General features: G+C 44.5%; 4 protein-coding genes across 10 annotated transcripts in view; 1 reads left to right on the forward strand and 3 right to left on the reverse strand.

Moving 5' to 3' along the window:
• Positions 1–4787: 4787 nt before the first annotated feature.
• LOC134049485 (rho GTPase-activating protein 7-like) lies at positions 4788–22546 on the forward strand. Its single transcript, XM_062501969.1, has 11 exons — positions 4788–5087; positions 9715–9877; positions 11379–11460; positions 12830–12893; positions 14082–15433; positions 15793–15963; positions 16673–16832; positions 18175–18373; positions 20094–20313; positions 22020–22134; positions 22529–22546. Exons 1-11 carry the CDS (start codon positions 4788–4790, stop codon positions 22544–22546), a joined length of 2844 nt encoding a protein of 947 aa, XP_062357953.1.
• A 2228-nt stretch (positions 22547–24774) lies between these two features.
• Positions 24775–41540, reverse strand: RARS1 (arginyl-tRNA synthetase 1). 3 transcript variants are annotated; one of them, XM_062502092.1, is made up of 15 exons: positions 41490–41540; positions 36183–36317; positions 35490–35678; positions 32162–32273; positions 31020–31120; positions 30486–30607; positions 30046–30166; positions 29609–29738; positions 29175–29279; positions 28134–28312; positions 27692–27801; positions 26994–27099; positions 26100–26272; positions 25273–25520; positions 24775–24926 (listed from the first exon to the last, which is right to left on the reverse strand). In XM_062502092.1, the coding sequence occupies exons 1-15, from the start codon at positions 41535–41537 to the stop codon at positions 24817–24819; spliced, it is 1989 nt and encodes a 662-aa protein (XP_062358076.1). In that variant the 5' UTR covers positions 41538–41540; the 3' UTR covers positions 24775–24816. The 3 variants fall into 3 exon arrangements, with proteins under 3 accessions (XP_062358076.1, XP_062358078.1, XP_062358077.1); XM_062502094.1 differs by lacking the exon at positions 41490–41540 and adding an exon at positions 38431–38450; XM_062502093.1 differs by lacking the exons at positions 31020–31120; positions 32162–32273.
• Positions 41541–42888: 1348 nt separating this feature from the next.
• On the reverse strand, positions 42889–108589 carry WWC1 (WW and C2 domain containing 1). The gene is made up of 23 exons (XM_062502069.1): positions 108471–108589; positions 78259–78368; positions 73306–73509; positions 71536–71612; positions 70558–70637; positions 69534–69663; positions 69039–69188; positions 67926–67999; positions 62501–62743; positions 60944–61033; positions 58134–58672; positions 53904–54012; positions 52122–52202; positions 51199–51285; positions 50280–50472; positions 49354–49506; positions 48726–48826; positions 47806–47956; positions 46981–47145; positions 45390–45482; positions 44302–44532; positions 43435–43556; positions 42889–42955 (listed from the first exon to the last, which is right to left on the reverse strand). The coding sequence occupies exons 1-23, from the start codon at positions 108587–108589 to the stop codon at positions 42889–42891; spliced, it is 3369 nt and encodes a 1122-aa protein (XP_062358053.1).
• A 13536-nt stretch (positions 108590–122125) lies between these two features.
• The window catches only part of TENM2 (teneurin transmembrane protein 2), a 480855-nt gene continuing 458801 nt past the window's right edge, over positions 122126–144179 (reverse strand). For all 5 annotated transcript variants that reach the window (XM_062502010.1, XM_062502009.1, XM_062502008.1 and 2 more), the window contains 7 exons: positions 142862–143736; positions 136502–136677; positions 134676–134911; positions 129469–129765; positions 126955–128569; positions 124171–124301; positions 122126–122887 (listed from right to left, as the gene is read on the reverse strand). In XM_062502010.1, coding sequence (XP_062357994.1) covers positions 122126–122887; positions 124171–124301; positions 126955–128569; positions 129469–129765; positions 134676–134911; positions 136502–136677; positions 142862–143736 — 4092 coding nt within the window. The remainder of the gene's footprint in view (positions 122888–124170; positions 124302–126954; positions 128570–129468; positions 129766–134675; positions 134912–136501; positions 136678–142861; positions 143737–144179) is intronic.

Genomic DNA, 144179 nt, shown 5'->3' on the forward strand with positions numbered 1-144179 from the left:
TTAAATCCTTTTCTAGTGAGCTTACCAGTTTTTTCTTTTCTAACTGGCGGTTATTCCCACCGCTTTTAACATCCCCCTCTCTTAACTGTCTCCATGTATTGTCTGTATTTTGTTCTTCATTTTTCCTCCCAATTGGTGTATCTTTTTTATTAATCAGTTGGCTTCTCTCCAAACAACTTGTTTGCATAGAAATATCTTCCTTGATGCCTCCTAGTATAGTCACAGCTGAAGTTAGGTTCCTTGATCTCCTGTGTTAACTCAAGATCATCAGAGAAGCAAACAGAAAACAACTCCTTTGGGATCTTACCAAGAGAAAGTTAGAAATGGAATGTCACTCAGCTTTGATTCATGAAAAGTATTGAGGGAAGTGGTAAAATGGAGGGAGGAGAAGAAAGAAGTGAGGTGATCTCTTGTAAATGTATAGGAAATATTCCAGTGACACAAATTAAAATATGCAAGGAGCTTGGCTGTAATGCCGAGCTCCATTGCTTGACTGTCAGAAACAACTTCAGTGACTTGGGGGTTCTGCGGAGCTTTGGTTAAGCATGAGTGAGGGATTTAGCAGCAGCAGGCTCATTTCTAAAAACAATTAACTTTGGCCGTGCAGAACTTTGTGAAGTTGTTTAAAATGACCCACTCTTGGATTGTTTCCACCACATTTGAGTGAGGTGGAGTGTGATTGGTTTGGAGCTGCTGTGGGCAGAATCCCTGCATGTGCTGACTAGAGTCAGGGGTTTGGCCAAAGCTTGGAAGGAAGCCCTTCAGAAATGTTCTGGAGACCCTTCAGTGAGGTAAGTGGTTCCAGAAAATACAAAATCAAGCAATAAAGTCCCATTTTCCAGGCATCAGTCACAAACAGTGGCATAAGCTTTGGGGCTCTAGTGGTCCTTGGCGAGCTGCAGAGCTGGGAACTGAAAAGCCCAGGAGGAAATGTTTTCTTGTCATCTTTCCCTGTGGCTTGGGAATCTCCACCAGCAGCCCCACAAGTCATCAGCCAGGCAGCTGAATGTGGAGGGTTTGACATGCTGTGAAAATATCCAAATGCCCCTTCTGAAGCTGAGACATCCTTATTCCAGACACCCTTTACTCCAGCATGTAGCTTCCTGTTTATGGGCTGGACCTCCTCTAGTGAGAGGAAGATGCCAAGATTCCTTGGGTTTGTTTGTCCTATAGGATATGTAAAATGATCAAAGTGGAGGAATGTGATTCCTTCCTAGAAAGCCTTCAAAAATTCTTCACTGAACACTGTGTTCTACTGAAGGAGTTCACCCCTAAGATTTTATGTGGATCTTTTCATGACTGGTAACCCACAAAACACTAGCGAGCTTGATGGGAGTTTGTTGTTAAGAGAAAGAAAATGAGCATTTTAGGGTTATGCACTGTCATCTCATAGGAAATGCCCAAAGGAAAATAGGTGGGAAGGAGAAAAGGCATGCTCTGGTTGGAGCGTTTCTATGGGATAGGAGCAGCCTACTGATGTTATCCCCAGATTTGAATGACACATTCTGTCTCCCTAATCCAAGCACAAAACTGCAGATTTAATCAGAGCAGGGTGTGTACTTTTTATATGGCTTTGGGTGGGTCTGGCAAAAAGCATTTTCTTAGGTAATCGTAGCTAGTACCATATATCACACTACCCTAATTTCTTTTGTATCATGTCACCCAGTGCCAATATCAAACATCTTTTTGATTGTTGTGCCATACAGATTGTCCTTTTAGGAAGCAATTGCACAAAAATAAATCATAGGTCTGTGCAAATTTTGCATTTGGTTGTTATACAGAAAATTAGTGATAATGAAACACACCCATAAATTAAACTTCATTAGGGTATAGTGTTCCTAAATGAGATTGGGAAAAAGAAGATTTCTTAATCTATAAAAATTTTCAATTTAATTAGAAAGGTTTTGCTTATCCACTTCATTCAAGTTCTTATTTTGCCTGCTGTGTTTTAGGGCCCAAACTCTAAGGGCCTAAACACTGCTAGAAGTTCTACACAAATTTAGAGCCTGGTCTGGCTTCTTGGAGTGGTTCACAGAGTCTAAATTATCTTTCAACCTCTGTAACTTAACACAGCATCCCACCCTTCCATCTGCCCTATTGAACTGTAATGCCTGACAGTCCAGCAGATACAAATTATTAGGGATTTAAAGTTAATATCTAGAGAAATTGTTTTAAGCTTTTGATATGTTCTTCTGAGACCAGCCTACATGCCACTCTGTACCTGCTAATGATTGTTCTGGCTCCAAAGACTGATCATGTTTTTTGGTTTTTTTTTAAATTAGATTTTGTACCACATCGCTAAAAGCAGAAAGTCAAATCATAGCAGCAATGAACTACAACAAACAAAAAGAAGTCACGTCTGTTGCAGAGGTTGAAAAACATGCTAATATGATTTTAGCACCCAGATTCATTGCTCAACTGTATGTGAGATTTTCAGACCACAAACCCTTCTTAGTCTAGACTAAGTCCATATAAGCAAAAAAAAAAAAAAAAAAAAAAAAGCTCAGGTTCTGTCTGATTTATGAAAACCACTGTGACGAGGACATCACTGCAAAACAACACTGGAAAACATCGTGAGGCTGGGTCACACTCGGTAGCGGGGATGAGAGGTCAGTTTTAGGGATGAATCCCAGCTCTGCTCTGTTCCTCCTCTGCTGCTCTGCTGCTGAGCACAGCATCTCCTTTGCAGGATGCAGCGTCGGTCCATTTTTCTTGTGCAGGGTAGAGGTAGCACAGTTCTGTGCATATTAGAAAAAAAACAAACAACCAAAAAAAAAAAAAAAAACCAAAAAAACAAGAAAGCAAAAAAGCTTATTTTGTAAAACTTTTGAGGAACCAGAGGGTGTCGATTTGCCTTCATCTGAATGAGTGTGGGGCACTGGGGGATAGCGGCTCTGAACAGGCGGGACAGGCTGAGACACCGGGCAGAGACACCGGGCAGTGACACCGGGCAGAGACACCGGGCAGAGACACCGGGCAGGGACACCGGGCAGGGACACCGGGCAGAGACACCGGGCAGGGACACCGGGCAGAGACACCGGGCAGGGACACCGGGCAGGGACGGGCAGTGACACCGGACAGTGACACCGGGCAGAGACACCGGGCAGGGACACCGGGCAGGGACACCGGGCAGTGACACCGGTCAGAGACACCGGGCAGTGACATCGGGTAGGGACACCGGGCAGAGACAGACACCGGGCAGAGACACCGGGCAGGGACACCGGGCAGTGACACCGGTCAGAGACACCGGGCAGTGACATCGGGTAGGGACACCGGGCAGAGACAGACACCGGGCAGAGACACCGGGCAGGGACACCGGGCAGTGACACCGGTCAGAGACAGACACCGGGCAGAGACAGACACCGGGCAGTGACACTGGGCAGTGACACCGGGCAGGGACACCGGTCAGAGACAGACACCGGGCAGTGACACCGGGCAGGGACACCGGGCAGAGACAGACACCGGGCAGAGACAGACACCGGGCAGTGACACCGGGCAGGGACAGGCTGAGACACCGGGCAGAGACACCGGGCAGTAACACCGGGCAGGGACACCGGGCAGGTATCCGGGGTGAGGTACCTCGGCCACCCCTCCTGCGGGCACAGGGAGCGGGGCCGGGCGGGGCTGTCCCGGGCCGGGCGGGGCGGGCACAGGCTGGGCTGGGGCAGCGGGGCTGGGCCCGGCCGGGAAGGGCGGTCCCACCGCAGGCGAGCCGAGCCGAGCCGAGCCGAGCCGAGCCGAGCCGAGCCGAGCCGAGCCGAGCCGAGCCGAGCCGCTGCAGCGGGGAGCGGTGTTGTGGCGGATGACATCCCCAGGTGAGGATTCAGGTGGGTGCTGTGGCAGATGACATCCTCAGGTGAGGATTCAGGTGGGTGTTGTGGCAGATGACATCCTCAGGTGAGGATCCAGTGGGTGCTGTGGCAGATGACATGCTCAGGTGAGGATCCAGTGGGTGCTGCTGTTTCCTACCACTGCTTTGTTAGTGTGACAATAGTTGTCTGGCTGTCAACACTTTGCATTATGCTTTTCCAGTAGCTGCTGTTTTTGCTAACTTGTTGGATGCACTTGGAAAGTTTCAGGAAACTGTCTGACACTGTTGCATACCTTCGAATATCAACAAGCTTCATCAGGGTAGAGTGACCCAGTAAAAGATTGTCCACTTCCCTAGGCTCTGCAGGCTCTGCACAGCACAGCATTAGCAGGGCAAATAATCCAACTTGCTTTCAGATATAACCACTTACTGGGCAGTCTCTGTGGGGTTAAATAGTTCCTTAGACATAGGCTGAATCTGTATCACATGCTGTGGTGTTTATTTGCATTATGTATATTTAAAGAAAACCTAGTGCTACACAATGAAAGAGCACAGACAGTTCACTTGTTATGGGATTTGTTACTTCTGTGCTATAGGTTTATTGATACTGGCTCTAGTAGCAGCAAGCAGAACCCTCCCTGCTAGAATTCCTCCCAGGAATTTGCATCAAGTATTTCTCAATCATGTACAAGGGTCCTGTGAAAAAACATCCATAAGGAGGTTCTGCGTCAGAGAAATGTGGGATCTGTTCCCGCTTCACATCCAGCACGGCTGAGGCACAGTGAAGCAACATAGTTGGGGTTAGATTGCAGGGAGATAAATCCCCTCTCTCACCCCACTTACCTGGATAAGGACTTTCCAGTGCGGATTGGAAATTAGAGATTTACACTCTCATTTCTCCCAAAGTTGATGTGATTTAGGTACTACTTTCCTTGAGCCCTTTGAAATTCCCATAGAGCAAACACTACCTTCTGTAATGTACTTAGAAGCAATAAAAGATCAGCCAGCACTGACAAGCCAGTTAATGTTGTCTGCAAAGAAAATGCCTTTCTACTTGTCTGGGTCCCAGAAACCAACAGGGGAGGCAAATGACAAGGACCCGAGTAAAGACCTTACTATCAGCTTGGGAGTCCTGGTAATCAGCTCGGGAGCTGATGCCAAGGAGCTGGATAAAGATGCAATTAATGTTGCCACAAAGTTCTGGGATACATTGCCGTTCCCAGCTGTGATAACTGAAGAGTTGGCTGCAGTTCCAAAACACCAGCATGATAGTAAAGTAGGAATGAAAGGACAAATATCTTGGCCTTTTCATTTTCCAGACATTTATGTTAACTATCTGCATGGAGCTTAAATTATCCTGGCTGAATTCCAAGCTATAATCTCTTCCCCCCCCCCTCCCCCCCCCCCACCTTGAATGGGTTAGTAAAATACAATTAAGCTTTGATATTTTGCATTGCACAAGGGAAAACAGAATAAACATTTCCACTTCTTTATGATCCATCTTAGCTCTTGGAGAGTTTGACAGTTTTACAAGTCCCTGACTGCTTATCTTGGTCAGTGCAAACACCCTACTTTGGAAGCATCACGTTTGAGCCTTCAGCATGGAGCAGACATCATGTTCCAACTCTCTTTTTAAGTAAAAGAATATAATGTAAATAAAAACAGTTATTAAAAATCATGTCACAGGTAAAATGTGGTGTTGAACTCCATCAGAAATCAGAGCATAGAAAATTCTAGCATAGCAAATGCATTTTTCACAGGGTGTATGTAAAATGAAATGTCTCATTAGCATCTGTAAGTCACAGGGAAGTTACATCAATTCTTATAGCCCTAGGAAAGTGCACAAACCAGAAAGATATGCTGGGGAACTCATAATTTGATGTTCAAATGGAATCTGAAAACCCCTTGTCACTTCCACCACTGCCAGCACAACAAGGAACGACAGGATCTAAGTCAGAGCGTAGAGGACCTGCCAGTTCACAGCCCAGGGCTCGTGAGCTGTAGGAAAAATGTGTGGCAGAGTTTGACATGTGGCTGCCAAGCATTCATGGGGCTTGTTGGCTCCAGCTCTGGAGAGGCTGGGGGGATGGCAGCCTGGGATTGTCAGTGATGAGAGGAGGCAGCAGCATTCCCCTGTGAGGCACATCAGGCAGGTTGTGAGGTGGGGACCCTGGGCACCTGCTTGTCTGTGGCTGTTGAGGAGGGTTACAGCCATTTAGAGAAAACAAAAGTCTTCCTGTATAATGACAGAGGTTGGGAAAGAGCAAAATCTTTGGAATTTTTTTCTGTGTTGTTACAGAGTGGTGCAATGTGCGGTCAAAGTGTAGAGTCAATCCTGTCCTCTGTTCTGTTCTCCTGTCTGCTGGCATGTTAGGAAATCCTTTCTTTGCCACAAGCACCACACTCACATCCTACAGAAAAGGGGAGAAGGAGGGTCCTGCAGTAACTAAAGCAGGAGTTCTGCAAGCAGCAAGAAAGCCTCTCCAGCTGTTCTTCTTCCTGCCATGGTTTTGGAAGGCGTTCAGACTTAAATCCCTTTAATTAATGAAGTCCTGATCACCATGTGATTCCTACCTGTTGAAACTGGATAACTATTTTGCATGGAGATAGAAGTAATGCATCCACCATTGAAAATTTTTAAAAATCATTTAAAAAACCATTTTAAAAATCTGATTTTTTTTTTTTTTAAATAGACCTACAATGAGACAACTCTGTCAAAAGCAATACATTTAGGTAAAGGTTTTACAGTTGGCTGAGTCCCTTGGCCTGGGCAGGCACCTGCACATTCCCATACCCCTCCCTGCATGGACCCACCACTACCCTTGTCCTGCCACTGGAACCTGTCAGAACAGGTGGTAGCCAATTCAGAAAGCTAAAACTTGATAGATCTCATCTTGCCAAACAAAAGTGACTCATTTCCTGCCACCCCAGGCTCGGGGTGGCATCAGCTCAGGGTGTTGGTGAAGGGGGTAGGAACTCGCAGCTGGGGAATGGAAGAGGTCTCCTGAAAGTCACACTGCATCCTGGCTGCAAGCTTCACTGTGCTGGTGCTTTCAAATAGAAATTGATATTCTCCCATTTCATTTAGAGTATTTTAAAATTTAAGGTATAGTTTGACGTTCTTTAGTGATCACCTCATAGTGAGGCTGACTTGCCTGTTTGATATACAGCTGTTGATGGTTTTGGTTGCTGCCTCTGCCTCGTTTTTAGGAAAGTGCTGCTTCTTGTGAGGAGAACATCTCAGACACAAGGCCCAAATCTCAGTACAGATATATTTTCTTTATTGCAAACAATGTGGTTAACACTGCTGTTCATTATGATAGGGATTTAATTCACGCTGTAGTATCTGGTTTCCAAGTACCTGAGGAGTGTGGGTCCTGCAGTCTGCAGACAGGACAGTGCTCAGATGGGGACACACAGTTCTTCAGCCCAGGTGGCTGCAGGAGAGGTGAGCAGCTGATGGAGGTACTGGGGCTCCAGGGAGAAGGGAGCAGTGGGGAAGGGGCAGCAGCCATAGAGGGCAGGTGTGCTGGGCTGCTCGCACAGGCAGGCTGGGGCACAGCCAGGACTCTGAATGCTCTTTGCAGGGGGACTGGGCTGAGTCTTCAGCACAAAACATACCTGTGGGACACAGTAGAGCCAAAGGGTACAGGCACTGGTTGTGCACTCTGTGTTGTTTCTCAAAAACATCTGGTAGTAACCTACCACCCGTAGCCCATGGGGAAATAGTTGGTTTGGCATGGAAAAGTTGCTGGCAGCCTCTAAACCAGGAATATTAAGCTTTGCAGATTTTTTTTTTCCATGTGCTTAATTATGAAATCAGGAGAGGGAGGTGACACATTTAGGTTGCCCTGCTATTTCAGTTGTACAGATAGCACCCAAAAGATGTTAAAAGGTTGTCATCCTCTTGTCTAGACCGGTCTTGCTCCTGTCCAGCCTGGCCTTGAACATTTCCAGTGATGGGGCAGCCACAGCTTCTCTGGGCAGCCTGTCCCAGGGCCTCCCCACCCTCACTGGGAAGAATTTCTAATCCAAACATGCCCTGTGATTGTGCAAGGGTATGTTAAAAAGGCCTGAAGATTTACATCAGCAAAGAAAATTGCCCCAGCTCCTCTGTCCATGTTCTATGGAAGAGGCCACCTGTAAGTGTGGCAATGACATTATATTTTCAGTCATATTCATTGAAAATACCCTCACCAGGTACAAAATACTTTTCTGTCTTATTTTTCTATTCTTTTTTACATTGCTTTTCATGGCTTGGTTTGGTCTAAAAATGGATTTGTGCTTTTAATGTGTTGGGAACTGGGGAAGCCTCAATCCCTACAGAGTCCTGTCTGAGCTCAGGACTGCTGTGCACAGGCTCTGGCTGAGTAGGCTGAGGTCTAGAAGGAGGGCAGCTACAGTTTCTCCACAGCTGAGATGGCTGAGTGAATCTACTGGGTTTTACTAAATGAAAATCACTTTGTCCTTGTGAAGACTTTTGGTGTTAGACTGGGCATCCTCTTGGCTGTTTTCTACAAATAGCTTGTCATTTCATTTTTTGTGCTGTGAATACAATGCTTGTCTTTAATTGTCTCCAGTAAATGCTGTGTTGTGGTAAAGATTATGATAAATTATGGCACTAAGTATAGCAATAAATATAGGCATAGTGTATATAGGCTGTTGTAGAAGAAATTAGTTTCTGTTCTGCAGTGTGAAAAAAGGAAGAGATTCATGCATCTGTTTTGTGTAAAAATATCCTGGTCTTCCTGTGATATCACTTTATTCTCAGATGAAAAAGCCATACAGTTTTGTGCAGGAAAGCCTCTGTTAGAATGGCATTGTCCAACTGATTAAGTGATAATGGAAACTATTTTAAGTTTTAAAGTAGAAAAATAAAATCATCGAAGTTGTGTAATATTTTTGGTTAGTGTCTAATTGCACTGATGACTTGCAATTGAGAAGTCTGAGCAAAACAAGCAGTGATTTTGAACAGTTATGTATGTGAGTTGCCTTGGAATCCTAATCTGTGAGTGTATGTGTAAAGAAAATAGTTTTAAGGAACAGCTCTGTTCCTCTGGCCTATCATGCTACACTTTAAGGTGTTTTAAAAAGCATTTCTCTCTACTGAGCATGCTGGATTTCAAGGTAGCTCAAAAAATGTTCCTTTCAAAGAAGTCTTTGCTTTTAGGCTGATGTCTGGTGTAACACAAGCAGGGGTACACGCAGACCTACAGAAAATGTATTTGAGAATCCTCTCCTTTTCCACAGACCCAGACATCTCCAGTGTTGGCAGAGATTGGAACCTGAGGGCAGATACTCACGCTGACCTGCTTATGTTTTTGAGGAGTCTGGTGTGTGATTCTGTGAGGTTGTATTCTGCTGTGCCTCTTTGGGAATGTTACAGTTCTGGCCACAGGCCTTTAGCAGTTGTCACAAAGTGAGCAGTTAGTTCTTGACAGCAGCAGTGGCTGCCAAGTTGCGTAGGTAGTTGGCAAGGAAATAAATATTGATAGACCCTAGCAACAGGTACTCCTGAGAACTCTTGTTCTGGGAATGCTTAGGCTGTGTCCAGTGTTATTAAAGTAGTGAGTGCATTTTAAGTTTATTTATAGTATTTGTTTGTGTCTTATCACCATCTCTCAGCACTGGAATGCATGAGCGGGCTTTGCCATGTGAGGGCACAGATGTGTGTCCCACACCCTGCTCTGGTGACTCATTTGGACTTGCAGCAGATGCTCCATTGCCCCCATCTCAGGGACAGCTGATTTACCCCCATGTGTGATATCCCAAATATGTGTTCAAATCTGTTCTCTCCTGTGTTAGCTTATCTCCCCTGTAGCAGAGCTATGTGCATGTAAGTGCATTGTATACAATGATTTATTCCTCTTTAGCAATATCCTAAAGAAAAAAAAAATTAACAGACAACATTCTCAGAGAGTGTGCCAGGTGAAATTATCTTATCACTGACTCTGGTGAGCCCTGTCCATGAACAAATGTGTGTTCTCATTGCAGAAATTGAAGCCAGAGAAGCCTGCGACTGGCTGAGAGCTGCTGGATTTCCCCAGTATGCTCAGCTGTTTGAAGGTATGATCATAAAGACTTGCCAAGCAGCTGACATTGAATTCGAGTGAAATTGTTCACATAAATAATATATTTCAGAACCTGACACTTTGATGGGAGCATTTCCAAATTCTGTTATATCTTCATGCAAACCTGTACAAAAGTAGGGACCTGGTGTGTTATCTTGCAGAAGGGACATCTCAGCAGGGACTCAGTAGAATTCTATAAAGGAACAAATCTTCCCTGGTTTTCTTTTCCTATTGTTAGACTGCAACTCAGTCAAATTTCTGCTTTTGTTATTTTTAGTTGCTTACAATTTTTTAAACCTTTTTTTCTTGAAGTACCAGAAGTGATGTTTCCAACCACTGATTGCAACCAAAACTCCTCTGAGGCTCTCCAGCCTGTGGTTTGAGTGAGATTGGTTTATTGGTATTTTGAAAAAGAATGCTGGAAAAAATAATCTTGCAATCATAAGTGTTCAGAAGAAATACTCAGCACCAGCCAGCCAGTCGAAAATGCAATTTCAGCATGTTTTTATGTTTTGTAGAATGATAAAGAGTGCTTATTTCTTGGGAGGAGCTATGGATTTGTTGAGAACTTGTATAATTTTTGAGGCCCCACTTGTGCATATACCTTAAAACTGTTCTTCTTTAAAATAGGTTTTTTTGTTGCAAACATTGAAAGTAACAAAAGCGAATCTATTTTTAAGAAATATTTTATCAAAGAACTGCAGTTAAAAGAATATTAACTGCTGTCATTCCCACCTCCCCCAGTCCCTGCAAAATTGAAAATTTTAAGTCAAGCCTGTAGAGCTGGTTTGAAAGCTGGAAATGCTTCTTGTCTGCCTACAGCAGATTTTATTCTATAAGCTGTTTATTGGAAATGTGCATTGCCATGCTTCTGGAAAATGAATCCTCTGCATTACCTTGCTGCTTATGCAGTGTCCTGACCTGGCTAGGAAAATTAAGCTTATAAAATAAGCTAAGAAAATACATATAGACCTCTGTGGTTCCCTCACGTGCAAGGCTAAATCACAGGAGCTGAACCACTGAACTCTTCTGCTTCCAGCCCAGTGTGGTGTATCAGGCTCCCTAGAGCCCAGAGAGTGTATCTCATGTGCTGCATTGCACTTCACCATGGCAAAGGTGATGTAAAATAATAAAATATTGTTTTAAAATAATAAATAAATAAAAAAAATAAAATAAAATAGTAAAATAATCCCAACTTTGGTCTGTAGAAGGTGCAGAGAACCAAAACAAATTTAAAGGTTATTTTGCTTTTCTTGTCTATGGCACTTGGTGACTGCAAGCTCCTGTCCATCTGTAATAACACCAGCAAGCAGATCCCTGCATTTATTCTCCCACTTGCCCTAAGGAACTGATCCTCACTTGCTGAAAGGATGTTTGCATAAATGTACAGCTATAGAAATAGAAGTAGTTTAATTTCATCTGTGATAAATAAGTTGCAAAATTGAAAGTCTTTGCAATTACAGCTCAGATTTCAGATTCAACTTCTTTGTTCACAGATATGCAGTTTCCCATTGATGTGAAAACTGTGAGGAGAGATCATGAATTTTTAGATGGAGATGCGATTGAGTCACTGTTCAGGTAAATATTAATCATGAATCATCTTTGATATCTCCGGGCCCCACAGTTATTTCTTATTCATCTTTTCATGCCTCTGTTTTTGTCAGAGACTAACAAAGTCACCAAACCTGTGACTGAAGCAAATCACTTAAGCGAATAGTTTAGTGCCACTGAAGTTGGTTGTTTTAGGAATTCAAAGGTAAAGTAAGCACATGGCTGCACTTCCTCTTCAGCCAAGTTCTCAGGGAAGTTACACTGAGCATTAATTTTTTTTTTTTTTTTGTAATGTCAAGTGTCTGCAAGTTGATTAAAAATAACCAGTTCCCTGCAAGCATGACAGGCTGTTCTCTAGGATCACATGTAATGGAGTACAGCAATTTCCTCCAACTTCTGTTTCAGCAGATAGACAGAAAAACGTTATCTGCATGAGATAAATTCTGTTTTTCTGAATGTTTTTTGGGTGAGAAGCAAAGGTATTGGTTTGAAGTTACTGCTTTGCCACAGCTGTTCAGAGCACACAAGTGAACCTGCACTGTCAGTGCCAAGTCAGACCCATAGCCCTGTGAAATCTCCCCATGGAAGAGTGCCAGGACAGTGTGAGGCTTCTGCTTCAATTGGTGCTGCAGTTACTGAAGCTATCCCATTATGAGATTGTTTAGCAGAGTTTCTTTAGCAGAAATGATGATTTCTAACACTTAGGGCACTGGAAAGTTCCTCTCCTGGCGAAGTGTTCTGGTCCTTCTCTGTCCTGTCAGGTCACCTGAATTCCAGCTCTGCCTGTACCAGAGCACCAAGAGGAGTTGTTCACACACACATCTTGAAAGCACAGCAGATATTAGAGAACTTGGAGTATATTTTGTTTCTTGGTATCACTTCTGTCCTGAGTGCTCCTTGGAGACTTTTAGTGTGCCTCCTGTTGATGCCACCTATTGTTTGACAACTAAGTGATTGACTAGTTTGGGACCTTATTGATTCCACAAGCTTTAATTAAAATGATAGATAATGCAGTCCTTCCAGGGATTCAGGTTAATGTCTTGGTTTTTAATTTTTTTTTCAAGAAGCCCACACAGAGTTTCATTTTCCTTCAAAATCTTAAATCAATAAGAAGTTTTTCACAATTGTTAAAGCTAATAATATGATTTTTTAAAATTAAGTGATTGATTATGGTTGTCTTCTCTAGTTTAAAGATGGCAAAACTGGAAGTGTGAACATCATGGTGGTGTTATTGGTGCTGGTGTTGGAGACCGATGTATGGGAGCCTCTAACAGAATGTCAGTCTTTGACAGTAGTGAAGATTTCATGGTAGATCACAACTAGTTTGGTGCATGTTTGTTTTCAAGCAATAAAATAGTTGAAATTTAAAACTCCTGTGTTTTTTCTCAAACCCTAGAAGGTTGAACACATTGAACAAGTATGCATCAATGAAAGTGGAAATAAGCCGTGATAGGAAACGGGTATGTCTGTAACATACAGTTCCTGTTCTAATTAAAGATGTGTTTAGCTATTGTATCAAACACCTGGGTTTAAAAGTATACAAAGGATAAGAAATTTCTGAACTTTCCTTTCTATTCTATTCCATCCTGCAAAGCTCTGCTATTTGCATTTTATGTTGAGAAAACATAGGGGTTGTGATTGCAACTACATAACGTTTGAAACTTTGCAAGGTAGGTTAGGAGTGGCTTTTGAAACGCTTGATTTGACACTTTACTGTCCAACATTTGCCCCAAAGCCCCAACTGAACATAGCTATCATTGCTTTCCTAAGTAGTTTTCCACCTTATTTAAGTGCTGAAAGTTCATTCCTGTTGACTAACCAAAGATGCTAGAAGGGCAATCCAAATGTTCAGCCAGTACAAGCTGGGTAGGTTTTAGTTGTGCTGCCTTTGTGCTCTGCTGCTGCAGCTAAATCAAGAGCTTGGCTGGGAAGCACGAGGTCTGTGAAGCCTCTGAGCCACTGTGGATTAACTGCAGGACTAGCAAGAAAATAATACCATTTTCTGGAAAAAGGTCTGGGTTTTGAAGAGTTCTGTTCTGTGGTTAGGGTAGAATAGGGCAAGAGAGCCCACAGAGAATAGACATCTCACTAGTGTTTCACTGTCCCAGTGTTCCCTCAGAATGGGGACAATCCAGCACAGGAGGAACCTGGTGCAGCTGGCAAGGGGGGTTGAGGGCTCCAAAAATGTGCTACACATACTGATGCTGCTGCAGTCCCACAGCTAAACACTTCTTTACCTGAAAATGGATGAGTTTTGGTCACAGAAGTGTGAGTGTTTGATTTGTTTGACTTTAGGAAAGGCAGTAAACCCAATACAATTATCTTTCAAAACCCTTGTATTTGTCACAAAGCAGGACTTCTCACCCTTATATCAAATGTCACCTTTTCCTGTGGTAAACTTCCCAGATTTATCAGCATGCTTGGGCATCATTTATCAGCATGCTTGGGCATCATTTATCAGCACTTTTTCAACTAAACTAGGGCTGATTTTCAGTGACTGAATGGTCATTTTTCCCTATGTTGGTCTTGGGGATTTTGGAGGTTGGTAGAAAATTTAAGTGTCCTTTGTATATTAAATTGTTTTCTGTAATTTAAAATTTGCCAAACTTTGCCCTTGAACCGGTTTTGTTTTTTTTTCTCCTTCTAAGAGTGATGACTCTGAAGATGATGAACCTTGTGCAATAAGTGACAGATGGGCTTATGAGAGGTGCAGTCAGCGATGGTCTCGCGTTGAGAGCCTGGCAGGTTTTCCAGCAGAGGAAGGTGCTGGTGCCTCCACCCCAGGCAGTCCAATATTGAAGATCATCAGCAACCAGGACAGTGTCTTTCTGGATCATGGTGAGAAGCACGATGTGTCCTCAATTCACAGCACCAGCAGTGCTGACAGTGACATTGCTAACTCCCAAAAACCTTTTGAAGATGTGGAAACCAGCACGAGTTCCTCAAGATGTTCCTCAGTTAAGGTACCTTCACTGGACTCTGCTTTTAGTTGTTCTCCTCCCCCCAGTGAATTTTTAAATATCACCAGTGAGGAGAAGCTTTTGGATAAGTCACCATCTAAAAAGAGGAAGAGCCTTCTAAAGAAAATGGAGAAGCTGCACTTAAGGAGCTGCAATTTAAGGAGTGGTCAGACAAAGGCCAAACCCATAATAAGTGAACCTGTTCTTCTGGAAGGACTTAATGAAGAAAAGATGAAGATGCTGAACTGTGTAAATATTTCTGACCTCTCTGGCATCCAAACAAAGAACAATTCTTCCTTTTCTCCCCGGAGCTGCAATAGCAGCAATCATTCTGTAAATAGCAGCACAGGGAGCACTCCAAGTCCTGCTACAAAAACAGGCAGCCCCTGTGAAGGAAGGGGGACATATGCAGAGCACATGGACTCCAGCAAGCTGTTGCTAGGGAATGATCTATCCCAGCAAAATCTAAAAAATGACATGACATTACGAAAGAACCAGATGTTTCAAATACCACAAGGTCATAAACCTGGCACTTTCCCCACAGTACTTACAGATAGCTCCCTGTCTCCAGCAGACAGCTCTTCTGTCAACTGGAGAACTGGGAGTTTCCATGGGTGCAGGAGGAGCCGGAGCAGAAGCGGTTCCAAGGATCCCAAAGCCCCCAGGAGTCCCCTGTCGGGCAGAGATAACAGGCTGAGTGTGTATGACAACATGCCCAACACTGACCTGGAGAGTCTGGAGGCAGCACAAGTCAGTGACGACGATGTTTTTTCTGAACTGAACAGTGTCATAGCAGATGTCAATGGTCTCAAAAAGTTGGTTGATCAGTGGACAGAGAAGTTCTCCGATGATGGGGATTCTGGCTTTGCTGCTGACTTGACCTCTTTGTATCCACCCTCCCCTAAAGAAAGCTCTCTTGAAACAGAGGACTCAGAAGATAAAACATCAGGGGAGGCTGAGGGAGAGAGCAGCTGTGACCTGGGCAAGGAGATTGGTTCTGCAGACCTGACATACATCACAGACTCTAAAAAGACCAACAGGTCAGCCATCCTTGGGTTTGCCTTTGGTTCTGTTCACTCAAAATATAATTGATTTGGCAGAACAAAGTATTCTAAAGTCTGTCCTAGGTAGCAGGGTGTGCACTGCTGGTGGCAGGTACCGCTCCGCAGGTACCAATATCTGACCTCTGCTGAAGGTGGGACACTCAAAATCTGCATGAGCATTCAGGCACTGGAATCAGGGAAACAGTTTGTATTGCCAGTATTGCTGCTGGATTGGAAGTACCTTGTTTAAGTGCAAGTAACTGCAGGTCATTTAGAGTCCTGGGGGCTTCACAGATGCCGGTAGAAAACAGGGATGGTGGAAACAGTCCTAAGCTTAAACAATATTTATTCCATAGGCATGGGAAGCAACAGTGGTCTGTGGAAGAGAGTGTCAACCTGGAAAGCCTTTCCCTCCAGACTGATGGCCAGTCAGCTGCCCAGCAGGCCCGCACACAAAAGCTGGCATTGTTGAGACTCACAGCTTTAATGGACAGATATTCCCCTTCCAGTAAGCAGGGCTGGAACTGGTAAGTTGTCTGATGTTGAAGCAACCTGAGCTGGAAAGAGAGGAGTTGATGTAAGCATGTGAATTTCCTTTATGCCTACATTACACATGTTCAAGATGAAGAATTTCATCCTATTAAATTGCCTGCAGCTTCATGGTTATTTCCATGACTCCAGGATTTCCTCTGCTGTGGGCTGTACTTTGGCCCCTCGCTGCTGGTTTTGCTGTTACTGATTTTAAGGCACATCATAGTTTCTCTTTAAATTTGTCCAGTTGCAGGGCTTTGTCAGAGGACCATCCCAGGGACTGTGGGACCTGATGTGAGAATTGGCTGGACTGAGAATCCAGGCCTTCAGCACTGTGTCTGTTTGAACTAAACAAAACTAAAATTCAGACACTTCAGAGGACTTACATACATCAGTCAGCATTTTGTGGTAGGGAGTTGGTACTTGAACATAGAAAGAATGAAAAAATCCTGCAGTGCCATAAAGGGATGGAATGTATTTCTCATGGGGATGCTTTATTAAAGTTAATTTCAGCAATGAAGTGAGGAAGTCATCCCTGTAATTGCCTTTGCTGATTTTCTCTCCCTTCTGATGCTGTATGTACAGGTATGTGGCAGAATTTGGGATTGTGACAAGTTACAGCTCAACCCTTTCTAATGAGTGTAAAGCAGCAGGTGGAATGTGCTGGACACCTAGTAATCTGCATCTACTGGTTTTCATTTCCAGGACCATACCAAAGTTCATTAAAAAACCAAAAGCCTCAGACTACAAGGACAAAAATGTGTTTGGGGTTCCTTTACTTCTGAATGTGCAGCGAACAAGCCACCCCCTGCCCAATGGCATCCTGCAAGCCCTGGACTATCTGAGAAGCCACTTTCTTGACCAGGTATGAACTGGAGGAAGCCCAGAGGAGCTCTGGGCCATGAACAGGTCTGCTCCAGGGAACCAGATTCTCTTTCATACTTTCATGAAGGACTTCTCTTGCCCCCTAAGGCTCTCAATAGGCAGAAAGGTGTAGATCTGAGCAGGTGGCCTGTGAGGAAATACCATTGTTGATTCCCTCTGGGAATACCTTTAGCCCTCTACTGTGTTTTTTGTGCCTTTCCTCACTGAAACCCTCTGCAGTCAGGTCTCTTGGTGCAGGCAGTCAGGCTGTCTTTGCCTGGGGAAGTGTCACATCTCTGCTCCCCAAGGAGGGAGATCTGCCAGACAATGTAATGTTATTGTTCCTTCTGTTCTGTGGCTGCTGGTAGTGCCAGAGCTAATGTGAAAATTAATCTTGTTTCAGCTGAAATGCACCACTAAGCAGAGAGAAAACATCACAGCAGTGCCTATAACAACATTTTCTAGAGCTCAGCTCTGTATTTATCCCCTAAGTGGAGATGGCAGAAGAAGTGTATGCTGTATATGGTATTTCCATAGCATAGCTGCAGAAATGAAGAGCTTTTGACATGAGGCGTATTAGTTAAAGAGAGGACTTTTCTTTCAGTGCCTTGCCATTAGGTGTGTAATATCACATGAAAGTGCACAAGTGTGTGAGTTCTGTGAAGTGATAATGCAAGTGTTTTTCATTTTGAGGTTATGGTATCCATTCAGTTCATATAAATAAACCAGAGTGTAAATACTGTCTCAGTGGCACAGAGTAAAACTGTCACTAGAAGCTTTGGTGGGGTCAAGCTCATGGGAAACTCCTAAATCTTGCTCAGTTGACAATCATATTAAAAAGAAAATGAAAATTTCCCTCAAAATGGCATCTTCCCTTTGCCAACCTGTGGAAAGACTAGATGTATTGGATGTATCAGGTGTTATAAGGAGCCTTGTGGATCTCACAGCCAGTTTGTGTGAGACAGCACTCGATGAATGTGTTTGGTGGACATACGCTGGTGAATTTGAAGCTTAGAGTTGCCATGTGTAAACACAGCCTTCTCAAGAAAACACACGCATGTCAATGGTAGTGATTTTAAAAGGTAAAATGAGTACTTTTGTATTAAATAAAAGCCAAGTGAATGTGGAAATTGGTATGTCATGGCCGATTCTGGGGCCATCAGCTGTGATTTGCCTCAGAGAAGTGTCCATGCAGCTTCTAATGATACAAAAGTATTTTGATGTTCAATTCCACTGCCATAGGCTATTTGCTAATACAAGGAAGGTGAAAGATCACTTGTTTGTCAAAATTTTGATTCCAAATGACTCCTCTCTTTGTTTCTAATAATTTCTTTTACCCACAGGTTGGCCTGTTCCGAAAATCCGGTGTTAAATCCAGGATTCTGTCTTTAAGAGAAATGAATGAAACCAACCCAAACAATGTCTGTTATGAAGGACAGTCAGCATTTGATGTGGCAGATATGGTGAAGCAGTATTTCCGAGACCTTCCTGAGCCTATATTTACCAGCAGGCTCTGTGAATCCTTCCTCCACATCTACCAATGTAGGTACCAAAAGCTATCATTTTCCAGTGCCTTAGATATCTTAATACTCAGCTCTACAAGGTAGTGGCCAGACTAGGACTAGTGCCAAGTCCCCCTGTAGTCAGTCAGGACATTTCTGACAAGATGAGTTCATTGTGGCTCTGGACTTCAGAGCTTCACATGTGTATCTTAAGAACCAGCTAGCTCTCTTCCCTGAAGGACGAGTGTAATGAAATGCAGCAGCAGCCATCTTAAGCTGTGCTTTTAAACTGTCATTTCCTTATGCAAAATCAAGAAATAACCTGGCCCCCTTGTTCATGGGATGACATAGCTCCCTGAGTGAGAAGACCTGATATACTGATGACATTTCTTTATTGAGGTGCCCAAGAACAGCTGCTGTGAAACAGCTGGGAAATGCCAGCAGCTTTATGCCTGTTACTGTCCTTGAGACTCAACCCAAAAACCAAGGAAACGCAAAGCTGAAATACTGCATTTAATACAGTTTAAACAGGCTCTGTTTCTAGTCTGTTATCTATTTACTTTGCACTCAAGGAATTCACGTTCAAAAAGCAAGTGGATTGGGGAAGGAACTTGAAGTAGGGCTAATAATGTTGTTAGTACAGACACGTTTCTTCTGCGTTTGAGAAAATGTTTTGAAGGACAAGGTGTGAGTTTCCTGAGAGGACTGGTTTTGCAGACTAATTCATGTGGCTTTTATAGATCTAAGTCAATGAGCAGCTGCTGTCCTGTGCAGTGTAGGTTCATGAAAGGTCTGTTGGGTTTTATTTCATCACCTGTCAGGGTTTTAAAATCTTGTCTGAAAATGATTTATTTGTTTGAAGTAAGTTTTCTTCTTGTATTCACAAATCCTCCTTTGTAAGGAGGTCTACAATTCCCACGTCCAAAGGATGTATAACTGTTTCCCTCCAGTAATTGTAATCTGGCCACTAAGAGTCTAACCTCCTGTAAATCTACCTCCTGTCTCTTGTTTTGGGAGAGAACAGCAAATGCCCAAATTCTGTTCACCTCACTCACCCATCTTCTGCCAGATGTGACTGGAGCAAGTGTACAGGAGCAAGTGTACAGATTAAATTACTCTTTTGGAGATAAGAATTGTGCTGCTTTCACCAAGCAGTGTGTTTTGTGTGTTCTATATATGTGCTTCTACCTGAAGGGAAGAAGTGATCTTCTACCCTCTGCAGTGGTGTTAATTGGAGAAATGCTTGTGCTGAGGATGCATGGCAGGATGAACCAGTCCCACCCTCCTGCCAAAGCTGTTTGGGCAGACAGTTGTAGTGGGGGTTGGTGTGAATTAAAATCTGTTGGCAAAGCACTGGTCTCTGAATTGAGTTATCTGAGAGCATCTGTTCTCTTCATGCTTGAAGCTGAAAGGAAGAGACATTTGAGCAGCAACATGCAGCAGCTACCTGCTCCAAAGTATCACTGCAAAGTAATATTTTATGGGGAGACAAGCCCTTATTTGGATTGTAACTCAGTTCAGGATATGTTCATTAGTGTGTTCAAGACAAATTGCAAGTCAGGCAACAGCGTCCCTGGGTGGGAACATGCACTTGACAGGCAGTAGGAGAAATAGTTCGTGTTTGATGGGATAATGGCCTTTCCTTGTCTGCTGTGAGCTTGGGACAAGGAAATGGATGAACCTACAAGCTCAGTGCCTTGCTGATGGATGCTCCTTCTGTAAGTTATGTGTGATTTTTGTCATGGTTTTCATGTTTTCAGATGTGCCAAAGGACCAGCAGTTTCAGGCTGTCCAGGCTGCTATTCTCCTTCTCCCAAAGGAAAACCGAGAAGCTTTGAAAATCCTCCTGTTCTTCTTGCGAGATGTGGTGGCTTTTGTTGAGGAAAACCAGATGACCCCAACCAACATCGCTGTCTGTCTTGCGCCTTCTTTGTTTCACCTCAACACCCTGAGGCGGGACAGTTCCTCCTCCTCTACCAGGTATTGGCACCTTGATGCTGGCACTGCTGCTGTCCACAGTGTTCTTGCTGGAGCAATGCTTTCTGTAGCTGGCCTAGGCTCAGTGTCTGATTTTGAGGGGGAAATAGACCGTGTGTGCCTTGGGGTTTGCCTTAAATCTGGTTGCTCAGGTGCAGCAGGAGTTGCCTGCAGTGCGTGGAGCGATGCAGCCACTCACTGCCCATTGCAGAGGGCTGTGCTATGGTCTCATTGCTGTGCTCCTGACCAGTCTGTATGTGTCCCTCACCACTACTGCACTCCCCTGGTTGCCCAGGAGCCCAGCATGTGGCCCACTGCTAGCATTAAAGTGCTGCTGGCCATTGGACATATGCTCCTGCACAGGCAACCTGAGCTCAGGTGTAGCCTTAAGGCCCTGAAGATACCTGGCAGATTGAGGCAGCTACTGGTTCTGCTGGGTGATAAGGGGGATCATTCCTACCAAATCAAGCCATAGGGATTCTGTAAATTTATCTTAATAAGTAAAAGTATCTGGGTTGCATAACATCCCCTGTTTGTACGTGCAGGGAGGAAGGTGCCCTTGGGCTTAAGTAGACAAATAATCTCTGAGAGCATTCATACCTTATCTGGCCTCCTGAGGCAGGGCTGTTTGCTCTGCTCATGCTCCTGGGATGTGGACAGACAGATCAGGGCAGGAGAGCAGAACTGGCTGTGCAGGAAGCATCGTGTTTCTGACAGTGTAGCGAGCTGAACACCTCAGTTGGGGATCTGCAGAGGAGGTCTAGTCCCAAAGCAGAGGCTGTCAGATGTGCTGTTGGCATCTTTCAGGCTCTGGATAGCACAGGGGAAGGGAAAGAAAATGCTGAGGATTTTCTTTTGAATGTCACAAAACATCAGAAAATGCCTCGGGCATCCCTGTGCTGAGCTGGCACATGGCAGGGTAGCCACGGGGCCACTGTGAGGGCACCTGGGGATGCGATCTGGTGGCAGCAGCAGGCCCTGCTGGATTGCTGTGCTGTTTGAGCTCCTAGGAGCTACACTCTGGGAGCTGTTCCTCTTTGTTTTACATCAACACTGCTCTGAAATGTTAGGACCAAAGATAGCAATGGAGTTTTCTCTTTGTTGTCAGTGTTTAGAAGCCAGGATGCTTTGAAGCTTCAGCTCTGCTGTAACTGTGCATTAATGCCTTGGTGCAGGGTTCCCACTTCAAAGGGTTCAAGCTGACAGGTCTGACTCTGAGGAGCAGCACTGAGGACTATTATCTTCCACCCAATTTTCAAGCCATTTGGCAGGAGTGCATATAGATAAAAGTTTCAGAAGCCAGGACTAATGATGTAATGCCACTAGCATGAATTAAAAGAGGGGACTGGTATTGAAATGTGTTGGGAGTGGTTTAGGCCAAAGGATTTAAAAAGTTCTACATGGGCTTTGCAGGTATCAAAGGAGCTTGATATTCAAGATTATATGCAAATAAGCTTGGGGTCATTGTTATTCTTGGCCAAGTGTGTGATGTGTTTGGGGAATAAATTCCTTGACTTGCCTTTCTTGGGTTTCCATTACTACTGGTCAGTAGTGCCCTGGACACGTTTGGGGTGTGCTGGGAAGGATTGACCTTCAGTGGTGACATTGCATAAGCCCTACATGGCACATGCAGGTCCTTCAGTGCACTGTGTTTTGTGTCTGGTTCCCAGCACTTTACTCATCCTTCCTTTCACTTTCCCCTCTCCTAGATCCAGTCAGAGGAAGTGCAGCTTGGGGAAGCCAGACCAGAGGGAGCTGAATGAGAACTTGGCAGCAACACAGGGCTTGGCCCACATGATAATGGAGTGCAACAGGCTCTTCCAGGTACCTCACTCATTGTCACCAAGCAAAAGCTCTGGGCATCCTGGGGGGAGGGCAGCTTGGAGCAGCAGCTGGGCAACGTCCCTGCCAACCCAGCTGCTGCTCTGTGCCTGTGACAGATGCGACTCCTGCTGCTGCCACCAAAGACAAAATGAGTGTCATTGTAAGCACTCCTCCATTCTCCCTCCATCCCCAACTTGTTGGGGCTTGACTCCATCGGCTTGGGGACGTCTTAGGGTGCACCTGTGGGGCTGTGGCTGCCATATGCCCAGGGGAGGGAGGCCGTGGCCATTCCTGCTGGAGAGTGGGTTGAAGTTTTGCTGCTGGGGCCTGGCCAGACCCATGCCTGTGCCTGGCCACTGACCCCAGTAATCTGAAGCTGCACCTTGGCCCACAGACCGACTTCCCAGCTTGACCATGGCCTTTGCCCGTCATTATGGACTTGCCTAGTGATCCTTAGACTGTGGCTAACCGTGGTTGCTGTCCCTGGACGTGATCCTGACCTCTCTTGCTGACTCACCTTCCTGGCTCTACCTCAGACCTCCTCGCCATGGATGTGTCTGATGATCTTTACTCTTGGCTGACCCTGGCTGCTACCTCTGGCCCAGCTCCAGCAGCGTGGGACAGGGCAGCTGACCTGCCAGCCCTGTTGTCCCACTTGACACCTGGCCCCTTTCCCTCAAGGGTGCTGTCCACACTCCAACAGTCAGCTCAGACCTTCTCATGCACTGCTCTAGTTCCTCATCTGGGGAGGGTACACTGCCCCATGGCTCCCCTGCACTGACACACGGCCCTGCCCCAGGGCTCCCCCAGCATTGATTCTACAACCAGTGCCTGGGTTCTTAGTGACACTCCACCCCAGGACAGCTGGGGTTCCCAGGGGTCTGATCCCTGCATGGCATCAATCTTCAGCCCAAACAGAGCTCCTAAGTGCACCCTCCACCCCCAACCCAAACATGAGTTCCTGTTTTCCCATCAGTGGCCTGAGCCCCTCTGCCCCGCTCTGAGGCCCCTTGGGGTGCCCTGACACCACTGCCTGCCCTGCACCCTCTGCTCAGTCCTGGCAGCAAGGAGCTGGCCTGGTTCCTGGCCGCCCCATGGAATAGCCCCATGGAATAAACTCTGAGCTACCCTTGCACACATGGACATTCCACATTCCCTGCTATGGCCATTGCCGACTCCAGCCCTGAGCTGTGGGGCTGCTCCACACCTTGGGATGCTGGAGTCCTGCTGGTGTGACCCCCACCCTGCCAGGGTCAGCATTTAGACTCAGGGATTGCCTGGAGAGGGCTATCCCCCTTCTGCTGAAGGCCACAGCTCAGTGTAGCAGCCTCTGCTATGCCCGTGCCTGGAGGAACACCTGCTGCTCTGGACCCAGACCTGGACTGGTCACTGTGGCCACCACTGGACTGTGGCTGACACTGCTTCTGGCACTGAGCCTGAGCACGCGTGGTCCCCGTGAGCAGGACACGGCCCCATGAACAGGACTCGGCCCCCGTGAGCAGGACTCGGCCCCCGTGAGCAGGACTCGGCCCCCGTGAGCAGGACTCGCTCGTCACCACTGGCACCCCCAGCCTGCCGTCGTGGCCCAGGTAGGGTGGGATGGGGCCCTGCTGGAGAGGCACTGCCCAGCCCTGCCCCGGCTCTGCCTCAGCCCCGGGAGCAGGGAGACCATGGCCATGGCATGGGGTGGGTGCAGGTGGGGGACAGGGAGCACAGTGCACGGCCTGGGCAGCTGGTGATGTGACATGGCTGTCACACTGCTATCTCTGTGGCACCAGCGCCAGGCCTGGTGCTTTGTGAGCAGTGCTTAGCCACTGGGAGAGTGCCTTTGCACAGGTCTGCCCTTGGTGGTGTCAGCTGGTGCCCACCACATGACAGCTGTGCCCTCCCCAGCTGTCTCGACATGGAAGAACCTCATACAGATCTCTTATATCTATATATACTAAATATATATATATGTATGTGTGTGTGTGTGTGTGTATACACATATATACGTACATATACTCGCATATGTCAGTGAGCACCGCATCAGTGCAACAGCTTCACTCCAGTGGTAGCACAGCTGCATTTCTGGAAGTTTTTTTAGGACACTCGCAGCAGAGCCTCCAACAAACCCCACGGGAAAGGCAGGAGCTGTGGCTCCTTGTAGTTGCCCAAGATTGACATGCACTGCACAAAGAGGTTTGCAACTCCATAGGGATTCAAAACATTGCTGCTGAGGGGAAAGGCATTTCCCTTGTGTTTTCTTGAGGGAATGTAGTTTAACTGATCTGCCCCTCCCCTGGGCTTCCTGCTCCTCCAGGTAAAACTGCTGCCTTCCTCCCCACACCATCACAGATGACATGAGAGGCTGGTGAAGCTGCTCATACCTGGCACCTAAGGTAAAGTGGGTGGAGGGAATATGGATCAGAATATCATTGGCTCTGGGAGTGAGGGTGGCTGGAGGGTTTCCTGGAGGTACTCTTGGGTGTTCTGAGTTCATGAGCTTTGGCTCCTGCACCGAGAATTGCTCTGAACTACGTTCACAGCCATTTGTCCGTCTCTGTATCTGCAGCTCCTGAAGGCACACTCCTTTTCTCTCCTTCTTCTTCCCCCTCTATTTTTTCCCTTATCACAACCCCACTTCAACAGACAGAGAACTCCAGTTGTTTAGTCTCTTTATTGTCATTCCACAGGGAACTGCTACATCCTCTGCACAGGCTTTATTCCCAGGATGTCGAATCCTTTCGCCATGACGATGGCAGTGGCTTCGCACAGCAGCAGCCTCCACATGTTCACCTTCACGATCTGGCCTGGAAAACAAACAGAGGAGCTGGAGTAGCTGCTCAGAACAGTACCTTCCCTGGGGAAAGCCCTCTGCCCAAAACCAGGCCCTGGACTGGCACATGGAACCCTTCCTGCTCTCCCCAAGCCAGGCAGACTGACCACCTCTCCTGTTTCCACATGCCTGGCTGCTCCCAACTCTACTTAACCTTACTGCTCAGTGACAACACAGGCTCTGCCAGTGTCTGTCAATCCTCCCACATGGACACAGTAGTGCAACAACACCCTTTCCATCACTGGGTAACACCCTGGAGATGGATGTAACACCACAGGATGTGACACAGGCCTATGCAACACCCTATGGCAAACACTCACCAGTCTGCCTGTCCTTCTCAACACAGTAGCAGCTGTCATAGAACTCGGTGAAGGTGGTGGCCAGCTCATACAGGTAGTCACAGAGTGTGTGCAGTAACAAGTCCTCCAGGATCTTCTGCAGGATCTCAGGAAACCTCAGGATGCACTTGCCCAGTTTCCACTCCTTCTCATGGTCGAGGACAAGCACCTCCTCCCCAGCTGCCTTCCGCAGCATCTGCTCATCGATATTGGCCAGGCGTGCAATTGCCCTGGAATGGTCCAAAACAGAGTCTGTTTGGGAAGGTCCCACTGCCCAGACTGCCCAGGGCCAGCCTGGTCACCTGTCTGGACTGGCCTCCCTTGTGCAGACCTGGCTGACCAGCCCAAAGAGGATGGTTAGCCCACGGGGAGATCCAGGAGGGCACTGCAGAGGAACAGGGACGGATAGGCTTTAGGCACCTGCATCAGCAAGGACAGCTGATACTGCCATGCAAGCCAGGTCTCAGGGTGCCAGAAAAATGGAAGTGATAATACCTGAGGTGAGCTGCTGGTGGTACACAAATGCATCCTTTTCCAACCACCTAAATCCTCTGCTTACCAGGAACTCCCACAGCTCCCTCCCTTGGGCTGTGTATCACACAGAGGAGCCGTTTCAGGTGGCACTGGATACATCATGTGCAATAGTAAATAAAATCTTGTCTGTGGTGCATACCAGTGTAGCTGGCTTCTCTTACCAAACACCCCCAACAGCACTGATGTGACTGTCACCCCTTTGCTCACATGCCCCTTTGTCATACAGATCAGAGAGCACCAACACCAATTCCTGCAGCTCCCTGCACCCCGCGCACCTGATCCGTGTGAAGGCATAGAGCAGATAGGCAGCTGTGTTCCCTCGGTCATCCAGCATCTTGTCAAAGGAGAACACGTAATCATTGAGTCTGTTGTGGGACAGATCTGCATATTTAATGCATCCAAAAGCCACTGATGTCTGGGCAGCTTTCAGCTCTTCTGGTGTCAGGACCTGGTGCAATTTCAAAGCAGGCAACAGTCAAGAGGAAGAATGATGTACAATTCACATCCCTGGCCTCTCAGCAGGGCTCAGGAGGAAAGACCAGGCTGCTGTGGAGATTTACCCACCTGGTGCTCAGTTCATACATAACTCTCTCAGGGCACCAGACAACCCCACACCCACCCTTCACTTCTCCTGCAATCCACTGGCACCACAGCCCTGCTCAGGTTAGGGCTGACTTCCTGACAGCCCACAGGACCTCTGTGCCCCCCAACATGCCAGGTGTCATGTCCTCTGTTCCTGCTTCTTAAAACTACATGTACATGGAACAAATGTTGGTCCTCCTACCCTTATGGAGCATTTTGGTCAATCCAAACACTTGCAAACCCCTGTCTGCTGGAACAGCTGCAGCATGGCAAAGCACTTTGTGCCTGACTCTTATGAGCTCTTTTAGGGATTTTCAAGGTGTTTTTTTTCCTTGCTTCCTCATGTTCCTGTTTAAAAAGGGACTTTTCACTTTCACCCTGCACTACATTTCCCAGTTCCACTGTCTCACACCATGCCTGGACAGATTTTGGTCCTTCTGTTACATTCCATGTCCCACACTGTCCAGTTCTCTGCAGGCCATCAAGAAGCAATACAGATAGAAATCTCATTCAACAATGCAGAGACCATAACTCTGTGAACATGTCTGGGAAGTTCTCAGGAAAGACAAGCATTTTGTCACAACTACCTTGTCCCGTTCCTTGTCTTTCAGCTTGTCCATGGCTCGTTTCAACCCTTCCTCCAGCAGGTCTATGAGACGTACTGTGTCCCCTGAACGAGTTTTGAACTTCTTCCTGAAAACACACAGCCAAAATGATCACTTGCATAAGAAGCAAAACACTTCCACCCTCTGCCTAGTCCCCAGCAAGCTTAGGAAAAAATCACATGGCAAGTCCTTTTGCATTGAAGAAACTGCCATCACATGGACAGCTCCAAAACTGAGAGTGCACCCACAGCATGGTCAGCAGGAATGGCCAGGAAGGATTCAACAGTCAGAACTGTCCAGTTCCAGACATTAAACAGCACACAATACCACACAATAGACTTTTCCCAACTTCTGTTTCATCTAGCACGTAGGTAGAAAGTAATGAAAATTGTGGCCTTCACCACTGCCATCTCCCAGGACCACATTAGCTTCCACCAGCCAATCCAAGTGCCCCTCCCCAAATGCCAGGCAGCAGCAGCCAGGCTTCAGAGGGAATGTGACCACAGCAGCAGTGACTGTGTGGATCAAGGACAATGACAAAGTTACAGGTTTGTTTTCTTTTGGGGTTTTTTTGGTGTGTCACATACATACTTGTCGATGAATGAGAGCAAGTCTCCTACATTGACTCAAACTTTCTCTCCAAGGCACAGATAGAGGAAAAAGTACACTCAGCCACTTACTTGTCTTCTCCCAGCACCACTCCAAAGGCAGCATGGGCCACTCTGGTGACTTTGGGATCATACCAGCCAATCATCTGTCCAGCTGCAAACACTGTTTGGAAATGCACAGACTACAAGGAAATAAACACCAACAACTGGTTCTCAATCCACTGCTCCAGGTGCAGTTTCTTCACAGCGTCATCCTATTCACGATGCTCTCACAATTAAAGTGTTTCTAGCTTCACAGACAAATTCTGCTTTGAAAAGTTCAACCTTTCCAAGAGTTTTCCAGCTTTACAAAAGCAGCAACTGGAAAATTCCCATCACTGCTCAGATAAGGAGTAAATACACCAATCACACTAAAGACCCTGTGGTGTTCTACCTGTGTTACTGTTGCATCCATCATTTCACATAGTTTGTACCGACCAGCAACAGCAGTTACAGCAGAGGGTGCTGAACTCACCTGGCCACTATCAACAACGTAGATAAGGATGTCACCCTTCTCTTCACACAGCCTGTGCTTCAGAGCAGCCAAGTCTGACGTGTCATACGTGTACCCTCCGTCCGATTTCACGATTGTCAGTGGGACAGGGAAGCCCGGCACGAACACCACCTTCCGGCCATCATCAACCTGGACAAACCCTGCACAGGCAAGGAAAGACATTCTGTGGCAAATTACAACAGGGAAGTTCTGGTCAAGCAGAAACACTTCCCTTCTATGCTGCTACCAGGAAGAAAAGGCCACACACTCACATAATCAAAAATATGAAAAGATCTACAGGAGAACTCCCTTGTCAATACAAGTCCCATTCTGTACAGCATTTCCAGAACTATGCACAAGGAAGCAGATCTGCACAAACGTGGCCTTACCAGGAAAGCCCTAACTCAAGAACTCCCATCACTTGCATCTAGATCTGCCTGTACAGCCACAAACCCATCACAAAATACAGCATGAAAGGCAACAGAAACTCTACAGAAGTATGATGCAGACTCTGCACAGTCTTTCTGAGGTGAGCAAGTCAGAACACTTCAGATGGTGAGTCTGAAGAACTGCAAAATTCAGACAAGAACACATAAAACCAGAGACTTTTTATGCTGTGTTTGGCTTCTTGCCAGTTTCAAAGTCAACATGGTCCAAAAATCCCACTGTCTTCACAGAGATTTCTCAAAGTTCCCACACAGTCACAACACTATGACTGGGAAGTCTGTCATATATTGCTCCTTGACTGTTTACTCAGAATACAATAAATTCCACCAGTACTCTGTGCTACTGCCTACAAATATCACAGACAACTGCTTTTGATGTCAGCAAGAAAGATCCAGGCTTTCTGGAATGAGGAAAAGCCAAAAAATACCCTCTTAGGAAACATGGCTGAGAAAAAAAACAAAGGTGGGGAAGATGTAACTTGAAGAGCATCAGCCCCAAGCCCTGCTGAATAGGATTGAGGTTACCATGCTCATCCTCACAGCTGCAGAACTTCTGACCCTAGACTAAAAGCCTCACCTTTATCTTCAAATTCTTTTACAATGTCTTTCATCATCTCATGGTAGAAGGATTCCCCTCTCTCTATGATTGTGATGTCCAAACAGTTGTAGATTTTCTGGAATTCTTGAGGGAAAGAGAACAAAATACTTAAATTAAAGGCACACAGTGGGAACCAGTGGCATGTTTGCCAGTGGGTACAGCAAGGCCCCAAAAGCATTATCCATCTCTTGGTCAAGCCATCAGAATAGGACTCGGGAGACAAAAGATTTAGATTAAAGTCTCCACTTAAGACAGCCCAGTACTTTGGTTGTACTGACTTTTTGCTTTCAGCTTCTCTTAGCAGTTTGACAGTGATTTTCAAGAGAAAACAGAAGGGTGTGCTCAGACATAGAGTGAGGAAAGGCACACTGTTCTACGGCTGAGACACACGATTCCTGATGTGCCGAAGTCACCTCTGCGTGACACGTCACAGATGAGATTCCAGGCTTTAATGAAGTCAGGGTTTTTGCTCTGCAGTAGCACCACACATTGGTAAGCTCGCTTCTTAAATTCCTCCTCTGTGTCAAACCTCTGCTTGGATTCCTGCAGGGAAACACGTGGAAAAGCACTGCTTTCTCCCCTGAAACAAACCACCACTCCTAACAGGTTCTCCAAGTATGCTTATCTCAAGAAAGAAAGGCTGTGTGCTAACGAAGGCCTTTGATCATGCCCCATACAGACAGTTAAATACCAAATACCACAATTCATCACCCTGTGGCTGGTTATTGCAATAATCTACTAACAGTGACTTGATTCTTTCATTTCTCCAAAACTATGCTGCAATTTGTAATGCTTCTCAATCTGCTTTTCAGATGCTGACATAAGCATCGCATTTATCTACTACACATACCTTGTAAAAAGCTTGGAGATCCCCAATGGGAGGAGAAACAGTTAAGTAATCTGGAAATTTGTCCTGGAGGTGAGCAATGAGCATTCCAAACTGGGTGCCCCAATCTCCTAAATGGTTCAGCCTTGGAGCAGTTGAAGAGGACAATAACAATAATCTCTTAAACATATGCTTTAAGATACACACATTTTAAAAATACATGTTCTAGAAGAAACACACATAATACCAGAAACCCAGCCCAGGCAAGCTCCCCAATTTCACTGCACTGAAGCTGCTGCCCACCTTGATTTCTAACCCTGCCACACTTGTTCAGCTTGGTATCTACTACCCATAAGGGGTTATTTGCTAGGTGCTTATAAACTAAGACCAATACAGAGCAGAACAGGGACAGGGACTGCACAAACAGCCCAGCAGGTCCACCACACCCAGGCACTGAGTCTCACCTCAGAACATCATAACCTGCGAACTCGAAGAGCCGGCACATGCTCTCCCCGATGATGGTAGAGCGCAGGTGGCCAACGTGCATCTCCTTTGCAATGTTGGGGGAGGAAAAATCCACCACCACCTTGGGCACAGAACCAAAGAACACATGAATAAAAGGCCAATACCACACTGCCTGTGTTTGATCTGGGCTCTGTTAGGGGGAGCAGGGGGAATGAGAATCACCTCTGCTGACTCTCAGCAGGGAACATCAGAGCGAGCTTTGCTGCAGCCCAGCTGAGGGTCAGGGATCACTCCCAGACCTGGGCACAACCCCCACCCCTAGGGAGCCCTGTCCTCAGGCACCAGAGACCACAGCAACTAGAGGTGACCTACCCCATGGTCCCTGGTTCCAATGCTACATCCCACATACTCTGCTCTAACAACCTGCTGACATGGACATCTGCTCAGCACATCCCTTTTTGGGGAACTACAAAGCTACCTGCAGTCCAGAACGTTTCCCCTGTACCAAGAGGGCTGCGTGCCTACTGCTGTACCTTTTTCCTTTTGCCAATAGCTGGTGGTTGAACTCCATTGATCAATAAACTGCTCAGCTGCTTCGACACAAAATCCTTTCTCAAGTGGACATTGATAAAACCTTGGCAGGAAAAAACCAGCAATGAGTGCTGGGGCTACGAAAGTGCCTCAAACCAATTTTTGTTTCCTTCCCCCCAGATTTCTGTTTTCATGCATTAAACAAAAGAGCACATTAAGTCAGCTTGACAAAACATTTTTCAGTCACAAGACAACAAAGCTGTTACTTGAAGACAATTTCTGTTTCTGGATTACAAGAGTCTGTTCACACCACTATAGCATTTACTGCAGGAGTCAGATACTGCAAGCTACACCTGACATAACTCCTTTTTGTACATTGTCACTTAACGATGAATTTATCAAAACAATTTTTTTAATGAGAAAATATATAATTTTGTTTCCAGAATGCAAAGCCAAATCCTGCTTTATTTTTTTTAATTAATATCCTAAACCACATAGTTTAATCTGGGATAATTTATGCTCATGATATGACACTGTCTTATTTCTCTTGCTTTACAGAGCCAATGAACAAGCCCTAGAAGGGCTGTGCCATGGGATTTTTTTGTTTATGCTGAAGCCCTAAGGAATGAGCCCTTGTGTTTTCCCTGGGTCACGAACAAACACAGGTCACAGGGACGAAACAAATGCACCAATAAATTCTATGCTACTCCAGACTCAATTCTGAGAGGACAAAGTCTCCTCACCATGAAAGCAATAGTGAGAAGGGCTGTCAATTTTTGCTGTAATTTCATGACTGTGGCTTGATTCCCATCACCAATACTGAAAGAGGAAAAGCTGGTCCCTTAAGGATCAGTGGAAAAATTGCTAATTGAAGGGCTCATGATCATACCTGCTGATTCTAAAACAGAAGTAGATTTTTCTGCTGCTGCAGAAAACAGGCTACAGAAAATCTGTACTAAAAATCTGTACAGAAAATCTGTAGTCTGAGTGCTACAAAGCTCACCAAGACAGAAGAAGTTAATTCCACGTGAAACTGCAGTTTTAAACCACAAAATAGTAGAACTCAACTCAGCTTCCCTCTCACTATAAAACTGCCATTTTTTGCTTTAAGATATGCAAAGTGTGTAAAATGAAACTATCTTACCAGGACCAGCAATTTCGACCTTCTCAATGCATTCATTGGCAGGAATATTTTTTGCTATTTTCTCTGCAATTTCTCGTGGGATAACCTTCTGTTCCCTGGTTTTGAGCAGTATCTGGAACACAACAAATAAAACTCAATCCTCCAAAACATTCTAGAGAGCAAAACAGAGAGCACAGATACTGAGGCACTGAAACATCCTCATGGTCCTTCAGCTTCGTAATACAGAGACACAGACAAAGAGAAACATCTCTAGCAAATTTCACAGATCAGATCAGTTCTCCATAGCATAAGTCTGACTGAACCCAGCACATTCACCTCCTTCTGCTCAGAGCAGTCCCTATGTCAGAAGAAAATTTCCCAGGCTATTTTTTAAAACCTGAGAAGTGGTTTGGCAAATTTGTATTTTTCTAAGCTAGCAAAAGGGACAAACCCTTTAAAAATTAACACAGCTGGCACAGTCCTTCAGTGCTTCACAATCCTGTTGATCAGTCTCATGGGTGTCCTCAGCTCTGCCAGCATTCACATTTGAAGTTTTGAACTGTGCCTCCAGCAGATGCTGAGTGTGGTTTCAGAGCAGGTCTGTTTATTTATGATTAAACACAACCAAAGCAAACTGCCTTCAGTCCTGTCTTAGTCTTGAGCTTAATAAATAAATAAGTGAACAGATTAATAAATGAATATATCCAAAACCTCAAGCAAAGATAATCCCAGCACTACCCAATTTTCTTCAAAGAGCATCAGAAAAACTGCTATTAAATAGCTCTCTCTCCTTTTCCCTGGAGACACAAGCAGCCCACTGTGAGGAACTCAAAAAACAGGACACAGGTTTACATATATCAGAGTAGTTTCAGTTGGAACAGACCTTTGAAGAGTCTAACCTAGTCCAACTACACAACTTCCCTGTCCATTCCCAAAGCATCTTCTCACATAGCTTTTTGTAAACCTTACTAAAACACCCTTTAGGAGGATTCTGTAAACTAGCCTAACCCATCCCTTGCAAAACACTACATTCGCACTTGTATAAAATTACCACAGGTATTTGTTTCTCAGCACATGATTTTCTGGTATTACCGTGATTTGTTTGAAAATAATGTCACTGAGGCCGCAAAGATGATGTACTTCTTTGTCAACTCAGAATTTACACTCGCTGCTTATATTTGCTAAGTTACAGTCTGCTCTAAAATGTATTTCTACTAAAGTTTAAGTTTTCTGTTTAACCTGTCATACACAGGAGCCTTACAAGATGGTAAAGGCTTAAAAAGGACATGAAAAGCAAACCTCAGTCGCTTTAGTATTACTCAAAGTGTAATAAACTACAGCAAAAAAAAAAAAAAAAAACAAAACAAAAAGCAAACCCAGATTATGGGAATGTTACCACATTACAGGCACGTTATCCGAACCATTCCAGAAATGGTTACCACACTCCTGTTACTCTGAGGAGCAAGTGGAGCTCCAGGCAGAAACTGCAAGCATTAATATGCTAATGAGCTCCCAGGAAAACAATAGGCATTTGTGAGGGTCCTTTCCACATCATCGGGCCACAGCGAAAGGCAAGGCTGCCGCCGGGCACGTACCAGTGCTGCCCCAGTCAGGGCACTTCCCGCTCCACTGGCAGTCCCAGTGACCCTGACCCCTGTTCAAGCTCTGCCCAGGGGACACCCTGGGAAGACCTGCACCACAGCCAAGCCCCTAAAACAGGCTGACAGAAAGTCCCAACCTGCTGCTCTCATCCCCTGGCTCTGCTGTGCTGACAGAGTGCCTGCGTGAGCAAAGCCAAGCTCCAGCCCAGTGCCTGCCCAGGGAACTAACTCCACAGCCAAGCCCAGCACTGGGAACCCTTATTCAGCACCACAGCTGACAACCTGGAACTCGAAATCCCGGCTGGAAGGGGACTGCTCAGACACCGAGTTATGTGAACCACGTGGGCACTGGGAAGCCTGCACTGCTCCAGAATCCCAACTGCGACTTAATTGGGGTAATGCAGCGGTCAGAGAAGCAGCAGCGCCCTGAATCCCGTGTCAGTGCAGTCACCCAGGGCAGCAGCACAGCCACAATATGCTAACGAGACCGAGGGGACACACGGGATCGCCGAGGGCTGTGCCCAGAGCCTGCTGGCTGGCACGTATGTACCAGTGCTGCCCCAGTCAGCTCATTGTACTGGGACAACATGGGACAGCAGAGCTCCGTGAGTGCCAGTGCAAGTTCAGTGTCAAAACTGCCAGTCTAAAGGGTTAATAACAGTGAATTGAAAACAGGACATGTAAAAAAGGGACATGTTTCTGTTAATTGTCAAATAAAAGATCTGTAATTACAAAGTGTCTACTTAGTCACCTAAAGGCATCAATGCACTGAAAGTTTGGGTGCTTCAGCACCTAAGCTAGAACACAGTACCTTCTTTCTCCCACATCACCTGGATTTACTTCAGCACAGTCCCAGCCCACTGAGCAGGCCGAGCAACTGCTGAAGTGTCTCAGATCCTGTTTGGGTCCTCTTTGGTCAAAATCTCTGAACCCAGGAATTAACAAGAGATGTAAAACAAAGGTCTGAGCCAGAGAACCATGAAGGGGAGTGCCAGAGCAAAAATCCACACCTGGCTGGGCTCTGAGAAGGTACTTCCTGAGCATACCCAGGCCTGACAATGCCCAGTTTCTTCTGGCTGGAGCTCAGGGAGGGCAGTTTGGGATGCAAGACACAGGGATCCAAACTCGACAGAACACACAGGGCAGCACCTGGGCCCCTTTGCTCTGCTGTGTGTGTTTGTGAGCAGGAGGAAACCACCGCACCCATGGCAATGGGACGTGTGAGCCAAGAGGGGAAGCTGGAGATGCCCCTTTGTCACCTGCCGTGTGAGAAGGGGGTATGTGCACACAAACGTGTGGGGATAGTGCCAGCATTACTCTGGCACTAGAGAAGAGCAGTTAGGCAGGCATGCTTCTCAACATTTTGCAGTTCTCTAGAATCATGATTTATTGTTTTGCTGTTTTCAGTTCCAAACATACAACTCACTAATTGGCAGTTAATTGCACATCATTAGTAAATCGATGCAGCACTTAAATACTGATTTGATTTAGGTCCCACCAACCGAGCAGTTTTTCTGTGTCACACATGTTAGCTTTCTCACACCAGGCATCTGAACAGAGGTTTAAAGGCCAGCTCTGTAAAGGCCAATGCTTCACTTAAAATGCCATTAAATACTCACTCAATTCTTAGCAAAAGGCACCTGCGGCAAGCCCAGAACAAGTCCTGTATTGCAATGCTGTGCTGTCTATCCCTTAGCTTCAAACATCCCCATTTTCACCTCTTTGTTGAGATTGTTTACATCATTTACCTGTGATATGCCCATGGCACTGTTACACTGGTAGTCCCCAAATTTGGGCTGCTGACTTGGTGTCACCACCAGAGGAGGGTTTTCTAAGTCTGGGTAGGCAGCCTGAATGGCAGCTCCAAAGATCTCCTGGAGACAGCTGTTGATATTAATCATGCTTTTCGTTGATTTACTTCTTTCCTCTTGAAGGCTCTGAAAAAGAAAACCACCAAAATCCAGAAGGCTAAATTCACAACATCTGAGGAGCTGTTACATCCCACTTTTCTCCTTGGCTGCCTGGCAAAGCACAGCTGACAGATTTGGCTGACACCTCCAGGCACAGGAGCAACATATACAACATAAAAATCACATGGTTCTCCTGCTGAATCTCCCAGCACAAACCTTCCCCTGACTGCAGGGCTGCATTATTTCTCATACTTCTGCTGGTGAGCCTGGGACAGACCTCAGCTGGGCTACCTGGTCAAAGACTGTCCAAGATATGACCATGTAGGCTTATTAACCTACTGACATTTTCCATAAAACAGGTTTCTGTTTAAGGAACCAAGAAATATCTGATGTCCCACCTATTAAGGTGTCAGAATGCAGAGCAAGCATGCTGTCACACACTAGAGCTGTAACAAACTCATAGCATGTATTTAACTTGTCCTAATGAGAACAAAAACCACATGGTACAGCAGTAATTTTTTATTCCCTTACCTTCTTAAGGAAGTTTAACCGGTACTTGAGTTTTGCGTTTTCGTCTCGCAACCCTTCCAAACTCGGGGAGACTCCCAAGCACCCAAAGTTCTTCAGACGCTCAATTTCTGCAGTTAGCAACTTGATCTCGTTTTCCTGAAAAGCAAATTGAGTTGTCACACAGTAATTCCTGGAGAGGGGACAGGAGGGGAGAGGAGCTGCAAGATCTCAGGCATAGTGCTAGTTTGCCTTGTAAAGGTAACAGCAATGGTATGTGAGCTGAATAATTTCAAACAATATTTGAAGACTGTTTCTACTCGTGTGAAAAACAAGGATTCTGAAACGCTCTTCAAAAAAGGCAGTGACAAAATAGTCTCACTAATATCATGACAGAAGTACCAGAGAGACAACAGGACATGCTAATGAGATATTCTCCAAATAAGCACTAAGCACTTTCTCCAGCTATTTTAAACAAAGATGTAAAATGACTTGACTCAAAATGCCCTAAAGCCTCCTTCAGCCTCTTTCACCATCTCACAGGCCACAGTTTCAGAAGAGGAAACGACAATTCACTCACACAACCCCAGCAAGCTCAAACCCCAGCTAGAGACAGGAATGCCAGAAGTAGTGTGCTGATCCACAGGGGCATTTCTGCAGGGTGCACTCACTTCCACCTGGCCACACAATCTTTCCTGCCGTGTCCAGGAAGGAAATGTATGTCTTCTCCCTTGAAACTGATACAGGCATTTAGGAGCACTTGGGAATTTCAGGAGGGCTTCTGTGTTCCAAACAAATTTCCCCATGTCCCACCACACTTCACAGCCCTGACTCAGACAAATCTGTCGGCAGCAAAATGGTTCAAAGCTGCTGCAAGGAGCAGGCATCTTCCTCACCCCACACCCTCAAGAAACTAAACAGCTGAAGTTTCATCTCTGTTGTCCATCTCCTGTCCTCCCCCATAAAAGGCTTGGTGTCCTGAGACACAAAGCTGGCTCTGACAGAGAATCCTGGAGGCTACTGAAGGTTTGAGGGACTTGGTGCTGCTATGGAGGGAGGCAGGGAGCACTGCCCACCCCGGCTTGCCACCCCCTTGGCTCCCTCATCCAGGCTCTCCTCTGCCAGCACTTCCACAGCAGGATGCAGCTCAGGCTATTATTGTAGGCTACCAAACCTTATCAAAAAGGGCTCGTTTACTTCATTGTTCTTGAAACAATCAGACTATTTAATTAGGAAAAAAATGGGCCATCGAATCTCTTGGTCTTATACGTCCACCTGAACAACAGCTCCCAGGAATGCTGCTGTAACTAACTGCACACGCTCAAAAAACTAGGCTTAGGCAAAATAATCTTAAAATTGGCCTATTTGTGGGCCAAGCTGAAAATCAGTACTTCTGAGATCATTATTCAGTTGTGCTTCAGTTTATGGAACACTTCTGTTTCAGCCTCAAGGTCTCCTCTGCTACAGAAAACACAGTGCTGTTTCCTGCAGTTTGGATGTGAAGAAACTGGACTTTGAGTAAAGAACTCAAATCCTGTATCACATCCTCTGGTTTGGCATTTACACAATTAAAATAATTCAATAACACAGCTGTACCTTATAAGCAACTCACTTCAAATAGTCCCATTTCAGCTTTCCTTTTCAAAACCCAAGGCAGGTCTCCCAGATATAATTTTTTCTCTCATTTAGATACATACGTACACAAACCTTCCCTCATATAAGCAACACCACATAGATTTGTTTATTTTCAACTTTTCTCCCCAGCCTGGTCTGGTATCATTTCCCATAATTTATAGACTCATTTGTAAAATTGTCTGTACTTTGAGTTAAAAAATAGCACAAGAGATTTAACTATGTTTTTACAGCTGTGTCACTGTAAGTTTCAGTGAACATTATTGCTACAAACATCAGAGCAGTGACATACATAACTCATCCCAAGCCTCGAATATGCTTTAAAGATAAGTGCAAAGGTATTTTCTACCCCTAATATCACATAATCTGTAAATTCTGTGTCCACTGATAATATTATCTTCCCTGTAGTGAAGCCTCCAAGACCCCAAGGAGAGCTCTGCATTGAAGACAAACATTCTCCAGAAACAGAAAATCATGTTCTGCTTTTGAAATTTAAATCCCTGCATGTCCAAGACAACAAGCAGCTCACAAGTATTCTTCCTGCATTAAAAGATTCCCCCAAAGTTATAACCACTGGGATATTTCAGTACCACCGACAAGCTTTACAGAAGAGGAATCAGAGTTGGATTTTCCTACTTACGTATCACAGAAATACCTCTGGGCACCCAAGGGAAGACTCACAGGTGAGATGACCAGTAACCTACTGGAGCTTCTTTCCATACTGTTATCCAACAAGTGAAGACAAGAAAAGAGGTTTATCCATGTGCATGGTCAGAAGCCAGAACCACAGTGCCCAGGAATCACCGACCCCTGTGCAGACATCTGGTCCAAAGAGTTCTTTTACGTCGTGACCATTAGCACTGTGATCACTTGAATTTAGAAATGAGATAAAAACTCTAAAATACTATCACAGTTCAGCAAGTCTCATCCATTTTTTTCCTATGACTGCATCAAACCAGCAAAGTCACAGCACTGGCACCTGCAGGCATTTGGGATGACCCCATTTCAGATGCGACCAAGCCCAATGTGTCAACCCATACTGTTATATTTGTCTCTCCTGTTTAGTGCTCCTCTTCTCCAGAAAGTTACAGCAGCAATCCTTATGTTGTTACCTGAGTGTGAACTGAGAGCAAAAGGTCTCACCATGGTACCCCAGTGCTGCTGCTGCCATTTCAGTCTCCCTTTTACTGTGTTCATCAACATCTTATACAGATTATTAAATGTTTTCATTCAAAATAACACAGCAGAAAAGCCCAAACTCAGCAATGCTTATACCGGATTCCAGAATTGATGGGACTGAGCTGCCAACAGCTGGGCTGGGACAGTCACACAGCTGAGCACAGCTTTCATCTCCAAACTGGCAATGGAGGCACCCCTGTTCAGGGAGCACCACTCACCACTGTCCTCTCTCTGGTGACCACTGACAGGAGACAGGGAAATGAAATGAAGCTGTGCTAGGGGAAGTTCAGACTGGTTCAGAAAGGTTCTTCACTGGGAGGGTGCTGGTGCACTGAAACAGGCTCTCCTGGGAAGTGGTTGTGACACCAAACCTGTTGGGGTTCAAGGAGCATCTGGAATATGGTCTTAAAAATATGGCTGAGTTTCAGGTAGTCCTGTGAGGAGTGGGGAGGTGGACTTGATGATCCATGGGTCCCTTCCAACATGAGGTACGCTATGATTCTGTGACCCTCACACCCATAACCACGTTGCTGAGCTTGCCTGGAAAAAAGGTCTTCAGATGTTTACATCAGAGATGCTTCTTATCACAGCAGCCTGAGATAAAGTAAATTCTCTAGCAAAGACCTGTGAATGCTAGCTGTTACTGAAAGGATATTATGAACACTACATTCTTTCTCAAAAACAAACTACAAAACTACAGATAAGCTCTGTGACTCCTCTCTCATGGTACCATCCAAGTGAGGAAGGGAGACAAAGCTAATACACCTCTGACCTAAAAGACGTGTGACTGAGAAAAGAAAGGAAGAAGCTGCTGTTCAGGCCAGGAAATGTCACCTCCTGGTTTATTCCACCTGCACTGTCTAGCACAACTTGTCAGTAAAGGGTCACACCTGATGACTTCATGAGAAGCTGTGGGACTTACATGAGGCCATGCTAACATCTCCAAGGGCTCTTTGCTCAATTGAATACTAGAAATCATCCCCTCAGCTGTGAATACAAAAAAACCCAACAAAACAACTACAGCTTTTTCAACAGGACCAAAATAATTCTTACATCTTCCCTTAGCACATAAGACTGTCTTCCAAAAACGCCGCTGAATTAACATGAAACTTGCACAGGCTTCTGTCTCTGGGCTTTAATATGACAGAGCTTTTCTCCATCACATTTAAAAAAAAATCATAAAGGAGAGAAAATGGCCTGAGAGAGCATGGTAAAGGGAGCAGAACACCTCTCTTCTTTCCCCTCCTTGCCTGCTGCTCAGTTTTATCTCTACTCCTACTCTGCTAAGCCCTGCTGAGCACACACTGCTTGCTCTTTGTTGGGTTATGTTCCTGCAGGCTGGCTCCACACAGGTTCCAGGGCATACTGCAGCTGGAAACAGGGAGCATGTGGCTGGGAGTGACAGGCAGAGTGAGGGTCAGTAATTCTGCATGGCCTCCTGCAGCCTCCTGGAATTAGAGCTCAACATTGTCCCTCCTGCTCTGCTTCCAGTGCCTGGAATCTGCTTATGGACCAAAGACCAAACAGCAGTGACAGCAAAGGGAGAGCCACCTTGCCAGAATATCTGGGATGTCCTTTCTCTCCTAGCAGCAACAAAGGAGAAAGGGAAAATAAAAGGCAAGAAGGAGTTGCAGAGACTCAACCACCAGATTTATTATCTTAGTGCCTGTCATATATTTAAATATGAGCATAAAACACACTCAAAAGTTGCTCAAGAGTGCACAAGTATGGAAGGCAAAATCCAAAAGCCAAAGTCCCGAACCTCTCAGCTGGGCGCTCCTGAGGCAACGGGCAAGGGTATGAGAAGTGAACTTGGAGGGGTCAAAGCTTTCCTGAAGCTGCCTCTGAACTCTACTGGCAACACTGGTCATTGACTAGGACAGACCTGGCAATTTTATTTTTTATTATTATTGTCACTGAAAAGGCAAAGGGTTGTCACTATGTTTTCCCAAACCTAAGCACCTTATAGCAGCAATAAAGCTGTTCAAGGAGGCCAGGGTGCCAGCAGCATCCCTCCCTGGCAGCCCAGAGCTCCCGGGCTGCCTGGACCCGGCGCTGCTGCCGCCCCTGGCCTCGCCGGATGATCCCTGCCGAGCCAGAGCACGCCATAGCACCGGGAACGGGGCGGCGACACCAGGCCGTGTGGGGCCGGCTCCCGCCGACTCTTCTGAGAAGCTTTTTGGGAACGCTCACGATCTCGCCCTCACGCCCAGGGTGTGAGACGAGGCAGTGCCGCAGCCCTGCCCCCGGTCCCCGGAGAGACGGCAGCAGCCCAGGAAGCGCTTCAGCCCTGCCCGCTCTCCGCCTTCCCTTCCCAGACAGACCTTCCGCTGCCGCGGGGCCCAGCGACACGCCCGGGGCTCCGGGCACTGCGCGGGCTTCGGTACCGGGAGCGCTCCCGGGGCTCGCCCTCCACCTGCGCCCCGCGGAGCCCCGGAGCTGTCCCGGTCGGAGCTGTCCCGGTCCGTGCGGTGCCGTACCCTGCCGTGGCCCGCCGTCCCGCCCCGCCCGGCCCCGCACCTGCCGCGCCAGCCTCGCCGCGGACTGCGCCACGCGCGCCTCCATCATCGGGCGGCCGGAACCGGGACTGGCCCCGCGGCAACCGGAAAGCGGCCGGAGCGGCGCGGCCGCAGCGCCCCCAGGCGGCGGGGAGGACCCAGGCGGGGCATTGAACGCTGCCCTGGGAACGGGGCTGGCGGCCGTGGAGACCTGCAGCGTGAGGGGAAAAGGGACGGGAACCCCCATACCCTCCCAAACTCCCGCATTCCGTGTCACCACCCAGCGCTTTGAAACGTGTCCCATCCCCAGCAGGGAGGTACACAATGGGCACAGGGAATGTTCAGGCAGGGAGGAAAACCAGCAAGTGCCAGGAGCCGAGGGAACGGCTGGAGCTGGGCCAGGGGAGGTTTAGGCTGGCTCTCAGGGAAAGGTTCTTCCCCAGAGGGTGCTGGGCACTGCCCAGGCTCCCCTGGGAATGGACACGGCTTCAGCAGCGCCTGGACACCACTCCAGGGAGGGCCAGGGTGGGGTTATTGGGGTGTCTGTGCAGGGACAGCGACTGCACTGGATGATCCTTCTGTGTCCCTTCCAGCTCAGGGCATTCCGTGATTATATGAAATGTGTCAATTACAGCATCTCATGTGAAAAGCTCTATGTGTCCAGCTGGTGACACAAAAAACGAACCCCAGTTTAGGTGTCAGGGGATGAGACGATTCACTCAAGACAAAAAGCAGGAAGGCAGGTTTGTCCAGAAAGGTCACTTTATTGGAAAAACCTAATGTGGACTTTAAGCCTGCAGCCCTCCTCCCACAGCAGTGGTTTCAATGGGCTCCCCACGTTACCTTAACAGACCCATTACAGACATGAGCTGCAGTTCAAATGTTAAAAGTGCAAGTATTCTGAACTTCACACCTACTTTTATGACCCGCAGGAAACACAAATGCTTCACAGCTCACAGAGAATTCGTTCACAGCACTTGGGAGTCCCAGCTGGCTCCCAGCATTCCCCACAGGGTACAAAATACATCACTCAGAGAAGAGTCCAATACAGAACATCATAGAAGGTAGGGGTGAGGTTCCTTCAAATTTATTTTATTGCAGTAAAACCTCTAAAAGGTAGAGCTGTACAAAAAGTCTAAACAGTATTATTTAAGAATAACAGCACCTTACGCTGCATTTGTTCTTATTTAAAATTCTATTTCCCAAAAATACATTCCTAAATATACAAACTATACAATCTTGTCACTTTAATGCTGGTTTCTGTGATAATATAACTTTAACCTAAAAATCTTCAAAACATCCACATACTGACAAAAGCTCTAATATACAAATGCCTTGGTACCGTCATAATACCACATAAATAACTTCAAAACCCAATCTGCATTTGTAGAATTGTTCAGAAAGCAAATACTTTATGGTGATCACACATCATCCGCAGAGAGCGTTGGGATGTTTATCCTTGGCCGTGTGAAAAACGCCATTTTCTCTCTGAAAAAAGATCATCAGTCTTTAATGCAACAGAAATCCTGCCAGAAATGTCTATTATCCACATGAGAATTTATCCCACCAGTCCTCCCCATAAGGAACAGATGTACATCCTCTCACAACCCACACCTTTTATTTACTTATCAAACATGAGTTAAACCCACAACACTGACCTTACCAAAGGCTCAGGGCTTTTTCCTTTCTGAGTCTGTTACTTAGGGAAGCAAAGGGCTGCTTCTGTGTTGAAGAATTTGTTGCCAGGGGAATGACTTGGAGAATGCTGGTTGCTTTGATCATGTGCACTGCTGCAACTAATTTCCCTGAGTCAGACCTTATACTTTGATATGAAAATACAGAAGTTCTGATCTAAGCAGAACAGTTAACTAACTACTTCTGCAGAGATCAGTCCTCATCAGCATCTCAGTCATCCACAGAAAAATCATGGTAGTAGTCAATTTTTCCTCCCCTTTACCTATAATTACCTGAATGACTGCACTTCCAGAGGCTCCTTTCGACTCTGCCCTCGCAGCCTGTGGACATCCTTGGCAGCAGCTCTCATCATTTTATCGGCCTTGAGCTCACACTTGTGTTCTGGATTTTGCACCTAAATGAATAATGGAGAAGTTTTTTGTGTTTCCAGGAGGAATTCTGTTATTCTAACTGATCTCTATATACAGCAGTATTTCAGCTGCAGGTCTGAGGGGTTTGGAAACTGTTGACTCTGGAAGTCACAAGCCACAGAACTAAACTGAAGCTTGTCAACTAACCATTCTAAGGGAGAGAGATTTTTGTATTCTAAGGGAGAGAGCTTTTTGTAATATGTCCTTCCAGCCTGTGGTAAGAATAATGGCTTCTGTCAGTACTCTCTTTGTATCTTCTTGATAGATCTTTTAAGGAGGAAGATCAGCACACAGAAGAACACAGCACCCAAAGAACACCTCAAAGCAACTCCTTCCCACACCTGGTGCCAGCATAGCTTGGTCTCTGCCTGGTGCCAGCAGAGGTGGTAAGAAATCCCAGAAGCTGAGAAGCAGCCCTGTGTATGGGGGAGGGTGTGATGTAGAGTAAGGTAAGTGCCAACCACCACACACCACACTTTCTGCAGACTGGGGGGACACTCCTGGCAGAACAGATGGCATTTGTGACTTCTTGTATTCACACTTCTGCTAGGGCAGCAAATCTCTGTGCTGGTGAATGCAAGGGCTCAGGCCTAACAGCTTGATAGAGCCATATGTGGCAGACAGGAGTGACTAACAGTGCTCAGGCTTCATTTACTGACTGTCCAAAGTCCCCCGTTTCCAAAATTTCTCCATCAAGTGAAATGAAACCCCAAGGCAGGTATGACTCACTCGTTTCTCCACAAGCCTCAGCAGCAGTCGAAACCTCTCATCATCCTTCACCCACTGTGGCAACTCTTTTTCACCCTGACTTTGAGCTTGTTCCAGCTGTTCCTTCAGTTCCTTCAGCACTGAGATCTCCTGAACCAGCTGGTCATGCCAGGTTTTTGAAGCCTGCAGGTCCAGCTCCAGGTCCAGTGAGGTGCGGATGAGGCGCTCTGTACCAAAGGACTTCATTGAAGGCTGGAAGAGAAGGAGTGTGTGAACACACTGAGGAGAACTGTCCCAACCACTCCACACAGAAAGTGCCAAACACATGATGAGACCCATCTCTGTAGTTCACACTAGCTTCCGTTCACACAAACCATCTCTATTGATCCTGCTTTCCAGTCTGTCTTGAGACAGATACCACAAACTCAAGGAAGTCTTATAGATAAGTGTTTTGATTTCTGTGCTTCTGCTCAAGTTCTTCCTTGGCAGCTTCTCCAAATTGAACAAGTCTTGCTTGCACACCTTCCTCCTAAGTTTAATGTCTCTTCTTCAGATGAATCCACAGTGCTGCAGAAAAACTTGTGATTGCTTTTTCCAGTAACATACTGCCTTCTGCTAGTTTCAAACACAAGCTGTCCCAAGAAAACCATCTCCTTAGGAGTTCAGTGTCAGTATCGTGGGGGAATTTTAGTGATTGCCATCACAATGGGTACAGGGGTTTATTCTGTGCCAAGGCATCGCTATAACAGGGTCACCTGAGCACTTGAGACATCATTCTTATCTTCTTTTCCAGCCCCTCAAATTTATTATAAATACTTGAGACTCTCACAACAATAAACACAGCAAAACTGTTTGTGCTGCTTCTCTGACAAGATGGAAAATACCAGGAACCATTTTTCTAAATTAATTGTTTAAATGAGTTCCAACTTAGTTTCTGTCATAATCTGATATTTCAAAGAACGCTTGAGAGACTTCTCACACACAAAGAAAAGGTTGTGAATGAAAGCGTGTGGCAACTGATTTATGTTTGCAAATTTTTCCTTTAAAACAAGTTTTCTGGTTTTTGCATGTGTCTGTGTTAGAGGAAAAAAAGCTGGTGATGTTCTTACCCGTTTCACTCTGACACTTCGTCTCTCCATTGCATTCCGAACGAAGGGAGGCTTTTTGGATAGTGTGGAACTGTCACTATCACTGCGATTCAGCTGAAAAGGAAGGTGAAAACCACCAACTTTTCATGAAAGAAATACAAGCAGTGCATACATTATCAGCAAGACCAGAGGTTGTTGTAAGCAGAGCTGTGAAGATTTGTGAAAGGCAGACAGCTGTCACCCCAGCCTGAGTACACAACATGCACTGGCACAGCCAGATCCTGCCACAAGCCTTGAACTCTGTCCCTTTCTGGGAATAGGCTATGAGCAAAGAGAGACACTAAGTTAGGTTATACTATGGGACTCTGCACCACTGCTCTTCTCCTGTGCAAGTAACTGGGCTGTGCAAAGCAGCCCAGAAAAATAAACTGTAAGTAGCAATAACAACAATAACAACAGTAATAATAATAATAATAATAATAATAATAATAATAATAATAATAGTAATACTCTTTCCTAGCATATGCAAAACATGGGACTATTTTATTAGAGATTTCTGTTTTCTCTAATCTGTATTTTTCTATAACCTACATTTTAAGCTAGTGGTGGAAGAGGCAAGTTTACCTGAAAGCTGTCCCCCCTGGGTTTATCAGCAGAAGAGTTGCCATGTTACACACAGCCTGCCTTGTTTTGTGGTTGTCTGTAGACAGCCTTACAAAGAGCTTACAAAGCTTACAAAGACAACCCTTACAAAGAGCTCAGCTAAAGCAGGGTTTAATTTTAATTCTCTTCTCATGTCCCTTCTCAAATCTGGGAAAGGAGGGGAACAGGCACTGGGATCTGTGTGTACTGGGACACAGAACCCGTACCACTCAAGCACAGACACTGCTGCAGAATGAGTAATGTTTGTTCCTCTCAAAGCACCTGCTTCTGAACCAGAGAGAACCTACACAGCAAATCTACATCAGCTGTATTAAGAGCTTGCCCACTTGGGACAGGTCATGTGTGGTAAAAGACAGTGCTTGCTTGTTTGCCAATTCTACGTAGAAGATGAGATATTTATAGTTTATTCTGACCTTCAATTCAGGAAATAATTGTGAACAAACATTTCAAAGCAGGGGAAATGACATCTGACCCAATACATGGCCTGTTCAGTTACCTTCACACAAAGCACACCACTGGTGACTTTCAGATTTCCACAGGTTTTTTTTTCTTTTTGCTGATATTATCAGGTACTTACCTTTTCATTTCTACCAAGGTTTTATGTTCACCTCATCTGAAGTCAGGTGTACGATCTAACTGAGCACAGAACACTTCAAGCAGCAGGAAACTGTTTAATATGCAGCTTATTCATCACTGTCTTACAGCTGCCCTTCCAGGTCAGTTTGGGCATCTCAACAAGCTGCATGTGCCACAAATATATGTGCACATATATATCTGATAAATTTGTGCTTAATGGTGTTAGTTCCAAGGCAAGATACTGTCCAGGAGGTGAGGACAGAGCAACTTCTGAAGTCAGAGGAGGAGACAAGAAAGCACTGTTGGGTTTCAGTGAACAATTCAGACTGAGTGAAAACAAGCACTTAGAAGCTGAGGGTTTCATTTTCCTTACCCGACACACATACTGACTCTGTGGTCCTGGGGAAAATGTTTTTGAGCGGATGATGGTGCTACCCCTGACAAACTGAGATTGGGGTGGATTTGCTGCTCTTTTGTCTTTTGGACGAACTACAGTCGAGGACTGTACAAGGCTCTCTGTGTTGGTCTCTTTATCCACCTGAAAGACACACGGTGCAGTGTAAATGCCAGCTTTCCATGTGCCCAGGACACACCCCCAGGGCTGTGTGACAGCCACCTGTGCCAAGCCTGTGCCTGCTGCACTCAAACCCAGACATTCTTTAGCCCTTCTCATGCAGTGTGTCCTGACATTTCTGGAGCTCTGCTGCATTGACTCCCTAAGGGTTCTGCATCCACTGACTGCTGTACAACACAATTGATTCCAATGGGCTTTGCCTGTGGATCCACACATCACTGTGATCTGGCAATCCCACAGACAGCAGCTATGATTTTAAAGACCATTATATTACTTGTGCATGTGCAGCAAAGATCCAAAGCAATGTACAGAGACAGCTGCGTACAGCACACCCCTGTTTGACTACAGCTACATTCGGAATTAAACAAGGTCAAAACCACTGTCGCATTAACAAAAACAGTTTTCACGAGCAGCAAAAAGAAGGCATGAAATGGTGCTGTACTAACTGTGGGACAAAATGGTCACAGAGAATCATTTACAAAGATTTCAGGTAGATAAACATTTAATCATCAATGGTGAACTTTCAAATAACTGCTGTAGCCTTGCTCAGCTCAGCAACAACCCAGTCAGCTGAGTAATGGGAAGCTTAAATCATCCTTCTTTTCTAAAGGCCACTGACTGTACCTTCACTGCTATATCCGTGTGCAGCTGGGAATTCAGACTTTCTTCTGTTTCCCACAGCGATTTTCCAGCACAGAATTCTTCCTCCTCCTCCTCTGCTTCATTTTCACTGATCTCATCCTGTTCTTCCAGGTCAGGAACCTCTTCATCTTGCCTGGAAGAAACAGCTTTGTTATCCACTGTGTTGTGGATAATATTCTGGTGCTGGAGCAGGAGGTACCTCTTGTAAGGTGCTGGACAGAAACATGTCCCCAAGGCAACCAAGTGTACCTGACAGGCCCTGCAGCCACTGAGATTACACAAGCGCAGGCTTAGAAAGGAGAGAAGCTGCACCAGAAGTTGCACATGACAGCCAAAAACTTCATCCTGATCTGGCTTCAAAAGAAAAAAAATGAGGGCTCAGCCATGTGGTCTGAGTTTAAGGCAAATGCATCTTGATGTGAGCTCTCAGGATGCCATTCATCTTAGTTAAAAAGTGTTACTGGACACAATTGAAGCATTGTTTTAACACCCTTTTCAGCTCTCTTGAATTCATTGCAGGCTTCTCCATCAATCCCATTGCTCAGGCTTACTTTCCATTCCAAATGTTAGACTTCTTTAATGAAATCTGAATCTGAACCATATAAAGAACAGCCACATTAAAATCAAGCAAAGCCTTGTACCACAGAGTGGAGTTCTCAGGGCATCCATAGAAGACTGTACAAATAACAAAATTAGCATAGCGCTACTAACAATTTTCAGCTACTAACATTTATCAGCTTTGTTCTCATTTTCAAAGCACAACCTCCAGAACAGAAGAAACGGGATTTTTCACCAAGACTGAGAATGAAGAAGTCTCCCACAGCTCAGTATCATCTGCTTTTTCCTGGGCACCCAAATACTCTGATCACTCCACAAGAAGAAGAGGGTGGGATGCCACCTACCAGCTCTCTCCACTAGTTAAAGTGCTTCTGCTTTCCTCCAGTTTCTTCTCCACAGCTTCCAGTTCAACAGCTGTTTGCTCTAAGAGTGCCGAGACAGAGTCCTGAGGAGAGAAAGAGGTTTCTTGTGAAGAAATAACTCTCAGAGACTGCAGAGTGCCCAGCCTCTGTGGTGAGAACAGTCCCAGAGCAGCCCCCAGCCCCACTGCACACACAGAGCTCAGTGCAGCCCTGTGAGCAGAGCTGGCCCAGCTCCCCCAGCATGTGCAGGTGGGGAGCTCCAGGCTGAGCATCTTCTGTGCCCTGCATGTGCAAACTCTATCTTGACTTGCCCAGCAAGTTCACAGCAGCACTGTGAACTGCCTGGTGGCAGGAAGACTGGAGCTCACACATCACACCATGCCATGTACCACATCCCTCAGCTTCCTGAGCAGCAGATTTCACTAAGTGTTTAGCCCAGGACAAGGGCATATCTGGAATCAACAAGTTAATTATTTTTCTGTACTTAACGACATGTTCAAGCTGTAAATATAAACACAGCAGCCTTCACTTCTCTATAGTAACAGCCACACAAACCCTCTTGCTAGTCCTGTTTAGAAGAGATTTGTCCAATTTAAGCAGTTGTTCTTACTGTTTTTTCAGTGCAGGGTACTTCAGAGTGGCTGTTTCCTTGTTTACTTTTCCTGTTTTGCTTCTGCTGATATTTATAACTAAGGAGATTATACCAACGGGTTGATTTCTCTCCAGATCTGCATATTTCAGCAAGGCTAATTTGTGCTCCACCCTATTGAGAGAAAAAAACCCACAGTTTTAGTGCAATACTAAAAAGAACAACTACCACACCAGTCAGAAGAAATCAGAGTGAAAATCCAGGACTATTTGATTTTGGCAAATTCAACAAAACGAAAAATTGTCTGTTTATCCCATTTCAACACCACTAGTAATGCTTCATGTTAAATTATTTTTAGCGTTGTCAAGGGCTTCCAACCCAAGTAGAAAGTGTTTCACTACAGCTCCACTGTACAAGAATCCAGAAGTACAAACAGTGCTACTGCAACAAGGAGAAATTACAGCCGGAGCTTCAAAGAGGAAGAGGATGACTCCCTCGCAAGAAATTTGCAAGGCTGACAAAAATCACTGCCCAAACCCAGATATTTTAGCTTTGTATATCCCATTTCTCTTCATCTGCCTTGTAATTTTTTAATACATTACATTTAGTACACAACTTGATGTATCCAAAACCAAAGTAATTGGTTCTCAATTGCAATACCAAAAATGTTTCCAAAAGGATGAAAACTAGTTAGAGTTTGATATCAAATCATGAAGGAGAAATATCTAGTCGTCTGATAAGGTAGTTCTGTAATAAAGCATTTATCTCATAATTGTTTTTCCTGATGAAAATTGTCATTGCGAGGAACGCTCTGGGGAAGAGACCACATAGCTAAAGATTATCAGGAAGGCTTTCACAGAAATTGCTATACCTCAGGAGTGTAACATCGTGTCTAATTAAAAAGAGGAAACAAACACAAAGTTATTAAAACAGATCTGGATACTCACCAAACATTCTTCAAGGTGAGACTTATCTACAGTGCAAACATCGACTCTTAAAGTCTTCTGGCGTAAAGCTGGGTAGGAGATGGAAACCCAAAATACTTCATTGTACACGAGATTGTCTGAAGCTTCCACTGGCCTGGTACGGAACAAGCAGCTCGTGCTCTCCGAGCAGGGCAGGACAGCCACACGGATGTTCCTGTGGGAACACCACTGCACTCAGCACTGCCCTGCAGGTGTGCAGCTCCCCCCACAAATCCTTCAATGAAAGTCATCCTAAGTACTGTGGACACTGCTGTCCTTTCTTATTCTTTGGAGCTGCGGTCAACTGAGAAAAAAGGAACATCTCGTCACAGCAGAGATGTGAAGTGGCACGAGTTGCCACAGACTTCATCCTTCTAAACCTTGTAATCAGACCTCATGGGAACCCGTTTTACATGGTTGTTTACACCTGTACAACCTGTCACCCTGCACACACCCTTATGCAGGTAAGAACAGCAAAAATGAATCCAATTTTTGTCAGCTTACTCAGCACACAGCTGAATTTAAAAACTTCGTGCTTGGAATGAGTCTAGCAGTAGCTGCACATTTTCCCACCCCTGTGCAGGTGTCCAAGGAGTTCTGCAGCAGGACAAACTCCCCCTCTTCACTCGATGCAGGTGCTCAAGGCACTGCTACAATTAAGAGCCTCAACAGCCAGTGCTAATTTCAGGCAAATCCTTCCCTACCAAATACAGATCTTTGAGGAAGAAACTGCACCTTATTCCAGTTCACAGGTTTATTAGTTCGTGTCACCACATGAAGTATAGAAACATTTCAGGAAGGGTAAATTTTTAAGAGTGTGAAAAATCATAAGCCAGTATCACTTTCATTCTCATTGGGATACATAACAAATATATCAAGTGTGTTTATTTCACCCACTTACACTTTTTGATCTTGTTGTAACAGCAGTGCTGGAACATTACTCAGCTGGATGACCAATATTGCAAATTGTTTATTTTTGTCATCGTATCTGAATCAGAAAGACACAGAGAAGCATTATTATTAGAGAAGCCTGCCTTGGGCTCTGTGGCTGAGTATTTCACATAAACTACAAAAATTTACGAACAAGACAACACTATAATGGGACCATGGCTTGCCCACAGTTTAAAACAAAACCAGTTTCCTATTACATCATGTTTTCCTACCAGAACATCCAGAACTTAAGAATTGAGATACAATGAGATTTGACCTAACACACACTGCTTTTCCTGGGGTCTAGTGAAATTGCTGCATTGTAGCTACAATTTTTTGAGAGGCCTTAATGGCTGCAATATAGAAAAGTTACAAGTAAAAATACTGGAAGTGCAACAGTGAGGATGTAATGAGTGACCTCTTGATTTGGATGGCCATGACAATCGAGTTTTGTACTAATTCCTTTTCTCAAATTCCATGTAACTTCCAAAAAGTCATTTAAGGACATCTTACCCACTACTGTGGGATCCACATGAGGTTAGGGATTGTGACTGCCACTTATTCTCAGCAGTTTTCTCTACCCAAGCTGCACCTTTAAGGATTCTGCAATCTAGCCAAAGGCTTTCTCCAACCCAGCACAGCCAGTGCTCCTATTGCTGGCTTGCATCCTCATACCACAGTATCACCAGTTGATTTCCACTGACATGAAAGAGGGCAACTGGGCCAAGAACCTCCTGGAGTCAAGTATAATTTTTAATTACACTAAAAAAGGGCATTAGTTAGTTAATACTGATAGGACAGGAGAAGAAAACAGCACAGAAAGCACTATATTTTAAATCCCATTGTTCATTATTTCCACTGGAAGACAAATCCAGTAAAATATATTTCACATACCTCATAGCAATCTGCACTTTGGCTGTTCCAACTGCTTCTGTATCGTCACTGTCAAACACCATCACTTCTGACACACATGGTCTGAAAGGAATCAACGACAATTAAGGATTTGATTTGCCTCTTATTGAAGTGTTTGCATTTAGGTGATACAAGATCTTTTCCCTTCCATTCAGGTTTAATATATAGATTTTGTAAAATTAGCTGCTAAAAGAAAGACCATTTAAGAAGTAAGTGCAATCAGTCTTAGATATATGTATTACAGTGCTTATCAGCAGAAAGTCATATGTCTTCCCCTCTTCAGTACCAAAAGAAAAAAAAAAGCCACACAAAAGACTGCAAAAATAAGGCAGTGGGGGATTTTTAAAGGGTTCCCTTGACTGTTTTTCCCTTGACTGCCCAGCAAGAGAAATATGACTTAACAACTGCAATCCTGTCCTGCATCATGACAGCAAAAATTCTCAACTTTTATTAGATTTAAGTAGTTCCTTTGTTTCTTTAAGAAATCAAACTTTCTTAAGCCCATTAAAAGTGACAGAGTACACTGATTGGCCTTGCTGGAAACAGCTATTCTGCATCATTTCCCTCCCAATGTATTCCTCCTTCCAAGTTTTATGCACTGAAAGTCCCCAAAACTACATTCATTGTCTAATTGACTCAAGAGGCTATGCTGTAGCACATGAAAACAGGATTAGCATTCTCCTCTTCTAAGTGTTTTCTGTATTACTGCTTAGGACTCCTTTGCATTTCATTACATTTCAGCCGCAGAGGGTGGCTCACACCACCCTCACCACTTGGACAGGCACCAAAATGACACTTGTAGGTACCACAGGGGTTTGCAAGCTGATAACACCACTACATCAGACACCTTCCGTGACTGTCCCACTGCCCTCTCCACAAAGCTCCCTACCCCACTGAAGGAACACAGGGCCCCTGGGACACCCAACTGTCTGACTGCTTGAGCCCAGGAACTCTAATTTACAGAAGCATTGCACTCCCTTGTCAAAGTGAATTGTGCTGTAAACATAAAAATTACTAATTTATTTAGAGAATTAATGAAGATTACTAATGAGTGGGGGGAATCTGAGATGAGTGATATTTTACCTCTACAGCTGTGTTTTTACAACTAACAACCTGTAATTCACCTCAGTTGTAATAAAAACAGTAGAAAAACAGATTAGATGCAGCCAAACCAGGTACCAATAAGATCAGTACCTTCCAGTGAACTTTTCAGCAAAGCCCCCACAGACAATCCAGAACGCCAGCAAGAGCAGTGACTCCCAGTTTTGCCCTTAGTGGGAGAAGTCTTGCAGGCATCACATCCTGCTCTTGCTCCAAGCACTTGGGAACTGCATCCCTGCACGTGCACATCCATCAGGCAGTTCAAGGTGCCTCTGCTCTCTTCCTTAAACATCCTAAAATCCCCAGATGCTGACTGAGGTCTGTCACTGACTGAGAGGAGGGGAGCTTTCCACCTGCCAGATGGCTTCACTTCTCCCCACCAAGGCAGCAGCCACAGCTCACCAGCACCTCCACAAACAGGCCAACTGTTCAAACAGCTCTCTGTGAGCTTCCTTTCCTTTCAGCTGCTTCTATTATGGGAAGTATAGGTCATTTTGATAATCAAATTCAACCTGCCCACAGTTTGTTCAGAAGTATTAAGAAACCTGATATTGAGAACTTTAGCCATTGAATTACAAAAACAGGTCATAACCATCACTATTGCAGCTGACTTATGCAAAGCTGAGTCATTGGCTCCATGCTGGACAGAGATGTGATGTCTACCTTTGGACAGATGCCTCGTACACCCCGCTATCTCCAGCTACGGATTCATCGGACACTGCAGCCGACACACCCGCCACCTTCAGCGCCGTCCCTCCAGCTGTGTTTATACCTATCACAAAAGCACAGAGGAAAACCAAAAGCAGGTGTTAATGAAAACAAACTGTCTGGATAAACAGCAGCTTTTCTTCTTATCCTCCCCTTGAAGTGTATTTTTTTCCCCAGCCAGGTATTGTTAAGCAACAGCACATTTCTGAAGACAAAGGGGACACAGGGCAGGCTGAGCTCAAAGGTGGCCTTGAAGTGAGGGAATGTGCCAAACTGTCCCAGAGAACAAAATGTCCCAGGAAAACGGGAGGAATAGACTGTGTGGTAGAGTTGAGAGAGGGTTTCACTGCACAGTGAGTGCCCATTTATTCCCTGGGCCCTGCAGCAGTGTGAGGGCTGACGTTACACATGGGTTGGGCCCAGTGTGTTACAGCTGCCTGCCCTGGCAGCTCCCTGGGCACGGGTCCTTGCAGGAGAGCCTTCCAAAGTTCTGGAAAGGCAGGGAGGTACCCATGACATAAGCAGCATTCAGAAGCAGCAGGATTTCTAAATTCTAGTGAATTTATAAATATGAACCAATAAACCAGTTCCGACTGCAAGGCACCCTTAGGCAGGCAGCAATCATTCTGCTCCCAGCTACCCAGAGAGCAGTGGCTAGGCAAGCACTGCTGACCAGGCTCTGGCCACGTATGGGTCATGTGGAGCTGCATATCCCACCTAGAGAGCTTATACCAAGTTTAGCTTCAAGAGGGGAACAACAAAAAAACCACCACCTAAATCCAAACATGGACTCTATATCAATGTTAGCTTTTGAGCTGCTTAATTCTTAGTTGTTGGTCCAGAAAGACCAGGTTAACTAGCTGAAAATGGAGAGACAGAGTTACAGGATTTAAAAGAGCAGTCATATGCAGAAATACAGGGAAAAGGAGATAGGGAAGAGAAACCAAAGAAGGTGAAGCAAGTTTTGCACAGCGGTGTTATCTCACATACATTTCTTGTGCTTCAAAACAGAGAAAGATTCTCCCTGGAAACCTGCAAATTCTGCATCCTCCCACTTGAACATTTCTGTGAAGAGGAGCTGCAGACAGAAGACTGGGGAACTCCATCTGCCAATGTGGCTAATGAGTGCTGGGCTGTACCCAGCTCGTGGCTCTTGTCCTCAGGGATGTGGCAGACCTGCTCCAAGAGTGAGGAGGTGACATGTGTCACCCTGGGAACAGCTGGAACCCCACAGCAGCAGAGCAGTACACTCCTCCTCAACAGGCTTTTGTTCTTCAGAAGAGGTCCTTCTTTCCCACAGACTTAGAAAAGCACATGCCCTCAAAACAATATATGGTTTCCAATGCATATTTTCTTTATTACAAAGCAAGTTTGGGTTTTGGTTGGTTTTCTGGGGTTTGTATTTTTCAGATGCTTTTGGATTTGTTTTCTTCACAGTCTCACAAAGCCACTTAAAGAAATAAATCCAGCTTTGAATAAACTGGTGGAAAAGTATGCAAGGGTTATGGAATACCATAAGGACTTGTAAGGACATAAGGATTTCTAAACCAACAGTAGAGGGTGCTATAGGTAACCCAAATTCTTTGAAACACCTGTGCCATTTCGGGCCCATTTATCCACGGATTTTTTGACACTACCACCAAACGGCATTTCTCATCTTGGTACTCCCATGGAGCCACTGGACAGAAATATAACGTCCAGACCTTTTCCCCATAGGCAAACCCACATGAACAGAAGTTAGCAGCTGTAACACAATGTATGAATCATTAACTGAAAACAAATGGATCCATTTAACACTGGCATTTCCAGTTTAATCCATCCTCCCTCCTGCCATGTGCCAGGGCCAGGCCCCTGCAGTACTGTGGATCACAGGCTGTGCTAGAGGTATGTGGGCAGGGTCAACATTTCTTTCCTCAATGCTCCTTCATACCTCCTAGTCCATGGTTTTAATAGGAAAGTAACTTCTTCCCCATTGGCTGGCTTCCTAAATCTGCTTTGAGTTTTACACACCAAATGCTCCTCTGGGAATCCCTTTACATGGGACTGGCACACTGGGAAAGGCACTGCAGGTTGGCCTCCACACACCAAACCTCTCTTTCTCCCTCAGCTCCCAATGCCATGGAGTCATTCCAACCCAGAAAACCTCATTCTTGACCACCTCCCCTCAGCACCTCAGGGCCAAGGGGGATGAATACAGAAAGTGCACAACAGTGAAGTGAGTTCTGTACAGCAGGGTGCTACAGTGTAAAGCTGAATAAAGATGAATGGCTCCCTGACAACAATTCCAGCCACCCCTTTCCTTACTGGTTTTGCAGAAGACTTGGAAAGCTCAGCCCATTCATGCAGCTAATTAACACAAAGCTTGGACTTTCAGTTTTTAGCCTTAAGTCTCTGAAGATATATCACACTAATAGGAAAGTTTATGGAAGAGTTCAGAACTGACTCAACTCTCCTCCATTTTTCCAAGCAGGTGGGTAACACCATCTGTGTTGTTTCACCTTTTTTTCTCACTCACATCAAGAAACTGAAGTCTGCTCTTCTCTTCCTGCCATTTGCCTTTCCATGGGCTTTGAAGAGCCGTATCATGCACTGTTTTCACTAACAAACCATTTAATCAGAGAATGCTGGACTCTGCCAGATTCCAGGTTTTGCTATTAGTTTCCCCCTAAAATGCTCAGGTGTTCTTCAGGTGAGAAAGGCAACCTTATTTCAGTTTCAAAGCTAGAGGAGGTTTTGCTCTACCAGAAGGCAGCAACAAGATAGACTCAGATATACAGTTCAGCTCTGCTCCCAGGACACGTGAGCGTGCTTTGCCCAGGACTGACCACCCCAGAGCCAGCCCCTTCATTTCGGGTGTTGCACTGAACCCTCCACCCCCAAAATGCCTGAGGAGTAGAATCTCATCTCGTTATTGCCCTGAAATAAACTACTTATGGTGATTATTTTGTCTGCTGACTGGCTAACAGCAGTAATCACTTAATCTGCTTAACACCTGAGCTTTCACTTTAACAGCCTTGGCAAATCTTGAAGAGCTAAAAAGGTTAAAACTTATTAGCGCCCAATTCTAATACGAATAATTAGTGTTTCCTACTAAAATGCACAATACTTCTTGCTTGTAGGAAAATGGTAGCTCAGAGGGGAAGATTTGCACTTGTTTTTTTATTGTGTTTTAAATAATGTCAGCCTTCTTAATGCAGAAGGTGGTGATAGCATGGTACTTGTTCCCTTTATTCACACAGGCTGTTCAATAATCCCACAAAAAACAGATACCAACTGTAGGACTGGTTCATAGGACTACAGTTTGCAAGTTTATATTGCCTTTAAAGCTCTTCCTCACTGCAGCTACAAATCCAGTCCTTTCACTCGTTGGATTTAACCCAACTACAGTCACAAGGGCTTCAGACAGGCCCTAGCACTGTGGTCTGGCTGTGCCAACTGCTTTCCACCCACTTCAGCCCATCCATTCCAAAAAAGGATGAACCCTTCCCACCCACCAACAAGCCATATGCATATATGAGAATATCCACTATCTCTACAGGTCTTATTTTATCATGCTTACAATCTAACATAATCTAAACATGTTTTTGTTGCTAAGAGACCAAAACAGCAGAATTCGAGCACAGCCTTGACATGTCTGCTCAGCTGAAATTAATAAATTCATTGCCACTGATTTACTAGGAACCAGAGCACACTGGGATCTTATGCATACTGAGGTGGTGGGGAAGGATTATTATTATTACTATAATTTGTTAACTATTAAGCTAAATGGCTTTTCCAGCCCTCCTCAAAAGCTTGGTTGAAAACTTTGCATCAATATGGCACTCTGTGTCTCCCAGACCCAAAACAATAGATGACCTTCTGGATCGTTTAGAGCCAAATCAAACCAGGAGTCCCAACACAACCATTTACATTTGCACATGAAATCACTGATTTGTGTACACACACATCTGTGTACAATAAAAACACACCTAAATCAGTCTCCTGCAAGACTCATTAGATCAGTATTTTTGTGTACAAATTAAAATACCAACCCTCCTTCCCAAATGAGACAAAACACAGAGTTGAAAACATTTTTCAACATAAAGATAACAAAATGACAGCTTCTGAAACACTTGCTTCTCAATGCTTTATGAACTACATTAAATATAAATGCATGCAGTGCATGCAAATCCTTTCTTTCCATACCTTGACCTAGATGTTTATCTCCTGCTCGAGGCTCTTCCAGTCTACAGTTGCCACTCCCAGTGTTTAGGGTGAGTTCTGACAGATTTCCACTTATCTCTGCATCATCAAAATCCATATGGCTTGAAAAGGCATCACCAGTTAGGAGTGGGTCTATCACCAGTGGAGAGCAGGGTGGGGATGGAGAAGAGAGAGATGACCTTGGGGACAGTGATGTCATGGATTTGGGGGTACCAGACAAGGATCTCAGAGCCTGCATGCGACTCGTGGTATCTGTTTTTTGAGTTTTTGCTACTTCATTCTCATGAATAGTGGTGATACAGCCTGATGGCCTAAACCCAGTGGCTCCTTCTAAGAGCAAGTCAAGCTTGTTTTGATATTCCGAGTCCAACTGCTCCAACTGCTCCAGGTGCTCGTAGTAGAGATCAGTGAAACTGGCTGAGGTGGATGAATCCTGGCTGGAGGTGGCAAGAGATCCTCTGCTAGATGCAAGAGAACCAGGGCTGCTGCTCGAGGAGAGGGAAAGCATGCTGGTGGAGAGACTGAAGGAAACAAGTCAGAAAACCATGACACTGTTTTCTCATGAAAACACTGCAATGTCACCACATCTCTAAGCCCACAGGGTGTTGCTTTGTTAGCTCAGGCCACACGCATTAGTCCCCAGAGCAATCCAGAACCACAGTCTGCACAGCAGAAACAGTGGGTCACCACTCAGTAAAGAAGTATCAGTCATACACATTTTTCTACTCACCATATCAGACTCCTAAGAGCCCTTGTTTAGCCAAAACAACTCTAATGAACAGTTTCAAACCAATTAAAATTAGTGCCATCCCCCCCCGCCCCGCATCTCTCTGGAAAGTATCTATGTGTCCTGTTAATCTTCAAAGCAGACTGCAAAAACCAGCAAGGCTCATGCAAGACGATGAAGTTACTGCAATGAACTGTCTGACCATATGGAAATTTTCTTCCATTTGCCTCCATCTTGGACCTGCAGCCAAAAGGCAATATCACAGCTGCCTGGAACTGGCCCTCAGAGATTGCAGCAGCCAGCAGTTCCCAGAAAGCTGGCAGGATTTATCCATGTGAAAGACTGCTACATGGAATCCAGGGCCAAGAGAGCAAGGGGAAAAATTGGAGCTGGGCTGTGAAATCAATTCACATGCCTTATTTATCCCTTGAGTTCTAGGTTCAGAACATAACTGACAACAAAATTAATTTTAAGCAGGTGCTGAATAGAAGTCTGTTCAGATGAGAAAGTCCAGACACCACAGCACAGTTTTCTGCTCAAGAGACCCAACAAGTATCCCAGTAGTGACTACAAAATGTACCATCTTCAGAAATTCCATTTAAACCAACACTCCTGCTCTGCATACTGAAGACCTTGGTCATTACTGACTCTCATTTCAGACAGGGATTAGCTATTGAAAAACTGAATATGTATAAGAGGCTTAAGTTGCCCCACTGAAAAACAATGAGATATTAATAAGTCTAATAATCCCTTATTTATTATTTATAGGGTAAAAGCTGGAAGCTACATTTGTATAATTATATCCATGACCTTATCAGAAAAAGGCAAGTATGCTGTATTTAGTATAATTTTAGCAGAAAATGTCTTCTGACACGTGTGCTGCCTCACATTTGTTCAAAAAAGCTTCTGATAGATGTTTTTGCATATTGGCAGTATATAAACATCTGTTGAAGCCTAATGAATTTTCAGCTTTTCAGTGTATACTATGAAAAGGGAGGGATTTAAAATTAATCTTTTCTCTGTCAAAAAACTGGGCTCAACTTCCCTTTGTACATGCCTTTGAATGCCAGACATTCTATAATACAGGGTTAATAACAAACACTTATTCTTATGAAGCAGCATGCCAAGAACACTGGGCACACAGTTAGGAAGAAATTAGTTTCACATGCTTCTTGATCACCTCAAAAGATCCCTAATTAGCTAGGTGAAATATAAATATAATGCATTTCCACTGCATAAAAGCCTCACAGATAGCTATTCTCCATGCTGGCTTATTTACATGTCAGTCTTGCACTATGATTTCTTTCCAGTCTTTTCGGTGTCATCTTCACAAAATGAAACAGAATCCAAGTGGAGCAGAAGCTACAAACAGAGTAAATTCAGTACACACTGGTAGGAATAAACCTCAACCAAACAAAAACCCCGCCAAACTTTCTTGCTATCAGAATGGTAAAAATATAGTTTTAGCAAAATGATTTGGCCTTAGTGCCTGCAGCCATGCATTAGTCTGGAAATAGCAATTCTGTGTTCTTCCAAAGCTACAGCCTGAGCTAGAAGACATTCTTTACACCATATGAACCACAGCAGATTCAGGGATATCTTTATATACTGTCCACATTGCAAACAACAGCACACTTGCAATTAGAGAAATATGATCATTCATACATTAACGTGTAGCTGCATTAGTAACATTCACTCCACTTTCTGTCTGTTAAGTTGTCTTTAACATACTTTATTAATGTAATACTTCAGTGATTCAAACTTCAGTGAGTAAATCTCAGCTATCCCTAGTCCCCTATATATTACTGCAATAGAAAGGACTGTGCAAACTCCTGTTGTGAGACAGAGGCACCACCAGGAGGTTGTTAAGCCCATTGAAAAGCACCCATCTAAGTGGACCTATGATCCCAAAGCTTCTTCTTCCAATAACTACACAGGCCCTTACGTCACCACTGGGACTGAAAGGCCTTTTAGCCCTCAGCTGGGAGCTGGAACTGTTAGCAGAGAAAGGCAGTGGCACAATGTGCAGCAAAAGCAACCACAGCTTCTGGAAAGGGTCACCTACCTCTTCAGCTGGGTGTGCAACATGGCAACCAACCGTGTGGTTTCTTCCAGCTCTCGGACAAGCTGGTTTCTTTTGCTGTTCAACTTCAATCTAAGAGAATATCGAAGAAAGAGATGAGCTAAAGCAGCATTTGCTATTTTAAATAAGGAGTAAAGGAAAAAAATCTACTTTTTTGCCGTGAAATTCTACAAAAGTTGATAGGAATACATAGGACAGAATTTGGTCAAGATGTGTAGGTGTTTACCAACTTTAGAAACTTTTAAAATGCAGAACTCAGTCCTGAGAACATTTACATTATGAGAAAATAATTACAGTTGGTACCACAGAAGTTATTGTTTCTAGGATCAGGCCTCAAAAGAGCTGGGCAGATTTTACTCACTATGCACTATTGCACTATTGCATTCCTATTAGCAGTTACTGTGCTAATAAAAGTACTAATGTCATACTGCCTTCCACTAAAGTCTATAGATGATTAAGAGTTACTTGATTTAGTTATTAACCACCTCATTACAGATTTACATTACTTGCTTTAGCAGCATCTCAGCTTTATTTTCCACCTGAATTGATTTGAGACAAACCCATGTGCATGTGGGTTTGTTTCACACCCTAACTGAACAGGCCTCTGGACACAAAATCCTTCCCCATACATGTGTTATGTCTTTGGAATCTAGAATGTGACCATATTCCCAAAAACCCCAAACGAAGGTGTTTACCTTAAGGCAACACCAGAATCATATGTCAAACCACAGATATTTCAGGCAGGTAAAAGTCTCACAGCCAAGACATTTATATTTTTCCAGCGTGACAAAACCACAAAAAGCCTGTGTAGAAAATTTGCATCATCTGGACACTGACCAGGGAGAAGAAATGAAAATATGGAGCCAAAGAGAGAGTGAATGCAGCATGCCTATTGCACATATGTCCAAGAGACTGCAGCTACCAGAAACACTGCTGAGCCACCCTCATTAATAAATCCAGACTGTAAAACACCTGTAGGCAATGCCTAATGCAGTATTCATCCTCACTGTACATTCCCATGAGATCTCCCCCTGCAACACAGGTAAAATTAGGGAAGAAGGTTGGCATTTTTTTCAGCTAGTTTAGATTCACAGGATATTCCCTGCAAGCCCCACAGCCCTGTCAAATACCAGATCCTACAGGAATCACATACAAGGATGCTCAGAACAAACAGCAAATTAAAGAAATTTAAAATTCCATCTGCTGACATTTACCAAGGCCCAGACTGCACAGCAAGTGTAGAAGCTGCTGTGAGATGCTGGCTGCATACAGAATGTTACACTGCACTAACACTACACAGGGCTATTTTGAGCATTCTTTACATTCCCATAAAAGATACACTGCAGGAACAGCAACCTTTCCCCAGTAGCACAGTAAGACTTGCAGATGGGTTGTCTGGGAGGTGAGTTCAGAAGCTTTCTGAGTAGAATGTCTTGGGAATGTGAAGGCACTGCTGTGGGCAGTCAGCCAGGGGATGCTGGTGCTTGCTCCCAGTCACCTCTTGTCCAAAAAGGCACTACCCTGTACCCACGGACCTACCTCTCAGTGAGAGCTTTGCTCTGAGTGTCTCTAGCAGCCTGAAGGTCTTCCTCCAGGCGCCTCCTCTCTGTCTCCAGTCTCTCCACCTCTCCTCGAGTCCATTTTCTGGGGCTAATAAATCGCATTTCTTTTAAGAGCTCCTCCTTCTCATTAATCAGTATCAGACGATCCCGCTCAGAGTCCAGCACGCCAGGCCAGGCCTCGCTGTCAAGCTTAGCCAGTTGGATTTTCAGGTTTGCTATTCTGCAGGGGGGAAAAAAAATGCAGTCATTCCCTGAGGAGTGCCTGATCTGCTCCAGACATGCAGAGGTGCACCATGACCAACCACATCTTCCAGAGCCCTGAGGAAGGCTCCCAGCTCCAGCACAATCACCCTCATGTCCACCTTACCAGAACAGTGCCAGGTGACAGCACTGCTGGGATGTGGGCATGCAGAATGGGATTTTAACTCAGGTTTGTTCACAATGGAAAATGAAGTTTATAGCTAATATGCAGTGTCCCCCAGTCAGGGAATAATACAACAAAAATTCAGGATGTCAGAAATATATACTGATATACTGTAGGTGTTTTATATGCATTACAGTTGTGACCTCAGAGTAGCTTGTACGGAGGGTATGATGTGATAATTACCTATTTTTAAATCCCTTTTATGGAAATAACTGTGTACTCCCCATATACAATTCAGATAAACATCAGTGGTCAGTCAAAAGCTTAGAAACACTTTTTTTGTCTTTACAATGAGGAAGTTAATCATATCTCCCTGCTGCTACTGCAAGAATCCACCTGTTGATCCAACAGTAAGCATTCTGGACACATTAAGGAGCTATGCTACTTCTGGTGCAACCTGCGCTTGAGGATGTGAGGAGTTGGAGAGGCATTGTGATACTACTAAAATCCAGAGCTCCTTACTTGCAGCAGAATCAAAGCCTATTTTCATTAGAGGTGTCTTTCCAGATTTCAGCTGAAAGCCTGTATCACCAGTCCTTCAGCACCACACCACATCAGCTCAGGGAGGAAGAGAATGACTAGATACAACAGCAATACAGATGTAGAATTTAGCAAGAGCTTTGACTGACAGAGGAGGAGAGCATAGCTTGTGGCAGGTAAGAAGGCTGCTCACTCCAAATATCTGCCTGTTCCCAATTTCTCAAATATCTGACCTGTTCAGTTAGGTCCACAAATGGTCAGCCTTGCAATGGAAAGTACAGAGAGAAGCAGAAAACCAGCAGCAGGCCAGGATACAGAACCAAGGGCAGTAATGTCAGTCTTCCCAAAGGAAGCTACCTCCTTTGCACTCACTAACCTACAAGTCTTCAAGACCCAACAGGCTGATTATGGTAGTTTGATGAGAAACTATAGTGCAGATAAATCTGAATTAGAATTACTAAGGACCTGTGTTTCTGAACTCACACAATCCAAAAATCAAGTGGGAAGCAGGGGATGGGAAGGACAGAATGGACTGGGATGAAAAAAAATTGAAAAACTTAGAAGGCAAACAAGTAGAAAAAGTATTTTGCAAGACATTTGCAAAACAAAAAATTCACCTGACTGTACATCAGAGAGGCAAGGCATATGCACCCCTTCATGTGATGAACTCAGGTTAATCTCTCACTTAGGTTTAGCAAATACATAAGAAAAGGAAGTGACGTGCAAAATTAATGTCCAATATGCTTCTTTGAAAAGGGGTTTGTGATTTGGTGACAGACTTACTGGACTTAAATCATTGCAGGTTGATGATTATTAAACAGTTGCAGGTACTGATCTGGATTCATCTCTCTAGAATTTGGTTTATGCTGCAGAAGTACAGAGGATGGGGTGTGCTTCCTCCAGCAAACCAGCACACACGCAGGCACAGAGGAAATTCAGTGCCAACCAGCAAAATCAAAGTTTGTGGAGTAAGCAATAAAGTGCAGATTTGGGCAGCAGCAGCTACAAGGCTCCTGAATAACCTTGAAGAATAAAGCTTTGTCTTCCAGGCTCCAGAGGCCAAGAGGAGCTCGAGCCCAAGAGAGTCTGTGAAGGATTAGGCTCACAAAGACTGACCTGCCTCCACCATCACAGGAGACAGACATGAGATCACCTTTCTGAGAGAAGCATTGCTTCCTGTAAACCCATTTCCCACAGCAGGTTGGTTTATTATTCTAATAAAGTTCCATACTTGATAGATATTCAAGTCAACTATTTTTAGGTCATCATAAGAGCTGTTTTGTTTTTGAGTGCCTGATAAAGTGCAATACTATGCACCAAGGAAGAATTAGGTGGCATTAATTAATAATCCAAGAATTCCTCTGTGCATTTTGAAGGGATATGAGTCTGAGAGGATTGGCTGGCATAAATCTGATCACTTTTGGTACACATTTGCATGGATATGGCTTTTCCACTGGAATTTGTTCTCCATGCATTTCCAAGTCTAAAAGCTTTGTTAAACTAACCTCCAGTTTTACCTTTGCTACACGATCGTTATTTTCCCCCTTTTCAGTTAAAAGGAGGTTTATTATTCTATTTTTCCATTAAAACAGCACCATCACAAAAGAAACACATTGCAGAAGGTCTGCACTTGGCTGAACACTCCAGCCCTTCAGCATTCACTGCCTCAGTCTGAAGTGCATCAGTGCTGAGCCAGGCTGGGCTTGCAACACTGGCCTCAGGTCACACCACCTTTCTGAATGGCCACCACACTGAACAAATACACAACTGGAAGCTCAAGTTTTCTTTAATTGTTCTATTTCTACCTAGAAAAGGCAGCTGGATGATTTATTCATGGTCATAACAAGGCTCTTTTTTTGTTAATTAGGGAAAGTTAGGACTTTCTATTATTATGCAATACAGGTATACCATGTAAAATTTTTAGTATCTCTGGAGATTGTCCAGAGCACATACATCTCCACAAGAGCATACACTAAGATGTGTAACTACAACCAGTAATAAACAGTCCTGATAAGCTCTTCTTGAGAAAAAAAACTTACAAATTAAGTGGGAGGTGTGGTTTAAAAACTGACCAGTCAAATACCCACCACCGTTTTAATCTTGCTTAATGTGACATTAAAATATTTAATTTTAGGAGATTAAAAAACTGTATTTCTAAAATCCCTGTGTTACCACCAGTCATACAGAACCCAAGCTGAAAGTCTAACGGCTGAAGAAATTAGAACAGTGCAGGAAGCAAGTGCTACACAACTGAGTTACTGCTACATGTCTGGAATTGTACAACATAATTTATTGCATCTCTGATTATATTTATGCTGCAGCAGCTATCTCCTTGCTGAGTTGTAGCAATGACAACCTTTTTGACATTATATCCATTATCACTTTTGAATAAAATTTAGCCAAAGGTTTGTCACTGTAGCTGCCTTGTGCCTTTTTTTTTGGGTTTTATATATATCTGCTCTCGGGGTCTGTTGTCTGCCTGAGCTGTGACAGGAAAGGATGTAGTGATGGGGAAGGGAGTTCTGGCAGTTCTGGTGTGGTGAAATTCAGTCAGATACTCACCCACATCTGAGCCTTCAGTCTGGTCCACAGCAATGGTGCAAACAGTGTCTGCCAGAGCCTGCTTTCTAAAGCACCAGCCCCTTGCAGACCTAGTAGTTCTAAACTAATTAATATGGGACCATCTTGATTTCAAACCTTAAGTTTTACCTTTCTAGATACTGCAGAGCTACTAAAACACATGTATTTCCATCACTTGGCTCCCTCACAGTTTGTGCGTGGGCAAAGTACTTAATATTCTATTGTGTTTTTTGGAACATTTTAATGCTGCTGTGGGGACAGGAAGCACTTCTAACATCACAAGGAAGAATTTTCACAAGAACAGAAGGTTCCTTGTGAGTCACTATATCCATAGTATTGTTCCAGCTTTAAACCAGTCGAGGTATTTGCTTCTGCAGCTCCTACTAAATACTGTGCCAAAACACAGTACTTTGATAGCTGGAGATCTTTTCATTTTAGCATCAATTATTCATGTCCATTTAGATCCATCTTTCCTCATGATTATGTTTTTTAAACTTTGAGAAAAAAACCTATAGATAACCCAAGACAAGCATGGGGTATGAGCAGCAAGTATTCTTTAACTGCAAGGTGTGTTGTATGCCCCTCAGCATCACTTCAAATGAACTACTATACTGTCTTTATAAACAATCTTATACTGTTTTTATAAAGCTCTCTCTCTTTATAAAGAGCATATTAAAAGAGCAGGCTTGCCACTATTCACTTGCCCCTCCTTGGAAAAGATACAGGATAAAGGAAGACTATTCCTCTTCAATCTGAGTATGTAAAGTCAATGTGAATTAAACTGATGCTTTCAGCAAAGCTTAAAAGGCAATTTTAACACTGCCAAATTAACCACTGCATCTGAAGGAATGGCATTTTTAATGTTGCTTTTAGAAGTCACCGAATGATTTGAATGTCAAGGTAGTTTGGCAAATCTTGGACTGGCAAAACAATCAGTTCTGATAAAATTGCTTCACCTAAGAAAAGAAGTACAAATTTGTGTCAAAAGCAGTTGAGCACACAGTTTTTGACAACTGCCATAAACACAAATCAAATTTTATGCCACAGAGAAACACGACCTACTGTCCATGCCAATACACCAAAATCAGAGCATTATGAGTAACCTCAGCCTTAAGGCTCCTATTTCTAACCAGAGGCTGAAGGAAAAGATTTCTCTTTACATATATCCCAAGCTCAGATTGTACCACGCATCTGAATTTTGTTATTGTGGAGTTGCAAAGTCCCTCCAGAGCAGTTAAAAATGAAGAAAGTCACCCCCAGCAATGGTTACATCACTGAACAAAGACTAGGCCAGCCAAAGTCTAAGTAATAATTCTTGGTGGTTTTTCATTTAACTATGCAGTTTTGTTAGCTATTATCTATTAAAAAGTAAATCCTGGAAAGCTTTTGTTTAAATTGGCCTGTTAAGTAGATAATTTTTTTTTTTAACCTATTCTTCATTCATCTGAGATCAGAGGGCAAAGGTGAAAACTTACATTCTTACAGATAAGCTCTGGAATTGAAGCCATTGACCAAATTTTTATGTAAGGTGCTAACACAATATACATTTCTCCTTATCACACTTAGGCATGCAAGCATTCATTCATTTCGAATAAGGTAAGGAGATGCCTTGCAGTACAGTCTCCTTATTAGGAATGGGGAAGCACTGGCAACAGGTAGCAGAACCACTTATGTCCCCATAGGTGTGGCCAGACTGAATTCTTTATGTATTAGTCACGCCTTACTAATTTCTAGGATGGTTATTTATTTCTTGAAAGATAACACTGGCCCAAAAAGCCTGTTGTCTCACTGGCTCAAAAATTACCACATTTACTTAGCAGCAATGCTGGGTTTCAGTCTGGTGGCACCTCATCTAGTAAAACATATCCTCAGAATGAGCTGTGTGACAACCAAAAAGGGCAGTGGGCCAAAGAATTACCTTCTCTTTGCCTCTTCATACTGCAGCCGTAATCGCACCTTCTCGGCCAGCTGGTTACTGCTGCTGGCAACGAACTGAGACAAAAACATAAATCAGCAACTTAGGAACCACTCCTCTTTTGGTATTTCCTCGACACTGTTACAAGTGACACTTGACCTTGTCAGTCCTTTTCTGGTTAAACCAATCACAGAACAGGAACATGCTGCATTTAAATACATTTTTCATTATTTCTTCAAATACTTAAACCCCAACAAGATTCAAAGGCCCTTTATGACCTAAAAAGAAGAGAAAATCCACCACATTTGTCTTGGGCTTCTATTTCTATGAACAGAAAAATACCTTTACAATCCTTCTTCTTAAATGCTCTTTGCATCCTCAAGTGCTGAACTGCATTTTGGTTTGGATGACATCTTGCTTTGGGTCTTAAAGTCTTAAAGACAATGGACATCCCATCATGACCCGATCTGCAGATCTTTACTAACATGTGTGGCCCTGACTGAAATTGGTTGCAAACCTTTAGGTAAAGGTTCACAGGAGAGGCTCTGTGCTGTCCTGTGAGAAATAAGATGTATCCCCAGCACTGACAGAGTTCTTACCAAGGCTGGGACCAGCCTGACACTTCTGATCTCCTTGCACATTTGGGACTGAAGGTTTATGAGCACTACAACCTTGGTGGCATCAAAATATCTGCACATAAGCTATTGTTCTCACTTGTAATCCAGTGAAAGCCAAACACTCTTAGGGGAAGAGTCCTCATTGGAGCTTAGCCCACATGGACCTGCTGAATGTTTCTTGTTTTGTAACTTACCATTGCTACAAAGAGCTAAGGGAGCATTTGTATCACAAGAAGCTACACCTACAGGCAAAATCAAACTTCCTTCCCTTTTATTCCTCCCTGGGTTGTTCTGATAGAGACAGCATGGGGATACATCAGTTTGCCCTTGGAGATACATTAACACTGCACACAAAAACAAAGTCACACTGCAGTTTAAACCAGGAGAAGTTATGATTTCACAGAAACTTGTCCATGCTTGGAAACTCATGGTGAGGTAGCTCTACACACAACTCAGAGGAACATCTCCATGTGCACAAGACTTCTCACTCATTACTCACATTTCCTGAAACATCTGTCTGGGAGCTGCCATCCAGGTACTGCCGGGGTAGCAGAGGGCTGGAGCTTTCCACAGACATGCTGCTGCCGGCCCACAGGTCTGACTGGGATCCTCTATCACTCACAAAGCTGTCTTTTAACCTGGCTAAGCTCTAAAATCACAAAAAAAATCATGAGGTGAGCTCACTTCTACCCAAAGTACCTCAGCAGCTACATGACTTTAGCCTAACCCCATGATTTAGATCTGACCATGTTTGCTGTGCCCATTCAGACTCTGCAAACTCGAGGTCAGCCATGGCTGGACTGTATTTTATACTTCTCATTTCCAGCATCTAAAAACTGCAGAGGCTGCAGCCCAACCACAGCACAAAACTAGCTTATGTTAATAAAAATTTCAATTACATATCTGAAATACAAAACACTTAAACTACTACTCAGAAATTCAATCTTCTAGCAATGGTGACACAAAATACTATAAAGTCATCTTGTTTCAATACCTGAATGAGGTCTTGTTTTTCCTTCTCCCCCGATGTGATGGCCTTCTTGAGAGCTTTCATTTCACTTAAAATGGCTTGTGCCTCATCAAGTTTGTAGCCACCTTGAGTATCAGACATTTTCATGTCAATTCTGTATAGGAATTTTAAAACACAGTAAGCTAACACTTAATAACATCCAGTTAATTGAATCATCCTAGATGCATGCATCTTGACATGGATTTTTAACAAAAACACACTCTTAAGTATAACAAGGGCAACAGAAGGAACAAAGGACCCCACTTCCCACTGCCTAAGTTACTCCACTCACCAGTACATTAAGCTTCAGAATTCTGATTTCAGCAATATGATAATCTCTTTGACTCCTTAGGGAGGACAAAGACACACACAACCCCCCCCCCCCCCAATAGTGTGTTACAGCAGACTGCTATTAGCTGCCTTGTTTCTAACCTAGAGAAGATCAGCATAGCCATCTGTGAGAATTACCTTATTTTCATGATATCAAAAATCAGGCACAGACTTATTTCTTGCACAACCTAATTACAACCACCTCATCTTTCCCCTTCCTCAAAGAATTCTACCAGGGTTGACCCTTATAATAAATATTCATCTAAAAGATGACAAGATGTTTAGACACACAAAGGCAGGTACCTGAAACTTTTCCTCCCCTTCCATTCCACCTCCAGTTTTTCCTCAGTGCCCTAAATCAATGGCTTTTATATTTAAGACAATGGGCTGTAGTGCCATCCATATTGAACAATACTGAGTAAAACAGAGTATCAGTTAACTGAGGAGATTCTGCTTCAAAACCTTTTTGCCGTGAAGCCACTTCTAATGTGGTCAATCCTACACAGGCACTGATTTGAGAGAACTCCCCCATGGCTGTGTACTGCTTTCAGCCTAAAGATATAATCAGCAGCATATTTCAGCTTATGTTATTTAGGCAGCTATTTATAAATGTAGTGGGGGAGGCATGGCAAGCCAAAGATATTCTAAAAAAAAAAAAAGATCTTGAGAACACACTTACTTCTTCAGTGTTTGAAATCCATGCTCTTTGTACTGGAGCTCTTGCTTCATGTGAGCTACTTCTCTCTTGAGTTTATTGACCTGTAGAAAGGTGTCACATTTTTAGAATATTTCAAATGAGTATTTAGGTACAGTGCTACCCATTCAATTCAAAACTTGTTCAGCATAGACAATACTCTAAACAAAGTTTCCAGGCAATCAGCTCATCTCAAGAGCAGCAAACAGCCCTGACTGCCTCCTCATCAGGACTTTATCATTGGCTAGAGCTTTATCTAGTAGCTGCTATTACACCTCTTAACGAGGGGCTCAAGTGAAATTCCAGCCATGTAAGTGGAAACGTTGAGAAAAATTCAGAAAACACAGCAGTGAAACACATGTCAACTTTGCTCAGAAATGTTTAAAATCTTCCCAGTCATTAGAAAAACTGCTAAGCATCAGGACAGGAGTTATCCTGCAGCAACCGAATCCACCCTCCAAGCTCCCCAGAGAAAAGGCCCTACTGCACGAGTAACACAGCAGGATGATAATCCATACTGTAAATCCACTGACCTTACAGCTTGCTGTTTTATATTCCTCCACAGAGGCCACACTGACCTACTTTACTTCAGTCCTTTCTTCCTCCCAAACGGAGCTCTGCATGAGAACACACCCTCCCCTGCTGACAGCCTGCACAAAACAGCTGCCAGTCTCTGGGAAGGACCTGCAGCTCTCCAGCACTGGAAGAGCCAGCATGCACATCCCACAGCCATCCTGCACTGACAGCTGCCAAGCCAGGCTAAAGTCTGAGGGGGTAAAAAAAAAAAAAACAGCCTGTTTCAAATTCCTAAGACTGCAACATCAGAAAATTCTGATAATGACCTCCTAAATGGCAACATTAGCTCTTCCAACTGCTTTGGCATCTCCTTTCAGTATTTGCCATGAGGTCTGGAAATACGTGAACATTACTGGTGGCAAGCAAAGGTCCATTTGTACTACTCACCCTGGATTTTGTAGTAGCAATCTCTGCTTTGAGGATCTCGGGGTCATACTTGGAACTTGACGAGGAGCCAGAAAGCACTGGAACAAACACAGCAGCCAGTTTAGAGCTCTGCCTTGCTCTGCCTTCCTCCCTACACTTTGACCAGCCCCACCACAGATAAAGATCTCCCATCACTCCTGCACACCCAGACCTCCACACATGGCTGGTGTAGGTCTGTTACCCAATTCCAACATCTCACTGCTCAAAGAGAGCAAAAGGCAATAGTGCAGTCAAGTACTCCACAAAAAGTATAGACTGAAGGGGCCAAAGCATGTCCTGCATCTCCAAAGTCTGGATTTGTACCAGTTTAACACACTTAACTCAAAACTCCCAAACACATTCACTCCATTCAGTAGCGTGGCTTCCTGCATTTCCAAAGGCATTTAACACAACTGAAGGGAGAGGCATTGCATGAAGGTTTACTTAATTATTTTTTTCAGACTCTCTCATTGAGCAAAGAAGCCACTGAATGTTTAGAAACAAAGAAAAGCAAAGAATGAGAAGAAACTGAAAAATGTGATGCAAGCCTTTTCACAGCCTTGAGGACATGACCAACCATACAATGTGTCACACCAGATTAAATCAATGTCTCACTAAGAGCAGAACTCTCTTCTCAGCAGCAGTTAAACCCTTCTGCCTCAGAAGGCACAGAAGCTCCCCAACGTGCAATGTTATTAGAGGTAGCTGTAGGCAAGGGAGATATTTTGATCCTTGCAGCCATCCGTTTATGCCCCATAAAACATGGGAAAGCATTTCTAGTTACTTCTGTTTGGTTATATTTTTCAAGACAGATCCCATGCTCATGTAACTCATGTTCTCAGTGTACTGCTCTGGAACACCAGTACTTGGGTAGAGCACTCCTAAGAAAAGAGCAAACCCGGTTCTTGAGAGATGAGGGACAGCATCCTTGTCAAACAAGAATCCTTCAGTTGACAGCAAACTCCTTAAAAATTTTCAACACCAAGCACAGGATTAGCCAGTGGAATTCTCCACCATCACACATAACTCGCAAGAATGAAACAGGGGGAGGTCCTTGGCTGGCAAGAACACAGAAATTCTGTAATACTGAGGATTATAACAAAAATTCTGGAATATGTGCAGGAAATAAATCCTGTTCTGGACATTTTCCAGCTCCTAACTAGTACCAGCAAGGAAGAAATACAGCATTCTATAAACATTCCTACACCAAATCTTGAAGTGACATTGGTATTGACATGTGTGTGACACAGAATATGGAGCGCAAACTGCTGTTCTTCACACACAGAAAGGCAATCCACCAGTGGTGACTTGGAACACACCATAAAACACAGACCCTCAGCTCCACTAGACCATCACTCAACTACCTGGGATATAAAACTACAAAAGAGCCTGGAAATACTATCCATTATGGACCTTCTAGCCCTGTTTCTGCACTTTAAACAGGGGAATCAAGGAAAATACCACGTAAGTTAACTTTTTCACACTGAGCCAACCACCACGTATTTTAGCATTTCTTGAAGCCCATGCACGTTGACTCTGTGACTGAGCCACACACAGGAGTGTTCCACAACAATCAGCCTGTACCAAACAGGTGCTGAGCAGACAGCATTTCTGATACAAACTGATCCAACATGAAGAGTGACATGGCATAACATCCCAGTGCTCTGTCCAAGGACCAGCTTCATGCCTTTTACTGTCCTACGGGGTCCACAGCTGAGGAAGTCCCTGGTTAAGAGCTCACTAGCTACTCACAGCTGGTCTGAGAGCCAAGTTTGTGCTCCCACACATCGTGCAGCTGCCGATACTCTTGCTGGGCCAGCTCAAGCCTCTGCTGTTTCACTTGATAGATCTCCTTCTGGGCAGCAATGGCCTCCTGGGCCAGGACAAGGTAATCCTTCAGCATGTGCTCCTGCTCCCGCCGCCATTGCACCCGAGGGTCTTCTATCTGAGTAGTTTCTTGGGGAGAAAACAAGAAGGCAAGATCAATAGAATGCAGGTTTGCTCTGCTGCTTGGAAAAGCTCCACTGTTTATGACATTTTAAAATAGTCTCTTGCCCCATCCCTGTAATAAAAAAGTTGAATAAAGACATTTTCCTTTTTTCTAAGGAAGTGACTACTGATCTGCAATGAATTCCAATGAGTTCTGCCATGCTGGATAGAATAATTCACAACAAAACTCTCATATAACTCTCCAACTCCTCTGCTACTGAAGCCACCCTGGTTCTGGCTCTTAAAAACATCCACCCAAGAATATGCATACACAGCTCTAAGATACTGACATTGACTGTTAGACTTACCTTTATTGCAACTTCTTTATAACATTAATGATAAAATACCTCTACTATTTCACCAATAAGAAAACTTTCAGAAAATATCATTGCCACATGACTGCATTATACTGCACCTGACAATATGAAAGCAATTACAACTCTGCCCATCCTCTTTGGCTGCCAAGTGGCTTTTATTGCAGAGGGGAAAGAAAACATGCTCCCTCAGATTCCAGAGGTAAGTAAAAATAAAGTGTGATTAAACTACAGATTTATTAAAGCATCTTAAATGTCATTATATGAACAGAATCTCAAGAGAGGAGTAAACATTTCCTTTAGGGAAAGCAGGCACAGCAGTAAATGGCTGAAGGATATGGAGGTGGAGTTTAGGGTAACACAGGGAATGCAGCAGTTACAGCACTTCCATCCTCATTATCCCAACACAACCAATACATTGCTTTCCAGGTTTCTAATCATGAAAATGGTGTAAGGTCACAGATATGCAGCTAGTCCTAATACTAATGAGGTAAATTTATTGTCAGTGCTGTTTTGTGAAGAAGTGCCCAAAACATTTTTCATTTCTATTTCAAGGCTATTACATGTTCTTGTTTGGAGCAGGTTCCAATATTTAGTTGACCAAGTGCCCTGAACTGTCTAAACTAACATGCTTGAATAAGGATGCCTAGTTACCACATAATGAATAATTAATAGAAAGGACTTGCTTGAAACTATCAGTGGGACTCTAATCTGCATATCTTAAGAGCCTCTTTAAATATTTAGTAAAAGCTGCCAGAGTGGAAGGTATGAGCAGCTCTTAAGTGAGTCAGGCATAAGACTAACACTGCAGTACACAGGATGTGGGGAAGAGAAGTTAGACAATATTCTTAGCAGCAGAACTAGAAATAAAGGGGTTTACCCAAGGGATGGACACTTAATCCTTTTCACAAGCTGTCCATGATCATGCTGAGGAGAAAATTAATTGGCTACTCCAGCAGTAAGTTGTTTTTAATGGTATCTCAAGACCCAAAAGAACACATGGCACTTCAAATTACATGGCAAAACTTGGAAAAGCCACAAAATGCAATCAAAAAACCCCAGTATAGTTTGTAGCATTTCAACAGAGTCCTTTACAGGTCTTGCAAGCAGAAGCAATATTTCAGCTGATACAGTATTAAAGCTATGCCTGGACCTGAAAATCTCCCCCAAAATAATATGAAGGAAAAGCAGCTGCTTGTGCCAACTGTAGGTGCTGGTGCCCTCATAGATAGCACTGTGGTCTTAGAGAGAGCAAAAGAAAGATCAGGGGGACACAGAAACTGAAATGCTTCTGCCTTGATTCTTGCCCCCAGATGCCATTTTCCAGATAACCATTACCCACACCTAGATAAATCAACTGCCTTTACTCCACAGTTGAACCAGAAGAGGAAAGTCTGCTATCACCCAGGGAGCTGCCCCCACATTCCCTGACATGCAGCTTCCTTGGCACAACTGCACAGTCACAAGGAACTGTGACTTAGGGCTCTCTGATTTCCAGCATTAAAAGCATGTTGGCAAAGTACCCGTGGCTCTTGAAGTCTGACACAGGACACTGGATCGGAGGCGTACCTCAACATAAGTTTTCAAGCCTGGTTATTTCCAGTTTTTCCTTAGACTAGCAGCCCATTCTTCCTGTAATCCCAAGAAGGGTGGTGGAAGCTGCTGCAGGAAAATTCCTCAATTATAAGCAATGAGGAGGAAGACTGCAAAAGCCTCCAATTCTGGACACCTTTGTGAGGTGGTGAAGCAATGCCAGCACTCCAAGCCCATACACAATCTGACCCAGGAATGCACAGCAGACAGCTCACAGAGAGGATGGACGACACACTGAGGTATTGAAATGCTTTGTGTCCAGATTTATTCTAAATAGTCACCTCAACCTTTTCAGTAATCAAAGCATTAACTGTAACCCCTTGATTGCAGCTTTGAGCTTTGGTTTTTCAAACATGTAAAAGCAATCAATGAAAATATTGGCCAAGGGCTCTCACTGAGCCCCAGCTACCGAGAAATGCAAAATACATTCAGAAGTGAGATAAAAGAACTATAGAAATGCAGACTATTGCATCACTTGTTGTCTTGTGAATTCCTAATTTAATGTTGAGCTTGTCATACATAAATCTGCTTGCTTCATGTTGGAGGAATGTAGGCTTACAATGTTTGCATCAGCATCATTTCTTTGTGCAAATCACATTCCAAAGTTCTCCCAGAGAGACACACTCAAGGCTGTGCATTAATACTGTATTAGGAATATTCTAGGTACTCAATTCAATTTCATTGTATTTATTTTCCCTCAGAGGTGGTTACAATTGTTCTCCATCTCACTTCTTTTAATGGCTCCTGGCTTTAGATAGAAGTCTATCCCTGGGCTCGTTTCTGATAATTAGTCTCAAGTACTTGTGCAGTATGAGCAAGACCCAACATGGCTCCATTCCCTTCCCACCCTCAGCAGTTCCTTCCTGTCAGGGAATCTGCCGGAGACCTTGGAGAGGAAGAAGGTTTTGGACACTCTCCAGAACATATTTCAAAACAAACCACAAAGATGAGCTGCTTGATTACCTTAAGGTAAATTGATGTGTCCTACTCTGTGGTGATCTGGATTAGAGCTGGCATAAGAAATATGTCATGAGCTTGTTCCTCTTCTTTTTAACTTTTTAGTTGAAAGTCTCATTTAAATATTGTGGCCTCTGGCATCCCATAGAAGTGGAAATTTTTAAAAGGCACTGTAATTAGGCAGGTGTCAGCACAGTTGGAAGACTTCTCTGCATGCCCCCAAATCCTGCAGTGCCTGTGAGTAGCACAGACCAGAGGTAAGTGCCCCAGACCTGCAATCAGACCTTTGCATGTTCACCCTGCACCAACCCAAATGTATAAATGAAACCATGTTTGGTTTGTCCCACCTGCATTCACCCATATAGGTTGGAAAAGGCTTTTAGGATCACTGAGTCCCACCACAAACTTAACAATGCTGGAGTTTCTGCTAACTGAAACCAGGGGTCCAAAGAGGCTTCCATGTCTCACTTCAGGTCAAGGCTATTTTCCTACTCCTAGACTGTGAAATGGACACCAGACCTGTTCTTAGAGACTTGTGGGAGATCCAAATTTGTGTCTTGCGACTTAGCATCTTCTAAAGCAAAGTTTGTCCACTCCTCTCCCCTGCAAATCTGCTTTGTGTGATCCTGTAGACTTGCCTACCCTTTTCAACTTCCAAATAAAAAGAAAAATCAACATCCCCTAGCTCACAAAAAACATACTTAGGATGAAGCCATTTAAAAATGTCATCCTGAAATCAAAGGACTTACATGAGTTCTAAATAAAAATATTTGTGTCACGTTTGTATTGCAGGGGTCAGTTAGGTTTTCTGGAATAGGCTTTTTTTCATTCTGCATTTTTAATACCCAAGAGAAGTTGCTAAAGGTTGGTGGGTGCAGTCTCAGGCCAGGTGAAGTTGTGGCAGTATTGAAAATGGGAAGGGTATAAGGATGAAGAAACCCAAGGGGGGAAAAACATTCACCAAGGAAAAAAAATGCACCAGACTGCCACATTTTTTTTTTTATAAAAATCTTGTAATATTCTAAAAAAAAAAAAAATAAGTTCTCAGTTGAAGTCCCAGAAGTAGATACAAAAAAAACCCAACAACGGTGCCTGGGCACCGTTCTGCCTGAATTTCTGGGCTGCAGTTGGAACTGTTCTGTAAAGAGAATCAAAGTCACTGATTTGTTTTGCTTATTACTTTTTCAGGGGATTTGTTCTAGCACAACCCATTACAGTTATTCTAGTAATGTCTGTAATGATATATCAAATGTTATATTTTCTTATAATTCAAATGAGCTTACAAAATTAACTCTTTTGGTCTATCAAGCAATCTAGCAAAGGGTGTAAGCGGTGGCTTAGTTTGAGGACACAGGATAAAGACACCAAATGCCTGAACCCTGAACAGGATATCCCAAGCTTACTTGAGGGTTTTGTCTCCAGCAAAGGCAGCATGAGCTCCTGCAGCCAAGGGAGCTCGTGCTCATTCAGTTCACCCCTGCCAGGGGAATCAACACAAGACCTTTGCACTTTTTCTGATGGTCTTGCCACAGGGACAAATTCCAGGCTAAGAACAAACTCCAGATCACTGCTACACAGCTGGACTCCTCAGCAGAACCAGATCTGACAGAGGTGGTGTGTCCAGAGTACTGGCTTGAACACGGCTGCCAATTTGAAGACTGCAACCCAAAAGGTCTCACATTCCTGCTTAGAGAGGGAAGGACTTTGTATGACGGAGGACAGGATTCAATTTCACAAGCTGCAGATCTCATCTACTCTAAAACATGCTGTTAGCAACTCTGTGGTTTTGTGTTCAGTGTATTTTAATACAGGCACAAATCACTCTGCAGAAACACAGAAGCATGTCACTTACTGGTGTTGTGGTCTATGTAATAGACTCCGACCTGAGGGTCATAAGCTTCTTCCCATCCTAAGGGCAACTCATCACTGATGCAGTCAGCAAAGGTCAATGGTTTAGTATACCTGAAATGCAAAATAATATTGAACATGAATCAAAGAACACACCCACATGCCTGTTCCAAACAACTGACCAGAAAACAAGTGCCACAAGGCTTCAATATCATAAACAAAGAGAGTTGAAAACTATTTTAAAGCTTTTGTTCTTATCAAATAATACACCACCAAATCTACCCTTTCTCCATCTGAAGTTAGAGCAAGATGAATTCATTCTGACAGAGCTCCAGAGCCTTGCCTAGCTCAGCCAGTACTCGACAAAGGAACATTAAGAACTTTGCCAGAAACAATTCCTGTCTCTCCAGTGAAAGAACAAGACTGTTTGCAGGCAAGTCCTGTACCAAAAATATGTAGACAAGAAGGAGCAAGATGAGAAATGCAATTTGCATAGCATGAATAAGCAAGACTGAACAATCAATAGCAAGTGCTGAGGACTGTGGGACCACTTGTCATGCAACTTCTCTCATTTGCATTGCAATATGCTCTGTTTCATTAATGACAAACAAGATTAGTTTCTCAGTACCAGAAAACGTGTAACCCACTCCGTCTGAACAAGGAAGTATTTCCATAGCACTGCTCTGATGAGTTTTTCTACTACAGACCACATCCAGCAACACTCTGAAGGTTTGTATGGCTAAACACAAAGCTTAGAGCACCCACTCCTTGAGTGACCCCACAGATTTTAATCACCATGTCTCCTTCCTCCCTCTCACTTGGAGTTAATGAGGTTCAGCTTGCACCAACAAAACTGCCAACCAAACAGCACTACAGGGAGGCACAAGCCAGGATGAATTGGCCTTGCAGGTGCCTCACATCCCCAGCTGCCAAAAGCACAATATGCCAGAGGCACAGAGATCCCTCACACAACCCCAGTGCCCAGTGTGGTGTGTGTGCAAGGGGGCTGAGTGACTGCCAGGGCAGCCCTTGTGGCAGAGCACAGGACACACTGTACAGCACCTCAGTCCCTCCAGGCAGGCACACACTGAGAGCCAAGGGCTGACCTACAGAGCTGTACCCAGCTCTGCCAAATGCAAGCAGCACATCACAGCGAACAAAGGGGGACACAGAGCAGGTCTGCAACCACTGCAAGAGACTGAACAGCTTTCCAACAGGTCTTCCCTACCCAAGGGTAATTGAGGAGGGCTGACAGACAAAGAGTTTTACTAAGTTCTGCACACAAGTCATCTGGAGGCACTGAGAACCAGCTGGTACTCCCATATTAACATCTTACAGTCACTCATTGTTAAAAGGAATTTCAGGAAAAAAGCCTTCAACCAGAAGAGGTTAAATATAAAAATCAACATTTAACAACTAATGTAATTCCCCCTAAATATGACCTATAAAGCTGGTATGCAGTAAGAATGGGGTGGGAACATTTTTGTTAAAAGCCACATAAGCCACTAACACCTCTAATTAACCTGCTGTTGCATTTCTCTTTCAATGCATTGTCTTTGCCATATGAAGCAGAGTTTCAATCATTATTCTCTCAGAAAATTTCAATTTAATTTAAAGCTCTGCAGTGCAAAAGAACTCAGAGCTTCACAACATAGAACTGTGAAACTTTCTCAATAAAGTTTCACTGAAGGGTTTATTTTTACAGTTCTTAATCTAGACTGTGTACCAGAAGTGTGTTTGTATAGAAAACAGATTACCTGAAAATAAAATAGAATCTCAATGCTTGTGATTGCTATCCCTTATCCCATGCTCTTCCCTGTGGATCAAGCTGTTTCCTCAGCATGAATACCCAATATGTGCTGCTCTGAGCTGATCAAATCAAAGATGCACAAGGGTAAAAATGCAGAGCAAGGTCAGATACAAGCCACTCTCTGGAGATAACAGAGATGAAAGCACTGTAGCAAACGTGTTGACAATGTTAATTTAAACACCAGAGTTAACACTTTCCCCCTCTCTCAAAATGGCACCTGCTTTTATTTAATGACAGTGGTTCATGTGGAAGCAGCGCAGGGAGGGAAGAGGGAGGGCACAGTGCTAAACGCTGTGGATGGACCTGCTCCCATCCCCGAGAGGGGCACAGGCATGCTGGGATCATAGAACTATGAAATATGCTGAGCTAGAAGGGACCCACGAGTGCAGCCCCTGGCCCTGCACACACACCCCAACGATCCCACCCTGGGCATCCCTGGAGAGGTGTCCGAGTGCTCCTGGAGCTCTGGCAGCCCTGGGGCTGTGCCCATTCACTGGGCAGTGCCCAGCACCCTCTGGCTGAAGAATCCTTTTCCTCTATCCATCCCAAACCTCCAGGCTCAGCCTTGTGCTGTTTCCTCGAGTGCTGCCAGTTATACAGATGGGAACCTGCCCCTCTGCTTCCCCTCACAAGGAAGCTGCAGACCACCATGAGGTCTCCCCTCAGTCTCCTCCAGGCTGAGCAAACCAAGTGCCCTCAGCCACTTCTCACAGGGTTTCCCCTCCAGACCCTTCACCATCCTCCTGGCTGTCCTCTGGCTGCTCTCTAATGGTCCCAGGTCTTTGTTTACATTGTGGTGCCCACAACTGCCCCAAAGAAACAAGGTGGGGCTGCAAAGGCACAGGAAGTCCAAGGGGTGTTTTCCAGGGCATCATTTGGTTAGTAACACTCTAAATGCTGCTGTGAATTGGTGGTATGGTTGCTGTTCAGCCAGCTCTGTAGAGAGCTTTGTAAGAAGTTCAATTCCCTCCTGGGTTTGCAGTCCCTGGCATTGCACATCAGCATCCATCCAGCAACCATTCATCAAACCCAGAGTGATTAAACCAGGAGCCATGTATCTATCCTCCATGTCCCACCTACAGTGCTCAACACATTTGGTGAGTGATTCCAGCAAAAATCCTTCAACATGGAGCAGTAATTAAATCCATACTTAAAGTACAATAGGTGAGGGTGTGCTGCAGACATAAAACACACCTCATTAAATTAATTTGTGTTACACACTGAGTGGAGTTTCTCGCAGAATTCTGCTCAAGAATCACACCTAACACTGATACTAAACCCTGTCCTGGTAAAAAACAAAAGCCAGTGTGGAGCTGCACTATCAGCCCTAGGTCTTAGGAATACTTTCATTAGGGAATGGCATTGTAGTGCCAACTTTGGTGCTCCAAAGTGTAACACCAAACTTATAAAGCTTCTGTTCAGCTTTTGTCCAGTCCTATTTTGTTAGAAGCAGCTGAAGTCCTTATAAAAGTGCTCAGAAACTGTCAGAGTCAATAGGAAGCCAGGACCAAGCAACTGAAGGATGCTTATTCCTATTTTCCATATGAAATGCAATGTACAAACTACATCCAGCCAGTTCTTTCAATTAGAGTTTTGGAAAAAGGAAGAAAAAAAAGCAAGGCAGGATCAGTCTGCTATAGCAATGACACAAGCCAACTGGAGACTTGCCAGTTAGTTACTAGGGCTCAGAAACAGACAATTATTTCACTTTTGAGACTGATATTTTCAGCATATCTCACAATGAGCACCCATCACCAAGCACAGACTAATGCCCTCCTTCCTGGCTGTCCAAAGCTTCCAACTATCCCATATGTACAGAGGAGAAATGTGTCATTCAATTAGCAAGTGGAATAATAATTAGTTTTATAACTAAGAGTGTAATTCCACTTGTTATAGACAAAATAGCTATTTCCCCAAGTGACTGCAGATTCATAACCATATTACTTACTTTTCTAAGCTCCTTTCCCTAGCTGTTGTGGGATAAACAGGCACAAATCAAAATAGCAATGGTCCAATTAGACGAAAGACACACGTGTTGTGTAGCAAGACTTTGAATACAGTGTAAAAAGAAAAAGATTATTTCCTTGTTTTAAGATATGATTTTAGGGGTTGTTATGAAGATGAAAATAAACCAATTTCCCAGAAGGGATCCAAAAATGCAGAGTTTCCCCGAGCACACTCACAATGATGGATTAAAGAGCAAAAGAAGAAGCTTCTTTCTCACAGCAGGACATGATTTAGTTAGTGTATTACTGCTGCATAAAACAGGACTGTTCCTCTGCATGAGGGAAGTTAAAGCTAAGACACATCTGCAGGACTATCCCTTTGAAACATCTCCTTTTCAATTCACAAAGCTTCCTAGCTGCCTTGAAAAAAATCTCATCAGCTCAGTCAAACCACATTACCACACAATAGGTCCTCCCTGCAGCTGGACTCAAAGCAGCAATGCACAAAAATGGACCCCTTTCACCACCGTGCCTGTAACTAAGGAAGGAAATGTGCAAAATGGTTTGTGCATTCCTTACCCTCCTTCCTTAGGGAAACCTTCAGATGCATTCACCCAGTTTTCACACAAAAGCAGCACACCCAAAAGTTCAGAAAATCCTGACTCTATGACTTCTGATCTTCAGTCACAAAGAGGGAACCAAGGGGCTAAACTTAAGGTCTGTACATACAGCACTTTTTCTGAAACCCAAACTGGCCTAGTTACAAGAGATGACACTTTGGGACAAGAGTTTGTTTGCATCTTCCAGCCATGCTCCCTTTGCTCTGACACCCATCAGACATCAGTTAGACCTGAACTACTCCTTGAGTGCTTCATCTGCTTCTAAGATGGAGGCTGAGCTTGGTGTAGGGGCTCTAAAAGAGAAACTAGCCTGAGCTACAGAAGGTATTTGTAAATCACAGCCTAACTCTGGCCTTCCAGCTCACCCAAAACCAACCCATGCATTCACCTCATAGGAACTCACCTGTATCCCACATTCACCATACCTGTGACTGCCATTCCCCCACAAGTATGTTTAAATTGGGATCATTATTAGGAATATTTAGTGTTTTGAAAAAGACATATCAACCTACATTTATCCGTCTCCATGATATTTTCTTAGCTTCCAGTATGCATTTTTTTATATTTCATTTCATTCAAGACATTCAAATTTACTTGAACAAGTGCAATTCCTCATTGGGACACCTGGAAAACAGATACCCACAGCAACCACCACACACAGCAGGTCAAGGTAGCTGTGTCAGAAACTAATCCTGGAAACAGAGGTCAGAGAACAGCATCACCCAACTTCCTAATCTGAGGAGCATCTGACAGTCTTCAGGCAGAGGCAGGATGAAGGTAAAGTCACTGCTCACCACCAGCCATGGTGAACATTCTGAGACACTTCCATCTTTGAAAAATGTTTGCCCACAGTAGCTCAACTATTTGTACAGCAAATGATGTCCAAATCCCACTCCCACAGCAGGAAATAGAAAGTTAGCTTCCTAGCTCTATTTTCTAAGTCACATTATTTTAAAATGAGAAGGGTTTCTATATTTCTTATTTTTGATCACCTTCAGTTTCTATCACAGATAAAACTGGAAGCCAATGTTATCATGTGCAAACAGTATTAAATGGAAACTTGCACATCTCAGATTCAGAAAGCCTTTCTATCTTCTTGAACTCCACCGTTGTCAATCAAAAACCTCATTACATGGGAAACTGAAGGCAAATAATCCTTGTATAACCAGTTTTTGATTGACAGAAGGTTTGTTAAACATGGCTCTACAGAGGCTCCTGGTGGGAGCTGGAGATGGGTGACCTGTGCCACTTACAAATCTGGAGTTAATGCTACAATGGTTACAGAAATCAATCCTGGACTTCCTAAACCAGGAAATGCTATTTTTGTAATTACTGCATTTTGGTGCCAACCGGGGGCCTACAGCAGTAAACCATGAGCAGCTCCTGGTGAGGCTCAGAGCCATGAGGACCCAAGTGCAAGGTGGAAGTGCACTTAGCAAACACTGTGCTTGTGTCACAGATGAGGAGGTTTATAAACCAACAGCACAGTGCCAAGCTTCTGCACCATGCATAAACCCACTTAATCCCTGTGCTTGCAGGGCTCCTCCGACCCCACAACACAGCAAAGCCATTTAAACAGGAGAGCCTTATTTTAATCGGTTCAGGACAGATCACATGGCCTCCTATGAAATCCTCCATGACTCTGCAGACCAGGGGAATTCCTGCAGTTTGCTGTACCCATAGCAGCAGCTCCCTGCACCAGGAACAAAGGCAGCACCTGGATCACTCAGGACCATCATGGCAGCTCCTCTTCCAGTTACAGCATGAGCCACCAAACCCTGACAAACACCCTACCAGCCCTGCTGAGCTCTGCCCTTCCCTCCTGCACTCACAGCTACACAGAAAGCATGTGAAGGCAGACAAGCCTCATGGGCAAGAAGTCAAGCCAGATGACACAATTATGAGTTGTGGCAGATACTTCGACTCATACCATTTCTCTTACAAAACAAACAGCTTTTTAACCCAGCATTTTGAAGGAGAAGCTGGGAGTCAGGTTTTATTTTCAATGGCTTCTATTTTTTCTTTTCCATAGCATTTCTTCATTTCTGATTTGAATAAAACTCGCTGCTCATTATGTGCCAGGATGTGCTACACAAACCAGAACAGAGAATGAGCTAAAGGCACCTCAATTCCAGCTGTGACATTGGGGTATCTGTGCATACAGAGTTTTGAGGAACTCAAACTTCCAGCAGAGCTGCTACTGGAACCCAGAAGGCTGCTGCAAGAATCACTGCCAGGAGGCTCCACACGGTGACATACAAGCTTCTTTGTTTGTAATGAGGTCATCTCATTCTCAAGACAGATGATGATTATTTTTAAACTTCAGCACAGAAAAACCTATCACTTTGCTGTATTCCTAGAAAATTTGTCTTCAGTCTCCTCCTCACAAAAGCTTTTAAAAATAGACACCTACACATTTATTACTCAACTCAGTGATCCAACCCTCAAATACCCAGGGCCATTCGTCACTATAGTAACTATTTTCCCTGGGAGCATCTTCTCTCACTGCAGGGAGGATTGCCTTTGGAGGCTGCAGGTGTGGCAGTGAATGTTTCATGATCTTGCTGGCAATGATTTTCTCACCCTATCTCCACACACCTGTGCACAATGAAATGCTCCTTTGGATTCCCACTCCAACAGCAGTTCAGGGAACAGGCAAAGGGATCAGCTCATCCCCAACAGCCAGCATCCTCAGCAGTGACACAGCAGCAGCTCCAGGCCAAGTGACACCTCAGTGGCACCAAAACCTCACCAGCTGTAGGGGAGTTGAGGGGGAAACCTCTACACCCAGAGGAGCAGAAAAGCCCAATTAAGCACCACCATTAGCAGAGGGGAACCATGAACAGGAACGTGCTTGCCAGGTAACAAGGAGAAGCTTTTAAGAAGCGATTACGGATTTGAGAAGCTTCATAATTATACTCTAAGGAGTCTAACGAGAGATAAAATACACCATTACAAAGTTTTGGAAGGCAGACATCATGCCGAAACCCACACAAAGGCCCAGACATCCTAAACTTCTGGTTACCTCAAGCACGTGTCATTTCAGGGACAGCCAGTGTGTGGTCCTGGTCTTGCTATGATAAAGGGTAACTGGGAACAGAATTACACCCTTACAGTAAAATAGGGTCAACTCTGAGAAAAAGCTGATAGTGTAAACCAAACAAATTTGCTTAAACTACAACACAAATATTACCAAGAGAAATGGCTTAAAATAAACAACACATCTCCTCAAGCAACTCAAACTGCAGAGCTGTCTGCTTTTCAGAAGTGGTTGCCTTCATTGCAGTGTTTATTGAGCATCTTCTCAGCTTCCTGAAGACTTCTTTCCCCTTGTATTTCCTCCTGGCCCCCAATGCTTCATGCACTGGGCCACCTCAAGGATAAGCAAGTCCAACATCTATCCTCAGAGCTTATCTTTCAAGCTATCATTAATTTTACACATTTTTACTGACACTCAAGAACTCCGCAGTGTTTTCTGGCCAGGCCATGATGGTAACCTCTGTACCGTGTTAAGGTCATCTTGAGTTGTAATTTGCCACTTAGACCCTCTACTGCTGTTACATGAGCAGGTAACAGCTAAATTCTTCTTTTATACAGAAATTAGTCACATACTGTCCAAGCAGATTCTCCACAAAAGAGATTAGGAGACACCAAAGACACCTGAAAGTCAGGCACCAGTCTGTATTTCAGGTACTCTGAACACAAAAGCATTTATACATTTCTACTAGTCAAATAGATTCAGAGAAGCATTAATCTATATAATATATGGTTTATGACCCCACCAAGCACAAAAAGTATGCCTAGAATACCAGTACAATCAGCTGCTTGCTTGTTCCATCCACTGCTGAAAAGGCCCGCATGTTTTCAAGCTCTACTTTGCACACACTGACAGTCTGTTTGCCTGTGTGTGTCTTTTCAGTGCAGATCATTTACCCCTGGAAGCAAAGAACAACTAAGTTATTTGCAAGGAGAAGGATATCAAAAACCACTTGCAGATTTTAGATCATTCCCAGTGATTAACAAACCAGTTCTGGAACCAGGAGGTCAGTCATACCTTCTTAATCACTCAAATGCAAAAATTCCTGGGATAGTTCAAGGTTAAAAAGTCAGGAAATGGGAGATGAGGCTTCTCACAACATTAACCTGACTGCCAGCCTCTATATCCTGCATGCTTTCCTGAACTAATTCAGCAGAAAAGATATAAAAGTGTAAGGTACGACTTGATGAGAACAGTACTACTGAATCAAAAGCAAGCAAGATTTGGAATTTAACCATGCAAGTAATTCAAACATCTTTAGTTTTAAATAGCTGAAATTGGTTTTTAAGTTTGCTTCCAGTTCTTCCAGGATGGAAAGCAGCCGTGCCACAAGCACAGCCTGAGCAGATTAACTATAAATAAAGTCAGCCTTCTGTTCACTTGGAAGTTCATCTGTTTTTGAATAAGGGGACTGGTCACTTGAGAGCATGGGGTGAATTGTCTACCAGGCATCCAGAGTAGTCAGACTAGTTCCCTGGCATATTTGGGAGATTATGAACTGGAAGGTTCTGTCTCTGCTCTTAGAGCCTGCATTCCTGCTTCCCTGAAAGGCTGCCTAGTGTGGGTGGCAGCAGTTTATATTGGCAAGATGCCTCAAGATAAGGAGGTGTACAGGACAAACTCCCCCCCACAATACAGGTCCTAGAGCAGGGAACCAATAGCTACTGTCAGAAAAAGATAAATATTTGAGATCTCAGCAAGGAGGCAAGTATGGAATAATTGCCCTACCTCAGCATTCAGGAACACGTGCAGTGCAGTGAGCACTGGGCTCACCATCCAGGAAGGAATGATGGGGAAGAGACTGGGGATTCACTCCACAACTGGGCTTCATCAGACATGGAATTTACACCTCATATACAGTGATTACAAACCTGAATTCTTTCAGAAGAAAAGCATGCTCCTGTACTTCTCACCAGCATGCTCTACCTGTGAACAGCAAATGCCTCCTGCAACAGCTGCCTCCTGTCAGCCCTTTATTCACATGACATTTGAAGTGGGAAAATAGACAACCCTAGGGTGGCATCACTGGATTCTTCTGATCTCCCCAGTGTAGAAAGCAAACATTGCTAGTATGAAAAACTATTTGGAAAGGGCAAGTGAATCACAGGAGTTTGTTTTACATGCTCATGGTTGGCATGCTGCTCCCTGATTCACCTCCTGCTAGCACTGGGCTAATTGCTCATCCATATTGCAGCTTTGGTGGGGCTGCCTGCTTGCTGTTTTTATGTTATAAACGTTCTGATTGAGTTATAGAGCTATCTGATGGTCTCAATCCCCAACAGCAACATCAGCAGGCTCTCTGGTCTGCACCCCTTGCAGAACACAGTCTAGGCAAGTGGCAGGGCATCACCAGAGCACTTCTGCTCCTTGCCCTAAGTCAGATCAGCTGCAGCCACTCACCCCTTATGCAGTGCCTAGTTCTGAAAACATTACTGCATGGCTCTGATCTGACACCAGGCTGCTACCTCGGAAATCTGGCCAGACAGAGCAGAACCCTGCTACACAGAGGAAACTACCAAGCCACATGAACCACCAAGGGGCCTCAGGGCACTCACAGGCCCCTTCAATGCCATCATAAACTCAGCAGTACCAGGAATGAACAGGAGTATTTCGGGATGCCTGCAAGAATAGGAGCAGATGCCTGGTCAAGATGATGTCAGAGCAGTGGACAACACAGGAGAATAAAAATTCTTCTGCTTGCAAAGCACTTGTGAATTCACAAATACTCACCCAGCATAAGCATAGCCCTTCAAACTGCAATCCCTGCCATCCATTCCTTCAGAAGTGGCAAACCAGAACTATTTCAACAGACTCAGCCTTGTGAGTTAGCACTAAGGATAGCCTTTGGAAATGAAAGCATGGCAACTCACTTCTGATCCAAGGAGGAAAAAGCCCAGGTTGAACAGCCCTCAGCTCATGAATGCAGCACTGCTGAAGCACAGAAGCACTAGAACTCACAATACAAGCTTTACTATCTACTACTGTTGCTGTAAGTGTTGAGGCAATGTTTTCTCAGATCCTGAAAAGCCATACTGTATTAAAAAGAACAGAAATGTCAGAATAATAACAAATTTCCAGAACAACCTTGTGAGAGTAAAGCTTTAGGAGATGTAGAGTTAGAAGGTAAGAGTATAAAATTAATAGGTTTAGTATATTTTTCATCCAAAGTAACAAAGCCTTGATTTACCATGTAGTTAAGCCACAAAAAAAATCATGCCAAACTGTATTTATAGGCAGAACTGTACAAAGCACTAAACATAGCTCAGTACTTCACACATTGCAAGGGAGTCGATACAAATCAACAACTATTGAAGGCTGCTCACACATCTGAGGACAGCAAAAGTGAGATTTGCATCACCAAGTGAGTTTGATTGATTTACTCTCACAAACACCGTTTATTTTTAATGATCCACTATGAATATATTTTGCCAACAGATCAAATTTGTGTTAATATGGAAGTTATAATGCCACTTGCTCTCTTGCATTCTCCTTTCCCATCTTGCTGGGGCAGTTTAAAGCCCACTTAACAGTCCTTCTGCCAGCTCAGAAATGGCACAAACCAGCTGAGGATTCGGCTTTTCAGTTATTGCTCGGGTCGAAACAGACTGCATTTCTTTCCACTACGCAGAGACTCAGCATACATATCACTTTATCACTGCCTGCTCACACTTCATGCTCCAGGTATGTGTCAGGGACACACCTTACATATTATCTTTATTAATATTTAGCTACTATTTTACTTTCGTTTATGACCAAGAGCACAGGAACCTCCTTCCTTCCAAAGGAACAGTCTTCCTCTTTCCAGTATACCGTGGTGAAGGTGGCTAAACCCACAGATGGTTTGTGTCTTTTTGCTGTCTCTGTATTCCCACTTTTCCCATACATATGCAGGAGGTATGTACCTCAGCCAAGCTCCTGGCTTGTCTGACAGCAGACACCAGCGTCACTACCACCATCCTAGCTGCTCCACATTAAAAAATGAAGGAGGAGAATCCCAACAAACAGGTTGCACTTAATCCCAGCTTAGCAAACCAGACAACGCCAAAGAAAGAGGCCAGAGATGCTGAATTTGTTTTAAGTATTGTGGCAAAGAGAAGCTGAAGTCATGGCATGAAGCTCAGAGCAATGAAGAAGCTGGCCAGCAAGGCCAAGCTTTGACAGAAAAGGTGTGTTCACACCATCCTGTGCTTTGTTCAGAAGCAGGCTCTGCACATGCAGCACATTCTCTGTAATCACACTAGATACAGCACATGCCAGGTTATACCAACCCTGACGACTCTGCCACTCAACACAACCAGATACCACTTCCACAGGAGCATCAGAGGGGGTGGCACGACTGCTCAAGTCACTCCTCAGCAAGCTGATTCAGCTCATTCAACAGGGAAACAACTCTTCATGTGCTACAGCAACAGGACTGCCACTGTCAGCAGGGGCAAGTTCCACCAAACTTGGGCTGAGGCCGCACCATTCCACAAGGCCTAAAACCAAATGCCCCAAGGTCATTAGTACATATCCAAATTACTAGATCCTCAAAAGTGAAAAAAATATGAACTTGTTAAGTTGAGAAGGTTTTATGCAAATGCTCTAAGCTAAGCATTTAGAAAGGAATTATCGAAGACATCAGTAAATGCCTGAATTCCTCTAACAAAAAAACACACAGTACACAGGGGTATGTTCCTATAGCCATGGAGAAAGACAGGTCTTATTCTAGCCTTGTCAAGAGGAAAAAAACCCACCATAAACCAATGAATTTTAAGTATCTGCTTCCAAAGCTGCAGCACAGCCTCAGCAACAGAAGTGCTGTAACAATATTTGGATTTCTTCAGGAATGCAGCATTTTTCATTTTACAGCACATATTCATAGTAGTACGTGCTGATTACTTTTTTGCACGGCAAGGGTTGCTTTATCTGTACAGTGTCACTTACCTGCAAAACACTTCAGGATTAGAAGCACTCAAAAATCATCTCAGAAAGGGATCAATTTCTAGGAGGTGCAGTTATTTAACCTGATTTAGCATGTGACTGTACAAGTACCTGTGCTAGCAGAGGGAGAGAGGGAGAACTGTGTTGGATCCGCAGCACAAGGACATCAGCAACTGAGGCAGGCTAAGGGTTTGTTGCTCCTCTAAAAAGCATCTCTCCCACCTCACCCTACACAGCTTTTCCTACAGACCAGCAGCTGTGCACCCTCCAAGCCCTCCCACTAACTGCTTCTGTTCAGCAACAGAGCAGAACAGCACCCAGACCGTTCTGACCAGGGCATTCCCTGCTGGGTTAGGGGGACTCAGCAGTCCGGGGACAGAGGAGGGTCAGGAACAGAAGCAGCACTGGGGAAAACCACGGCCCCGTTTGCTGGCTGGCAGGAGCTGTCCGGCTGCTGCCCAGATTTCGGGGCACCAAACTCACAGACGAGCTTCACCTGCCAGGGAATTATTAAACCCGGTCCTCTCAAGTGGCCCATCTTCTCCAGCTGCCAGAGCTCGCCTTCCTACTGCCTCCACGCTGGTTATCACGTGTGGATGCACAGAAGCAGTCGGCTCCAGAAGCCTATCCCTGGGGCTGGCACAGCCCGAGCCCACCGCAGCCCTGGGACCAGCCGGGCAGTGGGAGCCCATCTCCCGGAGCCGTGCAGCCGCAGCGCCCGCTGACAGCCCGCAGGAACGCGCTCCCTCACTGCACCTTTTCATCCCGATAAGGATTTTTCAAGGTCGGGCTCGCCGCCCTGCCCCCGGCTCCAGTGAAACCCCAAGCAGGCAGCCCCGGTGCTGCTCCCGGCCTCGGCGTGTCGCGGACACCGGCACGGCCCAGCCCCGCTCCGCAACACCTCTGTGCCCGTGCTGCAGGGCCGGGGGAGCTCCGCAGGAGCCTTGCGACTCCCGAGTTAAATACTGCCGAAAAAACCGGGCTGCAGTCTGGGCCGATGCCTAATCGAACTCACGGGCTCTGGCCTGGCTGCATCCACCGAGCCTGTCTCCAAGGACACTGCGCCGGGACCGCCTGGGGGACAGCCCCTGTCCCCAGAGCACCCAGCCAAAACAGCCCAGCAGCAGCAGCCAAGGGGAAAAGAAGAGCTGCTGCAAGCCCAGGGCTCAGGGACGGGCAGAGGTAGTGGCACTGGGCATGGGAAGCCGTTCTCCATCGGGCACAGGGGATGCAGCCCCTCTCCTGTGCCCAGCACTCATCCCTGCATGGATACAAGCAGCTTCAGGACCTGCGTACGCTCCCTACACCACACAGGATTTTTAGGGGGCTACTGGAGAATCGTACATGCTGCCAGCTTACAAAGCCAGCTAATTATACAATCTGTTAAGCATGTATGCGCACACAACAGTGCTTTGAGTCATTAGAGGACGGGATTTATACTTCACTGCACGCATCTTGCTCTTTGTGAGTGCGTGCCTGGATACAGCCAAAACGAACACAAGTATCTGGAATGTCTGCAGCTCTCAGGCCAGCGCATCTGAATACAAAGCTGAGCCCTGTGAGGGCTCGGACCGGCTGCTGTGACCCTCAGTTGCACATATCGCTCCCCCAAAGATGGTAAAAATCCTTACTCCTTTTTTTATCACTGAGCATCTGGAAGCAGACCGCAGCATAATGTTTAAGGCATATTCTGAAGCTGCAAGAGGCGTGTTGGGGAGGACACGGCAGCAGTGCAGGTGATGGGTTGTGAGGACAAAGGGCTCGCCATCGGAGCCCAGAGCGGCGCTGTCCCGGGTTTATCCCGGCACAAGGGTCGGAGGGACTGCGGTTCCTATGGCAGCAGCCACTCCTCGAGGGCCGAGCCCACGCCAGATGGAGATCCCTGTCCTAGGTGTCTGCCAGAGAGAATGCTGCAGCACACCAGAGATGTGTTCCCTTCAGTCATCACCAGTTCGTTTCATTTACTGGTACCGAGTTTTGCTCTCCCCAGAGCACCCCAGCTCTCCGCAGTCTGCGGCTCAGACCAGGGCTCCCTTCCACGCTGCATGTGGCCAAACCATCCAGGGGCTTTTAATGCAAAAACTGGGAGTGAGAGCTATGTTTTTTATGGATTATATGATGTTTCTGGCAATTGTTGAATTTCTTCTGATGAGGATTTCACTTTAACTTCCCAAATCTCTAAATGACTGACATAACATTCTCTAACCACTTTGACTGGCTTCATCCACATAGCACAGCTACATCCTGTGGACAGCCCTATCCGAAGCAATCACATACCTACAGACTGTGCAATACTTTCAAGAGGATGTATTTGGCACCAGATTTTCTATTTTTACCAACTATGTATTGCCATATTGCCTATTATTTGATGCAAACTCCAAAATAGGATTTTCAGCATTTGGTGCATAACGCACAGAATATTATTTTGGGGCTTTGTAACAAGTCAAGCCAAAACACCTCAATTTTCACATGTTTTTCTTCCCTGCAAGTTGAAGGAAGCAGCAGAAGGCACAAATCTGCAAGAATTTCAGCTTTGTCTTGGAAAATACAAGTTGGTCAAAATAAGCTCTTAAAATCTAGTAGAGGCCACACAAACCTAGCACAGTAGGAAATCACACTTCTTCGTGTTCTGTCATAGCAAGCCCCAGCTCCTGATCATCTGTGACAAGGTATTTTCTTCCTCCCAGTTTTCAATGCAGGGGACGTAGTCAGGAAAAGAAGATGGTGAGCTACACCTATGCTCTCCTCACAAAAATAATGCCCTCTTTGTAAAGCAGACTAGCAAATAAGTTGTAGGATCTGCAGATGCTTTAAGGCACAAGACATTTCACTTCTGAGATTTTCTTGTGAGGCCTGGAATACCCCAGGTCACTAGTACCTTCCCCCGAAATTCAGAAAGCAAGGTTCTGAAAACCAAGCTAACTTCAAAGCCAGTCTTCTCTATGCATAGTACAGATTTCTTATAGCTGACATTGTCAGAAAGACATTCCTGTCCAAACTCAGTCGTGTTTTCCCTTCTTCCATCCAAATAAAAAAAGGAGAAAGCTGGGGGCTTTTTTTTTCAGACAGCGTAAAGTAGTATTTCTTGCCAAGATCCCTCAGTAACACTTTTTCTCCATCACTATCAGGTTTTGTAGCCTTTATATATGCCAAGGGATAAGAAGCAGCTGAATGAGTCAGTCTCCCTCAGTCAAAACCAGTATTTGTTGCAAGACACTTGAGGTAAAGCTAAAGTAGCTGGGGAGGTGGAAAGTGTTATCTGAACACCCACTCCCCTGTGGGTACAAAAAACCAGAAATTCAGGAGTACAGCCTGCACACACTATGTGTGCTGTTCTCCAGGCAAACCACAACAGGCGCTGTGCAAATCATCAGTTGTTTGATCTGCCCTCAGCTGAAGCTTGTTTATAACTCACTGAAGCTGCTTGAATACAACCATCACTGTTGCTCAAGGCAATTACCTAAAATATCTCAGCTATTCATTTTCATCCTTACGTCAAAGCTGTGTTTGATAGATCTGACACTGTGCCTTACAGTACTGTACACCTGCTATTAAGCAAGCCATCATGAGACCTTACAGGTTTGAAATATGCTGTTTAACTCACTACTACTTCACCATCAGCACCTGAATGAAATGCAACTCCCATGCCAGCAATTTTTTTTTCAGTAAACAGTTTCACTGTGTTGCCCTTTTTATTCATTTCTATACAAATGCTGATCTACACCACCAGTGCAGAATTCACGACATGCATATTAACTTACTCCCACCCGGCATGGCTAAATAAATCATTATCCACAGTTCAGCTCACCTACAAAGATCAAGCTGAAAAATTCTCTGACAAAGAAAGTACTCCTGCTGCCCTTGTGTAGTAACTTTAATCTACAGACTGATCCAGAGAGCAGACTTGCAATCAAGTTCCAAAATCAGTGATGAATCTGCAGAACTATTAAAAAGACAGACCCTACAGGCAGAGGTGTTTGAACACTCCTGCTTACCACTAATAATGTCTTTTGCTCAGTGTCCTTCTAATAATTGCCAAATCAATGGCATAAACAGATGCTTTTACTGTTACAAAGCAGTGAAGACAAAGGGTGGTGATACTGCAGAAACTGCAGTGGTCAGGATGAATGAAATATGACATTGAAATTCTAGCAGCACTTCAGAGAAAAAAATACTGAGTGTTTTGCTAGGCTCCCAAGCACCCACATGCTGAGCAAGGCCAACAAGCAGGTAAAATGGTGCCTCCAGTTCTGCATGCAGAAGGTACAGGGAGGACATCCAGAAAACAGCACATACCTTTTCAGGTGTCACCTTCACCATGTTGCAGCAGATGGAATTACAGCCCACAGCACAGCACTGAGAAAGCATCAATCTGATATTTAAGCTGTCTGCTTTGAAAGACAAACTACAAGTGACAGAGCTGCCTGGCTGAACCCACACTCACCACCCGTGGTGCCAGGCAAGCACAGCACAACTGCACTGACAGCAGCTCAGAAGTGAGCAGTGACTTCCAGGGGAACCATGCTTGGCAGGAAGGTCACTCCCACCTCAACTTGTCACTGCTGCCAGACAGACCTTGGGCTGTTCCAAGTTACTGCAGCAGCAGAACCTGTGCCCAAAAAGAGAGGGAGCAGTTTTCTGCGTGCCAGCAGAATCAGTGAGGACTCAGGCAGCCAGGCTAAAGGAACGGCCACCTCCCACAGCAGGGTGGCTCAGCAGCTCCTCATCCTGCTCCAGCCCATAGCCAGAACCAACCTCTAGGGCAAAGATTTTTACTTCCACCAGCAAAATTGCAACTGGTTACCATACTCTAAACAATGGTTCACTGCACCCTTCTGAGATCGATCCAGAGGCAACTGTTTATAGTTACTAAAACAGGGGGGGGAAATCAAATTCACCTCCCATCCAGCCTCTACCTGGATAGCACCCCTTTAAAACATGGGATTTGTAAATTACCTCTGTTAGATTTCCTCATGACATATAATAAAAAGTACTGGCATAAAACCAGCTCATACATCTGGTCACAGTAATCAGAAACACCACACCTCACACCCCACCATTCCCCCAAGCATCTGAACTGCTTGATGGGTGAATACCCACCTTATAAAGCCAAGAAGTCACCAACTCAGGACTCAGCTTAAGGAGAACTGGGTTTGTTTAGCTCAGTTTGGTGCTTCTCACAGAACGACACCGATTCATATTCTTCAAGTACTCAGTGCTGTACCTTCATGCCCTTCTGTGACCAGCCAGCACCTGAGACACACTGCTACTCTGAGGTGGCAGATGATACAAATTCTCGGTGCTCATTGTAAAAGCAACAGCTTTTCACAGTTACCTGGAAACATCATTTCAAATCAGCTGAAGAAAAGCTTTGTACAGAAGAGCCCCCAGGCAGGGAAGGGACAGTGCCTCTGCCACATGCCCCCTGATCACAGCACAAGACAGAAGCAGGGGATCCCAGGGCTCTTCTCTGATCACCAAGGAGCAGAAACTACCTGTGACTGAATGAGAAAAACGAGTAAACAGGACTAAAAGGGCAATTTGCTACACCTGTGCCAGCCAGAAAAATGCATATATAATCCTTAGCGAGTTGAGTGCAATGCTCTGCCTTCTTGTTCAGCTCAATCAAAGCACCCCTCAGGCAGGCTGTTACAGAACAGGAGGAGGAAAACTAAATCAGACAACACAACTTTCAAAGAGGGACTAATCTCAGGGGTGAAGGAAGAACATGAGAACCCTGTTGGCTTCTCCCATCTAGAATCAATGTACTTTATATTCTCACAACACAAAACTATGCACAAAGGATAAAAAAAGGAGCAATTCCAAAATAAGCCAAAAAGGGAGCAATTCCAAAATGAGCCACCAGGAACACCAAGAGAGCATAGTAAGAAACACTTTGTGATGGTCCAGATACAAGAATAACCCACAGCTTTCCCAAAGGGTATACAGGGAATTAACCTAGATGGAACTGACCAGGTTAGGTCCAGTTTTTAGGAGCTGAGAAGAGCTCTGGTTCGTGATTGCCCATAGCAATGCACACACACCAGCCACCACAGAGGTCCAGTGCCATGTGGCCACCACTCTGTTGAACATGCAGAGCAGCTGGTGGCTGTAAGGGATGCAGAACTGTCACTTCCAGCTGTGACAGGATCCCGAGGAAGGTGAGAGCAGGCACAGAATCACACGGCAAGTCCCAACCTCACCTGACCACAGCAGAGTCAGAGGCACAGGCTGAGCTCTGTTTTTCAGCAGGATGCCTGGCAGCTGCTGTCCCCATTCAGAGTACCATTCAGTGCCATGACAGACGGCTAGATAAACCAGTTGCATCACCACACCCTACCTAGGAAGGTGGCACTGTCACTGAGCACTCACCTGCATGCAACACCACCAGCTGCAGGAAACAGTTACTCCATAGCAGAATTTTTCCCTGATCATGATGTTAGAAAGGATGTACTTGGTCTACAGTACTTAAAGACTTTTGAAAGTAAAGCATTGGCAACAGTGTATTCATATCCATCTCTTAGTGAAGAGCTGAGGCTACATGGTTTAAAGGCAATTCACTTCCACTTGCACGAAGCTACTTATTTAAAACAGCAGCACTCCAAGCTGTTACTAGTTCCACTCTTTGTTTACCCGTGGGATATGAAAGTTTAGATAAAGGTATTTGACATTAAAATCAGTTTGAGAGAAAAACATCCTAACAAGTTCCTAAGCCTATTTGCTTTTCATAGCATGATAGGCTTAACAATATTTCTTGCCATTCTCTGCTTCATCCTTTGTTCAAAACTTCCCGATTATACTAATAAAATAATGCCGAAAGCACACCAAAAATATTTTAATAGAGTCAAAATTAAAGTATCGGATCTATTACACCAGCCAGCCTTTCCCCTGCACTAGAGAAGCATTAGAGCCGTTGGACATCTCATTTCAACAAGAAGGTTATTTAGTTCTTGAGTTTGGAGTAAAGTATTTAATCACCAAAGGATTTGCAAATTACACATGAATATGCATGTAGCACTTCTCACCATGACATAAATCCTATTGTATATTTATGAATGGATTGCTTTGCCTCCAGCTTCTACGTGTATATAAACACAGGTTTTAATCTTCAATTCCTTCCTCCCTCCCTTCTTAAGAAGTTGCTTAAACAAATTTGCATTTTTGGAATCTATTACCTACAGCGTACTTCTTGCCTTTTTTTTTTTTATTAACTCCATAAACCTCCTTCTACCATCAGGCAAAGTGCTTATGTACTAAAGGCTTTAAAGACCCTGCAAACGTGGCCATAAGGGAAATAAGCAACAATGTTATATGGCTTGGGAGAGAAAAAGTTGAAGGAATAATTACTGGAAAAGAAGTGCACCAAAGCTGGGAACACAAAGGTATAAAATGACAGGTCAACAGCTTGCCTTTGACTGCAAAGCCACTAGCTAGGGGGGAGTAAACCCTCCCTAAATATGGAGAATGCAACATAAATAATAAAACCGTTGTCATGAAATCCCTAATTCATACTGACATAACCTCATTATTCCCTACACCTTCAAACAGACATCTAGGCTAGTCACAAAGCAGCTGGACCAAAGCAGCATTCCAGTATGTCTTCAACAAAAACAGGTAAGAGGCAGTACTGTCATTCCGAGTTGTTGCCACACAACTGCCCAACCACTCCAGACAGGTAGTTCAAACAATGAAGCCTTTCAAGGGCGTTGCTAAAATTATTAAACTCTGGTTATTTACTGCAAGCCTGTTCAGTATGAAATCTGACTGCAAAGGAACACTTACCCACATCCCACGCTCCATCAGAGTGCCACAAGCACGTTTCCAAGCAGAAGGTTTATGGGTGTGAAGACCACCTGGGCTGTTCTCATTTTTGTACTACACACAGCAAAACCCCAGGACCCAGGAGCTAACTGCACCAAGCGCCACCTTCTTTCAAGGACCTGAATGCCACTTGGCTCTGCTCAGGAAACCAGAGCAGCTTCCAGGCCCATCCTGCTGCCTGGGGCTGTGGCAGCAGCCACAGAGACACGATGGGACGTGGTCTGACACAAGACCAAATCCTCCCAGCCCCAAACAGGCAGGTCTAAACCAGACTGTGAACTGCAGCATGCTCAGCTGCAGTCATGAGTTCCTCCACTCACGGAGGGATCTCCTCCTGGCAGGAAGGAAGAAGCACCACAGCACCTGACCCAAACCCCACAGTGACTGCACTGTGAAGGACCAGCCCAGCCAAGATACTGAAGATGCAACACAGTTTGTCAGAGCTACCATCCAAAACTGCAGGAGCCTGCATCTGGGAAGCAGATAGCAAAGAAACCAGGAAGCATTCTGGGGTATTAGCTACAGACTACTGGACAAATAGAGAATAAAGATGAGAAAATTCAACAGAACATTTGCTTTAGGGATAAGAGTGGCATTTATAAAAGATGTGTGAAAACAAGCCTGAGTGGAAGACTCCATGTGACCAGTTCAGTTGCAAATTTGTCTTTTCAAACTAAGATTTTTATCCATGCAACCCTTTTGTAAGTGACCATGCCAGGCTCCTGTCATGCAACCCCCCCCCCCCCCCCCCTTCCATCCCCATAATCTTCTCCTGAAAAGAAATCTTAAAAAGGAAGTGAGGAGTACTGCCCAAGGAATACAAGAGAAGCAAATGAGATGTGCTTTAAGACAGTATTCACATGTTTTCATTAGCATCAGGCAGACGACGGCAGATACCTTCTAAACTGAATTATTAGTAAGCCAGTTGTATGAGCAACTCACCATGGCTGCCACACAGCAGTCAATGAGTAATTAACAGATGACAATGTATTTACTTTTACTCCAAATTATAGACCAACTCAACTGAGTTTTCACATCCAAATTTTAAAAGAAAAACATAGAAAAGAAGCCTAAGATATCATAAAAAACTTTAGTGCCACAGTAAAACCATGGGACATGGCAGAAGCCATGACATTACACTTCCCTCCACATACAGACTAAAATATGACAGAATAACACTCGGTAAGGGCTGCAAAGAGTTATCTTTGCCAGACAAATCTGCCATGTCTAGAATACTGGAAAATGTTTTGAGAACTAGCTGTTAAAAGCCTTCTGTGTATGCACCCATACAAGAATAAAACAGTCCCATCAAGACAATAACTTGTGTTAACTCTGATGATTAGACCTTGTGGTGTGACATAAGAAAAGTAACATAAGGAAAGACAAATAGCACACCTGGCTTACTGCCTTGCTAGCTAACAAGCTATTTAGGTTAGCTGGATGTGGAGATGACTTCAAGGAATTTCAGAAAAATCTAAACAAGTGGGTCAACTGACAGATGAAGTGGAGAGATACCAGATGTTGAGAAATGTTGAATAATACACTGAATGGGAGAGTTTAACCTCCTTATTCTCTGCAGGGTTAACACACCACCAATCAAATACACTCGAGCACCACCACATCCATGCCCCAACAAAAAAGCCTGTTCAAAGTGATGATTTAATTTTAAGTTTAACCATGCGAAAACTCTAAAATACCAAATGTTATTCATGCTAAAAGTATTTATTTAACAAACAAACAAACAAAAAATCCCCAACAATTCAATATGAAAAACTCACCTGGAATTAGATACAGTACAGGTCATCAGAATTTAGGTAACTCTTACTATTTTTTTCTAAAAATAACTAGCACCACCCAAGACAGGCCACCAGCCTGAGATGCCTCACAGGAAACAAACTGGATAATTCACAGAGCTGCATGACACGGGACAGCCAAATACTTTCCATTATCATCCCCTCCCAAATCCCCTTAGAGATAATTTGGATAAGCAGCTCATACATATACTTAGTGTTTCAAACAGTCCAACAATGGAGCCAGTGTCCAAGATGAAGATATCAGGAGATGACTCCTCCTCTTCACTCAGGAGCCAGGGCCTGTGGTGTGACAGGCTTTTGTTGCCAAGCCATGGTGCCAACCTGCCTGAGCCCCTCGAGGATGTCCCATGGGATTCATGGCCCTGATGGCCTGGAGGCTGCATGGCCAAGGGGACAGCCAGTGCAGCTGTGCCTCTAGCACATCTTCTGGAGGCTGCAGAGGCTCAGCTGGCTCATGACATCTGAAGTTGTGCCTAGCACAAGCAAAATTAACCACTAAATTATTCACAGTATGGTTTCACAGAGCAGTTCTGGGGTTACCTACATTTTCCTGTGCTGCTTGAAGGGTCCAGAAGGTTATTTTATCCACTGCTGCTCCTCTGCAGGACATCCTCCCTGTGGGGTAGGGCTGTGAAGGATAAAATAGCAGAGAGCCCTCTCCTTGGCAGGGGACTGCCCTTGTTCTGAGTACAAGGCTATTAAGGCAGTTGAAAGTCACATATGAGAAATCTTCACGCTGTTGCAGGGTCATTTAAGCAATAGTTTCATTTACATTTCAGTTCAAAGTAGCTGTGTGACCACCTTACATCTCAGCTCTGCACAGAGCAGATATGAATGACTGCCTCTTGCAAATCAATACTGTTTATTGCGTGCTTTAAATCAATAAAGCTTCCCTCCATAGAGTACATTCTTCTAAAATAGTAATTAGGCATTTGAGGAGAACCAAACAGTTTCGCTAAACAACACCATTAGTCCTGAAATGTCAGTTTGACATCTCAGCCAGAAAGCACTTTGTCAGAACTAATTAATCCCTACAGCACCTCCATGAGATTGAGAAACCAATTCATCTGTTTTTCAAATGTGTTGGGTACTTATGCTGCAGAACATCGTGGCTGGGGTGGAAGCCGTTAAGTATCAGCGTAAACTGAGAACAAACCAAGCCAGGAGAACCCATCCAAGAGCAGAAAAAACACAGAGAACACTGACAGCTGCAGGATTTGGCTTCTTTGCATCTTCCTGTTACACACCAAACCTCCTGTGACTATCTGGAGAGTCTTCCAGATGCCACTTCACTGAATGAGTGGCAGTGAAAAGCAGTTATTTTTCTGCAGGGAGCAGTTTTGCCCACTGTTTGTTCAGCCAATTATCTACGCATGTAGCTTTAAAGGAGGAGGGAACAGTAACCTTAGGCTCTGTGAACAAGAACTGAGCTTAAACTGCTCAAATAAAGCCAAGTCCTCATTACCACGAGCAAAGTACGTAACCTTACTAAACAGGTCTCACAAATGGCAAGCAGCCAGCATGAGAAGTATTTCTCTCCAAGGAAGTGGTCAATCTGCATAGCTCTCCTACAGGTGCATGCAGTAGCACTAGTCTACATACCTCCACCTGACACTGCCAAGCTGCTGCCGCCCCTCTTTACTGATTAATTATTCCAGCTAACACTTGCCCTGCTGGTGCAGCACTCAAGGCCACCAGGTTCAGCCAGCCCTGGCACAGGGAGACCAAGGCTTTCCCAAGCCAGCTGTGTGGTCTGTCCCTCTCTGAGAAAGGCCTGAAGGTGTCCCATAGGACACAAGCGAGTGCCAAGCCCAGCCCAGGACATTTCCCTCCTGTCAGACGTGAGCTCAGCAGTGTCCCTGATGCTGCAGGAACGTGCTGTGGGGCAGTGACACTGCTCGGAATGCTGAGCACAGAGCAAGGACAGCCTTGGCAGCCTGCAGCCACCTCCAGGAGCACACAACAGCAATCATTTCCTAACAGACTCCTCCAGCAACTGAGATTAGAGCCAGTCCCAAAAGGTGGAGTGGTGGGTCAGTGACAGGATCCCCCTGAGCCACCTAGCAAACATCACTTCGTTATGTACAAGTGAGTTCATTAAACTCCTTTGGACAAATGTTCCCATGTTTTCCAGTACATTTTCTGGCACAATCTACAGGTATTTAAATTAAATTCAGACAAGGAAAATTTTGCTGCAAGCTCATCTTCCCATAACTGTACTAGTTACAAAGCTACCATGTGAAGAATATCTTCAGGAAATGATGTGCCTCTTTGCTGGTTTCATATGGGCTCCAGCAAGTGAAAATCCATTCTTCCTGTAAAACTCGATTAGAAATCATGGGGCAGAGCTAAGCACCTGGGAACACCTCCTCAGCTGGGCTGACAGAGAGCCTGACCAGGTCAAGTGCCTGGGGAGAATTTCACAAGTGCACCCTCAGCAGCACTGCCACCAGAGCCAGCCCCCCTCCCACCCCTCCAAGCCTCCCTGCTCAGCCCCAGCTGTGCCACCACAAGTTTCTGCACAAGCATACACAGCCTGGACCAACTGTTTCTGTAAATTAACCCAGACAGCAAAATTACATTTTTCAGCCAGACCAGCTTCCTCACCTCGCTCCCTACACTGATACAGAATTTCATCCTGGCAGAAGCAGCAGCTTAAGGTGCCCCAAAAACAACAGCACCAAGCACCTGCCTGGGATGCCCAACACTGCAGCCACATCTCCCCTGTCATATCCACATCTTCTGGAATTTACTAGCCAACTCCCTGCCATTCCACTGGATATGAAAATATATGACCAACAAAGCAATGGGCTTGTGGATTCTGTTGCCAAATAAGTTTCCATTTAGTGGCAACTTCTAACTTCACATGCTGTCAGTTTTTGAGGCAAAATTAAAGGAATGAACTTGTGAGCAAGATGACCTTGCCAGAGCAGAAGATGAAGCTCAACCTACATATTTCTAAACAACGTGATTTACAGAGATTTCTTCAAAAGCATTTCTGATCCTTAAAGATTCAAAATTCCCCAAGATGCATTAAAAAGCTGCTAAGCTGAACAAAGCCTCACATTTTTCCTTTTCTTTTTTATCATGTTCCATAGGGAGGCAAGATAAAATAGTGCTTTTTGTCATTCTAAAGTAACTGCCAACATCTTCTGTCTCTACACACGTGTGCATACCATACCTTCAGCAGTGATGCCCTTGTTAAAAAGCATCACACCTGTTGTTTTCAGTTCCCTCCACAGTGTGAGGTGAGCTTACACAACAGAGGAAGCACACTGGCTCTGAAGGCAGTCCCTGCAGTCTTCAAAACATCCAGGCTTGTCTGTGATATCCGGGGAAGAAGAAAAAAAAAATCAACCCAACTGCCCCCCAAAAAATAAAATCTGATCTTTTATAACTGAAGCTGTGTGACGGATTTCAGCTCCAACCCACTTTTCCAATCTACAGGCGCATCCTGAGCTAAATCATCTTGGAGGACACTTGATATTAACAAATTAAAATAACTTGAAGTGTCACAACAATCTTGCTTGCTATCCTTGTCTCCTTATGTACTAGCACCTACATAAACCAATTACTATGGAAAAAAATGAGAACAGCACAAATCCTACACATGAGGACACCTGTTCCGAGGTGCCATTTGGATGGCTTTGAGGACTGCATTTTTGTCACTCCCTTCTGTACTCGTGGAAAATGGTCAGCAGTTTCTATGGGCACACACTGAGCTGCCTGTTCCTTATAAAGCTGTCAGCTATTTTGGGGAATGCAAACAGGAGAAAGCAGAAGATTCACATATATATGACAGGGTGCTTAGCTAGATATCAGCAAAGAAAGGCAACAACAGGCATCAAACTAGCAGCCTTCAGCTGCATGACCTATGCTGTTGGCACAGATGAAAGAGCATTTCTCTCCCCGGGCTTTTCTATCTTGGAGAATTTTTCTGTCTTCTCCTTATGCTTAGTGATTTTCATCTACAGAAGAGCACAACGCCTTTTGTTCCTGCTGCCTTTCGTTCCTGCTGCCTTTCATTGCCCTCCCTTCTTCCAGCCCTTTTCTTTTGAAGGATTCTCACATTTAAGTTAGCAATAGCAGCTTTATTCCAGTCATTAAAGTTATTCTACATTTAAGCAAGTAATCCAAGGAGTAGACAGTCACATACGAATTTTCAGCACAACGCTCACATTTCTAAATCTTTAATAAAGGTAGTTTGTAGACCAAGTCTGCAGAGCAGACTGGGGATGAAAAGCTTAGAGATCAGAGTAATACAGAGGGGACAATACTCCACAGCATTTCTCATAAAGCCTAGAAGGGCAAGGCTAGATGATGGTGCTCTCCATATTATATGCCTGGCTTTTTTCCACTAAAATCCTTGGGCTCAGCAAAGCTGAATCTTCCTGAGTAAATAGGTAGCCCTAACTATTTTAAATACACAAGATCTTACACCACATGCACTGGCCCTCAACCTTGGCAAATCTGTTCACCTACTTTGGAAGTTCATAGTGGAATAACCTCCATGTGGAGTAGTAATGGAATTTAGGTGGGAAATACAGAATCTGGGCTTTTACTTAATGAACATTTCCCAACCCTTTAAAGCAACAAGAGCCTTCAAGAAATGAAGAGCCATCAATTAAAGACACTGCTACCTCCCAAAACTGAAAACATCTGATGCTGTTTAGTGATTTCACCAAATTTAAGCTACAATTGTTCCTATATCAATCACTTTCATTCTCAGCAGGAGTCCAATGATAGAAGTGAATTGAGAAATTCAGTCAGCTCCTTCTAAAATAACCCAGAAAAACCTGCTTACACCACCAGGCCAGTAGGAGAGTGCAACACAAATATTCAAGAGTGGGATGGATTATTAAGCACAGCCAAATTTTCAGTGCATCCTGAAGCTTCTGTGTTGAAAGGCAAGGAGAAGTTAAAAAAATTATCCTCTTACAAGACAGTCTGAAGGAGAGTAGAAGTTCCCCTAAACCTGGCATAAAGAGCTCAAGGACAGAATAGCACAGGAACAGAGATTTCCATCTCTAATCCTCACTTCTGATGAAAGCTGAAATCTCACTCAGGGCACTCTGCTGTTCAAGTGCTGCTCATGCTGATGCTTAAAAACAGGCAGCAGCTGGTGCTAAAGTTTCGAGACACCACTGGTATTTTCTGTTTGGCCACCAGCACAGCAGCTTCCAGAGCAGATGCACACCCTGTGTAAAGAAAGCAAGTGAGACAGCTTTCTGGCATGGTTTACCCACTGGTATGTACTGGTGCAGACCTGAGAGGTCGTGCTTAGTTTTAAAACCAGGAATGACAAATTTTCTCCCCCAGCTCAATAAGGTTGGATCTTCTGTCACACTGTATTCAATTCCTGATTTATCTAATTCCCAACTGAGCTACCAAAAAAGGCAGCTATGTGAACTTCCTCTTACAAAAGGGAAAACACAGCAGGGTATTGGTTTTTCCCCCCAACCTGTTCAGAAGAATTGCCTTAGAGCTTTTTAACCTGAAATTCCTGTAATGCAAAGTACCTTGATTCTTTTCTGTTACACCATACCATAGGGACAGCAACAGTTAAATGACAAATTTCTTCAGTTTATTTAATCTTAGATGATTTCCCAAAATGCTCCAACATCCACTGGTTTCTCAGGAGCACCCTGAGTCTTAAAAGGTACAAAAGTGCTCTGGCATGCAGCTGCTTCAACCAAGGCACCTGAGCATCACTCGGGTCAGCTCTACAGGACAGTGAGATGCCACCAGGTGCCAGGACCTCCTCCTGGCAAAGTCTAACAGCCCCTCTCACCAACAGCAGGACTAGAGTCATGTGTTAAACAAGAACTGGAAAAGCACCAGCCCAGCTTCTGATTTCACAGCCCAAAGCCAGCTGAGTTTTCACCTTTCACCCCCTGCCTCCCCTTCCCTGCTGCAGACCCCCATGTGCCCACAGCCAGGTCTGCTTCCCTGGCAGCCAGTTAAACCAACTTCAGCAGGGCTGCAAACCTGCTGTCACATAACAGTGGGATGGCCCATGCCCTGAAGCTAGCTGGTATCCCTGCTCATGTTTATTTCCACTAAATTAAGCTGGAATGAAAGATTTAGGGAAGATTTAAAAACCTGTGTTCTATCTTTCACTACCAGTTGCTACTCGCTGATCAGGTTTGCAAAAGTCCCCACTGACACTGGGTTCAGAGTGAGCCCTGACTCCACATTCCTCAAACTTGCATTTCTACAGCCACGTTACCCAATATCTATTGATTTTTGCTGGGTTACAGACAGAATGTGTGAGCACAGCACACAGAGCACTGTAGCAAATTCACAAAACCAACATCTCAGCTGCAGCAATTTTAAATATGACTTAAAAATTGCTAACCTTTCAAACATTTAAACTTTAAAATACAGTGATAAAGTTCAATGCTCAGTGTGTAAATCCAAGTTCACTCCCCTGCTGGGGGTGCGGCCTGAGCAGATGAGAAATCCCCCATCGACTGTTTTTCTCAGGCAGTGGTAATTACTTGGAAGAGAAACTTCTTTCCTGTATGGCAGAGGAGAATTTCAGCTCTTAAAAGCTCATGGTCCACCAGATGATGGGTAAGTGTTGTGTCACATAGCTGTTCTACTGTGGACCAACAGACTCTTCAAAACCTTGTGGATTTTCAGAGGCAGTGTCCAACGCAGGTTGTTTCCTTGGCAGCACTACTGGAAGATGACTCAGATGCAAAGCTCGTCAGGGCCACATGTATTCAGGTGTATTTCTATGTGCACAACAAACGTCATGTGATAGGAGATATCAGAATGTGTTTGATTATTCCCCTCCAGCATTGGTGAGCAGGTAATGATTCTGTGACAGCTCAGTACACATGGCTAAATAAGCCACCCATTAAGTCATTTCTGTCATTCTTGAATCACTAACCAAGGGCACACAGGAATTTTTACAAGCCTGCATTAGGCCTATTAGATTTCTCAGTTGTCTTCATTCTCTGAACAAAATAAGGATGCCAGGAAAGCATTCACTGACTTTCATGAAGGTTAAAGAAACACCTTGAAACAACTCTGTTGCTGGCCCTTCTCAACCACATTCCTAAAACTGAACCCTAAGAGGAGTTCCAAAGCCCTGGCTGGCAGCAGGTTACATTTGTGTATAGTACACACAAGGATTATTCCTGGAATGCAGAACACTCCTTGAAATCTTGTAAAACTGGACAATCATTCACTTCCATGTTTAACAAAACACCCATCTAAGTAAACAGAGTGGAGGCAAAGTCCTGACATCCCACCACGAATGGAAGCCCCCTCCAGGAACTGATGGCTGGAGCAAGGGGAAGAAAGGAACACAAATTCAGAAATCGCACTTTCTGCCCCACAGCAAGGGAAACACTCACTGTCAGATGGGGAAGTATGTGAAATTTATCAACCACAAACTGCATAGTTCAGATTGTTGGAATTTCCAGCTCACTAGGATGGATCTTTGAGTTCCTGTTTCTGGGAACTTCAGCTAACAAAGCATTAAACGAGAAATTTAAAAACTTCTAATTTCAACGGTGATCCAGTAGTTGAGCTTCTTGTACGTTCTAAGCTCCCGTACTCTGAATCACCATGACTGCCTCAAGCATGGAAATACAACATGCTTGGAAATGACCTCGGTCTTGAGCAGCACCCCGTTTTCTGTTTATCTTTTCAAAGTAAGCGATGCAAGAAAAGAACTACTCAGAGCAAGCAGGAGCAAGGGGATACCGCAGAGAAGAAGGCGGCGATGAGGGGCGATCAGAGACACCCTGAAGTCAGCGAGCTCCGCGAGGGCCAGACTCTATAAGGCCACTCGCAGAGGTAGCCACGATGTAGGACAGGGCCCGCCGAGACCTCTGCGACTCCAGCTTGCCCCGAGCCAGCGCAGCGAGCCCCGGGCGGGCTCGCAGCCCCGCAAGGGCCGCATGGCCGCGCCGATCGCAGCCGCGGAGCAGCGTGCGCTGCGGGTCCCGGCACGGCTGGGGCCGGCCAAGGACAGAGACCAGAACGGCAGCAACACAACTCCCTGAGACTCCTCCATCCCTCCCCTCCCGTGCAGCGGGCAGCCGGCCGCCACCGCCCGGACAGGCCGGGCCCGCAGGTAACGCCACGAACCGTCCCGCCCTGCCGTGCCGCGCCGCGGAGCCCGAGCGGAGCCGGGGGACGGCCACAGGTACCGGCCGGGCTCCCGGGGAGCCGCGCCGGGCTCTGCGCGCACACCGCGGCCGCGGGGTCCCCGCCCGCCGCCGCCCACCTGTCGCGGGGGTCGACCCAGCTGGTGGTGCGGCTGCCGTGGTCGATGTAATACACCTTCCCGTCGTAGTCCCGCGCCTCCTCCCAGCCCTCGGGCAGCGGCAGCTCCTTCCGCGGCATGGTCCGCGCCGCCCCATGCACCGCCGCGCTGCGCTCCGGGGGCCGGGCCGGGGCTCCCCTCCCGCGGGCGGCTCGCAGCGGTGCGGGGGCCGCGCCGGCCCAGCCGCGCTGGGAGGCGCCGCCGCCGGGCAGCCTCACGTGCCGGCCCCGCGGCAGGGGCGGGCCGGGCCGGGCCGGGGCGGTGACGGGAGGGCGGCGACGGCGGCGGCGAGCCCGCGGTCAGCGCTGGGCGCGGAGCCCCGGCCGCTCCGCCCGCTCACGCCTCCATTTCCTGCTCCGCCGCCGGCCCCGCCGCGAGTCCCACGGCGGCCCCGCCCCCGGCCCGGCCACACCCACCACGCGTCCACACCCACGCCACGCCCCTCGGCCACACCCACGGCCCCGCGCGGGTCCCGCGGGCCGCGCGCCCCCGAGCGCCCCTGGCGGCGGGGCCGGGAGCGGGGTGGGCCCGGGAAGGGGCCAGCGATGGGCTCGGGGACTCCGCGGGGCCGGAGCACCGGGCTAGGGCCGGGGACAGCGGCCAGAACCGCGGCCCTGCTCCGCCCCTCCGAGGGGATGCGCCGAGTGCACGGCGCGGGTGGCAGGGAGCGCGTGGGGGCTGCCCGGTGCCCTGGAGGACACGGCCGTGGGCTGCCGGTGCTGGCGTCGCACGGACGAGCGCAGCAGCTCGGACGCCCCTGGGCCAGGAGGTGGCCCTGCCCCGGGCGCTCTGCCCTCGGGTGGCCCGGCTCAGCTGCCGCAGGGGCCGGCGGGGAGCCAGGAGCCGTCGGGGCAGCCCACGGGCGTGGCAGGGGTGACTCTCTGCGGGTTCCGGAGGGAAGGCTCGTGGCGGCTGTAAGGTGGACACGCGTCGACCGTGGGGAAGCCGGGTTATAAAAGTAGTTTGGGTGGCACAGACAGCCCCCGGTACAGCCGCACGCCGCAGGGAGGGTGAGGGTGCCCACCCCGCGGGCACGGACCCTTCCCGAGCAGCCGCTGCCGGCACCTGAGCGTGGCTCTGGCACAGCTGTCGTGAAGCAGCTGTGAGGACGTGCCCTCCACAGCCTTCTCTGCCCACGTTTCGGTCATTTGGGCTCGAGCAGACAGCCCGTGACAAAATGTCACAATGGTGGCACGCGATGGGGCCGTGAGCCGAGGCGGGTGACGTGCCAGCGTGGCATGAGGGGACTTGTGTGCGAGGTGGCACTTTCCCTGGTGAGCACCAGCCACCGCCGGCTCCCTGCTGCCGAGGGCGCGGTGGATGCAGTAAGTTCTGTAGAGCTGCAGCTATTGAAAGAGCAGAATGGAGCAGGGGATCCCTGCCAAGCGCAGGGATCTGTGGAAAAGGAAACTGGAGGATGGGAAGAGGCGAGCCTCGAAGGGCTGGAGAGGAAAAGTAAAAAGACAATTAGAAATAACAGCTCACTTTTGTGCCAGATTTTGTGGGATTTTTTTCTGACAGCCTGCTAGGAGTCAGAACTACTAATTCTCTGGAGGCCGAAGCAGAATGTGGTAGCAGTTGGCTGATGAAGTGGTTGAGCAGAGAAGAAAATGAAGACGAGTAAAACTGAAAGTGAGGCATTTGGAAAATAGCCTGGTTTAACCCCATTTTATCTGAAGCCAGACTTGGTGTGTGCTACTAAATAAGTTGCTTTCATGAACAGCGCTCTACACATCGTTTTTAAATTAATAATAAATTAAGAGTAAAGGGATTAACACTGTTTCTGTCCACAACTCTAAGCAGGGCTCGTGGTTTCTCTCGGCAGGGAGGACTGGGATCACTGGGAGCAGTGCTGCTCCTGCGGGCAGACACTGGGAGCCCCGGGCCTCTCGCTGTGGCTGCTATTTTCCCTTTTCTGCTTTTAATTTCGTGGATAATGGTGCTTCTCTCTTTGTCAAATGCTCAGCAAACTTCTCAAGACATTTCAAAAGGGGAAATGTGGCAATAGGAAAAAATCAGCAGCAACCAATGTTTTTAATATTACAAGAAAAGAAGTAAACAGCAAAGTGACAACAAATTATTATGTATTTTCATGGTCCTGTGTTTGTGGTCTTATGTTCCAGCGCAGAGATTCTTCCAAAAGGCATGTCTGTTTTAAAGGGTTTTTTTTTCCAAATTTTCAGAGCATATGTAGAGCATATAGCAAAAGGCTGTGTGTAAAGAAGCTGACCCAATGCCCTTTATTTTCCAGATGTCATTAACTCTATTTAGAAAGTAATTGTGTAAAGTTTTTAACGTAATTGCTTTTGAAATGAATACCTCACAAAATATTTGCAAGTAGTTCTGACTCAAGTCAAAAGATTTTATTTGTCCACTCCTCTTTATTTATTAACTCAGAAAAAAAAAACAATCTGCCATTGAACCATATGAATTTATAAATGTAATCAGGAATGTGCATATGGTAACTTACTCCCTTTTACCACTTACAGTCACAACACAAGAATTCAGCATTATCAGAGTCTGTTTGAACTATAAAACAATAAACAAACAGGTGATTGTTTTCTCATGAGCAAAGAAGAGGAGGGTTTGGTTTGTAGGTAAGCTCTTGCCTATGTGAAAAGGGAGAACAGAGGAGAGAACAAAGTCTGCAGAAAACTAATTCTTTTTTGCCCTGGGGTCAACATCTCCAGCATGACCTCATGTTCTGCACGCCCCAGTCTCACCAGGGTCCACAACAGGATGGTTACGAACTGCTCAGTAACAGGAGCTGCCTTTATCTGCTGGTAGTCTCTGTTTTAGAGCAGCTGGTTGCTTGATACTTAGGTTTCTTTTTTCCAAATACATTCAAAAGTCTCTAATTTTGTACTTGACACTTGAAGCTCTATTCTTCGTTGAGTGCAAATAACAAAAACTCAAAGGTGAAAAGTGGCTGAAGCACAATATTGCTTTCTTAGCTAACACCTTAGCTAACACCAGATAACTGAACTGAAATAGGAGAAAAAATGGGTTTAAATTAAATTACAAGGAAACAGTTACATTTAGCCAAAATACTATCTTTTAAATAAAACCTCCGGTATTTTTCAACTTGAAACACAGTATCATTTCTATGGATGCTTCCTTACTCCTTACCTTTCCTGTAAGGCTCTTCCCTATCCTGCCCATCCCCAAACTGTGCGTCAATATTTTTCCATTTCCAAATGGAATTTTATTTTTTAGAATGATCAAAAGCCAGGTTTGGAGCAACGGAACGTTTCATTGTGGAAGTAGCCTGAAGCTTTCCTGCTATCAGAAGCTTTTTCCAGCCCAGCAGGAAGAGCAGAGGTGCCCAGGAGGCAGGGAAGAGCGCACACAACCTCCTGTACTTTCCACTACCAACATGAAAGGGATTTTCTGTAAACATTGGCAAAGCCACTTCATGGTTTTCTTTCACACTACTCCCTACTACTCATTGCTGGAGGCCTTAAATTAAAAAAAAAAAAAAAAAAAAAAAAAAACCAAACAAAACAAAAGCAAAAACAAACAAAACAAAAAACACTGTAAACAGCTGACATCTGCAAAGCCATCCTGTTGCTCTGGCAGGTGTTGGCTGCACCATGCCCAGTGCCCCACTGGTACTGGCACCCCTTGTTCCAGACGAGGTATCTGTCCCTGTCTTCAGGGCACAGGGAAGGTGTGGCACAGGGCTGGAGGAAGGACATGAGGGATGGGGAGAGTCACAGCTTCCTGTGGCAAGGTGACCATTAAACAGGATCTGTGCAGCAGCTGAGTTTCCCAGTACACCAGGAAACCTGCTGGCTGGATTCCTGTATGTTTTGTCTTCTTGAAAGTGGGTCATAAGAGGTCCCTGACTAGTTTGTTCATGAAACAAGATGCAATAGAATCACATAGATTAATTGAGGCTGGAAAGTGATCCAGTTTAAAGTGGTCAAGTCCGCAGTGGTGAAACCGCTACACAGGGCTGTTATGACCCAGGGTGAGGTACTGCAGTCTGTGGGACAGTCCCCAGCCATTCCTGAGTCAGGGTTCTAGCAAGCCAAGAGTCAGTATTTGCACCAGTGCAACTGTACAGGCCATCCCCTGCCACGGGCGAGACTGGCTCTAACAGGGCAGCATCCTTGCCAGCATAGTCAACAGGGCAGGAAACCCTCTGTCAGCTGAGCTCTGCCTCGGAAGAACGGGATACACCGCTGACAGCTCTTGTGATTCTGCCACAAACACGTCACTTGGCCACGGGTTTACTCTGTGCTGCCTTCCCGATCCTTGGCACCTTTGTACACCTGCATCAAAGATCTTTATCTTTCAGCAAACAAGCCTGCAACGAGGGAATAAATTCCTGACTATGACCTTTGGGTACTCAGATTTTTTTTCACCTATGAACAAAACAGGTTCGGGTGGTTTTTTTACCCCAAAATAACCCTTATCTCTGTTGCTCTATTAAGCCCTTTTGTGCCCACTGGAAGCACTGCCATCATCCCTCGACATTGCTGGGAAGTTCAGGTGTGTGTTGCCAGAGTGTGTGGATATGCCTTGTTACATGCTCTAGGAGATGATGTGTGTGAATCTTCTTCCCTGTAATAATTGGGAGCTGCATAACCCATTTGGGAGAGCACCCCAGTGAAACTGGAGCTGTTCGTGCCCAACTGTCCCCTGTGAGCCATCAGCAGCTCTTGGCAGCTGCACCCAGACAGAGGCAGAGGCAGAAGCAGAGGCAGAAGCAGAGGCAGAAGCAGAAGCAGAGGCAGAATCAGAAGCAGAGGCAGAAGCAGAGGCAGAGGCAGAGGCAGAGGCAGAGGCAGGGGAAGAAGCAGAAGCAGAAGCAGAAGCAGAAGCAGAGGCAGAATCAGAAGCAGAGGCAGAGGCAGAGGCAGAGGCAGAAGCAGAGGCAGAGGCAGAGGCAGGTCTGCCCTTTCCTGCCAGCCTTGGCCCTGTGGATGGGAGTGAGTAACGGGGCCACACGGTCACTCCCAGTTATAAAAGTTTACAAATAATGGTTAATAAATTTCCATCAACCGGTCATGGAGATCACATCTGTCAGAAAAATCAATTGGTTTGGTATATATTGCTTTTTTCCACTGGCTCATTATTTGCTCCGAAGTCAGGGTGAACTCCTCCCAGCAGCGGCATTGTCCTGGTCACACGTCAGCTCCCCAGCCACCTTTCTGCATGACGCGTGACTGCCCGAGCAAGAGTCCCCTGCCACCCCAGCGGGTGTCCCGCAGCAGGGGGACAGTGGGAACACCGTCACTGCCGGCTTGGCCGGAGCTCGTCCACACCGAGTGTGACAAGTGTCCTTTGCTGCGCACAAGAAGGGAATTTCTGCACGGGTGCAGCTTGTGACAGAGATGTTCCCAGCGCACTGGCACCGGTAATCACCCTGAGCTGCACAAACACCCCAGTGCCACCACGGTGCGTCCCCAAAACCAGCGGGGGGATGGATCCGCGGAGCGGAGCTGCACAGGCAGCGCTGGACCCCGACGTGTGCCTGACCCAGGGCAGGGGGAGCAAAAGAGACTCGGCTTTGCCAACGCAGTTTGTGTTTCTAACACGACAGATGGGATTTTTCTGTTGAGCGGGGCTGGTCGTACACTGCGATAGCGACGGCAGGGCACTGCAGGTGGGACTTCTGTGGTCCAGCAGAGACACCGCGGCAGAGCTCCCTCCCGTCAGTGCCAAGGAGCAGTTTCGGCTGCAGGGGTAGGGACAGCAGCTGGTGGCACTGAATGGCACTGAAGGGACAGGGGCCACCGTCCCTCCACGTGGGAAGCGGCCGGGCGAAGGACACCGGACTGCTCCCGTGAGCAGGCTGCGGCTGGGACAGGAGCCAGCTCCCTTGGCTCCCTGTCCTGCTGCCTCGGCAATCTGTCCAGAGGCACGTCTGCAGCAGCCAAGGGCAGGGCACAGGGTCCTGCCCTCCGTGGGGTGCCCTGGGAGTCGGTGGAGAGGGGTCAGGTGAGGGAACAACAAAAGGAACATGGGCATCCCTGGAACTGCGGGGATGCGCTCAGGAGAGCCGAGGGAGCTGGCTGATGGCACTGCCAGGCTGTTCCCTGCTGGCTTGGGAGTGCCATGGAAACTGGGGCAGGTTCGAGGCAGAGCTGATAAACCAGAGCGTCTTCTGCCATCCAGGGGCACAGGCTGGAGAAAGGGGCTGATGGGAGCCTCGTGAGGATCAGCAAAGGCAAGTTCAAGTCCTGCACCTGCAGAGGAACAACCCCAAGCACCAGGATGAACTGGAGGCCAAGCGGGTATAAAGAAGCTTTCCAGAAAAGGACCTGGGAGACAACCAGTTGATCCTGAGCCAGCAATATGTTTTTGTGTCCAGAGCAAGCCAGCAGCATCTTGGGCTGGATTTGCCAGGGCATCACCAAAGGGCTGAGGAGGATCCCTCCCCTCTGCCCAGCACCAGTGAGATGTGAGACTCAAGAGTGCTGAGTCTGGTTCTGAGTGACCCTGTACAAGACAGACAAGGACTTGCTGGAGAGAGCCCAGCAAAGGGCAGTAAGATGGTGAAGGGACAGGAGCATCTGAAATAAGGGCAGGCTGAGCGAGCTGAGGCTGTTTAGCCCAGAGAGGAGGTGGCTCAGGGGTGATCTAATCATCGTGTACGTGTGTCTGAAGGTAGGAGTGATGACAAGACAGCCAGGATTGTCTCAGTGGTGCCCAGTGACAGGGCAAAGGAGAAAGGCAACGGAAGAAATACAGAGAGTTCTTCATAAACATAAGAAACACTAGTTTTGCTGTGAGGCTGACTGAGCACTGACTAGGTTGCTGTCGCCAGCATTGAAGATATTCATATCTCAGCTGGATGTGCTCTTAATATGGGGCTATCCTCACCTGGGACACTCTGGAACCAAAGAAAGAACTGGACTCCAAGCCCTCCAGTAGCCTCCACTCACACCAATCCCTGCTTTTCTAAAAGGGCCCTGTGCTAAGTGTGAAAACTTTCTTCTCATGTGCTTTGTCCCAAGGTTTTTAATAACCTGGCTTCCCCACCTGGGCGGAGACCAAAGCATTGAGATGGGGGTGTTTTCTAAAAGATCACTCAGCCTTCAGAGGCAAGCAGGAGTCTGGTTTTTGTCTCTACAGAGAACTTCTGACAGATGAAAAAAGTCTGATTTATCAAGTAGAACCTATTGAGTCAATGACTATTGCTGACAACTAAAACTGAGATAGTTGAATTACTGATTTATAGCACTAATGATTCTTAATATTTTACTTTCATTTATGTGATGGTTGCAGCTAGTGGAGTTTGAAGACAGAGAGGTATTTGACATAGTCACAAGGCCTGGGTTTTTGCAGCATAGTCAGTGGTACAGCCTGGAGTCCTGCTGGCTGATTTTCCTTTTGTATGCAACCACCAAATTAGACTAAAGCCTGCCAAAAGCTGTCATCTAAAGATGAAAAACTTCTGTAAATACAATTTCTTCAATAGCAATGCTGCTGAGCTGCTGCAGCAGAGCACGGACAGCATTACAGAGCACTGCCTGCCACCTTCTGTACTCATGATGGCTTAACTGCCACTTCCATTGTAAATCCTATTTGTTAAGGATTTATAAATTGGCTGCATTCATTTGCTTGGCTGAAAGTTGGCACACAGCTCTCTCCCGTGGTGCTTTTACCACATTTTACTGTATTACTTGCTTTTTCTTTTGTCCCCCTACTTGGCTCAGAAGTAGCCTGTCTGAAAAAATTAAGTCCTCCTACGATGCTACACAAGTATTTTAACAAACAAGGAAATGAGGGGAAGACTAACCTGTGTTATTAGATGTGTGTTTTGAAGAGCAACACCCCATTCCTGCTGCAGGAGGTGTGGGGAAGCCTGGGCAGGGCTGGTGGCACCTGCTGAGCTCCATGTGAACTGGAGCACATGGGTGGGTGCAGGGCATCTGCTGGGCACTGACTCTTGCCCCTTGTGCAAACCCCACATTCAGCAGGTTAGAAGAGGCTCCTGTGGCTGGTGGTGGAGAAGGCTGGACAGCCTGCAGGGTGCTGGCAGGCAGACCCTAAACTCTTGTGTGTCCAGTCCCTGCCTTCCCTGCCAGGCTGTTTTCTTGCTGGTGATCTGGCTGCATGCATTGCTTGGTACCTGAGCACATTACACAGGTGCCTCCACCTCTCTGTTTTTGCTTATTTTTGGTGATTGTGGTGGGGAGGCTGAGCTGATACAGTGAGCTGTCAGTCAGCTGAGATTAAAATTACCAACTTGTACCCCTGAGCATGATGGCCCTGATGAGAGGGTGCTGCAAAGCATTCTATGATGACTTTTGTGTGACCCAGTCACAGTGACCCTGCTTGTTAAAAGCCACTTGCTCTTCCCAGCAGCTCAGGTAATCACCTGCCAGGTGTTGCTGCTGTACAGACACAGCTCATGACCACAGCTCCAGCTGTGACCAGCACTGCTGTGCTGGGTTAGGCAGGAACAGAAAAGGCTTTATCAACACAGGGGAATTGGTGCTTTGACACTGGCAATGCTATTTGCCTTCCTAGAGCTCTTAGTCATACTCAAACGTTGCATATAACTGGGTTCATACAGGGAAAGTGAGACAGAATTGTTCTGCTGTTATTGACCTAACCAAGCAGTTACAACATACAGTGTATGTCTGTATATTGGTACAACCAGCAGCAGAGCCTTCAGAGAAAGACTCTGCCAAGTGGAGCCACCTGTCAATGCTCCTTCACTGTTTTCTCTGGGCTGAAAGTGGCTCTAAGGCTCTGAGATCTTGCTGCCAATTCAGAGATGTGCAGAGTAGAACATCTTTTGCAGCTGTGCCAGCATCTGTACTGTGGTGGATGCTGACCCTCTTCTGTAGCACAGCCCTTGGAACTTGGTGCCACAGAGGTGGAGAGGTGAGTTTGGCTCCAGAGGAGTGACAGGTTTCAAATGCTGCGAGTACTGTTTAAACTAAGCAATCCTTGTAAACAAGGAACTTTTATGCTGCAAGCTGTACTGGAAGAGGCTGGGAAGGAACTTTTATTGTTGGCAGAAAAGTTCACAGGCAGCTCAGACGCAGAGAGGTCCTGGTACGTATTCATTACACCTGCCTTAATTTGTAAGGCAAAATCCCCACATCGAACTGAGTCACAGTTCAAAGGTCACCTGAGTTTATGACTGACCTTCTCGTGGGGTTCTTATGTAAGATCACCAGATGAACACAGGAAAGTACAATTCAGTGACTGAAACTTTACCTTTGGAATTTCTCAGGGCTGTACCCTCAAGGCTGTGTGCTGAACATATTCCCATGTTTTATCATTATTGAGTGCTTATTTGAGAACTGTTGTTTGTTGTCAAAGGGGTGAACCTTACAGATATTACAGCACAAAGCAGTTATTAGTAAATTATTCAATGGCATTCAATCCTGATGTGGTTTTCTTGGTCTTTTAAACAAGAAATGATCAGCAAACATGGAGAACCTTGGAAGGCACTGTCATGGTCATGTTCAGGGCAGGTGAGGGGTATCCATCCTTCTGTTCTTACAGCAATGATGAGCCTGGACTACACGAAGATCAGGGACGTGGCTTGCAGAGGCACAATGGTGTTGGCACAGTCCGTTCTATCAGGAAATTTTTGAGAGGCTGTGTTTTCCAAGGGATGGGAGGTGAAACTGGAATGTCAGAGCCAGGCTCCCATGCAGGTTTCAGCCTGGCTCTGTGCACTCTCAGAGCCCAGTGTGTGCTCTAAAGTCAGCCACTGCACTACAGGTAGAAAAAAAAAAAGCCTAAATGCTTCCTTCCCTTTGTTTTTTCCCTTGAGAGTACTGTGGATCCACCGGTCTGGCCCATCTTTAGGAGGAATGTCTGTGTGTGCCTTGATCTGAGAGACACCAACCCCTAAGGAAGGCTGACAGGGCACTGCTGGGGACTGGTGTGGGCAAGGCAGTGCCAGGAGGCAAAGGCTGGTACCTCTGGGTGTCTCGTGGGCAGAACTGCCATCATGTGGCCAAAGTGCCACAGGTGCCACCTTGACGGGCAAAACACCCGTGGTGGTGAGGAGCAGGGTGTGCTGAGACACGTGCCTACACTCACAGCCAGTCCACCTCTTTGGGGTAAGCCAGGAAATCAAACAGGGTTTTCTTCCAAGCTGAAATGCAAAGTTATAAATACTAAATTCCTTCAGTTACAGCAATCCAATAGGAAGAAAAGGAAATGTACTCTAATGCTGATTTTCCATCTGGTTTTAGCATCTAACAGAAGCCTATTCTTGGATTTCTGCTCTCTTTGCAATCAACTCAGCTTGCACTCAAGTGAGCTGGGAGGGCAAACCCATTCTCATGGTACTTAGGCTGACCTGAGCTCATGCTCTGTGCCTTCCCACATCCAGGAGTGCTTTTCAGGCCAGGTCCTTTGATGGGTGCCCTTGCTGTGTCCTGGTCACAGTGCTACTGGGGACATAAACACAATGTCACTTAAAGCCACCACTTAACTACTCTCTCATAGGGAGAATCCACTTCACGTCTCCTTGACAGTGCTTTAGGTTAAGCATCTATTCCATATGGAAAAGTGTAGCAAGGAAAAGAGAGGAAAAGCAAGAGCTTTGAGAGGAATGGGAGATACCAGTTTGAGGTGAGGAAAGGGAAGGTTGTGGAAAGAAAAAGGGAGAAACAGATGCTTCAAGAAGTGGGAAACCCAGATGGTGCCACAAGAGAGCTGGCTGTGGTCACACCAGTCTACTTATCTTATTCATTTGTTAAGTGAAAACTCTTTAGAAGTGGCTCTACCAGTCAGCTGTTTTTTTCTAGACATGAGAGAATTTAGCCCTTTTGTCAAAGTTACAAAAAAGACCCAGTGATTCTTCCAATCTTTTGTGCACCACACAAGGTTCTCTAAGTCACTGGACACAGTGCGGTTTACTTGCCAAAAGGATAGGCTAGGTAGTCCATGCAGATGGGAGGGAGGCTGGGGGTCTCTGTATGAGAACACAGGGAAAGTGAAGTGTCAGAGCCAAGGGTCAGAGCTGGGAATAACCTCGGTCAGGTTTAGCACAATGGTAAGCTGGGCCTAAGAGCTCAACTATTGCTGGGGCTTTCCACACAACCTGTGCTGAGCTGCACACTGCCTTTGGGAACTAGAGCTAGCCCTGGATCAATGATCTCTGGTGAGAATTTAACATCATCTCCCAAAACTCTAAGAATGTCCTGATGGTGCATGTTAGTTGCAAAGGAAATGAGTAGGGAGTGCATCCCCTGAAATTTGTTATGTCTCCTCTGATAGTCATTAATATTCAAATGATGCTTCCTTTTTAGCTTAACCGAGTTCCCTTTTGAAGCAGCAGAATCTCCAGTTCTGAAGAGTTTCAGCTTTAGGAAAATGGTAACAGAATGAAGGACATTGGGGACTGTGCAACAGATTCTCATTTCAACCCCCTCAAACTGCAAGAAAAATTCTATCCCAAAAAATGAGCTAAGCATCTTACCAGGACAGGGCCAGGTAATCCAGACAAACTGCAATAATGCAAAGTGTCTCTACATCGTCATTTCATGTTTTATTCCCCCATTTAAAAAAAAACCACTTCCTTAAGAGATTTCACTTGTAAAGAACAAAATAATAATGTAACAGCACTCCAAGTCCATCAGCAAGGAGAAACACCTGCAGTGATGGACAATCAGGACTTCATCTGAAAATGCAGCCAGACTTCCTCTTCAGAGGGTGTGTAACAGGGCTGGGGGTTTCCATGGGGTACATATGTAGGTGCAACTCCTGGTCAGAGAGGGGTGACTCTTGTTTGCACAGAAAAATTAGATGTGCTTTCTGAGTGCTCCAGGTGTTGCACCACACAGGCACTGAACTGTTTGGCTTTAAAAATGCCCTGGAGTGAATTTATGCCCATAATCAACTCGAGCATCTCTGTTGCTATCATGAATCATTAAAAACCTCATTTGCAACCCCAAAAGCAAAACTGTTCTCAAAATTAAGTAGAGCTCCCCAGCTACATACTTAAATGAGATAAAAGCGGCAGGACTCTGGGTGATGGATGGCTCCCTTTTATCATCACCAGGAGTGACTGTTTGCTTAGGAGAGGGTCTTTGATCTTACCTCCTGTTTTTAAATGTGGCAGAAATAAGCAATCTCCAAAAGAAGACTGATTTCATGGAGACTTCCTGGCTCACAGCACAGCCTTGCATGTTCCATTTAATATTATGTTACTACATTTTCAAACTGTTTAGAGGTTACTTCAGTGCAATTAAACTAATTCCAAAATTGAAACACAGTGGTTTGAGGGCTGCTAGTTGTGAGGTGCAGAGAGGGCATTTCTAAAGCATTTACCAATTTTCTCCTGTATCCTAAGTAGATTTTTGGGTGATGCATGTGAAGGACTTTGCTTGCCCAGAGATCAAAGGACCAGGCCCCTGCAGGATCCATGGAACCACAGGAAGTCATTCCACATAGAAAATGCTGTGTCCATTAGAAACAGCCAGACAAGAATCAGCTTTACAAGATTTTGCAATGGAAGACAACTAATTCACAGGAGTTTTAGAGACTTTATTTATGTATAAACAATTTAAACACTTTGCCATAAATTATCTTTGCCTGTCTCTAGTCTTTGCTTAGCAGCAAATTAAAATTAATATAAAAACTCAATGAACAATTCATACATGTATATTACAAAAAAGTTCTTGTACCAAAGTTCTTATTAGACTTTTTTCTTTTTTTTTTCTTTTTTTAAAATTTTTTTATTTTTTTATTATTTTTTTTTGTGGTGACCGTAATGTGATTGTCTCAGTTTCTCGACCAAACAAACACACTAATAATTTTTAAATCTGAAACAGTGATTGTGCCTTCTGGCTGATGTATGTACAGGGTGATCTGACGTGGTGCCCATTTGCAATAGTGTAACACAATGCCCACAGCTCTACTGGAACTGATACCAACAAACTACTGAATCTAAACAGACTACACCCTGTAACTGTGTTATACTGTCCACAATGGAAATCTTCAAAGACAAACAGAGTATGAAATTTATCTGTAGTGATTTATAGCCACCATTTTGAATGTAACTTTACACTCTGCCCTCTTTGAATAAGTTAAGCTTCAGGCCAGACAAGTGGAGGGTCAGAGTGCAAGTGTGATTTTGTTACTTTTAAATATATTTTCCTTTCCTATTTCCAGTGCGCTCTCACTTGCATTTTGTTTGTCCTCCAGTTGCTACACACAAATCACCCCAAAGTCATGTTTTAAATGTATCTGTATTTTGCTTTAAATGAAAACCTCTTGGATATTTATCAAACAAGCAGTCTGAATCATTTGTGTTTCATCAGCTGGTTAGTGAAAGTGGCCCACTTGGATTTCTTAGTTTGCTCACGTGTGAATGGAGTGAGGTAATACAATACGAGGCCTTCTTTTTGTTTCTCTTTAGACCCAGAACAAGTGGGTAATATTTCAGGGGTACTTTTTAATTTGTACGGTTAAGAGTTTTCAGTCTGGCTTTAGTCCACTTCAGGATGTGTTTTTTAATCTCTTGAACAGTAGCATTTAACTCAAAAAATATGAGCTTTTTTGCCACTTACTATCCCAGAGTAGCTCAGCCTAGTGCCCCCATTTAGGTCTTCATCTCCTTAGGAGAGGAGATAACAGTTACGACTACTGATTCATCCAGCAAAGGATGACAGCAGGTTAATTTGTTACCTCTTTCCCATTTCATTCTGTCTTAAAAACTGGATGTTGCTGCTACTGTCTGCTAGCTCTGGGTACTGCTCCACGGGCAGGACATAATATCCCTCGTAACCTTGAACCCTTCCCGTGCTGAGGAGCTGCTGCCTCTCTCCGTCCGTCCATACGCGGCTGCCCTCGCGTCCGTCCCGCGCCTTCTGCTGCTCCTTGGCCCAGGCTGCGGCCAGGGCTCGCTGCCGAGCCTGGTCTAACACTCTGGCCTTCTCCTCGTCCAGCGTGTCGGCGCTCAGCCCGTAGCGGATGTTGATCAGCAGGGTGGAATACTGAAACTCCACGTTCGTAAACCTTCGAGTCCTGCCGCTGATGAGGAGCGTGGGCTGGGACACGGTGACGTTGATGCCGCTGTCCAGGACCTTCCTCCCGCTGGTCATGGCCAGGGTGACCAGGTCGCTGTCGGCCGAGCCGACCTTCACAAAGTAGTGGGTGTCCCTGCCCTCGATGCTGTAGTGCATTTTCTCCAGGTAGTGAGCGCCGTTCAGGACAGAGGCGATTTTCCTGCTGTCGTCTGTGGCTATGCTGGAAACACCAGTGGTTACACGGCCTTCCTTCACGGCAAACATGATTCCTTTCCCCACGATAGGAGTGCTTGTGGCAAACCAGTGGCCTGCTTTTTCTCTAGTTTTGGCATGTAACCTTTTAGATATGACCTGTCCCTCCAAAGCCATGAAAGCCTGGTTGTGTCGTTCTGTCGTCTGCTGCACTCCTGTAATTAGCTGGGGAAAGCAAAGCAAAACAAAACAAAACAAAACAAAGAAGATGCAGATCTGAACATACTCATTTCAGAGACCAGTAATGATCTTTGCTTTGCTTTTTTAAAGGAAAGACATGCAGAGGAAAATCCTACACTACAAAAGGCCACCCTCAGTCCATCCATCCATCCATCCATGCACCCATCCCTCCATCCATCCATCCATCCATGCATCCATCCATCCATCCATCCATCTATCCAATTGCTCAGAATCAGATAAATACTCATTCAGAAAACTATTTTGCTATCTGTAAGACCAAATAAAGTACTTCTCATCACTCTCTGTAGCATGTATGCACCACACATTTCAATTTTGGCCAATCACATAATGCCCAGTAGAAGAATAAGAAAGACCCAAGTCTAGCACAATTTTAATCAGAGCTGAAAACAAATAGAATCTATGTATTAAAAGGTGGTATTTACCTTGTGGACACTTTTCCCCAGAGATTTCAATCAGTATATATAACTCAAATGCTTATGAATATAAGCTTTTTTGAAAATAGATGAAATTCAGGCCCAAAAGCACCAAAGAAATTCCTGAAGAGGGGGTTTAGGCTCTTAAATGACTTAGAAGCCCGAGAAAGTGGTATGTTTTGGTTTATATGATTATTTCTATTGTGTTACTGCAAAGACGAAGTAAGCCTAGCAAAGAGTATTTTAGAATACTCTTTGATTTGGAATTGGCCTAGTACTCTTCTGAAGTTTATTAAGTGGGTTGGGATTTATTATAAAAGTTAAACCCATATCCTGTTGTCCACCCTTAACTTGACAAGTAAGTATGAATGCTGTAATTGAAGTTACATGGAGTAGCAATTCAGAACTCTAACTAGAAAAATGACAAACCATGGTAAGAAAACCTCTTACATGGTGAGAAGTACAACCCTTTTTTACCAGTAAAACAAGTAGCAACCTAAGTTTATTGCAACACATTATTAGGATGGTTTTACCAAAGGTACAACAGATGATAAATTACCCTGACAAAGTCTCCCTTTGTCATTGCTAATCAAGTTAATCGAGTTACAACTTGTTAATCAAGGAATAACTCAATAAAAAGAAAACTAATGACACTGTAATTATGATAACAACAAAGGCTGTCAAGAAAGGCATATGTTCATTAGTATAAAATGTAGCTATATTCACTTCACTTTACTCTGAATTAAGTGCTTGGCCTTCTGCTGAAGAGCCAGTGATTCTATCCACAGAGTGGGGCAAATTTATCCAAAAAAATAATGCAATCTTTCTGCCTACCTGTCCATTTTCACATGCTTGACTCTCAGACAGCTCGTATGGTGGTGACACAAAGTACATTTTTGCTCTAGGGAAACCAGGAATGATGTTGCTAAGCTGAAATCCAAACATCACCAACCAGCTCTTGACATCTAAAAATCAAAATAAATCAGCTAAGTGAGAAACACATGTCTTTAACAAATAGAGGAAATAAAAAACTAGGAAATCCATCTTTGACATCCTTAATTTCAAGTAGCAAATGAAGTCACAATTAATATTGTAGTATGGAACTTTACAGAACTGTAGCAATCCACCATGAACAGGCACAGGAAGCACTGTGTTAAATTTACCCTAAATAATTAATCAGGGATATACCAGCTTTTTCATTATTCTCCATTAGAGCACATGAATTATCCAAACATTTTACAACATACAGCACTTGTTCTATCTCTGACACCTTCTGATGTGGCTACTGTATGCAACTTATAAACTGTGTTGTACGATGATATTTTATTAGGTTAACACTCAAAATGTCTTCAAAGTCCCTTGGGGAAAGACATGGCTTCTCTTCTATGTCCTACTTCTATCAGCTGTCATCAGGTCTCAGGAGGCTCCATTAAATGCAGTGAGAAGCTAGATTTGTAAATCAGATGTCTAAATTTAGGCACCAAGAATATCCTCCCCATCCCTCCAGAGAAAGTAGGAGCTGTGTGGGAGGGTTACATCTCATCTCTGAGGTGAGCCTCAGCAAGTTCCAGGTGTGGTTTCAAACACGAAAACTCTGTCCTCAGTTCTAGCTGTAAAAGCTAAGTAAGTTAATAACAGTAATTCTCACTCAGCAGGTATTAAAAACTAATTATGTATTTTAGTTATCCAAATTACAACTCTTTCAACAAAAAAAACCTCCATGACTCCGTTTCACATTTTCCTGTTCCCTGAATTCATGATAATTTTTGCTTAAAAATCTCTCCTGTCTTTCCTAGTGACCATTTCTCCTCACTGGCCTACACTGGCTCCTGATGCTGCCACTGCCACTTCTGCAAGATGAACTGTTGCAAAGCCTGTTTCCCCCAAGTTTGTTTTCTCTTAGCCATTTTAAGCCATTTTAAGCCAAAATAAATAGTAAATTACTTTGCCTTTGCAAGGTATCTGTATCCATCTCCCATCACAAAATGCCTACTGTATTTTTCCTGAACCTTTGGATCAGCACAGGGTTACTGCGTCTTATAAGGCTTTTTTTTTTTTTTTTAATTTTATTTTATGATAAAATGGTATTTCCTAAACAAGTCACTTCAGCTGTTCTAATTCCACAGAAACCAAAGAAGGGCCAATATACAAAAAGTTACTATTTTGCTGAGCTAATGTGTATTGCAGCACTGCACTTGCTACAGGAATTTGTTTCAAGCAAAACCTGTGAATAAAGCAGTGTCAGGGGTTAACAGTAAGAACGGACTGGGAGGAGAGTCTTTGGTGGGGTTTTTTTGTTCTCTCTTTTTTTCTTTTTTTAACTATGACAACAAAGGTGCCACCATAATCCCTTCTTGTCAAAGCTAATCTGTTTAGTCCTACAGCAACAAATATTTGCACCACAGATAAAGTTTTTTTAGAGACTACAAGGTGTGCGTTATCCCTGAATGCAATTTATCTTACTAGATTTCATCCAGTGGACGGACAAATTAAATAAATACAATTTCAGAATGTAGCAAAACACAGTAAGAGAATATTGAAGGTCAAAATCAAAGGGTGGTGGATGAAAATAGGACTTCTGTTAAATTTAGGACAATGAGGTAATTTTAGTCACCAGTATTTTCACACTATTAGATACAAATCACATTATCTCCTAATTGCAAAGTAGCTCCACTAGAATCTGTAGTGTGTTACACCTACTATTAGGTTGCAATGTACTAATGGAAGGTGCTATGATTTTCTTTGAAGGAAATGCACACTTTTCTTGAAATTCAAATTACTGTTAAAATTAAGATCGCTCCTTTTTAAAACTGGTATTGCTACTCTAATTATTGTATACTGCATATTCAATTTGGAAAAAAAGGGTTTCCTGAAGACATACTAATTACCTTTCCTTTTAGAAACTGCCAGCAGCTAGTTCAAGTACTTTGTGATGTTACTAAGTGAAAAATTATTCCTAATAAGAAAGGGTTACAAGTTTTACCCAATTCTAACATATGTGATCAAAACTACTTTTGTTTCTCTGCTCTACACAATCCATAACATTTATTAGTCTTTCAGGCTGAAATAATCTTAAAAAGCATCAAGAATTTAATTTTAAAGACTAAAGACTGTTCGCTATTAAAAGTTAAATGGGAAAAAGTGTAATTAAATCCATTCTTGGTGTTAAATCATAATCTGTCCATGGACTCAGTCAGTAGCCCTGAAAGAAGGAGATCTGAGCAGTTCCAGATTGTGATTCTGAACCAACTTGCCAGTGATTCCTATATATGACTTCACTTTTCTTGATACAGAACTAGAATGAACACTTCTTTATACAGTACTAGTTCAATAGGAAGAGTACTATAGCTATGCTGAAATGTTATATTCAGGCAAACTTGTATTTATTTCTTTCCATCCATAATTCATCATGGCTTTCCACTCAGAGCTCTTCATTCTGGGAAGAGCAGTACGAAGGAATCAGAAATATCCACTTCTTTTCATAGCTGAAAGAGGAAAATGGCTCAAACTTGATGTGAATATTGAGCAAAGGGCTCATAAAGAGAAGCTGGATTTCTTTTCCAAATCAGCTTCCAAGCTGTAGTGTTATGTAGTATTATAAATGTGAAGAAGTCTCACCTGTTACATAATTCTTTAGATCCAGTTCATTGCTGAGAGGGTTGTTACTCTTGAACATGTACAGATTGAAAGGAGCGGGTTCTTTGCCAATATTTTTCCACATGGTGTAATCAGGAGACGTCCAGCGCCCAGCCAGGACATCGTAGTCCCTTTGGGTAAAATGCACGAGTTTGGTTAAAGGATCATACAGCCCTCCATGGAACCCAATGACCAGCTGGAAATCTGGGTTAGAGTCGTAATAGATCTCCCCATAGGCCGTGTACTGGAGCTGCTTGATCATGAGGCCATTGATGCTGAAAACAGCTAATGGAGTGCCTGTGTTATCAGAGGCCACGTAATACTCTTCCCCACTGCTGCTCTCCATTGCAAAGAGGTGGCCTTGCAGATCATAATACAAAGAGGTAATTTCAGAATTGGAATGATTGTAGACATGAGTTACCCTTGTTGGATTGTGAAGATCAGCATAAAAGTACTGTAGATGATGCCCCAGGTTGGTCTTGCAGGAAGCCCTTCGGCCCAGTCCATCGTAGCGGTACTGAACACTCCACCCATTTGCTTTGTTGTAAGCTCTTGTCAGGAGCCCTTTGGAGTTGTACTCAAACACATCTGCACCCCGCTGCCACAGGAACCCGTCGTCATCGATCTTGTATGGGATGTCACCCAGGCGTGTGATCCTGTCCCTGAGGTCGTAGCGCAGAGGCATCAGTCGGACACTGTTCCCAGGATTCAGCAGGTGGAGGTTCCCGTTCAGGTCGTAGCTGTAGCGCCAGGTGGGCCTGTCGTTGACTGCCACGCTCTGCAGTTGCCCATCTCCATCGTAGTCATAGGTGTACTTGGTCGTGTTGGCGTAGGGACCGAGTTTGAGCTCTCTTTTGGTCACCCTTCCCATGCTGTCGTACTGCACGGTCATCCAGTACATCAGGGACCGGAACATTTCGTACTGCACTTCCTTAATGCGCCCGTGGGTGTCAAAGTGCTTGCTCAGTGTCATAACTGCCGTGGTGATAATTTGGTTTATATCATAATAAATAACTCCAAATTTGCCAAAATGCTCTACTTTGCCAGAAATCTCATCGTAACGGTAAAGGTCAACTGGAAGAGGCGTCTCACTTATGATGGGTTTGATGCTTGCAATTCGGAAGCTGTTGTCATGATATGTATAATCAAACCTTGCATTGACCATTCCTTCTTCAGAGAACCTGTAGATTTGTTTGTCAACAAGGGGACCAATTTTCCTATAGCGAATCGTACAAGAAAATCCTCCACTTTGCAAATTCACCATTTTTAGGACACCTGTGGTTTCGTCGTATCCAAAAGTAACTGCTGTGCTGTCATAAACAATTTCAGACAGCTTGGATAGCTTCCCATACTTGTAGAAGACTTGTCGGCCGGTGCCTAAGAATGACGTTTTCAGAATCCTCCCGTCATCGCTGTAATCAAAAATGACAGAGGCATTGCTTTCAGGGGGGTTGTAGATGTTCCTGATGTAGCCCACAGAGGTGTGAGTGGACATGCTGTGCCGAGCCACGCTGGGCATGGTGACGGCGTGCAGGCGGTCCGAGGAGTCGTACTCAAAGATGTACTGTCGCTGACTCTGCAGCAGCAGCACCATCGACTGCAGGGGACACAACAACAAATGGTTACCAGCTATCAGCATGTGGCCTGAGAGAGGGAACTGAAGAAAAGTTTACAGGAGAGGCACTAATGTTAAATGAGTACAAAGAGAATCAGATGTATTAGCCTGGGGCACAGAGCTGCTCAAGATTATTGTCAGGTTGTCAGATGACAGGATCTGCTTCTTGGAAATCAATATGCTGGCGCTCCAGAGAAAGTTGTAGGTTAGCAAACTGTGAGCTGTCCTCCCTGTAGGAGGACTTTTTGTTTTTATTTACCTTTTTTTTTTTTTTTTTTTTTTTTTTTTTTTTTTTTTTTTTGCTGGGGGATGCAGAGGAGTTAGATAAATGACTTATCTTTCTGCCAGCAGTTGTAATTCACAACGGTTACTGTGAAATATGTGAGAAACTAAGCAGAGAACATCAGCTCTGGTTTACTTAGAACAAGAAGAAGGGAAAAGGAAAACAATATGCAGTTTTGCAGTATTTAAGACACTTTTATGACTGAAGTGTGCTAATTAGGCTAAGTGAAAATGCGCTACCATACTTTTGTTCAATAAATAACAATTAGAGAGGAATTACCTGTTTCTACATGAACATTTCGTCAGGTTTAGTCATGCATTTTTGGGTTTAATTAAGCACAATTCATTGTTTTAATTTATTACCATCCTATGGCAGGAAAATATCAGAAGACAGAGACCATGAACAAAATATTCCTGATTAAGAATTAGTCATATTCAGTTGACTAATTGAAAAATAAGGAATTTTGAGACCAGGGGTGGTTAACAGCTGGGACACATCAAATCCTAGCTATTTTGTACGCATGAGTCACGCGTCATGAAGACGAACATATCTTTGTGTCCTCGCAGCTCGTGCCAGGAGGTGACACGACACCACCTACGTTTTCCAGGTAGGTGTAGCTCCACACTTTGCCGTCGGCGAACATGCGTGACACGATCCTGCCCTGCTTATCGATGTCCGTCCTCTCACTCATGGCCCCGCGCTGCAGCCCGGCCAGGCGCCCATTGAGGAAATAGGACACGTTGACAGCAGCCAGGCCACTGCTGGGCAGCCACAGGAAGGGCCGGCCCAGCTGGTCGTAGATGATGCGCAGAGTGAATTTGCGGTGGTCGTCGTAGATCTTCTCCGTGCGGATGTTGCGGTCGTAGTCGATGGACAGCAAGTTCCTGCCGTGCACCTGCGGGAGGGAAGGAGGCTGCACTCAGTGCGTGATGTCTCGCCATCCCTCTGGGTTTACAGCGGGGAAATAGGATGGCCAATAGGGAAATGCTTTGTGAAAAGTCTAGGGTTCCTGTTAACTGGCTTTTGCTTTCTACTTGGTAGTGTATTCAAATAATTTTGGGTCTGAGTATTTCCCATCTCACTGAAATATGGGAGATGATATCCTACGGTAAAAAGCTCCAATTATGGTCAGAGCAGACAGACATTCTGCACACCTAGGGCTTAAAGCGCAGAGAAACAAATTATTTTGCATGGAATGTTTTTCTACTTAATCTATTTTCCTACTTTGTACTGTTTTTATTTTTGTACTTCCATCAATTTTTTTTCTTTTTTTCCCTACAATCACTCCAAGAACAACAGAAGAATTTTTTGTGTCTTTATTGAGGTTTAGCCCCTTGAAGTTCTGCCACTTCTGTAATTGCAACACCCTGCTCAGAATTCATTGATTTACTGCATTCTTCATTTACTTTCCAAATATTCAATAGATCCTTCACTTGAGATGGGTTTAAAAATCCTGATCATACAGGTTGGGAAAGTTTGACTTCTAGTGCTGAAAGCAAAGGTGCTAAATAATTAGGTCAAATATTTTTCTCCCTTTTTTTTTTTTTTGGTTATAATTTTTATTCAAAGTAGTGGATGAAGTGTTTCAGTGCCAGATTTATTTATTTATTTATTTAAAATAAAAGAGCAAAGCAGAGGCAGGGGAGAATAAAAATGCCAAATGGGGAGGTTTCTAGTGAGAGTGCTATAATGAGATACATAAATATATTCACTGGGGGGTAAACCGTAGAATTTAGGCTAATGCTGTAATCTGATAAAGCTTCTTAAGTGATTTAATTGTAGATGCATCATTAATAAAGTGGCAGTTTTGAAATTAGATATAATTTCAGAGCAATGACTACTTAAAAAGTATTCATCAGTTTCTGGGAATTTGTTCTTTAGCTTATGTTTTTCAGTGGCTTTGATAATATAACGTTTCCTCTTATCCAGAATTAAACTGTACATCAAACAATATGTAAATTAACCCTGAGCCTTTCTTGAGGACACAGAAGTTATTCTGAGATTTATTCACTGGCAGGGGTAAACCCAATTCCCATCCCAACCAACTCAGTAGAAATTCAGTTATACAGACACATTTAAAATTAATACAGTTTTGTGTTTGTAAAGAAATAATTATTTCAAATTATCGCTCATTATCCTAATTTTTTCCATTAATGAAATTAATCTCTTTAACAGTTTGCATTTCCTCAGTGGGCAATTACTAGGAAAAAAAAAAGCTCTTTTCTGTAGATTTTCCCAAAGGTTATCCCAGCAACAACTTGCCCTATGATTCACAGAAAAGACAGAGTATTATTCTGAAAACACCTTGGGGCAAAATAAGTCATATTCTGCTCTCCCATTGCAATGAAAATAAAGCCAGGGAAGCCAAACTCAACATCAGTAGTTTCCCAGCTGGTTACTCCTGCTTTGTAGGATCAACCCTGATGGCAGAGACACTAAAAACCTCTTTTCATCAGGAGAAGAGAGCTCTGACTGCTCAAAACCATTTAGCTATAGAACTAAAGGGTTAGTGTAGGACTGAAATAGTTCAATTTCTTAAGGGTGGGCAGATTTTCTAAAAAGAAAAAAAAAGTCTTTCAGAAAGATTATGAATTGAATTTTAGCTTTGGGGGCTTTATTTGTTTTGGTTTTTTTTGTAACTTCTGAAGCTTCACAAATCAGTCAGGATGTCTGGGTTTTGTTCCCTCCATTACAGTAACTGCAGTAGTAATCTATCGGCATGAAGGAAAGTCTGACTCCAGGTATCCTCTCTTCTCTCAAAAACATTATAAGAGTTATTTGGTTTTGCCATAGAAAGCAAAATTAGTAGGGTTTTTAAAATGATTACACACACAAGAGCTGTGCACACACGCAAGCATCACTTGGAGATGCGCACATGAACATCACTTGCTTGGATAATTCAGTACCTTCATTTGCATTTGTAAAATAAGTAAAACCAGAGACTTTTAATTGCAGTATCATATTAAATATATAGAAACCCAAACAGGCTGACTAATCCTCCTTCCTGGGAACACTAAGAGCAGTCACAAGGATCAGGACTGCAGATTACTCGACAAGCCCTTTCTCTTTTGTTCCCTACCCATGTGCACATCTGGTTATCCCCCAGCTGTGGCCTGAAGTGGCTGTAGGGTCGAGCCCTTTGTGCCTTAGAAATCTCTGGCCACAGCAATCACTTACATGATGCTGCACCATAATAAAAACTCTTCAGACAGGAATCTTATCAGGACTTTATCTGAAACTACAGCAAGACACTGAACGTGTGGTGCAGCAAACAGCAGCAGACAGTGAGTGGGACAAGATAAAGGTGAAGTGCAGTTCCTTTCTCAGGTTCATTAAATGTGCCCAGGCAGGTGTGCACATTCCAACGTGGGCAGAGTCTGGGCTCAGGCAGCACCCCTGTGTGAGGGCTCATACAGTCAGCCTGTTCTTTGGGTTGGAAGGGACCTGTGAATCACCCAGTACAACCCCTCTGCACGGAGCGGGGACATCTTCAACTGGAACAGGCTGTGCAGAGCCCTGCCAACCTCACCTTCAATGCTGCCAGGAATGGGGCATCTTCCACCACTCTGGGCAGCCTGTGCCAGTGCTTTACCACATCACCATAAAAAAACTTCTGTATAACTACTTTAAACCTAGCCTCTTTTAGATAAAGCTGCCACACCTTGTCTTACCACAACAGACCCTTTAAAAAAGTCTGTCCCCATCTCTTTTAAAAGCCCCCTTTCACTACTGAAGCACAATGGCATGGGATCCAGCAAATACTCCTCAGAGTAGTGGGAGTGAAGTACTCAGCTAAGATGTCAGTCCCAAAGGATGCCCACCCTTCCAGTCACACTGATTGTGAACTGGGGCTCCAGGAGGTGGCCCTGGTGCTCTGTCAGCTCTGCAGCAGTGCCCTGCCCTGTGTCACTATGTGCCACAGCTGCCCCTGCCTGTTACCTGCTCCCCACAGCTTTCCAGCACACTTGTTCTGCTTCCTTCACTGAACAATTTATAAAGATGAATTATAATAAATGGGATGCAAATAAATTCTGTGCTTTCTCCCTTGTTTTCAAATTTCATTTTCAGTCCACTCAACCTGTGATAATCTCACAGTGATTTTCCTTTAAAAGAGCTAAATGGATATGTGATTATTGTTACAGGAACTAACACCAGACAATTAAATGTTGAGGTGTTGCTAGATAAAGCATTGTTTTGATTTGCATAAACATGATGCAAGAAAACCTATCTCATGCAAGGTTTTAGCACTAAGATGTGTTTAGCTTCAGTTAATTACCACAAGTACGCCTATTAAATTTTTAGCATTGAGAGTTAGGATTACTGCAATTTCATTTCAGCATCCTATTTATTTTTATTTTGAACAACACCTAGTCAAAATACAGAGCTGATCTGTTTTCCACTTCCTTTCAACTGCTGCAGGTCAACACATCAAAATCAATTACACAGCCATGAAGGATTAGCTGCTAATCTCATTCAATGTTTTTTTGTCTAACCTTTCCCCTCTCCCTCAGAGTCTGAGCATTTGTGAGAATAAGAAAGACTTGTTAACACTGGGAATTAGATGCTAAGAATAGGAAAATATAAAAAATTAAGTCCTTTTTTTTTTTGTAAATCACTACATAATTGCTTATATATACTGCATTTACTATGTGACCTTGAACACACTGAACTGGATCTCATGTTCAGTGATGGTGAAAGAACTGTTGAAAGAATGAGGACTTGATCAGCACTACATTAGTTTTCTGCCCAGTATCTCAAATCCCTTCCAAAACTGCACATACTGAAGTAGCCCAGTCAAAAAAATCAGTGAAAATTGGGCCAGCAAAGCACAGAATGGGACTAATCCAGCTGCAGCTGATCTTTAATTTGGCAGGGGATAGATTACATGACCTGACTGTCTTCCTTATCCTGTGCTTATGATTTTGTAATTATGGCAATTATTTTCCAATCGTGCCATTTGGGAAAGGGAATAAACACAACATGCCTGTCTCAGTGAGTCTTTTGGGGGATTTTACAGCAGCAGAATGCTGTAGTTGTGTTTGCTCCCCAGCAGCAGCTGGGGTAAGTCTGCCCTGGCAGTTTTACAAGTGGTGAGTGCTCAGATTGTCAGTCCCTTGAGAGGCAGAGTGTTTTGCAAGCAATAGGGCAATGAAGCTGGGAGAGGCTCTAGAATACATCTCTTGAGGAGTGGCTGAGGGAGCTGGGTGTGTTTAATCTGCAGAAAAGTTGGTTTGGCGGGACCTAATTGCTCTCTACAAGTCCCTGAATGGAGTTAGCAAGTTGTGGACCAGTCTCTTCTGCCATCAAATGCAAGGACAAGAGAAAATGGCCTGAAGTTGCACCAGGGGAGGTTCAGATATTAGATTATATATTTGAAAAACTTTTTTGACTGGAAGAGTGTTCATGCATTGGAATAAGGTGCCCAGGAAGGTGGTGGAGGGGCCATCTCTGGATGTGTTCAAGAAGCACTGGGATATGGCATTTGGGGATATGGCTTGGCGCAATTACAGTGGAACTGGGATTGGACTAAATGATCTTGAAGGTCTCTTCCAACACTGATGATTCTGTAATATTCTAGGTATTTTTGCCAATCTCTTTTGGAATACTTTTAGTAACGAAGCTCCATAGCTAATTGCAGCAGATGAGCCCATGCAGCCAACTGAGCTCTCAAACAGTGTCTCACCAAAGACAATCCCAGAGTTTTATATTTTTAACAAGTAAAAGTAATGTTCTTTTAAATAAAAAAAAAGATATTTTCTGCCCAGAGAGGAAAAGGTGATTATTGTAACAACAGGTTCTACTTACCCTGAGCTTTCTTCCAAACACGGTCACTTTGCCTTTAATCTGCTCCTTCCTCAGGCGCCATTCAATTGAGTTTAAACCATTTTCCATGGGTAGAGAAATATTACATCGTCCTATGGTGGGAGTCACAGTCCCAGCCAGGACATGAGGTTCGCTGTGAAAGCTAATGCTCATGCCATTGGCATACATCACTCTCAAAGTACCATTATTACAGAGCTGGTAGCTGTTCCTCACTTGATCTACAGCAATAATGAAAAGAAAATAATTTAGCTACTCCAGTCATAAAGAAAACATATAGCTTAATTTGATTGGTTTTTTATTGCACTCCTGTTGATGTTAAATGAAGTCAGCCTGCAATTACCATTTACGTGGTACTATGGTGGAAATTACAGATGTTACTGATTCATGTAAAGAACAGTAGTGTAACAGTGAGCCTGCAGAGAGATACTGTGTTTATTTCATTATGTTTTCCCTTCAGTTTTAATTCTCAGTCAAAATGCACAGTGATACGTGTTGAACCACGTAATTTATTTCTGATATGAAAAAAAATTCCTGAAAACTGAACTGCTGGATAAACAACAAAGCATTAAACTCCATAACAAAAAGAAAAAGAAGATGATTGCTGGACTCATTTTTAAGTAGGAAGAAGTAAGTGCCTCTTCTTTTCTGTTTCCCTCTGTTTAAATAAAAACTGTCTCCAAGCAGAGGCCTTGTACAGAATGACAGCGTGGCTTTAAATCCTCAAGGTGTGAGGCTCCAGCAGTGCAAGCTGGCAGCCACAGTGGCTCCCTGTCCTGCCTCCCTGCCTCCCCACCAGAACCACACTGGCCTGATGTGCACACCCGGCCTCTGCTGGACACGAGTTACAGAAACAATCCCGTGCATCTCTGGCCAGCAGTTCTCCAGCTGTTTGACACAGCCCAGTCCCCTCTCAGCCAGGACGGAGTGCCAGAGTGTGCAGCTGTCAGCAACACATCAATATTTACCTGACAGAAGGACAGCATCTTTGTAATTAATCATCTGGTATAAGAGAAATTAAGTCTTTGTAACCAGACCTGTCATGGTATCATAGTCTATAAATGCTGACATTTATGTCAGGAGGAGACTATTGTTTGATGATGATATTCTCATTCCAGTGACATTATATCTTAATTAAAAAGCCCCATCACTCACCAAATCCCTTTCAGTCTATCTTTGAGAACTGACTTCACTCCATCAGATACAATGCCTGCGTGGTGCTGGAATGCTCTACACAAACTCTGAACCTGTGTTGCTGCTGCCTCCTGCCACACACGGGCTGTAACACTGTTCTTGGAAGGGCCATCTCTGGCACCACAAAATCCACTGCCCTGATTACCCTAATGATTACATTAATTACACTACACTGTAATTAACGGCAGTGTATAAATTTAGAAGATTTTTTCCTACTGGAAGGCTTCCTCTGAGCCCCTCCAGAAGGATCACCCCAGCAGCCATATCCAGCAGTCAGGTTGCATCTCTGTGGCACAGAAGTTAGAGCCAATTTTGCAGGGAAGTACAGAGAAATATGCAAGTGGGTGAAGTGACCCTGACCCAGGAGGCAGTGGCAGGACTAACCTTCCCCAGCAGATAGTGACCATCCATACTTGACACAAAGCAGGACTGCGAAATGGCTCTTACCTGTCCTGAAGACCTGTCATTTTAGGAATAAGCTTTATGGGAGTTTTTCTTGCAAACCTTATACGGTTTCCCCCTGCTCATAAGTGTACTAATGACACGAATCATTAGCGAATTGCTTTCTCAGGCTATGTGTGTGGTTAGGAGGTGTGCTGAGAAGTGTGCTTTGGTACCTTGAACAACTGTATAGGAAGCCTCCACAGAGGAGAGATTTGTGATGACCGTGACATCGTCATCCCGATTAGAATTCTCAATGTCGATGGTAATAGACTTTTCCATTTCTCGATGAAGGCTAGTTACCACTCCAGTGGGACGTGTTACATTGGTCAGACGCCCTTCATGATCATAGCTAATAGAAAAGTTAGTGAGAGCAAAAAAGCATGAGGATATATGTTCATTTCAATACCCAATGTATTAATAATGCACCACATTTGTGCAAAAAACCCAGACTGAAACAGATTTTCAAGAACATCCTGGCCATATCTATTTCTCTGTTCTTGAAAAAGTCTATAATGATGAAATGATATTTTTTAGATACTGATCTCAACTACATGGGTGCAAATCCTGGCTAGTATATTTTAAATTATTAAATTAATTAAATTATTATGAATATATGGAGTGATATTTGGCTCAAACAATTATAACTAGTAAATTAGTCTTCATTTTAATAGTTGCATTTCACTCTAAGGAATTGGACTTCTGATGGACACTGCAATAAACAATTGCATAACTGCACATTTGCTTTTGAATACTTAGTGGAAACTAAGTATGGTCTTGAGTGACATATCAAGAAATAAACTTGCCATAAAAAGACATTAGATTGACAACATAATAATTTCATTTAGATCTTATCTGTGTTATTGGACTGCATTTTGGGGTCAGTATTTTGTCTTATAAAGATGAAAGATGAAAAGCACAGGACAGAGGTTGGAGTTGCACAAGGGGCAGCAGTCAGCACTCAGAATAGACCTTAGAAAATGAGTTAAATGCTCCAGAGGCATAAAGATTTAAAAAAAGAAAAAGAAAACAAAAAAGGGGAAAAAAAAGAAAAAAAAGGCTTTTCATTATTTTATTGGGTTAAATTTCTTTAGAGGTATAAAGCCTGAGGAGCGGGGGAAAGAAGGAATGCTGCTGGAAATCAAATCATACCCTTTCCCCCTTTCCTGCAGTATGCTCTAGTTGTGTGCATACATTTGCTAAGGAAGCAATCCCTTGGATCTTAGGGGTGAGAAATGGGAACCTGAAACAAAATCAGCATTCCAGTCTGACACTCTGCTCGCTGCAATTCTCTGCTCGTGCAAGAGTCTCTCACACAGCTGCTACCAAAGCATGCGTGCTTCTAGAGAGCAGAAAGGCAAGAAAAAATGTCCTGTGTAGATAAAGGGAAAAGTTTAGGTAGAGGTTGAAACCAACTGATCATCCTTGGAATGTAGAGATGCAGGGAGCAGGAAGCCTGGAAGAGAACTGGTAAATCCATTGCACTGCCTGAGAGTAACAGAAGAGAAGAGGAGCACATTTAGTATCATGGAGCTAGCTCAGTTCATTGCAGGCTGTGGTTAGCTGTAAAGATGAAAAAAAAAATCAGAGCTTTCAACATGGCTTTACAATTAAAACATTAAGAAACCTCAGACTAGGCCACCTGAACTTTACAGCATATCTAAAAAATTAAGACACAGATTGGCTCCTCAGTTAAAATGAACAAAATATGATTTTCAAATCCATTGCAAATGCTTGCACCCATTCAACTGAATATTGGGGAGGAAGGAAAAAGTCACCTGCGGAGCACCAAGCCTTACCAGAACCAATGGAAGTATTAGGCAAAGAAGGAAATCAATAAAACAAAGCATCATGCGACCTAAAAGGAACCAATAATACATTGTGTTCATTTAAGCATCTCAGGATCAAAGAAAGATTAAGCAGCATGATTTTTCTCAATATATTCACAAGTTTCTCTCCACAGATACATATATATTTATATATAGATATATTATCATTTCAGTAAGACACTAAGAAAAGATAATATGTTGAGATAATGAAAGTGGGTTTAGTTAAGTCTTTATAAAGGTCTTCACAATAAAATATTGAAAAGCACTCCAACAGAATAGCTAAAGGAAGAACTTGATCCAGCCAAGCATCTGTCTTGCAGGGGAAAAGTACAAAAACTGGACAATTTCAAGAATCTTAAAGGTTAATAAGGCCCCTTAAGAGCCTGTATGTGCTGTGTTTCATGATGAGCAGAGTGATGAAGGAAACACTTGGATGTCAAATCTTACAGCACAGACAGTGTTATTTAGGACAAACTAGAAAAAACTATGAGTGTCTCCAGTGTGACTCTGCAGTACTCGGTGAACTTCCAGAAAAACGGCTGGTGAAATTCCCCATCAGCAAATATATTTTAGGCAATGCAAATGAGACATTAATTTAAACTCCTCATTCACATTGCTGGGTTTTTAATTAACCTAGGAAAAATTCCTGGGGATTGCTGTGGGCTACTCACTGGAAATCTCTATTCAAAGTGTAAGGGCAGTCTAAAAAGTAAATATGGATGTGGATGTACAGAGATTGAAGCAGAAAAATGAAAATATTCCAGTGCCATTTCAAGAAATTATTGTTTTACCCCTGCCATGGGGTGTGTTCCTCAGTGCTGGTCATAGCTTTGAAAGCAGCAATATTAGCTGTCTACTGCAAGAGATGGATACACTTAGCAAAATACATACAAAAGTACTGCCCTTGAAGATCTGAAGACCATTTAGATTATGAATTAGATATATAAAAAATTTGCTACCTAAATGATATATACACAATGTGATACCAATATATAAAGAAGGCATTGCTACTTTGTCCATTGTATTAAAATAAAACCTTATTTTAAAAATACCTTAAAGGTGAAAAAAAATAAAATTAATACAACAGAGACCTTTTACACACCACAAAATTCACGCGACATATTCCTGAGGTTTTTTTAAAATTTATGTATTATGTGAGAGTGAGTGGTCAGTAGAATACAACACCCAGCCATTTTAATAATAAGAATAAACTGTATATGAATTAAATTATTATGTACTTCTTTATGCCATGAACCCGGGTCTAATGAAGTAAAAAACCAAGATTTGCAATGAAAAATATATCAATTGACCTGGTGTCTTCTTCAGAAGCAGTCTCTATCTACTGCAGCGTGTGACACAGCATCAGCCTGGATGAATCAGGTCTGATACGGCAACTTTTACATTCTCAAATGAGGTGGGCTCTGGGTACACCATAATTCCTGAGCTTTTGTTAGTGACTTCAGTTAGAGTAAGGCTTCAAACCAAGTTTTTCTACTAATAAAATGACAAGGGCAAACAAGGCAAACAACCTTTCCTTATCCAAGTATCTTAAAACCAACGAACAACAGCATCTCCCCGCTGCTACCTCACCAACTCTTTGCTGACTGTGACCAAAACCCCCCTGCCAGCAGGCAAAGGTTTCCCAGGATAGCTGTGGGTGGCACCAGGCACAAAGCTGGTGGCTGTCTCTGCCAGCCTGGTGGCTCTGAGCTGCATGGCCACACCTATAGCTCAGCCTGTAGGACACAGCTGAGCGCTCAGCACCTTCTCAGGAAGCTACAAGCATCTGTGCATCCCTTCAGTGGGCTTGTGACAGTGGCCTGAGGGCTGCTGGCCCTTGGCCACTGCTGTGGCACCTCTATTCCTTAGGCAATTTTTATAACCAGCATCCCGGTCTCAGGTCTGAGTCCTGCTCCCGACAGCTCGTGGGTGGAGCAGGAAGGACAGGACCATATCCAGCACTGCAGAGAGCAGGAACAGCAGCTTCTGACTTAACACAGAGCCGGGCAAGCCACAGATCCACACGCATTTACATACATCCCTGTTTTCTCTCCCTTTTAAAACTGATACAAGAAAAAAACTGCAGCATTCTCTCAGGACGCTCCCTAGACCAAGAAGAATACCACTGGGAACTGCTTCAAAGATCTGTGCTTCATGCCCAAGCCAAGCTTAAATTACCTCATGTGAGCCTGCTGGTAGCTGTTCTATTATTGAAGAGTCTTGGCTGTTCCTACTGCAAATGAGCTGCACGCACGTGGACAGATGCTATCTATAGAAATCGCGTATGGAGTGTGCACACACACAAACCAGCTCCTGTCTGCAACTCTCTGCACGTGCACATGCACACTAGATTAACTGTATAGATTTAATTCTGAGAGCATTTTCAGGGTAAAGTTTCAGATAAATGAGAGGAATATACCTGATAAGATAACATGGCACTTCAGTGTCTGGTTGATAGAAATGCACTGACATAAGTTTTTCGTAAGAACTTTAGCTCATGTAGTACTTTACCACTTAAAAGACCTCTGTTCTTTTCCTTTTCTGCTGCCATATTAACAATTTTGAGTGCTGATTATGTCTGTATGAATGCATTAATGTAACTGCACAGAAAACTATTTTGTTGTCCTTATAAAATCTCATTGGCTGAATACTTCATTCAATTGATGTTAAGTTATAGCTACTAAAAATTTTCAGACTAATGAATACAGAATTTTCTCCTAGGAGCTGTTTCAAAAAACATACAGAAACCAGAAACCAGTACTGAGTGACTGTGGACTGTGATAGCTTAGGTTTATATATTCAGTTTAAATACTGTCTTTATTGTTCTGTCATCTATGTGCTCTATGCTTATGAGAATGTATGTACAAATCTGGGAGAAATAAGTTGTTTCTGCTGCCTCATCAAAGTTACTAATTATCTAAGTACCTCAGGCTGTAATATTTAGATCTAAATATGGTATTTAACTTCCACTGACCTGAGGCAAAGGTTGCACATCTTTTCTTACTTGATCTTGGAAAAAATCTTTAGCACTATGTACACATTAAACGATATTTCCAGCTGATCTCATCAATGCCCCTACTTTCTGTATTTCCTTAGGAATCATAATACAATTTTTCGAATAAACCATGTTAACTTAGCACTTGGTGTGACTCTCACACACCAATTACACCAGTTTTGTAACCGGTAACTTTCTGATGACATTTCTTAACGTTTTATGGATTTCCACGTAGAGTTTTAAATTATGTCACTTCTTAGTTTTCTACAATTAATTTCTGGTGTTTTGAGAAACGACTAATGTATATGACTGAATCTTGGGCTACCTATTGAGGAAAAAAAAACAAAAAAATCTTTCTAGAAGGGCATCCACATCTCGTCAGCAATAATATGAAATTTTATTCCGTCTAGTCCAGTGAGCTTTTACTTGAGCTTATAACCAGCAGGTCGTGCAGTCATGTAACTGAACTTATTCGTGTAACGAATTTGTGGTGAGGAAATAATTTTTGCAAAATATTAAGGAGAAAAAAGCCCCTGCCCACGTGAAGCCCCAGGCTGGAGAGGAGTGAGTGGCTGGGCATGCAGGGCCCCACGAGAGGGCACTGCTTTCCTGAGAAAGGGAACCAGCTGCAGCATCCCTGCTGGGCAGGGCAGCCCTTCCCAGCACACTGAGCACAGCTCCTTCTACTCCTGCATTTCTTACGTGTTGTCTAAACAGAGAAAACAGGTGGCCAAGCTGAATGCATCAATAAACTAAGAGGTGTGTGCCATTGCTCGTCTGTGACCTTGAAAATAAGCCTGCCATTTACAATTAAATATAAAGCCTTATTCATATTTCCTACTCACTGATTTGGGGAATGGTATTTTTTGATCATTAACTAATTCAGACAAAATATATGGCATCAGACTTGCCATACTCAAATATATTTTTGAATATGTCATTTAGCTTCTCTTTTTAGAATTATTTCAACCACAAAACCTCAGTAAGACTACTAAGAATAGGATAAATATTAATAAAAATTGGACTAGTTTTTCCTAGATTTTTAATATACTTTTGAACCTCATCTCTTCAGCTGAATTTCATTTAAAGAGGAAGTCCTGCCTATTTAATCTATACGCTCATGAACACCAGTGTGGTTTTGGGTTATCTACAAATTATGGAAGTTACACCAGGGGTCTCTCAGATAGCTGGGTATCTAATTTCCTCACTTGTCTCAGGAATGAACAATCATTGAAGTTAATCAACATTTTAACAACCATGAGTAATATATGAGGCTGAACAGAAAGAGAGATAATTTGAGTTCCAAAAGAAGCTGCAGCATGAGGGTTCCTAGAGAGAGGCAGCTCTGCAGGGGGAGTGCTGGGCTGCTCTGGCTGTGGACTGTGGGCAGCCCTGCTGACCATGAACAGCAGCTTAACTAAGCTGGGGTTCTGGCCATGGCACACAGTCCTCTGTGCTGGGTGGGGGATGAGCTGCACTGAACTCAAACCCCAGGCAGGGATTTAGAGGGATCAGCACCCACCCAAAGGACCTGGCACAACTGATGCCATCACAAAGCCACTTAACCATTTCCAGCATCACCCTGGACTGAGGTGCAATGGCCTTAGTATCAATGAAAAACCTACAACAAATTGCAGCAGGGTCAGTCTAGGGCCTACTCACTACCATTTGAAAAATAAATGTATGCTTAATATATCCAAAAACATTCTTACTCATAAAATGTTGTCCATCCTGTTTCATCACTCTTCGTTGCTAAGAGACCACTGTTTCCATTATATGTCATTAATCCGAGCTCCAGGGTCTGTGTTGAGACCAGCTTGAGTCCACCATTAGTGCCAACAGCCAGCGTGACAATCTGATTATCCGGCATCAGTAAATGGCGGGGCATCCCACTGGCATCCCGGCGCACCTTCAGGGAGTTGCCATTGTTGTCCATCACCTCCGTGACATCGTTATCGCTGCTATAGGTGAAATTGTACAAGTATTCCCCAGTAACGAGGCTCAGAGTGTACTGGTGAATCCCATCAGCATTGAAGACATACAGCTCCTGTTCTCCTGGAGATGCAGCTTCATATTGGTTAAAGGAATTAAGAATGGGCCTGTTTTTACTGACAGCCCTAATGCGGATATTTCCGAGATCAGCTATGTAGATGGTACCATCTGGGGCCACAGCTAAGGAAGATGGTGAATTTAAGATGGCATCAGTGGCATACCCATCATCCCCAGCATAGCAATTACAGTTGACATCATTTTTGCAATCACAGTCTGAAGCTGCCCCTGCAAGAAGGCATATTTCTCCATTGGTAGTTACCTGGCGTAGCCGATTAATTTTTTTTTCATCTGTCTCACTGATGTAAAGAACTCCTGTGTGTGAGATGGCAATGGCACTGGCTGATTCAAGTGCAGAATGAATAGCCAGTTTGCTAAGAGAGTAGTCTATACCAGGAACCTGGCAGTGCATGGGGCGTCCAGCAATAATGCTAACTTGATGGTTTTCTGTGATCCGTAAAATAACATTGTTCTCTAGGACATAAAGGGAGTTGTCCATGGGATTGACAGCGAGATCAGTAGGCCACTCCAGCCGTACCTATGAGTTGCACAAATTATTACTGTAAAACTCGAAACTGAAAAGTACACTCCTAGTGTTTAAAATTCCATGTGTAACAACAGCAAATTAGTGCGGGGTTTATCAGCGTAAATCATGAAACCAAGTCATGAATGGCAACTATTTCAAACAATGATTTTGTTTTTCGGAAATATTAAAGCTACGTGCAGTTGTAACTTTGGCTAATTGTGTTTCTGTGCAAGAATGAATGCTACATTGTGGAAGCTCTACAATAATTACAGAAAAACAGGCAATTAAGACAATAACTCCCATTATCTCAACCTTATTTTTCTATAGTTTCATAAATAAACTGTGTTAGCCACAGCAAAAAGGATAGTTCACCCATTTCAGTAACAAAACAAATACGTTATCATCTTGTGCTGCATAATGTATTTCTTAAGTGGCCAGGCAGTCATCCAAAATAG

Source organism: Cinclus cinclus, chromosome 14 (genome assembly GCF_963662255.1).
Source record: "Cinclus cinclus chromosome 14, bCinCin1.1, whole genome shotgun sequence".
NCBI classification, from domain to species: domain Eukaryota; kingdom Metazoa; phylum Chordata; class Aves; order Passeriformes; family Cinclidae; genus Cinclus; species Cinclus cinclus.

What these genes read in the sequence shown, in the direction of transcription:
- RARS1 (XM_062502092.1), bottom strand. Translation starts at nt 41,537, where the DNA reads ATGATGGAGGCGCGCGTGGCGCAGTCCGCGGCGAGGCTGGCGCGGCAG. An exon ending in GGTTAAACTTCCTTAAGAAG is followed by an intron (nt 35,679 to 36,182) that starts GTAAGGGAATAA and finishes TTTCTTTTTCAG; the next exon opens with AGCCTTCAAGAGGAAAGAAG. An exon ending in CTATTGGCAAAAGGAAAAAG is followed by an intron (nt 30,608 to 31,019) that starts GTACAGCAGTAG and finishes TCTGTGCCCAAG; the next exon opens with GTGGTGGTGGATTTTTCCTC.
- LOC134049485 (XM_062501969.1), top strand. Translation starts at nt 4,788, where the DNA reads ATGTACTTAGAAGCAATAAAAGATCAGCCAGCACTGACAAGCCAGTTA. An exon ending in GTATGCTCAGCTGTTTGAAG is followed by an intron (nt 9,878 to 11,378) that starts GTATGATCATAA and finishes CTTTGTTCACAG; the next exon opens with ATATGCAGTTTCCCATTGAT. An exon ending in CTTCCTCCACATCTACCAAT is followed by an intron (nt 18,374 to 20,093) that starts GTAGGTACCAAA and finishes TCATGTTTTCAG; the next exon opens with ATGTGCCAAAGGACCAGCAG.
- WWC1 (XM_062502069.1), bottom strand. Translation starts at nt 108,589, where the DNA reads ATGCCGCGGAAGGAGCTGCCGCTGCCCGAGGGCTGGGAGGAGGCGCGG. An exon ending in AGACAGATGTTTCAGGAAAT is followed by an intron (nt 68,000 to 69,038) that starts GTGAGTAATGAG and finishes TTTTTGTCTCAG; the next exon opens with TTCGTTGCCAGCAGCAGTAA. An exon ending in CTGGAAGTGCAGTCATTCAG is followed by an intron (nt 42,956 to 43,434) that starts GTAATTATAGGT and finishes ATCTTTTTTCAG; the next exon opens with AGAGAAAATGGCGTTTTTCA.